Raw genomic sequence first — 129,823 nt, 5'->3', positions numbered from 1 at the left:
TCAACCACATGCTACCACTGGAAACAAACGATTCTCTATTTATTAGCCACATGCTACCACTGGAAACAAACGATTCTCTATTTATTAGCCACATGCTACCACTGGAAACGATTCTCTATTTATTAGCCACATGCTACCACTGGAAACAAACGATTCTCTATTTATTAGCCACATGCTACCACTGGAAACAAATTATTCTCTATTTATTAGCCACATGCTACCACTGGAAACAAACGATTCTCTATTTATTAGCCACATGCTACCACTGGAAACAAACAATTCTCTATTTATTAGCCACATGCTACCACTGGAAACAAATGATTCTCTATTTATTAGCCACATGCTACCACTGGAAACAAACGATTCTCTATTTATTAGCCACATGCTACCACTAGAAACAAACGATTCTCTATTTATTAGCCACATGCTACCACTGGAAACAAATGACTCTCTATTTATTAGCCACATGCTACCACTGGAAATAAACGATTCTCTATTTATTAGCCACATGCTACCACTGTAAACAAACGATTCTCTATTTATTAGCCACATGCTACCACTGGAAACAAACGATTTATTACTGTACTATGTGCTATTATTAGCATGATGGTTTCTTAAGCGCTGGCTGATGTATGCAGCGTGTTTGAATTCCATTCGTTATTAAGTTTTGAGAAAGAGTCAACCCCAGGTCATTATGACAAAAACTACTATGCCAAGAGATCTTTTAGACTCAAACCTGAAATCAAATTCATTGGGCTTTTCGAAATGCCCTTTAGCCCCCTGTTAATGGGGATCCTGGGATGGGATCCTGGCTTACAGTGAGTGGATGGGATCCTGGGATGGGATCCTGGCTCAGTGTGAGTGAATGGGATCCTGGCTCAGTGTGAGTGGATGGGATCCTGGCTCAGTGTGAGTGAATGGGATCCTGGTTCACAGTGAGTGAATGGGATCCTGGTTCACAGTGAGTGAATGGGATCCTGGCTCAGTGTGAGTGGATGGGATCCTGGCTCACAGTGAGTGAATGGGATCCTGGCTCAGTGTGAGTGGATGGAATCCTGGCTCAGTGTGAGTGGATGGAATCCTGGCTCAGTGTGAGTGAATGGGATCCTGGCTCAGTGTGAGTGGATGGGATCCTGGCTCACAGTGAGTGAATGGGATCCTGGCTCGGTGTGAGTGAATGGGATCCTGGCTCAGTGTGAGTGAATGGGATCCTGGCTCAGTCTGAGTGAATGGGATCCTGGTTCAGTGTGAGTGGATGGGATCCTGGCTCAGTCTGAGTGAATGGGATCCTGGCTCAGTGTGAGTGGATGGGATCCTGGCTCAGTGTGAGTGGATGGGATCCTGGCTCAGTGTGAGTGGATGGGATCCTGGTTCAGTGTGAGTGAATTGGATCCTGGCTCAGTGTGAGTGGATGGAATCCTGGCTCAGTGTGAGTGAATGGGATCCTGGCTCAGTGTGAGTGGATGGGATCCTGGTTCACAGTGAGTGGATGGGATCCTGGCTCAGTGTGAGTGGATGGGATCCTGGCTCAGTGTGAGTGAATGGGATCCTGGCTCAGTGTGAGTGGATGGGATCCTGGCTCAGTGTGAGTAAATGGGATCCTGGCTCAGTGTGAGTGAATTGGATCCTGGCTCAGTGTGAGTGAATGGGATCCTGGCTCAGTGTGAGTGGACGGGATCCTGGTTCACAGTGAGTGGATGGGATCCTGGCTCAGTGTGAGTGGATGGGATCCTGGTTCACAGTGAGTGAATGGGATCCTGGCTCGGTGTGAGTGGATGGGATCCTGGTTCACAGTGAGTGAATGGGATCCTGGCTCAGTGTGAGTGGATGGGATCCTGGTTCACAGTGAGTGGATGGGATCCTGGCTCAGTGTGAGTGGACGGGATCCTGGTTCACAGTGAGTGAATTGGATCCTGGCTCAGTGTGAGTGAATGGGATCCTGGCTCGGTGTGAGTGAATGGGATCCTGGCTCGGTGTGAGTGAATGGGATCCTGGTTCAGTGTGAGTGAATGGGATCCTGGTTCACAGTGAGTGAATGGGATCCTGGCTCAGTGTGAGTGGATGGGATCCTGGCTCAGTGTGAGTGAATGGGATCCTGGCTCAGTCTGAGTGAATGGGATCCTGGCTCAGTCTGAGTGAATGGGATTGTGCCAACTGAGCTACACAGGAGAATGACAGTGAAGGCCTACATGTATACAGGACAGTAAGCAGAGACCTCTCAGCCTAGCGTCTTCATAAAGCAGTGTACCTGCAGAGTGTACGGTGTTCCACAAATATTACAATGAGAGATCCACTCCATAGTCTATACATCTGCATATTTAAGTGGTCATTTGGTGCCAATTGAAGAAAACTGTATTCAAGTAAACAGAAAGCAAAGATGAGCAGCTGGCGCCATCTGCTGATTTGACTCTCTTAGTAGGTGTTAAAACATTCTCAATATTTGACTCTTGGTAGGTGTAAAACGTTCTCAATATTTGACTCTCTTGGTAGGTGTTAAAACGTCCTCAATATTTGACTCTCTTGGTAGGTGTAAAACATCCTCAATATTTGACTCTTGGTAGATGTAAAACGTCCTCAATATTTGACTCTCTTGGTAGGTGTAAAACGTTCTCAATATTTGACTCTCTTGGTAGGTGTTAAAACATTCTCAATATTTGACTCTTGGTAGGTGTAAAACGTTCTCAATATTTGACTCTCTTGGTAGGTGTAAAACGTTCTCAATATTTGACTCTCTTGGTAGGTGTTAAAACATTCTCAATATTTGACTCTTGGTAGGTGTAAAACATTCTCAATATTTGACTCTCTTGGTAGGTGTAAAACGTCCTCAATATTTGACTCTCTTGGTAGGTGTAAAACGTCCTCACTATTTGACTCTCTTGGTAGGTGTAAAACGTCCTCAATATTTGAATCTCTTGGTAGGTGTAAAACGTTCTCAATATTTGACACTCTTGGTAGGTGTAAAACGTTCTCAATATTTGACTCTCTTGGTAGGTGTAAAACGTTCTCAATATTTGACTCTCATGGTAGGTGTTAAAACATTCTCAATATTTGACTCTCTTGGTAGGTGTTAAAACGTCCTCAATATTTGACTCTTGGTAGGTGTTAAAACGTCCTCAATATTTGACTCTTGGTAGGTATTAAAACGTCCTCAATATTTTACTCTTGGTAGGTGTAAAACATTCTCAATATTTTACTCTTGGTAGGTGTAAAACATTCTCAATATTTTACTCTTGGTAGGTGTTAAAACGTCCTCAATATTTTACTCTTGGTAGGTGTAAAACATTCTCAATATTTGACTCTTGGTAGGTGTTAAAACGTCCTCAATATTTGACTCTTGGTAGGTGTAAAACATTCTCAATATTTGACTCTTGGTAGGTGTTAAAACGTCCTCAATATTTGACTCTTGGTAGGTGTTAAAACGCCCTCAATATTTGACTCTTGGTAGGTGTTAAAACGTCCTCGATATTTGACTCTCTTGGTAGGTGTAAACGTTCTCAATATTTGACTCTCTTGGTAGGTGTAAAACGTCCTCAATATTTGACTCTTGGTAGGTGTTAAAACGTCCTCAATATTTGACTCTCTTGGTAGGTGTAAACGTTCTCAATATTTGACTCTCTTGGTAGGTGTAAAACATTCTCAATATTTGACTCTTGGTAGGTGTAAAAGGTTCTCAATGCTGGACTCTCTTGGTAGGTGTAAAAAAGTGTAATAATGTTTACTCCCTCAGCTTTGGGACAAATGGCGGAGGTGCGCGTGAATGCACAAATGGAGGGCCAAGGGGAAGGGGGTGATTTGGGATTCAGTCACACACACAAACAAGTGTCATGAAATGCATGCACCAGAAACAGGGTACACTGACTTATCAGATAAATATCAGCAAGCTAGGCTAACTATGTGCAGCAAGCTAGGCTAACTATGTGCAGCAAACTAGGCTAACTATGTGCAGCAAGCTAGGCTAACTATGTGCCGCAAGCTAGGCTAGCTATATGAAGCAAGCTAGGCTAACTATGTGCAGCAAGCTAGGCTAACTATGTGCAGCTAGCTAGGCTAACTATGTGCAGCAAGCTAGGCTAGCTATGTGAAGCAAGCTAGGCTAACTATGTGCAGCAAGCTAGGCTAGCTATATGAAGCAAGCTAGGCTAACTATGTGCAGCAAGCTAGGCTAACTATGTGCAGCAAGCTAGGCTAACTATATGCAGCAAGCTAGGCTAACTATGTGCAGCAAGCTAGGCTAACTATGTGCAGCAAGCTAGGCTAGCTATGTGCATAAAAATGGCAAGCTAGCTGCTTGACCGAACACAGAAAGTCAGCGCACTGTTCTCTTGATTGCAAAAAATGGATCCGTCTAGTCACAAGACTTTAGCTAAAGATTTGACATGTTAAATCTTGGAATCTCCGGTTGACCATATGAGACGTTTTAAAACTAGATCATTCAGATAAAACAAACTTTTTTTCCTAAAACTCCTTTAAGACCGTAGTCTCATCTTATGTATTAGAGGGCTGAGCCGGGGAGGCCAGGGACCTCACAATATGATATTATCATGATACTTAGGTGCCAATACCATATACACAGAGTATACAAGACATTAGGAACACCTAATATTGAGTTGCGCCCACTTGTCCCCTCAGAACAGCCTCAATTTGCCAGGGCATGGACCTCAACAAGGTGTCGAAAGCATTCCACAGGGTAGCTGGCCCCATGTTGACTCCAATACTTCCCTCAGTTGTGTCAAGTTGGCTGAGTGTCCTTTGGGTGGTGGACAATTCTTGATACATGCGGGAAACGGTTGAGCGTGGAAAAACCCAGCAGCGTTGCAGTTCTTGACACAAACTGGTGCTCCTGGCACCTATTATCGTACTCTATTCAAAGGCACTTAAATCTTTTGTCTTGCCCATTCACCCTCTGAACGGCACACCTACACAATCCATGTCTCAATTGCCTCAAGGCTTAAAAATCTTTCTTTAAACCTGTCTCCTCCCCTTCATCTACACTGACTGAAGTGGATTTAACAACTGACATCAATAAGCGATCATAGTTTCACCTGGATTCACCCAGCCAGTCTACAGTATGTTATGAAAAAAGCAATTGTTCGTAATGTTTTGTACAGTCAGTGTATATTGTGATTCTTTCGATTATATATGTATTGCGATTCGATACTGTGATTTTATTGCAATTTGATGTTCCAAACATATTGCTTACCATATGACCCCCCCCATCACTATTATGTATCTGAACTGGGCTTAGCAGTACATGTCTGCCCTAACTGTCAATTTGCCAGGGTTAGAGGTGTCAAGTCCTTTCTATGGATTATATTTCTATGGCGGTGACTAACCTGGGACATGTCAGTCGTCTGTCTTACCGGCGGCACCGTCCTGCTCCAGGTCTAGAGATCTTCTCAGGTGGCGCGCTGGGCTTCTTCTTCTCAGGTGGCGCGCTGGGCTTCTTCTTCTCAGGTGCCGCGCTGGGCTTCTTCTTCTCAGGTGGCGCGCTGGGCTTCTTCTTCTCATGTGGCGCGCTGGGGTTCTTCTTCTCAGGTGGCGCGCTGGGCTTCTTCTTCTCAGGTGGCGCGCTGGGCTTCTTCTTCTCAGGTGGCGCGCTGGGCTTCTTCTTCTCAGGTGGCGCGCTGGGCTTCTTCTTCTCAGGTGGCGCGCTGGGCTTCTTCTTCTCAGGTGGCGCGCTGGGCTTCTTCTTCCCAGGTGGCGCGCTGGGCTTCTTCTTCTCAGGTGGCGCGCTGGGCTTCTTCTTCTCAGGTGGCGCGCTGGGCTTCTTCTTCTCAGGTTGAAATGTATGTTCAGTTAGGAATATTCACAACACACAAACCTTTATTTCTGCTTTACCTCAAGCTTTCAGACACAGAATGACAGGACACCTTGGTCTTCACCTCACTGTCAGAGTTTGCTGCCAGATGTGGCCGACAACATTTCCTTTAATTTGGGCATTTTGTTTGGAAACAAAAAGGACATCAACATTACAGTAGCTGACATATTAAGTACAACACTGCCACCAAGTGGCCACAATGTACATCATGTACAGTACCAGTCAACAGTTTGGACAATCCTACTCATTCAAGGGTTTTTCTTAATTTTTTATTATTTTCTACATTGTAGAATAGTAGTGATTACAACAAAACTATGACATAACACGTATGGAATCATGCAGTAAGCCAAAAAGTGTTAAACAAATCAAAACAATATTTTTTATTTGAGGTTCTTCAAAGTATCCAACCTTTGCCTTGATGACAGCTTTGCACACTCTTGGCATTCTCTCAACCAGCTTCATGAGGTAGTCACCTGGAATGCATTCAATTAACTGTGCCTTGTTAAAAGTTCATTTGTAGAATTTCTTTCCTTCTGAATGCATTTGAGCCAATCAGTTGTGTTGTGACAAGGTAGAGGTGGTATACAGAATATAGCCCTATTTGGTAAAACACCAAGTCCATATTATGGAAAGAACAGCTCAAATAAGCAAAGAGAAACGACAGTCCATCATTACTTTAAGACATGAAGGTCAGTCAATACGGAAAATTGCAAGAACTTTGAAAGTTTCTTCAAGTGCATTCGCAAAAACCATCAAGCGCTATGATGAAACTGGCTCTCATGAGGACCACCACAGGAAAGGAAGACCCAGAGTTACCTCTACTGCAGAGGATAAGTTCATTAGAGTTACCAGCTTCAGAAATTGCAGCCCAAATAAATGCTTCACAGAGTTCAAGTAACAGACACATCTCAACATCAACTGTTCAGAGACTGAATCAGGCCTTCATGGTCGAATTGCTGCAAAGAAACCACTACTAAAGGACACCAATAATAAGAAGAGACTTGCTTTGGCCAAGAAACATGAGCAATGGACAATAGACCGGTGGAAATCTGTCCTTTGGTCTGATGAGTCCAAATTTGAGATTTTTGGTTCCAACCGTTGTGTCTTTGTGAGACTCAGAGTAGGCGAACGAATGATCTCTGCATGCGTGGTTCCCACCATGAAGCATGGAGGAGGAGGTGTGATGGTGTGGGGGTGCTTTGCTGGTGACACCGTAGTGATTTATTTAGAATTCAAGGCACACATGGCTACCACAGCATGGCTACCACAGCATATGGGGCGGCAGGTAGCCTAGTGGTTAGAGTGTTGGGCCAGAACCCGAAAGGTTGCTAGATCAAATCCCCGAGCTGACAAGGTTAAAATCTGTTGTTCTGCCCCTGAACAAGGCAGTTAACCCACTGTTCCCAGGCTGTCATTGTAAATAAGAATTGTTCTTAACTGACTTGCCTAGTTAGATAAAGGTTAAATATAAAAATTCTGAAGTGATATGCCATCCCATCTGGTTTCCATCATTTGTTTTTCAACTAGAAAATGACCCAACAAACTTCCAGGCTGTGTAAGGGCTATTTGACCAAGAAGGAGAGTGATAGAGTGGCTACTTTGGTTGGCTACTTTGAAGAATATGTTTAACACTTTTTTGGTTACTACATGATTCCATATGTGTTATTTCATATTGTTGATGTCTTCACTGTTATTCTACATGTAACAGTATAACTTTAAACCGTCCCCTCGCCCCGACACGGGCGCGAACCAGGGACCTTCTGCACACATCAACAACAGTCACCCATGAAGCGTCGTTACCCATCGCTCCACAAAAGCCGCGGCCCTTGCAGAGCAAGGGGCAACACTACTTGTAGGTTTCAGAGCAAGTGACGTAACTGATTGAAACGCTAGTAGCGCGTACCCGCTAACTAGCTAGCCATTTCACATCCGTTACATACAATGTAGAAAATAGTAAAAATATAGAAAAACTCGTAGTGGTGTCCAAACTTTTGACTGGTATTCTATATACTTTATACTTTATTTTATACTTTATTTATGCCACTCCGACATTGCTCGATATAATATTTATATATTTTTTAATTCCATTATTTTACTTTTAGATTTGTGTGTATTGTTGTGAATCGTTTTTAGATCCAACAGCACCGTTAGATACTACTGCACTGTTGGAGCTAGGAACACAAACATTTCGCTACACCTGCAATAACATCTGTTAAATATGTGTATATGACCAATAACATCTGTTAAATATGTGTATGTGACCAATAACATCTGTTAAATATGTGTATGGACCAATAACATCTGTTAAATATGTGACCAATAACATCTGTTAAATATGTGTATGGACCAATAACATCTGTTAAATATGTGACCAATAACATCTGTTAAATATGTGTATGTGACCAATAACATCTGTTAAATATGTGACCAATAACATCTGTTAAATATGTGTATGTGACCAATAATAGTTTATTTGATTTGATGTTTTCAACGGCAGGAAATGAGAGACTAGTCAGGATCGAGGCAAAGATGAATGGAGCAAAGTACAGAGAGATCCTTGATGAAAACCTGCTCCAGAGCGCTAAGGAACTCAGACTGGGTCAAAGGTTCACCTTCCTACAGGACAACGACCCTGAGCACACAGCCAAGACAACGCAGGAGTGACTTCGGGACAAGTCTCTGAATGTCCTTGAGTGACCCAGCCAGAGCCCGGACTTGAACTCGATCGAACATCGATGAGGTTCAACGGCGGTTGGCATCCAATGTTAACTGTGCATTACAAAAGCTGAAGAACATACGCACATTCAGGTACTTTCCCGCAGGTGCTGGGGTTGTAGGCAAACTCAGAGAAAACAGAAACACAAACCGGCGCTGACAGAGATGGGCGCCTCGCTTCACCTTCTCATCCATATATTTATATTTAGATATTCTTATTCATTCCTTTACACTTGTGTGTATAAGGTAGTTGTCGTGAAATTGTTAGATTACTTGTTAGATATTACTGCGTGGTCGGAACTAGAAGCACTAGCATTTGACTACACTCGCATTAACATCTGCTCATGCTCCTAGGTGATATTTATTTAACATTTAGACCCTTAGGTCTTCATCCATATCCCAGGTGGGGGGTGAAAAGTCCTATACATAGGGGCAGTACTCAGTGACATCACTTCCTGAAACAGGTAAAAAAAAATGTATAGCATAGTTTCACAATATTATCATTCAATGTATCAAAATATATGATCATACACAGGGAATGTGATGAATATTTACAGTAATATACACTTAGGTTGGAGTCATTAAAACACGTTTTTCAACCACTCCTCAAATGATGTACACCTTAGCCAATGATGAATCGAGTCATGCTTCTTCAGTAGTGGAATAAAGACAATTAACACTTAAATGTTGTAAATAAATGCTGTGTTAAAATACTGGAGTGATCTATTATTATTAAAAAATTGTTCATAGACCAATTTTTGATACTGCATTCACATGTAAAGGCTGCAAGTACACTGAATTTTAGTCGTTGAACTGAATGCAGACGGAAGTCTTTGTATAGACACCTTTTTGATTACATGAAAAATACGTCTTTTCTACGACCTGAAAAATACGACTTTTCAACGACCTGAAAAATACGTATTTTCAACGACCTGAAAAAATACGTCTTTTCAACGACCTGAAAAATACGTCTTTTCAACTTTTACTTTCAACCGAATCTGAATGTAGATTGGACGTCGGGCATAGTCGTCTTTTCAACGACATTTCGTTAGGTGGGAAAGCATTAGCTTTGGTGAGAGGGGGAGCTACTGCAAGTCTTTAAAATCTCTGTAAATGGTTACTCACACAAGTGTGGCTCAGAACTACAATACTGCTACACTGCACCCCCATTTAACCTCCATCCCGTAGAGACAGATCACAGTCATTTCAACATTGTGACCACCTGGGGCTTCAAAACCTGAGTCTCCTGCTATTCACATGACTGTTAGCCCACTGAGCTAAAGACAGTCTTCAGCACTGCAGGCAAGGGATACTCATCATCATCATCATCATTCATAGCTCCGAACCACCAGTCATACGAGTGTCTGCTAAATTGAATATTGAATTGCGACCTCATTCGGACTTATTGGCGTTAACGGTTAATTAAGGTGTTGGCTTGACAGTTGCTGGACCTGGGACGAGTCAGTGGAGGCTGTTGAGGGGAGGAGGACAGCTCATAATAATGCCATAATGGAATGGCATGGAAACCATGTGTTTGATGTATTTGATACCATTCCACCTATTCCACTCCAGCCATTATCACGAGCCCCAGTTAAGGTGCCACCAACCTCCTCTGGTAAGCCCCAGTGGGGCTACCCCCTGAATTTGCTGCAATACTTTTGTAAGAGAAAAATATAACCAAATTATGCGGTTCATTTCCTTATAATAGTTAGACACAATGCATAGATACATTTCATATAAATAGTCTATAATTTGCAGTGGTGTAAAGTACTTAAGTAAAAATACTTGAAAGTAGCACTTAAGGAGTTTACTTTACTATTTATATTTTTTTGACAACTTTTGCTTTTACTTCACTACATTCCTAAAGAAAATAATGTACTTTTTACGACATACATTTTCCCCTGACACCCAAAAGTACTAGTTTACATTTTGAATGCTTAGCAGGACAGGAAAATGTTCCAATTAACACGCTAATCAAGAGAACATCCCAAAATGCAACTGCCTCTGATCTGGCGGACTCACTAAACACAAATGCTTCGTTTGTAAATTATGTCTGAGTGTTGGTGTGTGCCCCTGGCTATCCATTCATAAAAAATAAAAATAAAAATGGTGCCGTCTCGTTTGCTTAATATAAAGGAATTTGAAATTATTCATGCTTTTACTTTTGATACTTAAGAATATTTTAGCAATTCAATTTACTTTTGATACTTAAAAATCAAATCAAATGTTATTTGTCACATACACATGTTTAGCAGATGTTATTGCGGGTGTAGCGAAAATATACAGTACGTATTATCAAATACTTTTTGACTTTTACTCAAGTAGTATTGTACTGGGTGACTTACACTTTTATTTTCTATTAAGTATGACAACTGGGTACTTTTTCCACCACTGATAATTTGATATTATGGTTTGGCCAAGTCCGTCGACATCGAGAAAAAAACATTATAGGCCTAGTAGAACTACAATTCCCATGTATATCTGCATGTAAAGCGCATGTGCGCCTGGTCCATTTCCCGGTCCGACCTTCTCATATAAATACGCAGGGTTACTAGACAAGAGTTCGTCAGAAAATACGAACCCAATGATTCCTATATGTCCAGTGGTCTCCTTCACCTATGGTGAGTTAACGTTAATAAAAATGATTAAATAGGTAACAAGATTATCAATTAATAATTTATAACATTTACGGGGAAAGCTGGGGTTGGTCGGTGTGTCCTTGAGGTGCTCTTTCTGCCTGTTTTACGCCTCTGCAGTGCACTGTATGCGGGGGTCTTGATTCAAACAGTAGCTAGCTAGCTAACCAGCGCTAGCCCACCGTTCACCCTCGATGTATCTGTCCCTTTTCTGCAGTGCCCAGCCGGCTTGGTGAAGATGCCAAAATGGCTACTGGCAACTACTTTGGATTTACCCACGGTGGTGCTGCACAGTACAGGTAGGATATGACTCCTTGGAATTGGAAATATGCGATCCTTCACCGCGGGAGCCCAATTTAAAGGACGGTCGGTGCTATCAGGGATCCTTGGGACCTTCACTAGCCTTAACAATAACCCTTACCTAACCAATAAAACAAATATATATACTTCAATGGTGGTGGTGGTGGGACACGTCCCAAGGATTCCGGACCTTTAAAGGATCCCCCAGAGGAAGTTGCGGCCTCTACTTTGCTGTAATATCCTGTCCTCGATGGGAAATGCACGTTTAGGTTCCACCTCCGATATAATTTGAAGGTTACTTATACATATTCAATAAATGGTTGTGGGAATTTACACATGGAGTTAATAATCAATCAATAAAATGTTATAAAGCCCCTTTTTACATCAGCCGATGTCACAGTGCTATCCTATGCAGATGTAGAAGCATGGTGGCTAGGAATAAACATCAACAAATAGGGCACTGACAGCTGTCAGTGTAGCTAGCGTGGTAACATTAGCAAACTAGCTATCTTGCTAACCATATCTAGTTAGCGAATCAAATTAAAGTTTATTTGTGTAGACCTTACAGTGAAATGCTTACTTTACAGGCCCTTACCAACAGTGCGATTTTTAAGTAAAAAAAAAAAAAAAAAGGTATTAGGTGAACGACATAAGTAAAGAAATAAAAGCAACAGTAAAAAGACAGTGAAAAATAACATTATAGCCTCCCTACTGTTATCTGTTGCTTTTTTTTTTTTTTTTTTTTTAACTACACAGCATTCACAAGATTAGGTTCTGGAGCTGATTGGTTCTGGAGCTGGATTTGTTAAGTCTCTTTTTGGTTAAACGTCATCACCGATTGGAAACTACTGGCGTATATTTTGAATTTGCCATCTATTATCTCAAGTTTTGTCATCTTCCATAAATTGGGGCTGTGAATCTGCCAGTTTATGCTTGATCCAAAAATATGGTCTGGGGCTTCGTCTGGAGGTTGTGAGCAGAGCATGCAGATGCCTAATTGATCTCCATACCCCAAATGTTGTGACAATGCAGAGGGCACTCTTTTAGCTTTGACATGATTGGTTGGTTGATGGTAGGTGGGGTGGGGTGGGGTGGGGGGGGTGGCAGTTCCAGTATAAACACTCAGGTCATTGACAACTGCTCTGCTCAGTATAAATGACCTGACTTCTGATTAGATACAGATTGACCATGAAGAGCCTTCAACTTTCTGATTTAACAAACAATGGCATGCTGGTCGGCGGTAACATTCAAATATAACGCAGTCCTGAAACTAAATGCAGCTAGGCTGGAAAAGTACATTTTATTTTATTTATTTAACCTTTTTAACTAGGCAAGTCAGTTAAGAACACATTCTTATTTACAATGACGGCCTACCAAAAGGCCTCCTGCGGGGACGGGGGATAAAAAATAAATATAGGATAAAACATGCATCACGACAAGACAGACAACACTACATAAAGAGAGACCTAAGACGACAACATAGCATGGCAGCAGGGCACATGGCAACAGGGCACATGGCAACAGGGCACATGGCAGCAGGGCACATGGCAACATGGCAGCACAGCACGGTACAAACCATTATTGTGTACAGACAACAGCACAAAGGGCAAGAAGGTAGAGACAACAATACATCACGCAAAGTAGCCACAACTGTCAGTAAGAGTGTCCATGATTGAGTCTTTGAATGAAGAGATGGAGATAAAACAGTCCAGTTTGAGTGTTTGTTGCAGCTCGTTCCAGTCGCTAGCTGCAGCGAACTGAAAAGACGCGCGACCCAGGGATGTGTGTGCTTTGAGGACCTTTAACAGAATGTGACTGGCAGAGCGGGTGTTGTATGTGAAGGATGAGGGCTGCAGTAGATATCTCAGATAAGGGGGAGTGAAGCCTGAGGGTTTTATAAATAAGCATCAACCGGTGGGTCTTACGACGGGTATACAGAGATGACCAGTTTACAGAGGAGTATAGAGTGCGGTGATGTGTCCTATAAGGAGCATTGGTGGCAAATCTGATGGCTGAATGGTAAAGAACATCTAGGCGCTCAAGAGCACCCTTACCTGCCGATCTATAAATTACGTCTTCGTAATCTAGCATGGGTAGGATGGTCATCTGAATCGGGGTTAGTTTGGCAGCTGGGGTGAAAGAGGAGCGATTACGATAAAGGGAACCAAGTCTAGCTTTAACTTTAGCCTGCATCTTTGATATGTGCTGAGAGAAGGACAGTGTACCGTCTAGCCATACTCCCAAGGACTTGTATGAGGTGACTACCTCAAGCTCTAAACCCTCAGAGGTAGTAATAACACCTGTGGGAAGAGGGGCATTCTTCTTACCAAACGACATGTCCTTTTGTTTTGGAGGTGTTCAGAACAAGGCTAAGGGCAGAGAAAGCTTGTTGGACACTAAGAAAGCTTTGTAGAGCATTTAACACAAAATCCGGGGAGGGGCCAGCTTAGTATAAGACTATCTTCTGCATATACAGTTGAAGTCGGAAGTTCACATACTCCTTAGCCAAATGCATTTAAACTCAGTTTTTCACAATTCTTGACATTTATTTCTAGTAAAAATTCCCTGTCTTAGGTCAATTAGGATCACCACTTTATTTTAATAATGTGAAATGTCAGAATAATAGTAGAGAATTTATTTATTTCTTCACATTAGCAGTGAGTCAGAAGTTTACATACACTCAATTAGTATTTGGTAGATTTGCCTTTAAATTGTTTAACTTTGGTCAAACGTTTTGCGCAGCCTTCCACAAGCCCACAATAAGTTGGGTGAATTTTGGCCCATTCCTCCTGACAGAGCTGGTGTAACTGAGTCAGGTTTGTAGGCTTCCTTGCTCGCACACGCTTTTTCAGTTCTGCCTCCTTTGTTCTATAGGATTGAGGTCAGGGCTTTATGATGGGCACTCCAATACCTTGACTTTGTCATGCACACAGTAGATGTCCTAACCGACTTGCCAAAACTATAGTTTGTTAACAAGAAATTTGTGGAGTGGTTGAAAAACGAGTTTTAATGACTGGATGTAAACTTCCAACTTCAACTGTAAATGGATGAGAGGTTCCTACTGCCTGAGCTATGTTGATGTAAATTGAGAAGAGTGTGGGGCCTAGGATCGAGCCTTGGTGTACTCCCTTGGTGACAGGCAGTGGCTGAGACGACATATGTTCTGACTTTATACACTGCACTCTTTGAGAGAGGTAGTTAGCATACCAGGCCAAAGACTCCTCAGAGACACCAATACTCCTTAACCGGCCCACAAGAATGGAATAGTCCTCCGTATCAAATGCTTTGGCCAAGTCCAATAAAAATAGCATCACAACATTGCTTAGAATCAAGGGCAATGGTGACATCATTGAGGACCTTTAAAGTTGCAGTGACACATCCACAACCTGAGTGGAAACCTTCATTACTCAAGACCACCAGTGTGACAGTAATACATTCACCGCATCAGCCTAATGACAGCCCACTTGGAGTTTGCTAAAAAGGCACCTATAGTACTCTCAGACAAGATTCTCTGGTCTGATGAAACCAAAATTAAACTGTTTGGCCTAAATGCCAAGTGTCACATCTGGAGGAAACCTGTCACCATCCCTATGGTGAAGCATGGTGGTGGCAGCATCATGCTGTGGGGATGTTTTTCAGCGGCAGGAACTGGGAGACTAGTCCGGCTCGAGGGAAAGATGAACGGAGCAAAGTACAGAGAGATCCTTGATGAAAACCTGCTCCAGAGCGCTCAGGACTTCAGACTGGGTGAAGGTTCACCTTCCAACAGAACAATGACCCTAAGCACACAGCCAAGAACGCACTGGAGTGGCTTCGGGACAAGTCTCTGAAAGTCCTTGAGTTGCCCAGCTAGAGCCCGGACTTGAACCCGATCGAACATCTCTGGAGAGACCTGAAAATAGCTGTGCAGTGACGCTCCCCATCCAACCTGACAGAGCTTGAGAGGATCTGCAGAGAAGAACGGGAGAAACTCTCCAAATACAGGTGTACCAAGCCTGTAGTGTCATTCCCAAGAAGACTCAAGACTGTAATCACTGCCAAAAGTACTGACTAAAGTGTCTGAATACTTATGTAATATTTCAGTTTTTTATTTTCAAAAATGTATAAACCTGTTTTTGCTTTTTCATTGAGATATTATGTGTAGGTTGACAAGGGGGGGACTATTAAATACATTGTAGAGTAAGGCTGTAACGTAACAAAATGTCAAGGGGTCTGAATACTTTCCGAATGTACTGTCTTTGTGTTATTTTGCAATGACTTTGAGTTATTTAATTTGTATTCATCTTTTTTTTTAAATTGCATTTCTTCCACTTTGACATTTTTATTTTGTGTAGATTTGTTGACACACAATGATAGTTTTAAATCTGACTTTAGAATTGACATTGTGTTATAAGGGGTTTGAATACTTTTGCAAGACACTGTATCTTGCTGTCACCTATCGTACACAAACCTACCAAAAGCACAGCTAATCTAGAGTCCAGAGGTGTGGATTTCTCTTCTGATGCTCTCTGGTCTTGTCAGAAGAGCTGTGGTTTTGGACTCCCTGAATGTCACTGTCTGGGGTGGCCCGAGAAGGCATTTTGGTATCAGACATTATTCCATCATATTTTCTGTGTATCAGCCTACAATTCATTTGAAATGGTCTGCTGTGCACAGTGAGTGATTTTTGTTTTCCACTGTTTGTGTCAACCTCTACTGCAGAAGTCATTTATTTAACCAGGAAGTTCAAAGGGAAATAGTCTAGTAGAACACAGCTGTAGTAGGCTACCCAATATTTCTATCCAAAACAACTTTAGTCGACAACCTAGATGTCTGTTGTCGTACCAGGAGGATTGTGCCGTTTAACCCCATTTAAAACACAACAGTATTTACGAGAAACCGTTATAGGCCTATTTAGTTTGTAACGTTTAATGACATTTTAGTTGTGGGGTGCTGTTTTAAATGTTTTTTTCAGGGCAGTTCTCCTGTGTCTCTGTCTGTCTGTGTTTTTGAAAACACGTTTCCTGTAGCAGCAGCTTAGAGCTCATTGATGGAAAGCCAAGACTATTCTTCATGGCATTAACAGGCAGAGCATGGTGGCTCTTTCTGCCCTGTCAGCTCGCTGGCCACTGGACAAAATGGCATCGCCCCCCCCCCCCCCCCTCCCCCTCCCACCTCCCTCTATTGTCAGAGACCAATGGTGTGAAATCATCCGTAAGGAAATGAATGGGACAACGGTACACCATATCTTCAGTGATTAATTTGTGTAGAAAACTTTATTTTAATAACTCTTAAATGACACAAATCACAAATTTTAAGTATTTATCTATCCATTTTGACCAGATATATTAAACCAGAAAAGGGAATGTGCTATTTTGTTTTTCTTATTGAGTCGTCTGGTTTTAACGTTGAGGAATTGGCACCAAAACTACTTTTGAATAATCTGAGTGCGCATGTTTCTCGACAGAATTCTACTCTACCGTTGAGGAATGGTCTGTTATGATATCTGGTTCATATATGACCAAAATGCTGCCTATGCTACTCCATGTTTCTGCTGCTTTGCAGTTGGCTGTTTTGGGATCAGGCATAACTGAAACGTCAGATTTTTATACAAAATCTACCTCTTGTTATGTATTATATTTATTATTATTTGACATGTGATTAAGATCCCCATTTTAGATGTTGCTAAAGCAGTGGGTACTCTTCCTGGGGTGAAACATGACATAATACAGAACATTAATAGACGACGACAGAACTACACAGAGCTCCCAACGGTATTGGGACAGTAACCCCTCATGTGTTGTTGTGGCTCAGTACTGCAGCATTTTGGATTTGAAATGATACAATGACTGAGGTTTAAGTGCAGACCGTCAGCTTTTAATTTGAGGGTATTTTCATATCAGCTGAGCTGTTTAGAAAATTACAGCATTTCTCCCTATTTTAGGTGGAGTAAAACCTTTAGTGTTTGGTCACATTCATAGCAATCACTTGACTACATCAAGCTTGTGAGTACAAATTTGCAGTTTTTGTTTTGGTAATATTTCAGGTAATTTTTTTGCACCAATAGAAATAAATGTTGATATTGTGTCACTTTTATTGTAAATAAGAATATAATATATTTCTAAACACTACATTTTAAAGTGGCTGCTACCATGATTACCGATAATCCGGACTGAATCGTGAATACCGAGTGAAGAAAGTTAGACGCACAAATATCATATGTTAACCTCTCACCATTTACAGTAACAGGGAATATATATTTTGTTAGATGTATGATATTGGTGTAACGTTCTCACTAAATAAACTTGACTCCGAAGCAAGTCTTCCAATCTTACAGGGATGTTGGGGAATGCTGTGTCTCTTTTTGTTTTTACAGACACGCGACTGCTATTCAACCAGATTTTCCATATGGATCGAACTGTGGCTTCTGGTAAGGGTAACTCACTGCTAACTCTAGCAGGCTTGTAACTGCATGTCGCTCATGGCTAGTCGAACACTGAACTTGTCATTGCGGGAAAAGCTGAAACATCAATCAATGGTCGAATCAGTTCCACTTTTATTTTTTTATTTTATGTTTTTGCGGCAACATTTTTTAAATGGTTATTGCAAATTCAACAAGTTATGTTGTGAAATAGGATTTTAGAAACACTGTCTTTTATTACTTATTGTCACGACCACAAGCACCTTTCCCCCCCATTCCTATTGATACATTTAGTTTTATTAAGTCAGTTGCATTGTGGGAAGTTAAAAATAATTTTGTGATTTTAATCTTTTTTTTTTCCTTTTTTTTAACAAACATTTAATTTAATAAAAATATTTAATCAGTCATCTTCCTCAAATGATAGGGATGATGAGGGAATCTTTGCGAGATGGAGGGAATCTGATTTTATTGGTCCTTACAATAGAAATTTACCTGGCTAAAAGGTGAGCCACTTTGATATGACCGGTTATCCCGAGTTGAACTCTGAGTTGACCAACGTTTTTGCTCTGTCACTATGGGTTATTGTCGGGCCGACTCTTTTCTCTGTATATATCAATGATGTCGCTCTTGATCCACCTCTACGCAGACAACACCATTCTGAATACATCTGGCCCTTCTTTGAGCACTGTGTTAACTAACCTCCAGATGAGCTTCAACACCATACAACACTCCTTCCGTGGCCTCCAACTGCTCTTAAATGCAAGTAAAACAAAATGCATGCTCTTCAACTGATCGCTGCCCGTACCCGCCCGACTAGCATCACTACTCTGGACGGTTCTGACTTAGAATATGTGGACAACTATAAATACCTAGGTGTCTGGTTAGACTGTAAACTCTCCTTCCAGACTCACATTTTAAGCATCTCCAATCCAAAATTAAATCTAGAATCGGCTTCCTATTTCGCAACAAAGCCTCCTTCACTCATGCTGCCAAACATACCCTCGTAAAACTGACTATCCTACCGATCCTTTACAAAATAGCCTCCAACACTACTCAGCAAATTTGATGTAGTCTATCATAGTGCCATCCGTTTTGTCACCAAAGCCCCATATACCACCCACCACTGCGACCTGTATGCTCTCGTTGGCTGGTCCTCACTACATATCCGTCACCAAACCCACTGGCTCCAGGTCATCTATAAGTCTTTGCTAGATAAAGCTCCGCCTTATTCAGCTCACTGGTCACCATTACAACACCCACCCGTAGCACACGCTCCACCAGGTATATTTCACTGGTCATCCCCAAAGCCAACACCTCCTTTGGCTGCCTTTCCTTCCAGTTTTCTGCTGCCAATGACTGGAACGAATTTCAAAAATCACTGAAGTTGGAGACTTATATCTCCCTCACTAACTTTAAGCATCAGCTGTCAGAGCAGCTTACTGATCACTGCAGCTGTACACAGCCCATCTGTAAATAGCCCATCCAACCAACTACCTACCTCATCCCCATTTTTGTTTTTCTGCTCTTTTGCACACCAGTATTTCTACTTGCACATCCTCATCTGCTCATCTATCACTCCAGTGTAAATTGCTTAATTGTAATTACTTTGCTACTATTGGCCTTTTTATTGCCTTACCTCCTTACTTCATTTGCACACACTGTACATAAATAGAAAAATCTTTGTTATTGACTGTATGTTTGTTTAACTCTTGTTTGTTTTTGTCGCTTTGCTTTATTTTTGGCCAGGTCGCAGTTGTAAATGAGAACTTGTTCTCAACTGGCCTACCTGGTGGAAAAAAAAAAAAAATGAATTGTGTGTAGATTGAGGGAGGGGGGTGGGTAATTTTGATCCATTGGCTTAAGAATGTGAAGGAGGTATTTCACGTCAAAGCGGTGTACATACCGTCACAAGCAAACACCAAGGCGGCTCTCGGCAAACTGTAAAAGGGTCATTAGCTAGCAAGAATCCTCTCACCCAGAGCCGTCTTTGTCACGGGTGACCAAGCACTTTTTAAAAAACAAAACATCACAATGTGCTAGACCATGTCGTTGTTCCACATTTTGTTGTTCCAGCCTGAATTTCAAATAGAATAAAATGATTAAAAAAAAAATTTAAAAAAAATTGTCGAAGTGGAATTTACGTTTTTTGACTTTTTTAATTATTTTTTTTACAAATCAATTTAAAAAAGGACGTCAGTAAGTATTCAAACTTTTTTTATTGCCCAAATAAGTTCAGGAGTAAATTTCACAAACAAGTCCCATAATAAGTTGCATGGACTCTGTGCAATAATAGTATTTAATTATTATTATTTTTTTTAATCACTACCTCATCTCCACATGCAATTATCTGTAAGGTCCCTCAGTCGAGCAGTGAATTTCAACCACAAAGACCAGGGAGGTTTTCCAATGCCTCGCAAGGAAGGGCACCTCTTGGTAGCAAACATTGATTATCCCATTGAGTGTGGTGAAGTTATTAATTACAATTTGGATGGTGTATCAATACACCCAGTCACTACAAAGACACAGGCGTCCTTCCTAACTCAGTTGTAGGAGAGGAAGGGATTTCACCATGAGACCAATGGTGACTTTAAAACAGTTACAGAGTTTAATGGCTGTGATAAACTAAGGATGGATCAACAACATTGTAGTTACTCCACAATACTAACCTAATTGACAGAGTGAAAAGAAGGAAGCCTGTACAGAATACAAATATTCTGTGTGCAACAAGGCACCAAAGTAATGCTGCAAAAAAAATGTGAAGCAATTCACTTTTTGTCCTGAATACAAAGTGTTATGTTTGGGGACAAATCCAATACAACACGTTACTGAGTACCAGTGACCTTTCGGCAGGACAATAACCTAAAACACAAAGACAAATCTACACTGGAGTTGCTTACCAAGTCCAAGTTTTGACTTAAATCTACTTGAGAATCTATGGCAAGACCTGAATAGTTGTCTAGCTATGATCAACAACCAATTTGACATAGCTTGAAGAATTTAAAAGATTAATGGGCAACTGTTGCACAATCCAGGTGTGGAAAGCTCTTAGAGTCTTACCCAGAAAGACTTACAGCTGTAATCGATGCCAAAGGTGCTTCTACAAAGTATTGACTCAGAGGTATGAATAATTATGTCAATTAGATTTCTGTATTTCATTTTCAAATATATTTATTGAAAGTTTTTGCTATCATTATGGGGTATTGTGTGTAGTTGGGTTAGAGAATCTATTGAATTCATTTTAATTTCAGGCTGTAATACAACAAGGTGGGATAAGTTAAGGGGTCTGAATACTTTCTGAAAGCTTCTAATATCTGTGACGTGTAAAAAGCCATCCCCCACCCCCAAATTCGGCCAATCAGATCACGTATCTCTGTTCCTACTCCCCGCCTACAAGCAGCAACTTGAGGTAGCCACCAACACACAGACATGTTAGGCGCTGGACAGAGGCAGACTCAATGGTGCAGGACTGTTTTTGAGAATACTGATTGGAATATGTTCAAAGATTCATCCACCCAGGACTCCTGAACATCGTTAGTCACAGGCTTCATTAGGAAATGTGTTTTTATGTACTAGGGCTTGATCCTATCCTCTAACGTAGGGCTGGGCGATATATCGAAATCATGTTTTGAGGGCGATATTCCTTTTGCTTTTTCTGTGCTGTGTGCAATGATTATCATCATTTTCAATCACAATGATGATAATAACTAACAATCAATAGCTTTGACCAATCCCCGAGGTTTGTAAGACCATGGGATTAATAATAATAATTAGGCAAAGATGCAAAGCTTATGCAAAAGGTTAGTACAGTTTATTCACGAGAGCGCTCAAGTCAAGAATGCAAACAGTCTTTATAACACACACAAACAAGTTCAAATCTTAAGCTACAGACAGTCTTTTTCCACTAGATAGATACATTGTTTAATCTGCAACATGTTTCATAATCTTCTGCCAGCCTAACAGTTTCTCCCCTTCACGGGTGGAGACAGAATGTCCTGTAAGGAGCACAGTAGTACAACTCGTCTGTCGATTAGCTCCTCTTATCATTTGTTTCCCACTTGCAACCTGCTTATATACTAAAAAGGAACAAAAGGTCCCTGTTCTAATTCTGACTAAAACTACACACATCATCAGATTATAGTTTTATGATTCTAATACATTTCATAAAATTATATGGTTTCAGGGTGGAATATTTTAATCATTACCATTTAAGCATATAATTCCCTTATCATGGACGGGCTAACATGCTGTTCGAGATAGACCGAAGGGTGTGGTCATAAAAATGTAGCTGTTTTACCTTGTTAGCTAGCAAATAGAGCCAAGTTGTCTGAACTTGAAATATAAAGATTAGCTGGCTACTCACATGGGCTTGTGCTTGAGAGATTGTTAATGTTCTTTTTAATGCCACAAGAAGTTAGTCATTATTAGTCAATGTGCGTGGATGTGGTAAATTTAACAAAAACATGTGTTTTCATAGACTTGAAAGCTAGATCAGTGACTATTGCAACAACAAAAAACAGGTTAAACCATTTTTATAAAATAATTAGTGGGTCTTATGGTTGTGGAAGACTAATATTTAGGTATAATTTCACAAGCCCTGAATTAGATTTATTGCGGACCATCTGAAATTCAGTGTATTGGACCGTTTGGAGAAAATGGTCATTGTGAATCACCCGTACATTTCGAGAAGATTTTTAGGTCATATTGCCCAGCCCTATGTTGCCCACAAAAACAACCCGGACAAACCCCAACCAAAAACCCTGGATGAACAGAGATGTCCGTACAACGCTGCGAGCCCGTACTGCAGCATTCAATGTCAGCAGAAATGAACCCCGATGACTCGGTGGCGAGCGACGATTACAAGGCAGGCAGGTACGACCTCCTTCAAAACCATTAGGGACGCATAAAGACAATAGACTCAAACTTGAATTGACGTTTAACAACACTCTCTCTACGCATCTGCAAGGACTACAGACCTATCACAGACTACAAAGACAAATCCAGCTGTGTGGTGCCCACCGCCGGCACCCTCCCAAACACATTCTATGCCCGCTTTGAGGCAGACAATGCAGAGCCATCCAGAAAGACTCTCGTTGCTCCGGATGACCAGGTGCTTTCGCCTTCCGAAGCTGATGTGAGAAACCTTCGAGTCAAAGCCACGGGCCCAGATGGCATCACTGGCCGAGTCCGTGCTGACCATCTTCTCTGACATATTCAACGTGTCCCAGGCTGTAGTCCCCACCTGTTTAAGGACACCATCACAGTGCCCAATATGATCAAACGAGGTGACGTGACCCCGGTCATCATGAAGTGCTTTTGAGAGGCTGGTCATCAAGGCCAGCATACTAGGCACACTGGACCCATTCCAATTTGCCTACCGCTCCAACAGAGCCACAGAAAATGCTATTTCCATCACTATTCACACAGCCTTAACACACCTGGACAACAGGAAGACCTATATGGGAATGCTGTTCATTGACTACAGTTCAGAGTTCAACACTATTGTTTCCCTCCAAGCTCAGAGCTCTGGACAGCACCCTCTGCAACTGGATCCTGGATGTTCCTGATGGGCAGACCACAGGCTGTGAGGATCGGCAACAACACCTCTTAATACAGAGGTGTGTGTCCTCTGCGTACTCCTGGTTCACCCACTATTACGTGGCTATGCGTAACAAACTCCGTCAAGTTTGCTGACGACACCACTGTCATAGGCCTGACGATCAACGACGAGTCGGCCTGTAGAAAGTAGGTATCTACATATATTCCAGGACAAATTTAGCTCACACTGAGCACATGAGCACATGTGACAGTCTGGAGACGCCGTGGAGAACGTTCTGCTGCCTGCAACATCCTCTAGCATGACCAGTTTGGCGGTGGGTCAGTCATGGTGTGGGATGGCATTTCTTTGTGGGGCCGCACAGCCCTCCATGTGCTCGCCAGAGGTAGCCTGACTGCCATTAGGTACCGAGATGAGATCCTCAGACCCCTTGTGAGACCATATGCTGACACATGCACATTTGTGGCCTGCTGGAGGTCATTTTGCAGGGCTCTGGCAGTGCTCCTCCTTGCACAAAGGCGGAGGTAGCGGTCCTGCTGCTGGGTTGTTCCCCTCCTACGGCCTCCTCCACGTCTCCTGATGTACTGGCCTGTCTCCTGGTAGCGCCTCCATGCTCTGGACACTACGCTGACAGACACAGCAAACCTTCTTGCCACAGCTCGCATTGATGTGCCATCCTGGATGAGCTGCACTACCTGAGCCACTTGTGTGGGTTGTAGACTCCGTCTCATGCTACCACTAGAGTGAGAGCACCGCCAGCATTAAAAAATGACAAACATCAGCCAGGAAGCGTAGGAACTGAGAAGTGGTCTGTGGTCACCACCTGCAGAACCACTCCTTTATTGGGGGTGTCTTGCTAATTGCCTATAATTTCCACCTGTTGTCTATTCCATTTGCACAACAGCATGTGAAATTTATTGTCAATCAGTGTTGCTTCCTAAGTGGACAGTTTGATTTCACAGAAGTGTGATTGACTTGGAGTTACATTGTGTTGTTTAAGTGTTCCCTTTATTTTTTTGAGCAGTGTATATAGTTGGTTCAGAGTTTGTTGTGATATTTCAACCTGTGTGTCCTGACCTCGTCTGGCGTGGATGGACAAAATCAACATGGCGTGCGTGCCCCGGTGTAGTCAGCATGTCAGGAAGGCTCGCAGCATCGTCAAAGACCCCACACATCCCAGCCACGAGCTGTTCGCTCCCTTAGCGCCTGCCCAACGGTATCAGAACAGCAAATCTGATACAATTTTAGGCTCTGAGTTTCTGTTTACGAAGCCATCAGACTGCTGAACAGTAGAACTGGACTGACCTGCTCTGAATTCTACACACACACACACACACACACACACACACACACACACACACACACACACACACACACACACACACACACATCCATCACAACTGCTACTACTAATGTTAGGTTCTTCGTCTTCACAATTTAAACACTTGCTCCTTTAACCAAACGTGTGTAAATATTGGACTATAAATTGTGCCTGTTCTATTCTACTGAGACATTTTACTTTATGTTCCTATTATCTTTCGTAAATTTATTGTTGTTGCGTTGTCCAGAAGGAACCGGCAAGTAAGCATTTGATTGGCTGGTGTATTCCGTACATACGATTTTAATAAAACATGAAGCGTGACCAGCCATTTTGAATTATTAAACAGGCTCATTGAGACTGACATCAAGATGGATGCCCTTCTTCTTATAGACTAGACCTCTCTCTGCACATCTTGGAATTCAGAGGAATTAGATAGGTTCTATTGAATTAAACTAAACTCAATTCCCGTGGGGGGGGCAATTAGAAAGGCATTGTTTGTCAGTGCATGGTGACAATAGACCTACATGTAAACATTCTGTAGTTGATTTTTCTATGTTTTGAGGAATGGTCACACAAGTGCTAGGCTATATGGATAGTAAATCCATTCTGTGATTTTAAATTGACGCAATGACAATAAATAGTTTACATCAAAATAAAAACTTGTAGACATAATTTTTTTATTACCCTTTTTAAACTACTACTATACAAAAATTAACGCAAGTCTCAACTTATTTTGTAATTTAACCTTTTATTTAACTAGGCAAGTCAGTTAAGAACAAATTCTTATTGACAATGACTGCCTACCCCGGGCCAAACCCGGACGACGCTGGGCCAATTGTGCGCTCCCAATCACGTCCAGATGTGATACAGCCTGGATTTGAACCAGGGTCTGTAGTGACGCCTCTTGCACTGAGATGCAGTGCTTTAGATCGCTGCGCCAATCGGGAGCCCACTAGACGGACCTGGTCAACAGTAGTGCATAGTCTGTGTTGGAAGGAATAGGCTAGGGGCTACACTGCACTCTCCTCCACTAAGAGACCTCTTTTGGTCTGCTGCTCATCAGGGAAATAATCAAAGGCTTTTCCTGAATACCGTCATTCTCTCGCCTCCGCGCTTTGCCTTGCTCGCTCTCTCGTTCTCTTTCTGTCGCTCGCTCTCTCTCTTTCCTGTCCCGTTCTTTTCTTCTCTTGCCCTCTTTCCTATTTCAACACCTGGCTCCCCATTTTTTTTTTTTGATGCAGTGATTTCTCTCTTGCTCGCTCAGTGTGTGTTGTCAAAATATTCAAGGCATTCCTTTAAATCGTTCTCCATTTTTAAACATGCCGACGGCCTGCCATCTTTCTACAGGGTTATTTTAGAAACCTATGGAAGCATATAAGGCTGGCTTTCATTTTCCTAAACTGATGAATATATATATATTTTTTTTTAAATAAATTGATGATTTGATTGGCCCTTCAAACTGGATGCCAGTTCCACTGCATTGTTTTCATTGTTCCCCTCTAATCAGGGACTCATTTTAGACCTGGGACACCAGAGGCGGGCGATTGCCCTCTAATTGTAGTTGGCACATTGTGGTTTTTGACTCAACCGTCCTGAAGTTGGAGCTGAGCCAATCAGTGGACTTGGGCAAGGAAAAACAAATATCTCACTCCCCTCCGGCGCGCCCCCCTGTAGTCGTAGTACTATCAAAGATGGTGGATAAATTAAGTTTACCATGGGAGGGAGGGGGGGAATGGTCTGTTCCTGTCTACTTAAGGGGGGTGGCTCCCCCATAGGCACCAATGCGATAGCAGCTGGGTCTGGTCTACTTACTAAATTGATTTCAACTTGAGCCAGAAAGATGCAGAAAACGCAGCGAGTGGGGTGTCTCACTTCCTCATCTGAGCTTGATGGCAGCAGCCCAGGTCTCCACTTTGTCCTTTGATTCCATCTAATGTGAGGGAGGGGGGGAATAGAGAAAATGGAGAACGAACTGTTTGCCAAAAGTGTATGTTTGTCAAGCAAATAACCACTTTCGTAGTTAGCTACAGCGTTGTTTAGTTAACAAAGTCAGAACACACATGCTTTGATATCAACGGTAGTAGGCGTAACAGGCTGACCACACCGCTCGCGTTGCAAAATAAATTTTGAAATCCATGTTATTCAATTATTGCACACACACTGCTCGCGCGCGCCAACGAGAGTCTGCGTTGCCAAGGGCTAAAATAGAAATCAGTTCTATTTCTGACGCAGATCGTGCTGTAAGTCCTGCCTCTCCCATCTCCTCATTGGTTTATAGAAGCGGGTATCCACGTGCCATCTCCTCATTGGTTATACCCACATGGGTGATTGAAAGACGAACAGTTTTGCCGGTTGTCGTGGTAATACTATGAAAGTGTAGATGCCAATCACCATAAGTTCAAAGATGAAAAAGCCTGGAAGGAGGAGAGATGACTAGAAACGATTCGTTTGCCCGTTTTATGTGTGGATTAATTGTCGGAGTAGAGGACCTTGTGCATTTCAGGTAAAATAACAACTCAATGTTTATTTCCCAGGACAAATTAGCTAGCAACAGCAAGCTAGCTAAATAGGACAAATTAGCTAGCAACAGCAAGCTAGCTAAATAGGACAAATTAGCTAGCAACAGCAAGCTAGCTAAATAGGACAAATTAGCTAGCAACAGCAAGCTAGCTAAATAGGACAAATTAGCTAGCAACAGCAAGCTAGCTTAATAGGACAAATTAGCTAGCAAGTGCAAGCTAACTAGCTAAATTGCCATAAATGTTTAATGTTTTTCGACCTGTCCCCAAATTAATGTCATTGGTTCATAGTTTTGTTTTGATATTTTATATATATCAAAATATATTTATGCACGATGGTGCGCAGCCGGTTTTGGGTTCCGTACGAGCGTTTTGACGAGCAAGGAAACGTGTCGCGTTGCGCTAGTTAAGTGCTCTCTGCGGCAGACAGCCGTTCCGGCTAATGCCTGTCCTTCACAAAGTTATGCTAGGCCTACTAATCTGAACAGTCTGTATGTTAATCATTTGTGGATCTGTCCTCTTCGTATTGCTGGAGGTCAACAAGTAGGCTGCTAGTGTCATAATAGTCAGGTCACCGATGACAACAAGGCATGTTGAATGACTGGTAGCCTAGTCGTCAGATCTGATGGATAAGGTCAGGGATGGCGATCTGAAACAAGCTCATTAAGCCCTAGTTCAGTTCATATTCCACATTTCCTACAGTAAGATGGACTACTACGTTGAATCCAGTAATTGAATTATTCAGAGTTCTCCCCAAACCAAATTGTAGCTAGATTATCCACATGAAGACACCTACTAATTTAAGAATAATCATTATCCCTAAATTGAACCCCCAAAAATGTGTCATTGAGACCACCTCAATTTAATTTAGGATCCAACATTGTTTAAGAGTCTCTACTCTAGGTTTCAGGAAATGGCAATTAAATGTAAAATAATTAAATATTTCAAATATTAAATATTTCATTAGGGGGAAGTTGACTCGCACCCTCTGGACCTCCCCCTACCCATCCTTAGGCCTACATCAGCACCACCAAAATGTAGCCACAGCCTCGGTACTGACATTCCTTCTCTCAGCAGAGTCACACCAAACCTGATCTCTCTCTCTCCCTCTCCAGTCAGCAGCCAGCTGCGGGGGTGGCCTACACCCACCCTACCACCGTGGCCAGCTACACCGTACACCAGGCACCGATGGCGGCCCACTCCGTGGCAGCAGCCTACGCTCCCACCGGCGCCACAGTTGCCGTAGCCAGGCCTGCCCCTGTCGCCGTGGCAGCAGCAGCCACTGCCGCAGCCTACGGAGGGTACCAGCCGGCGCACGCCACCGCTGACTACGGCTACGCACGCCAGCCGGACGTCCCCCCGCCGCCCCCCCCGGTCACGTCCCAGAACTACCAGGTAGGATACCAGGTAACTAACATCCCACCTCAATGTTATATTCAACATGTTAGTGTTTTGGAGTGTTCATTTCACCTTTAAAGCTTTCATAATGCCCAGGCTGGGCAGTGTTCTGAGGCAGTTTTAGCACTAGTCCAAAAAAGGGTTGCAAAACAGCATTGTGGGAGATGAATTTGAAGCTTCAGGATTTGTTTTTGAGAACGTCCCCTCCATTTGTTTTAAATATATATATTATTTAAAGTCACACAGAAGTCGTTATTTTTCTCCCCCAAGAATCCTCAAGTTGAGTGAATCAAGGTGTTGGATCTCACATCTGCTTGTTCCTTATTGTGTGAAAGTCTCCGTCAATCTGGAGCCCAGATGCTGTTGGGCTGAACGATGGAGAGAACTGCTTTGGTTTAAACTGCAGCTTGTGATGGAGTTTTCTGGGGGAAAACTCCCATCTGTCCAGTAGTGATCACAACTCTACTGACATACTGCCTGTTAATTACTATTCAGCGTATGCTGTGATGACTACACTAAATATGTATTTAATTAACTTCTCTAGGGTACGTGAGACGGTAGTGTCCCACCTCTTCAACAGCCAGTGAAACTGCAGGGCGCCAAATTCAAATACAGAAATACTCATTATAAAAATTCAGAAAACAAAACATATTTTACATAGGTTTAAAGATTAGCTTCTTGTGAATCCAACCACGGTGTCAGATTTTTAAAAATGCTTTACGGCGAAAGCATACCTTACGATTATTTGAGAACATAGCCCAGCAGACAAATCATTACAAACAGTAACCAGCCAAGTAGAAGAGTTATCAAGTCAGAAATAGAGATAAAATTAATCCCTTACCTTTGATGATCTTCATATGGTTGCACTCAGCAGACATTCATTTACTCAATAAATGTTCCTTTTGTTCGATAAAGTCTCTTTATATCCAAAAAACTCTGTTTTCTTCAGTAATCCACAGGCTCAAACGCAGTCAAAACAGACAGACAAAAAAATCCAAATTGTATCTGTAAAGTTCATAGAAACATGTCAAACGATGTTTATATTCAATCCTCCGGTTGTTTTTAGCCTAAATAATCGATAATATCTCAACCGGACAATAACGTCGTCAATATAAAAGGTAAACAAGAAAGGTACTCTCTCGGTCGGGCGCATGAAAAAGCTCTGTGACACTTTAGGGTCCACTCATTCCGACTGCTCTTACTTCCTCATTTTTCAGAATACAAGCCTGAAACAATTTCTAAAGACTGTTGACATCTAGTGGAAGGCATAGGAACTGCAATTTGAGTCCTAAGTCAATGGATACTGTAATGGCATTGAATAGAAAACTACAAAACAAAAACTACTTCCTGAATGGATTTTTCTCAGGTTTCCGCCTGCCAAATAAGTTCTGTTAAACTCAGACACTATTTTAACAGTTTTGGAAACTTTAGAGTGTTTTCTATCCAAATCTACCAGTTATATGCATATCATATTTTCTGGGCCCGAGTAGCAGGCAGTTTAATTTGGGCATATTTTTCATCCAAAATTCTCAATGCTGCCCCCTACCCTAGAGAAGTTAAGCACATTGGCTTTGTCTGCTAGTCTAAAGAAGTCCCCTAATGCACTCATGACCTGTAGCTAAAGGCTACTTCCCTCTTCTTCGGGCCTTCTCCATGTGTGCAGCTGCACATTCCCCAGCATGGATTTAACAAAGCGAAATAATCAAGATGCTGAATGTACTGAAACACCCCTTGTTGATCTCTGTTTCTTTTCCCTGACTCCACTGTGTCTCTGTTTTACAGGACTCCTCCTCCTCCTCCATGTTTATTTTTCCTGACTCCACTGTGTCTCTGTTTTACAGGACGACTCCATGTTTCTTTTCCCTGACTCCACTGTGTCTCTGTTTTACAGGACTCCTCCTCCTCCATGTTTATTTCCCCTGACTCCACTGTGTCTCTGTTTTACAGGACGACTCCTCCATGTTTCTTTTCCCTGACTCCACTGTGTCTCTGTTTTACAGGACGACTCCATGTTTCTTTTCCCTGACTCCACTGTGTCTCTGTTTTACAGGACGACGACTCCTCCATGTTTATTTCCCCTGACTCCACTGTGTCTCTGTTTTACAGGACGACTCCTCCATGTTTCTTTCCCCTGACTCCACTGTGTCTCTGTTTTACAGGACTCCTCCTCCTCCATGTTTCTTTTCCCTGACTCCACTGTGTCTCTGTTTTACAGGACGACTCCATGTTTCTTTTCCCTGACTCCACTGTGTCTCTGTTTTACAGGACGACGACTCCTCCATGTTTCTTTTCCCTGACTCCACTGTGCCTCTGTTTTACAGGACTCCTCCTCCTCCATGTTTCTTTTCCCTGACTCCACTGTGCCTCTGTTTTTACAGGACTCCTACTCCTACGTACGGTCCACGGCCCCAGCGGTAACCTACGACCCTAAGCAGTACTACCAGCAACCCGTAGCTAGCTCTGCGGTAGCCGCTGCGGTAGCCGTACAGCCCCAACCCACTGCCGAGTCCTACTACCAGACCGCCTCCCTTAACACATCCTGGGACACCACGTGGAAGAAAACTCTACCAGGTGATGATGGTCGGATAGTTACTATTATCAATGAAATATGTTTTTCGAAAGCCCTTTCTACGTCAACAGATGTCAAAGTGCTTTACAGATACCCTGTCTGAAACCCCAGAGCGAAAGCAATGCACAACTGCACTCCTATTCCTTTGTGATTTTACACATTTCATTTAATAAATGTTAATGGTAGTACTAGAATGAATAATTGTCCTTTATCCATAGTCACTTGGGTGGTGATTATTATTTCAATATCATTCTACTGTATTGTACCCATGTTTATCCAGTATTGTATTGTACCCATGTTTATCCAGTATTGTATTGTACCCATGTTTATCCAGTATTGTACCCATGTTTATCCAGTATTGTATTGTACCCATGTTTATCCAGTATTGTATTGTACCCATGTTTATCCAGTATTGTGTTTATCCAGTATTGTATTGTACCCATGATTATCCAGTATTGTATTGTACCCATGATTATCCAGTATTGTATTGTACCCATGATTATCCAGTATTGTATTGTACCCATGATTATCCAGTATTGTATTGTACCCATGATTATCCAGTATTGTATTGTACCCATGATTATCCAGTATTGTATTGTACCCATGATTATCCAGTATTGTATTGTACCCATGATTATCCAGTATTGTATTGTACCCATGATTATCCAGTATTGTAGTACTCTACTTAACAGGTGAACTCTTGACCAACATCAAGCTCTCTCTCTCCTCCTGCAGCCCATAAGACAGGCTACACAGCTTTTGACCAATTTCCTCCCTTCTGTAAGAGAGACGTACATTAAGAATAACCTGATTTTTAAATGAATGTCTCTGCTTCTCCCCCTCAGCCCCTAAGACAGGCTACAGCCAGGCCAGTCTCACCCCCTACACCCAGACCCAACAGTCTCGTCAGGTGACGGCCATCAAGCCTGTTACTCCCTCCCCCGCCTCCTCCACATTCTCCATTTACCCCGTGTCCACCGTTCAGCCTGTAGCTGCCGTCGCCTCCGTCGTCCCCTCCTACTCTCAGAGCCCCACGTACTCCACCAACGCGGTCACGTACTCTGGTAAGCACGACATGCAAGCCGTAACCAGTATGCACTACCTGCCAACTACCTACTCGACCAACGCAGTCACGTACTCCCAGAGTCCCACGTATAGTACCAACCCCGTCGCCTACTCTGGTAAGCATTCAAATACAACTAGACCTATACAATTCTCTTAACTTTCCCATAGAATTCCCACCCAGGTTTTCCAGATATATTTTTTGGTTTCTGGAGGAATAAGCTCCAACTGAGAATCCTCCAGCTCCAACCAAGCCTTCTGGGAAACCTATAGGAATCCTGGGATTGTTACTGGAAATGTGTAATTGCACCACGCAATGCCTCCCCCAACTCCTCAGGCTCCTGGCCTGTGCAAAGTTGGAAGTTAGATGTGTGGGAATTAACCCCTCCCTCTCTCTCACCCCCCCCCTCCAGGTACGTCGTACTCGGGCTATGAAGCAGCGGTGTACTCTGCTGCCTCTACCTACTACCAGCAGCAGCAGCAGAAACAGGCTGTGGCGGCAGTCGCTGCGTCAGCAGGCTGGACAGGAAGCTCCTTCGCCAAGAAAACTCCCTTCCAGGTCATATTTCTATTCCAATGTTTTCTGACGACACTGAGCTCCGAAAGTATTGGGACGGTGACAATGTTTTGTCTCTGTACTCCAGCACTTTGGATTTTAAATGGATACTATGAGGTTAAAGTGCGAAACGGTCAGCTTTAATCTGAGGGGATTTTCATCCAGATCGAGTGAACTGTTTTTATTTATTTGTTTTGTACATAGTCCTCCCATTTTTAGAGGACCAAAAGTATCGGATAAATTCACTTATGTGCGTTTTAAAGTAGTAAAACGTTTAATATTTGGTGCCATATTCATAGCACGCGATGATTACGTCAAACTTGCGACTCTACAAATGTGTTGAATGCATTTGCTGTTTTGTTTTGGTTGTGTTTCATATTATTTTGTGTCCAATAGAAATGAATGGTGAATAATGTATGGTGTCATTTTGGAGTCACTTTAATTGTAAATAAGAATAGGTTTCTAAACACCCCTACATTAATGTGGATGCTACCATGATTACAGTTTATCCTGAATGAATCGTGAAAAATGAAGAGTGGTTTTGGTCTCCTAAATACTTTTGGTCTCTTAAAATTGGGGGGGGACGGGACAAATGTACAAAAAGTGCTTTACTTCCTAAACGGTTTACTCAATATGGATGAAAATACCGTATAATTATAAACCCGTAGTCATTGTAATAACCTCCCATAGGCATTATTCTATTTCAAATACAAAGTGCTGAACTACAGAGCCAAAAACAAACTTAAGTGTGTGTGTGAATAAAATATCACAAATGTTGTGCACAAATTTGTTTACATCCCTGTTAGTGAGCATTTCACATTTGCCTCATTAATCCATCCACCTGACAGGTGTGGCATATTAAGAAGCTGATTAAAGGGCATCAAATTAAAAAATAGTCTTCATTTGCAACGCTCACTGAGTTTCTTACTGCCTCTGGAAGCAACATCAATAACTGTTCGTCAGGAGCTTCATGAAATGGGTTTCCATGGCTGAGGAGCCTCACACAAGCCTAAGATCACCATGCACAATGCCAAGCGTCGGCTGGAGTGGTGTAAAACTTATCTCCATTGGACTCTGGAGCAGTGGAAACACGTTTTCTGGAGTGATGAATCACGCTTCACCATCTGGCTGTTCGACAGACGAATCTGGGGTTTGGTCGATGCCAGGAGAACACTACCTGCCCTAATTCGTAGTGTCAACTAAAGTTTGGTGGAGGAGGAATAATGGTCTGGGGCTGTTTTTCATGGGGGAAATCTTAACGCTACAGCATACAATGACATTCTAGATGATTCTGTGCTTCCAACTTTGTGGCAACCAATTTGGGGAAGGCCCTTTCCTGTTTCAACATAATGCCCCTGTGCACAAAGTGAGGTCCATACAGAAATGGTTAGTTGAGATCGGTGTGAAAGAACTTGACTGGCCTGCACACACAGCCCTGACCTCACCCCCGCCAAACACTTTTGGGATGAACTGGAACACCTACGTCTTGTGGCCTTTTAACATTTTTTTATTTAACTAGGCAAGTCCGTTAAGAACAAATTCTTATTTACAATGACAGCCTACACCTGCCAAACCGGGACGACGCTGGGCCAATTGTGTGCCACCCTATGGGACTCCCAATCACGGCAGGATGTGATACAGCCTGGATTCGAACCAGGGACTGTATTGACGCCTCATGCAGTGCCTTAGACTGCTGCGCCACTCGGGAGCCCATTACACTGATTTTAAAGTGGATTTAACAAGTGACATCAATAAGGGATCATATCTTTCACCTGGATTCCACCTGGTCAGTCTGTCATGGAAAGAGCAGGTGTTCTTAATGTTTTGTTCAGTCAGTGTTTATATTGTATTTTTATCCCCCCCACCAGAGCAAGCAGCTGAAACCCAAGCAGCCCCCCAAACCACCACAGATCCACTACTGTGACGTCTGCAAGATCAGCTGTGCAGGACCCCAGGTGAGCATAGACCCCGAGAGGTGTCCTCTATCTGTCCCTCACTCACTCAATCTATCAGTCTTTCATCCATCTCTCCTCTTTTTCCTCTCTCTGTCCCTCTTTTTCAGCACTTTTCTCATTCCCCTGTCTTTAGGTTAGCACAGAGACTCATACTTACCTACCTGTCCTTAGGGTAGTATGGAAATGCATACTACTTGTTAGTTTTTCTCATCAAGTATGTTCATAATACATGATGATTAATTCCATTGACAGATTCTATATGCCACTGCCCCCCCCCCCACCCAACCCTCCGATATAGGTTTAGCTCGATCTAGAGAGAACTGATTTCTCCCTCTCATCCACCCAGACCTACAAGGAGCACCTGGAGGGCCAGAAGCACAAGAAGAAAGAGGTGGCCCTGAAGGCCTCCCAGAGCAGCAGCAGCAGTAGTAGTAGTGGAGGAAGCTCAGCCCGGGGGACTCAGAACCAGCTACGCTGTGAGCTCTGTGACGTCTCCTGCACCGGGGCAGATGCATACGCTGCACACATCAGAGGGGCCAAGCACCAGAAGGTAAGGCTCCTTTGTCAAATGGATTTATAAAGCCCCTTGTTTACATCCGCGGTTGTCCCAGTGGTTTAGAGTTACCCGGCCTAGACCCACCGACGAGGTCCAGGAATATTGAGTGTAATGGATATGGTACTAGGCTCTATACTTAGCCTTTTTTTGTATTGTTCATGTCCATTTGCATTAGGACAAACTCTTATCAAATACATCCAGGGCATGTCTCGGGGGGGGGGGGGGGGGGGGGGGGGGGGCTGTTTTGGTCACCCAATAGCACTCACTTAGTCTATGATGACGTCACTCATTTGGCCAGTGTCACTCTGCAGTGTCCATAACATACGCTAATATTAATACTCATCAAGGGACATCAATTAGAGATCATTAGCTTTCACCTGGATTCACCTGGTCAGTGTTTCATGGAAAGAGCAGGTGTTCCTAATGTTTTGTACACCGAGTGAGTGTATGATTTTTTTTTTTTTTTACATTTGACCAACTGACTTGTTGGAAAGGTGGTATTCTGTGACGGTGCCACGTTGAAAGTCACTGAGCTCTTCAGTACGGGCCATTCTAATGCCAATGTTTGTCTATGGAGATTCCATGGCAGTGTGCTCTTTGTATATGTCAGCAACAGGTGTGGCTGAAATAGCCGAATCCATTGTGTGTGTGCTCACACAGTACCAGTCAAAAGTTTGGACATCCATTCAAGGGTTTTTCTTTATTTTACTGTTTTCTACATTGAAGAATAATAGTTAAAACTATGAAATAACTCGTATGGAGTCATGTAGTAACCAAAAAAGTGTTAAACAAATCAAAATATATGTTTTAGATTCTTCAAAGTAGCCACCCTTTGCCTTGAGGACAGCTTTGCACACTCTTTGCATTCTCTCAACCAGCTTCACCTGGAAGCTTCCAACAGTCTTGAAGGAGTTCCCACATATGCTGAGCACTTGTTGGCTGCTTTTCCTTCAATCTGCGATCCAACTCAACCTAAACCATCTCAATTGGGTTGAGGTCGGGTGATTGTGGAGGCCAGGTCATCTGATGCGACACTCCATCACTCTCCTTCTTGGTGAAATAGCCCTTACACAGCCTGGAGGTGTGTTGGGTCATTGTCCCGTTGAAAAACAAAATGATAGTCTTACTAAGTGCTCCTGAGTGGCACGGAGGTCCAAGGCACTGCATTTCAGTGCTAGAGGTGTCACTACAGACCGTGGTTCGATCCCGGCTGTATCACAACCGGCCGTGATCGGGAGTCCCATAGGGCGGTGTACAATTGGCACAGCGTTGGGCTGTGGTAGGCCGTCATTGTAAAATATGAATTTGTTCTTAACTGACTTGCCTAGTTAAATAAAATGCGCAAACCAGATGGGATGGTGTATCTCTGCAGAATGCTGTGGTAGCCATGCTGTTTGTGTGCCTTGAATTCTAAATAAATCACTGACAGTGTCACCAGCAAAGCACCATCACACCTCCTCCTCCATGCTTCACGGTGGGAACCACACATGCGGAGATCATCCATTCTACTCTGCGTCTCACAAAAGACTCGGTTGGAACCAAAAATCTCACATTTTGACTCATCAGACCAAAGGACAGATCTTCACTGGTCTAATGTCTATTGCTCGAGTTTCTTGTCCCAAGCAAGTCTTCTTCGTATTGGTGTCCTTTTAGTCGTGGTTTCTTTGCAGCAATTTGACCATGAAGGCCTGATTTTCATGCAGTCTCCTCTGAACAGTTGATGTATCTGTTACTTGAACTCTGAAGCATTTATTTGGGCTGCAATTTATGAGGCTGGTAACTCTAATGAACTTATCCTCTGCAGCAGAGGTAACTCTGGGTCTTCCATTCCTGTGGCGGTCCTCATGAGAGCCAGTTTCATCATAGTGCCTGATGGTTTTTGCGACTGCACTTGAAGAAACGTTCAAAGTTCTTCAAATGTTCCGCATTGACTGACCTTCATGTCTTAAAGTAATGATGGACTGTCGTTTCTCTTTGCTTATTTGAGCTGTTCTTGCCATAATATGGACTTGGTCTTTTACCAAATAGGGCTGTCTTCTGTATACCCTCCTACCTTGTCACAACACAACTGATTGGCTCAAACGCATTAAGAAGGAAATAAATTCCACAAATTAACTTGTTAATTTTAACAGGAACACCCGTTAATTGAAATGCACTCCAGGTGACTACCTCATGAAGCTGGTTGAGAGAGTCAAGAGTGTGCAAAGCTGTCATCAAGGCAAAGGGTGGCTATTTGAAGAATCTCAAATATAAAATATATTTAGATTTGTTTAACACTTTAAAAAAAAAAGTTAATTTATGATTCCATATGTGTTTTGATGTCTTATTATTATATTATTCCACAATATTTTCATTTGTTTGATCTTTTTTATCTTGTTTTTTTTCATTGAGTTCCAATCATGCAGCAACTATCTCAAAGCTTCTTGATCCGAGTTCTAATTGTTCCTACCTCTGCGAACGATTAATATGTGCTCGTTATGTTCACCTGCTCTCTCTGATTTGGCCGTGTTTATTAACAGAGCATTCGTTTTACCACTCTGTCCAACGGGAAACTCCGCCCCCTCGACATAGGCCCGAGAGGTGAATTGAACTCCGCCCAGACCAATAGCAGAGCGACGCAGCTGACAGTGGAGTTTCAGACTCCTGCTGTGTCAACAGGAACATTCACGCGTATAGCCATGTGCGCATTGCTGCTCTTATAATGTGAAGAAATAGCATAATAGTTTATCAACATTTTAAGCTGAACATTCTGATCTGTCGCATCAGCCACATTGCATTAAAAAATGTTTGATGCTAGTTGTATTAATTTGAGATCTATCGCATCCTACAATGGTCCCAGATGGTTTTAGAATATTTATTTCTTGCACAGAATAAAGTAGTTGGACTTTTGTACTATTGGGGATAGTAGATTGACAGGCTAGTGCTTTTGCTGTTCGTTAGGCCTACTCATCTTCTTTTTTTATTTTATTTTATTAAATTTAACCCTCTTTTCTCCCCAATTTCGTGGTATCCAATTGTTAGTAGTTACTATCTTGTCTCATCGCTACAACACCCGTACGGGCTCGGGAGAGACGAAGGTCGAAAGCCATGCGTCCTCCGAAGCACAACCCAACCAAGCCGCACTGCTTCTTAACACAGCGCGCATCCAACCCGGAAGCCAGCCGCACCAATGTGTCGGAGGAAACACCGTGCACCTGGCGACCTTATTAGCACGCACTGCGCCCGGCCTGCCACAGGAGTCACTGGAGCGCGATGAGACAAGGATATCCCTACCGGCCAAACCCTCCCTAACCCGGACGACGCTAGGCCAATTGTGCGTTGCCCCATGGGCCTCCCGGTCGCGGCCGGCTGCGACAGAGCCTGGCCTGGGCGCGAACCCAGAGTGTCTAGCACAGCTAGCACTGCTATTTTATATTTTATTCAGCTTTGTTCAATTGATTCTTAATAATATAAAATAATCAAATCTTGTCTGCTAAATGAACTAGTGTAGCCCACAGCCATTTGGCATAGCCACATCATATCAAATCAAAATGTATTTGTCACATGCGCCGAATACAACAGGTGTAGTAGACCTTATTGTGAAATGTTTACTTACAAGCCCTTAATTAACCATCAGTGCAGTTTCAAGAAGGAGTTAAGAAAATATTTAACAAATAAACTAAAGTAAAAAAAAAATAACAATAAGGAGGCTATATAGAGGGTATACTGAGTCAGTGCGGGGGTACAGGTTAGTTCATTTTTACATGTTGGGAGGGCTGTGTAGTGTTAGGGCAAAAAACAAAATGAGCATGGGCCTTCCCGAGTGGTGCAGCGGTCTAAGGCACTGTAGCCCAGTGCTAGCTGCATCACTACAGATCCTGGTTCGATCCCAGGCTGTCGCAGCCGCCCGCGACCAGGAGGCCCATGAAGCGGCACAAAATTGGCCCGACGTCACCTGGGTTAGGGGAGGGTTTGCCCGACCGGGTTGACCTTGTCCCATCGCGCTCTTGCGACTTCTCCTGTGGCTTGGCCGGGCGCAATGCACGCTGACACGGTCGCCAGGTGTACGGTGTTTCCTCCGACACATTGGTGTGGCTGTCTTCCGAGTTAAGAGAGCATCGTGTCAAGAAGCAGTGCGGCTTGGGGGGGGGGGGGGTCTTGTTTCGGAGGACGCACGGCTCTCGACCTTCGCCTCTCCCGAGTCCGTACTGGAGTTGCAGCGATGGGACAAGACTGTAACTACCAATTTGGGAAACCCATTGGTAGCTGCATCACTACAGATCCTGGTTCGATTCCAGGCTGTGCTTTACATGTTGCGTTTTTATATTTTTTGTTCAGTGTGTGTATATAATGTATTTAGTCTCTGTCTCTGTTTTTTGTCCTGTCAGGTGGTGAAACTGCACACCAAGCTGGGGAAACCCATCCCTTCCACAGAGCCCAGTGTCGTGACCCAGACCCCTACGTCCACCACGGCTTCCTCCTCCAAGACCCCCTCCTCCTCTACCACCCCCACAGGATCCACCTCCAACTCTTCCTACCTGAAGCCGGTTAACATCGGGAGCCAGGGTGGTGCGGGGGCCGGACTGGGGAAGGGTCTAGTGGGGAACAACTTATCAGCAGCCAATGCCACCACAGCTGTCAAGAAGTTTAACACCCCCAAGATCAACTTTGTCGGTAAGGCTGTTGTGTTTAAAGTGGGGTCCACATCATTCCAGTATATCCCTCCTAAATAAAGATCCAAACATCCAATCATTCACTGAAACTTGAATATAGCTTTTTGAATTCGGAAATGTCTTTAAATGGAGTTTGCATGTGGAACGTGGTCCCTGATGAAATTCTAGAGGCTGAGACTGCTCTAGGCTAGTGGTTGAGCTGTGTAGGCAGTACATGCCAATGGGGAGCTGAATCGCTGCCAGTCTCTGAGATTAAAGTCAGGCTGAGGCCAGCTTTCTCTGCCCATCTCTCTCGCTCGCTCGCTTAGGGATGTTAATCGGTTAGCTGCCGAAAAATACATTTGACCGGTTATCCTTCTATAGGTTAATTTGCATAATTTAGGTGAATTAAATTGTGGTGTGTGTATTTTCGTTAGTCGTTATGTAGAGCCTAGTTAGAGGAGAGCACTCCCATTTTGCCATTCGAGTGCATAGGCTATAATCTGTAGGCAGGCTATCAGCCCGTCACCCACCACTTTGCAACTTTAGCTGGAGGCGGCTTGAGCTGCCGGAGGCTGCGGCGTGAGGCGGCGTCACACGGCGGGAGCTGGAAGTTTACCTTACTTAAAATGAAGATGCGTGCCCTACCTTGCTTCAAAGTAACTTAGCCAAAATCCATCAATAGAAACATGGAGGCAATTGTTTTATAAAGACTTCCTCATGCCGTTAACCAGCATTTCTCTCCTTTTCTATTGGTTTACATTCGAGGTCAACCGTTTATGATTTTTTTTCAATACCGATTATTCGGCCGATTAAAAAAAAAAAAAAATATATATATATATAATAATTTAAAATAAAAGTATGTGTGTATATATATATATATATATATATATGAAACAATTTCATTGATTTTACTGAGTTACAGTTCATATGAAGAAATCAGTCAATTGAGATAAATTCATTAGTCCCTATGGATTTCAAATAAAATCAAACTTTATTAGCATTAGGCCTTAATCTATGGATTTCACATGACTGAGAATACAGATATGCATTTGTTGTTCACAGATACTTAAAAAATATGGGCCTCAATGGCTTATGGTAGAGAAATGAACATTCAATTCTCTGGCAACAGCTCTGGTGGACATTCCTGTAGGCAGCATGCCAATTGCACGTTCCCTCAAACTTGAGGCATCTGTGATATTGTGTCGTGACAAAACTGCACATTTTAGAGGCCTTTTATTTCCCCCCCCAGCACAAGGAGCACTCAGCTTCTTGATATGCCACACCTGTCAGGTGGATGGATTATCTTGGGGCAAATGAGAAATGCTCACTAACAGGGGTGTAAACAAATGCACAACATTTGAAAGAAATAAGCTTTTTGTGCGTATGGAACATTTCTGGGATCTTTTAGCTCATGAAACATGGGACCAACACTTTACATGTTGTGTTTTTATATTTTTGTTCAGTGTTGATTCAAATTTGAGTCATTTTAGCAGACGCTATTATCCAGAGTGACTTACAGGAGCAATTAGGGTTAAGTGCACATTGTTAAATAAAAAATGAAGTGCACATTGACAGATTTTATTTTTTTCCCCCCAGCTAGTCTGCTCATGGATTCAAACCAGAGACCCTTTGGTTACTGGCCCAATGATCTTAACCACTATGCTACCTGCCGCCCCTTAGACGTTCGTCTTTGGCTGACGACACTCTTTTTGACATCTGGTTCCCTGTAAAGCTGCAAGTCATCAGAACCTCATTTATTATTCTGGAATTCTACCAATCCTCATCAATCCTCATTCTGTCTCCAGGGGGAAACAAGCTCCAGACTACCGGGAAGGTGACAGAGGAAACCAAGGTGGAGACATCCAAGCCTCCTCCACCCTCATTGGTCCCCCAACCTCAGGAGACGAAGAACGAGTCCTCTGATTCGCTGTCTACCCTGGCCGCCTTGCAGAATGACGTGCAGCCTGTTGGGCACGACTATGTGGAAGAGGTACGGGTGAGATCACATAGAACCAGATCACATAGAGCCAAAAACCTGAGTGAATGTCTTGCCAAAAGTGTAGTAGAATATATGATAGTCCTTTAAAATTATAAGAGATATAAGTGGTAAACGGTAACGAAGACCGATCAGGTCAGCCTCTAGGGCAAGAGATGCTTTGTTGAAAAAGACAAGCGCAGACAAATCAGACTCCAAAGCTAGCAGACGGGACAGACTCCCAGGAGACAACTCTAGTACAGACCATTTTTCTCAAAACCTCACTTGATTAATCTCCATTATCAACTGTGTGGTTCAAGCCGTGAATTCTGATTGGCTGAAAGCCGTGGTATATCAGACCGTGTATATCACGCGTATGACCAAAAAGTACTTTTTACTGCTCTAATTACGTTGGTAACCATTTTTTTTTTTTTTATATATATAGCAATAAGACACCGGAGTTTTGTGGTATGTGGCCAATATACCACGGCTAAGGGCTGTGTCCAGTCACTCTGCGTTGCGTCGGGCATAAGAACAGCCCTTAGCCGTGGTATATTGGCCATATACCACACCCCCTAATGCCGTATTGCTTAATTATACCTGGTTTAACAGGAATCAAATTCAATGTACTTTATCACAACAGCTTGAGTGTAGAGTTTCAATAGTCCGACAGACAATATAAGGCTAAGCTTCTAGATAGTATCTGTGGTAAGGGACACATTTATTAAGTGGTCTAAGGCACTGCATCGCAGTTCTAGAGGCGTCACTACAGGCCCGGTTTCGATCCCGGACTGTATCACAACCGGCCGTGATCGGGAGTCCCATAGGCATGCGCACAATTTGGTCCAGCGTCATCCGGGTTAGGGGAGGGTTTGGCCGGGGGAATTTACTTGGCTCATTGTGCTCTAGCGACTCCTTGTGGTGGGCCGGGCGCCTGCATTCCGACCCTGGTCGTCAGGTGAACAGTGTTTCCTCTGACACATTGGTGCGGCTGGCTTCCGGGGTTAAGCGGGCGGGTGTTAAGAAGCGCGGTTTTGGTGGGTCATGTTTCTGAGGACACTCCCAGCGATGAGAAGATCGGAATTGAGGAGAAAAAAGGGGGTAAAAAAAAATAACAAATCGCACCAGCCTCGGTCAAAGCCTTTATTTCCTTCAAGGCTGCGGATCCGAGTTTTTCGAGATCATTAGTCCACCGGACCAAAAGATCCAGACCTTCACGAAGCTTTTGCTAATGTGAGGATCACATTTAATTCTCTACACACAGTCTCTGCGCTTTTCCTAGAGAACAGGCTACTCTGGCAAAATGGTGAAATTAGATTGTTGGTGTTGTCTTACAGTAACATTATACTATGTTATGTAGAGTACTGTGATCATTAGGTGATCTTGCAGAGATTTGATTCAGTTTTGATCAGAACGTGATCCGAACATTCGCGGACGCTTTGAGAGGCTCCGGAGCTTTTAGTCCGGCGGACTAAAGATCACAAAAGTCGGCTCCGCAGCCGTACATTGTGGCAACCGGGGGCATCAAACTCTTTAAAATGACCTATGACTCCTTGACCCAACGATTTAACAGTTCCATATTAACAATGGTATTTGAAACATTGCTTAGTTCTATTGTCAAATACCATCTTTTGTGTAGAAAAATACATTAATAAAACATTGATTTCTTATCTGTAGGTGCGTAACGACGAAGGCAAGGTGATCCGGTTCCACTGTAAGCTGTGTGAATGTAGCTTCAATGATCCCAACGCCAAAGAGATGCATCTGAAGGGCAGGAGACACCGCCTGCAGTATAAGGTTAGTGGAGTCACTGCCTGCAGTATAAAGTTAGTGGAGTCACTGAAGGGAGACACCGCCTGCAGTATGAAGTTAGTGGAGTCACTGCCTGCAGTATGAAGTTAGTGGAGTCACTGAAGGGCAGGAGACACCGCCTGCAGTATGAAGTTAGTGGAGTCACTGAAGGGCAGGAGACACCGCCTGCAGTATGAAGTTAGTGGAGTCACTGAAGGGCAGGAGACACGGCCTGCAGTATGAAGTTAGTGGAGTCACTGAAGGGCAGGAGACACGGCCTGCAGTATGAAGTTAGTGGAGTCACTGAAGGGCAGGAGACACGGCCTGCAGTATGAAGTTAGTGGAGTCACTGAAGGGCAGGAGACACCGCCTGCAGTATGAAGTTAGTGGAGTCACTGAAGGGCAGGAGACACGGCCTGCAGTATGAAGTTAGTGGAGTCACTGAAGGGCAGGAGACACGGCCTGCAGTATGAAGTTAGTGGAGTCACTGAAGGGCAGGAGACACGGCCTGCAGTATGAAGTTAGTGGAGTCACTGAAGGGCAGGAGACACGGCCTGCAGTATGAAGTTAGTGGAGTCACTGAAGGGAAGGCGACACCGCCTGCAGTATGAAGTTAGTGGAGTCACTGAAGGGAAGGCGACACCGCCTGCAGTATGAAGTTAGTGGAGTCACTGAAGGGCAGGAGACACGGCCTGCAGTATGAAGTTAGTGGAGTCACTGAAGGGCAGGAGACACGGCCTGCAGTATGAAGTTAGTGGAGTCACTGAAGGGCAGGAGACACCACCTGCAGTATGAAGTTAGTGGAGTCACTGAAGGGCAGGAGACACCGCCAGCAGTATGAAGTTAGTGGAGTCACTGAAGGGAAGGAGACACCGCCAGCAGTATGAAGTTAGTGGAGTCACTGAAGGGCAGGAGACACGGCCTGCAGTATGAAGTTAGTGGAGTCACTGAAGGGCAGGAGACACGGCCTGCAGTATGAAGTTAGTGGAGTCACTGAAGGGCAGGAGACACGGCCTGCAGTATGAAGTTAGTGGAGTCACTGAAGGGCAGGAGACACGGCCTGCAGTATGAAGTTAGTGGAGTCACTGAAGGGAAGGCGACACCGCCTGCAGTATAAAGTTAGTGGAGTCACTTTTTTAACCAGGTAATCACTGTCATGAAACTAATTCTATAGGAAAACATGGAGGTGTGCCCATCAGCACTATACAGCTAATTTCAAGTAACCAACTCATCATCAAGCGTTGATTATTTGAATCAGCTGTGTAGTGCTGGGACAAAAACCAAAATGTGCATCCGGGGGGGTGGGGGGGAGCAGGATGGAGTTTGGGGAAACCCTGGTCTCAGACCTGCGATTATGGGGACACACAATAACGCGTTCCCCCTACTTTGTTCCTTCCCTTCTAGAAAAAGGTGAACCCGGAGCTACAAGTGGAGGTGAAGCCTTCTATCAGAGCCAGGAAGATCCAGGAAGAGAAGATGAGGAAACAGATGCAGAAGGAGGAGTACTGGAGGAGGAGAGAGGAGGAGGAGAGATGGAGGATGGAGATGAGGTACGGAGAGATAGGGTGGGTCTCACACACACAGTATGCTGATCACCACCAACTCTGTCTCTCTAGCTAATGCCAATTGAGTGAATACTTCCCAATAATGAACGTGTCTCTCTCTGCCTGTGTGTCTCTCTCTCTCTGCCTGTGTGTCTCTCTCTCTCTCTGCCTGTGTGTCTCTCTCTCTCTCTGCCTGTGTGTCTCTCTCTCTCTCTGCCTGTGTGTCTCTCTCTCTCTCTGCCTGTGTGTCTCTCTCTCTGCCTGCCTGTGTGTCTCTCTCTCTCTGCCTGCCTGTGTGTCTCTCTCTCTGCCTGCCTGTGTGTCTCTCTCTCTGCCTGCCTGTGTGTCTCTCTCTCTCTGCCTGCCTGTGTGTCTCTCTCTCTCTGCCTGCCTGTGTGTCTCTCTCTCTCTGCCTGCCTGTGTGTGTCTCTCTCTCTCTGCCTGCCTGCGTGTGTCTCTCTCTCTCTGCCTGCCTGCGTGTGTCTCTCTCTCTCTGCCTGCCTGCGTGTGTCTCTCTCTCTCTGCCTGCCTGCGTGTGTCTCTCTCTCTCTGCCTGCCTGCGTGTGTCTCTCTCTCTCTGCCTGCCTGCGTGTGTCTCTCTCTCTCTCTGCCTGCCTGCGTGTGTCTCTCTCTCTCTCTGCCTGCCTGCGTGTGTCTCTCTCTCTCTCTGCCTGCCTGCGTGTGTCTCTCTCTCTCTCTGCCTGCCTGCGTGTGTCTCTCTCTCTCTGCCTGCCTGCGTGTGTCTCTCTCTCTCTCTGCCTGCCTGCGTGTGTCTCTCTCTCTCTCTGCCTGCCTGTGTGTCTCTCTCTCTCTCTGCCTGCCTGTGTGTCTCTCTCTCTCTCTGCCTGCCTGTGTGTCTCTCTCTCTCTCTGCCTGCCTGTGTGTCTCTCTCTCTCTCTGCCTGCCTGTGTGTCTCTCTCTCTCTCTGCCTGCCTGTGTGTCTCTCTCTCTCTCTGCCTGCCTGTGTGTCTCTCTCTCTCTCTGCCTGCCTGTGTGTCTCTCTCTCTCTCTGCCTGCCTGTGTGTCTCTCTCTCTCTCTGCCTGCCTGTGTGTCTCTCTCTCTCTCTGCCTGCCTGTGTGTCTCTCTCTCTCTCTGCCTGCCTGTGTGTCTCTCTCTCTCTCTGCCTGCCTGTGTGTCTCTCTCTCTCTCTGCCTGCCTGTGTGTCTCTCTCTCTCTCTGCCTGCCTGTGTGTCTCTCTCTCTCTCTGCCTGCCTGTGTGTCTCTCTCTCTCTCTGCCTGCCTGTGTGTCTCTCTCTCTCTCTGCCTGCCTGTGTGTCTCTCTCTCTCTCTGCCTGCCTGTGTGTCTCTCTCTCTCTCTGCCTGCCTGTGTGTCTCTCTCTCTCTCTGCCTGCCTGCGTGTCTCTCTCTCTCTCTGCCTGCCTGCGTGTCTCTCTCTCTCTCTGCCTGCCTGCGTGTCTCTCTCTCTCTCTGCCTGCCTGCGTGTCTCTCTCTCTCTCTGCCTGCCTGCGTGTCTCTCTCTCTCTCTGCCTGCCTGCGTGTCTCTCTCTCTCTCTGCCTGCCTGCGTGTCTCTCTCTCTCTCTGCCTGCCTGCGTGTCTCTCTCTCTCTCTGCCTGCCTGCGTGTCTCTCTCTCTCTCTGCCTGCCTGCGTGTCTCTCTCTCTCTCTGCCTGCCTGCGTGTCTCTCTCTCTCTCTGCCTGCCTGCGTGTCTCTCTCTCTCTCTGCCTGCCTGCGTGTGTCTCTCTCTCTCTCTGCCTGCCTGCGTGTGTCTCTCTCTCTCTCTGCCTGCCTGCGTGTGTCTCTCTCTCTCTCTGCCTGCCTGCGTGTGTCTCTCTCTCTCTCTGCCTGCCTGCGTGTGTCTCTCTCTCTCTCTGCCTGCCTGCGTGTGTCTCTCTCTCTCTCTGCCTGCCTGCCTGTGTGTCTCTCTCTCTCTCTGCCTGCCTGCGTGTGTCTCTCTCTCTCTGCCTGCCTGCGTGTGTGTCTAGGCGTTATGAGGAGGAGATGTATTGGCGTCGTATGGAGGGGCAGCACCACTGGGACGAGAGACGTGGGGGGCCCAGGATGCCAGGGGACGGACCATACCTCCAGGGGCCCCCTGGTCCACCTGGACTACTGGGCGTTCGGCCTGGCATGCCCATCCCTCAGCCACAGGGACCTGTAGTAAGACACCGGTTTTCTGTCACACTGACTGGACACGTTCCAGGACACCTGCAAAGCAGCAGCACTACACAAATTAACCCATTTTGAATCGTGTACCATGTTTCCACTCAAATCAACGGTTTTGTAAAAATTTGTGCTGGTTTTAGTGGTGGAAACCCAAACTTTTCAAACATGTGGCAGTAATTCAGGCCCTAGCCAGAGGTTCCTCTGTGTGTCAAAGGAAAACGTCTTCCTCTGTCTCACCTCGTTAGGCCCTGCACCTGATTTGCAGATCGGAAACATCCTATCATGAAAACATATTTTGCGGATCAGAAACACTATGTAAAACCATTTGTAGATTCGGGGGGGGGGGGACAATTTACACGGCAGCTGAATTATTTTTTGCTGTTGTTTGCAACCGTATCATTGCCTTTTTAGAGACGGGGTCAGATGCGTTTTAGTTTGAGCTTGTCACTTGCAGACAGAAATTAATGTTGGCAAGAGAATGGCTTCCAACAGGGTTGCAATCCGTTTTAGAATGTAAAATCATCTTACCAGAATGAAGTAAAAAAAAAAACACACACAATGCTTCCACAACATTACAAAGTCGTGCACCAACCCCAAACGTGGATCTCCTATCAGTATAAATGCCAACAGTTTTTTATCCTTAGCTAGAATTCACACCCACAGTTAGTGTAAACAATTCTACAACCAGAGCTGAGAGATGTGATGGCAGTTTTGCACTCTCTATCTAGAGTATCTATCTACAGCAGTAGCGACTGCGTAGGCCACCAATGGTTCACCTCGTGGTGACCTTTTTTGGACGGAGCCATCGACAAACAGCTCTAGGTCAGCATTCAAGTAATGGCACGTCCGAGAGGTCAGGACGGGGTTTACAGACCTGGTCTACAAGGGCGGCACGTCAGAGAGGTCGGGACAGGGTTTACAGACCTGGTCTACAAGGGCGGCATGTCAGAGAGGTCAGGACGTCCGAGAGGTCGGGACAGGGTTTACAGACCTGGTCTACAAGGGCGGCACAATCATGTGGTTCCCCATCATCGTCAGAGTAGCAGGGTTAAGAACAGTACAACATTTTAAGAGTCACATGAGACATTCTCAACAACACATTCTGATAATGCAGGAGCCGTGCTGGAGTCAGATGTGCCTGTTAGATAACAACATGAACAGTGTGAGAACTGTGAATCTGGTGCGATGGGAATGAGGGAGAGGGAGAAAAAAATACACATTAGCCAAGTCAACAGCTGAAAGAATCGTAATGGTGTTTGGCACAACAGGGAGCCCTTGCATAAACTGCATCGTTAACAGGTCTGACATCTTGGAACAAAAACACCAATCACTTGATGTGTTTCGGACAGGAAGAATGGGGATATTACAGGGAAAGTCTGGACAAGACGACACTAGCTCCTCTTTCTACCAATGAACAGGGGTAAACCCCCACACAGCTTCCTGACTTAGGGGATACTGGATTCTGCTTGGTCTGTGGGTGCCCTTAAGTGTGACAGTAAGCGGTTCAACCCCCTCATTCGCCCAATGTCATACTTCTCTTTAGCCCGTAAAGAGTCCGGAAGACCAATCAACAAGGGTGACTCCTTCTCCACGGAAATCATCTGTTTTAGTTGATTTAGTGCTATCAAGGCCATGTACACCTCGTGGAAAATGTACGGTCCCCAAAAAAATGTGAACACGCAAAGTGTGTATGTTAAGGGAGAATTTTGACCCTTCCGCTCAAAGTTCCCAGTCAGTGACCTGCAAGACAGACCTCAACCAAATACCGGTATCCTCCCAAGCAACCATCTGTCTTAGCTACCCTGTCACTAAATAAATACAACAAAGCCTGTTCTTCTAGTCAATTTAACACTTAAAGCACAAAATTGTGGCCCACTATACATGTCACTACGAGCAGTTGAGAACATTTAGGGTCATAATGTGACTCGTCAATATCCTGTACGTCCCATGTGTATAGTACCAATCACATGTTGAGACCGTGTCGGATGACATGTCTCCTGAGGCTGTACAACAGTGAGACCTTTTCCTTTACAAATAAAAAAAATAATAATTCCCAATTTACAGAGAAGATCTCTTCCTGCCAGATTTACAGGACAACATGCAGAATAAATAAATTGATGGTTTATGCGTGTTTTATCAACTTTAACAAGTTGGCAACTCTTTCATAGTCACTGCCGAGGCTCCCATAATGCTGACTGATTCATTTGACATGGGAGATTTGGACATAAATTCTAAATCTATGACAGACATTGCAGCGCCCGTATCGACTAGAAAATCGATTGACTCACCATTGACGAGGAGACGAACTATTGGCTCACGGGGGTTTGAAAAGAAATCTTGAAATGCTGTCCAAGGGTGTCAAACTGTCTCTACCTCGCGTCAGTCCATATGTGGGTTGTAAAAGGGATGTTTTTTGATGGAGGTCCAGTCTTCCAACCTGCTGCTCCCTGCTCACTTGGGTTTGGACACTTTGTAGCAAAATATCCTTTTCCACCGTTGTAACAAACAAAGTTGCTGTTGTCTGGCCCACCTGTCAGCACTAGCCCTTTCCTCTTCCCCTCGGTCCACCATTTTGAGGTCATCACTGAGCCTGCCGCTGTTGGCCCTGTCCTTGATTTTAAAAAGCCAGCTGTGCAGCTTGTAACTTCACTACTTTTTCTATTCTTTGTTTTTTTTTGTTTTGTCTTCTTGAGACAGTTGCTGTCTCTCAGCGTGTTTACAGTGTTCAATAACTGCTTGTGGACTGGTAGTTTCCCAGCCAATGCAGCTCATTTGAACCTGTTTACCAAGGGCTGGCAAAAAGTCCATTAGGGCAGCCTTCAAGAGGTGGTTGTAGTCATCATTGCGGCGGGCCATCAGTCATTGGTTTGAGCCCGCTATGTTTACGGTAGCAGGTCTCCAGTCTTCCAACTACTCTTTAGCTTTCTGCTGCCCAATCGGTCATGGGTGGGGTAATGTTATTTTAATGCGATCACACATTGTAGCCAGTTGGGTCTGATAGGCTCCACCCTCTCTTCCCATTGGTAGTTTTCATCAAAGCCTCCCTCCACTTCCGCCCATCGTAGCCTCATCATGATACCCGCAAATGTGCGCGATCTCAGCCTGCAGATGACTTGTACAGCCGGGCCATCTTAAATAGCCGTGTGGTTAAAAACACCAGCTTCCCTCTTTGTAGGATCTGGATATTCTTTAGCAGTGTCTTTCATTTAGTTTTCTGGATGTCAATGAGCGGGTACCATTCGTCATGGCCCTCTTCACCATCCGCAGGTCGCGGATTAGGGAATGTTACCAGAGGTGCCTGGAGAAAGGTTGTCTTTGGGTCCCCATTTTTTAAATGTTCTGGTCGTTGGGGTTGAGGGACTTAGCTGTGTGGTTAGGCGTCAACGTCGATGGTGGACTAAGTTCCCAGAGTCCATCAACACCAGAGAACGGGACTCAATGTGGGCGGTGCATGGAATGGACTTCCACTGCTCGTGGGCCTGCCTCCGAGGGGTCTGCTGGTAGAGCTGCGGTGGGGGAGACGGCTGAGCGAGCTGCTGTCGCACAACCAGGGCTGGGGTGCTGGTGCAGTGATTACAGGGGTATAATATAGGGGTGGAAAGTCATCATCATCATCCCTGTTTCTCCTTTTCTTCCTCTGTCTGTTTCTTCTTCTTACTTTTCCTTCACCATCATTCCTTTAACTTCCTGTCTGACTGTCTTTCAGCTTCCCTCTCCCACTTTCTAAACTTACCCCAATCTATTCTGAGTGACGCAGCGGTCTAAGGCATTGCATCGCAGTGCTACAGGTGTCACTACAGACCCGAGTTTGATCCCGGGCTGTATCACAACCGGCCGTGATCGGGAGTCCCATAGGGCGGCACACAATTTTGGCCCAGCGTCGTCTGGGTTAGGGGAGGGTTTGGCCGGGGTAGGCCGTCATTGTAAATAAGAATTTGTTCTAAACTGAGTTGCCTAGTTAAATAAATGGACATAACTTTCCTTTCTTGGTTTCCTCAAACTTCTCTAAGTTCTTTCTACACTCGGCTAATAAAACTTCACTCAATGTGCCTTTTTTAAGGGAAAATCTGCTACTTTGTGCCAGAGCGGTACCTGTTCCAGAATGCCCCTGCCATTTACCTTCACCGGTCCAGTCAGCGGGACGTCGGGCAGGCAATGTTCATCCCTGCTGCTCTTGGCTCCCATTGTGAAACTCCACTATACACTCAAACACACACAAACAACGTTTTTTTTAAATTCAATTGAATTCTTATAATTCAAAGGAGTCCGTCCGTCCGTCCCCGTCCCCCCCCCACACACATACACTTTAAAAAATATATATATATTCTATGTAATTTTAAATATTATACCCACATGGTAGTTTCGCCTATGCAAATTTCCCATGTAGGTTTTACATTTATAGCTGGTTTCTCATAACCTCCTGTTTAACCAGTACACTGAGTTTAATACATTTTCTGATTTTCTTAGCTGCAGAAATAGGAATATTTTCTTATCTCAGGATTGTACCCTGGGATCAAATCAAAGTTTATTTGTCACGTGCGCCGAATACAACAGGTGTAGGTAGACCTTACAGTGAAATGCTTACTTGCTTACTTACTAACCAATAGTGTGGAGAAAAAATAGGTGTGTGTGTGTAAGTAAAGAAATAAAACAACAGTAAAAAGACATTTGAAAAAAGAGTAACAAGGCTATATACAGACACCGGTTAGTCAGGCTTATTGAGGTAGTATGTAGATATGGTTAAAGTGACTATACATATATGATGAACAGAGAGTAGCAGTAGTGTAAAAAGAGGGGTTGGCACAACTCATAACCGTGTCTGGTCATGCCATGACCACTTCTCTGCTTCAACAGATAAACACAACCCCTTGTCTCTGACCAGGATACTTCTGCTTCAACAAAAATATCCAAATTGGAGATCACCCTGCTTCAACAGGATGTTTACTTATTTAACTAAAGATATCTGTTTTTATTAGAAGATTTACTAATGAAAGATTCTAGGACTTCTCCTATTCAGAAATATCTCTGCTACAACAAAGTTTATAACTATCTTTTGAAAAAACAAAATACGTCATGTGCGCAACCTGTTCCCAGAACAGGATTTTCTGTGATGTTTAAAGTAAAATCAGTCTCACCTGTCCGGAATGGCGTATCCACTCACTGCCGGTCCGAGGCGGGCCCCTTTTTCTGCTCTGTTTCAGCCGGAGTGTGGGCTCCCTTGCGCGCAGTTAACCTCGGTCTCCTCGGGAGCAATCAGCAAGCGGAGTTGGCCATCCCATCCTCGTCGCCGAAATTGTCGTAGCAATTCTACAGGAAGAGAGACTGTAGATTCCTCTTACAACATTTTTAACATTTGCAAAAATGAAGGAATTGACCACTGCCAAGAGCGATTCAGTTGAAGGTTTAACAAACATAGTCGGGTCTCTGCTTTTATAGGAGAGGGGAAAAAACAACCTCTTTTGGCAGTTTAGCAGATGTGTGGAAACGGGCGGAACATCGTTTTTAAAAGGCGATTGGTTTGTCTGTGCATATTAAGAAGGTTCGACCGTATAACTGAGTTTTTTTTTTGGTCAGTTCACACTGCTCCTTCCTGCAAGGTACCACATAGCTGACTTCCTGCAGATAGTAAACCCACGGGATGACTCGCATGCTGCAGTCACACCTAAACGGATCTTAGCTATACGCCTTATGATTAAGTCACGCAAAGACAAGTTTGTATCAGGTTATAAAAAACACAAGTATATAACAAGAGACAATTCTTTAAAACGGTAAAACACAGGACTTTCCACGACACGTAATGTAGCTATTGCCTTATATTCCAGCGACTATATGGTAAGCACCATGGATTAGAAATTATTTTAACAATTTCTAATCATTTCTAATCCATTATTTAATCATTTCTAACCCCCCCCCCCCCCCCCCCCCCCCCCACTGCTGTGGCATTGAGACCTTTTGTTCTGCTTTACCTCGCAGCCTCCTCGTCGGCCGGACTCGTCAGACGACCGCTACGTGATGACGAAGCACGCGACCATCTACCCCTCTGAGGATGAGCTGCAGGCCATCCAGAAGATCGTCTCCATCACAGAGAGAGCCCTCAAACTGGTCTCAGACATCATCATCGACCAGGACAAGACCAAGGAGACTACTGCGGAGGACAAGGATACAAAGGAGGTCCCCAAGACTCCCCAAGACCGGTGAGGAGAGTGGATGGAAGGATGAGTGGGGGGGATAGATGGATGGGAAGTTAGGGAAACTCAACCCTGAACTTTTGTCGTCTCAGAGCTCTGAAGGGGGTGATGAGGGTGGGGGTGCTGCTCTGTTTGTCTGTTTTCTAACGTTAGATACCTAATGAACGCCTCCCTCCTGTAGAGCTCTGAAGGGGGTGATGAGGGTGGGGGTGCTGCTCTGTCTGTTTTCTAACGTTAGATACCTAATGAACGCCTCCCTCCTGTAGAGCTCTGAAGGGGGTGATGAGGGTGGGGGTGCTGGCTAAAGGACTGCTGCTCTGTGGAGACAACAATGTCAACCTGGTCCTGCTTTGCTCAGAGAAACCCACCAAGAACCTGCTAAGCCGCATAGTGGAGCATCTTCCCAAGCAGCTGACGGTACACACACACACACACACACACACACACCCTAACGATATACACCAACGATACCCGCACACTTACCTCTCGCTCTCGTTCGATCTCTCTCGCTCTTCTTCCCTCCCCTCCAGGTGGTGACCCCAGAGAAGTACGAGGTGAAGGGTACCATCGAGGACTGTTCCATCATCCTGACGTCTGGAGCCGACCCCAAAATGACAGTCACCATCACCCTGACCTCCCCCAGTATCCGAGAGGAGGAGGAGACCCCTACCACACCCCCGCCACGGGACGGAGGTTGGAAAGACATCGCCCCTCTCCTTCCTTTTTCTCTCTCTCTGCCACCTAGCTATGGGTGCATTAGTTTGTTCAGGGTGGAGTTTGCACATTTTTGGACTTATTTCAATGGTCCTGTTTCTCCAATGGTCCTAAAGTGACATCGCCGCTCGCCCAGTACCTGAATGAATGCACCGTGTAAGATCCATTTTTATCTGAGGAGATCTACCCTGGTGGCACTTTTTTTTTTTAAAGAGGACATTCCTAGATTTTGTTCTGAGAGAAGTCCAGCTGTATGCCTTGGGCAATAAGTTCAGATTTGACCTGTTGAGCCTTGCTCACAAGTTTTTGTCATTTTTATAGACGCTAGTTATCATTTCAACTTCAACCAATGAAGCGTTTGAGCTCTGTCATGACAAGCTAGATTGGTCATCATAAAACAGTGCTCTTACTTATTGTGCTTTCAAAAGGCCTTTAGGAATTCTAGGTCCAATAGTCAATGATTTTTTTAACTTTGGGATTAGAGAATTACTGAATAGTCAATATTCTGTAGTTTTTTAATTCACGGAATATCATAAACCGTGTCTAAAAGGAAGTACATTTTTGGGGGATCCATTCAAATTGTCCAAGAGACCTGTTTTGAAGGCAGAGAAACCATCTTTTGATTTTTGTATCTTTAAAACCAACCTGAATGATATACCAAATGTTCATCATTGAAAAACATTTGTAGAAACTTGACTTTCTAGTCATGGTTAGAGCTCAGCAGTCTTGGTGAAGTCTTGACGGTTCCTCGTGCCACCAGTGTAGCTCTTACTCTATCTGGAACTCTCCTTCAGTGCGTCTTGTAAAGCTGTCCCCTTACAAAGCATGGACAGTGTTTGCATTTTCAGACTAGTTTTTAGTTCCCAGGTAAGATTTAATTTTTGTTTCCTGTGTTCCAGGGGGGTTTGTTTCACCGTCACACCACTACGATAAACCCTCCCACACCGGGTCAATCGTTAGCTCCCTTAGTTCAGAAATACATACACCAGAGGAACGTTATTCTCTACAGATATTAAAAATAAATGAAAGACCCATTGAGAAGGGAAGCAGCGAGGCACCGAATCCTGACTTATGAAACGTGCACCAAACTCAGAGCTCTGCACAAATCGTGCATTAGATTGATGTCACTGGGGGAGATTTTTTTAGCGGAAGTTTGAGTTGAGCGAGCGTTTGTCAGGTTAGGATTTGGCCAAATGAAAAGAGCAGAAAGACCAGGGTTACAGAAGACTGTTACAGAACACACACACACAGACGGTTCTAGAACACTGGCAAGCGGTTCTAGAACACTGGCGAGCAGTTCTAGAACAGACTGTTCTAGAACACAGACAAGAAATGGGTTCACACATCCCCACAGGAAACAAATCTTATGTTGGTCTGGTCGCGAGGAGGTGATCTGTTCTTACATGCTCCCTGAGTGAACTGGTGTCCCCCTCCACACAGAAGCCTATGCACAGACAGATCTGTCCTTTTATTGTAGCTAATCATGCTGTTAACAAACCAAAAAAAAGATATGACTTTAAAGCCCTTTTGATCACATGATCCATTCTCTGCATTCGTTGACAATGGAGGGGTGGGAGTGAGTGTTGCTAAGCTCCTGTATCTATCTAGCATGCCTCTTAGTTATGGTTTGTTGTGCCCAAATTTTTTTTTAATCATCTTATTCCAGAAGTGTGCACTTGCACACTCTGTCAATGGATTTGAAAGCATAGGATTGGTGTTGCCCAGAGAGGGTATCCATCTACCATTTGTTAAATCCAGTTTCAGAAAGTGGGCAAGTACACACTTCAGCATAAAGGTGCAAAATGGGGACGCTGTGTGGCCAGCCTGCAGTAAACTTCAGTAGGCCAGGGATGAAGGCTTTGGCAGACTGTGGTTGGACAGCAGAGCAGTATACAGTTAGTGTGATTGATCTGTTTTGTTGGTTTCATGCCCAACCTACTGACTTTAATCCAGCCAGTTATGCATGCAACAATGTCCGATCTAACCCTTCTTTTTTGCTGCTGGGAGCTTCCATGTTTGTAGTTTTTCTGCTGCAACATAATTTGTAGTTTTCTTACCAGTCCAGTCCAAAGCCCTCTGTTCTTTTTTTAAATTGTTTTATCTTTAAAAAAATACATCTCCAGTATGTGGGAGGGTTCAAACCTCAGCCCCCCAGCCAACCAGTTCCTCCGGAAGGATTTTTGACCAAGGTTTCCCCCCTTCCCCCTCACCACCCAAACACTTTGCCACACCTATCATTGTCATGCCACTTTTTTTTATTTTTAAATCAGCTCAGTTCACACTCCTGTTCTGACAGGACCTCTCTCCTTTGTTTCTTTATCAGTTACCATGGCCCAGGCTAATGCGCCCAGGCTAATGCGCCGGGGCCCAGGCTAATGCGCCAGGGCCCAGACTAATGCGCCAGGGCCCAGACTAATGCGCCAGGGCCCAGACTAATGCGCCAGGGCCCAGACTAATGACCCATTGGAATCCCCCTAGAGTATCCGCCCAGTATCATCTCAGAAGATTAAGACTGAAAGTGACAAATGATTGGCGTAACGTTGCTTACTTCTCTGTTAAGGCTTACATTTCAGCACATGATATCAATAGGCCTACATACAGTTCAGTTATTTGACTATATGATCAAATGAATAACTGTTGGTATCAGCCGACAGTAGCTACTAGGTCAGCCAATGCTGAGTTAGACAATGATCAGGCTGTTGACACTCTGGTTGTTTCCATCACTCATCCTGTTTCTATTCTCTCAAGGTTTGGTTTAGCATTTTACGCCAGTCCCGTAATTCACATTCGCTTTACCCCAACACCTCACACCAACGTAAACCTAACGTTACATACATGACACTACATCTCCCTCCAAACCCTTGGTAATTTCGATGAGGTCAGGTTGCACATTGGTTTATTTGGCAGCAACACCAATCAGATTAGACTTTTATCTAGTTCACTTCCTGGTTCCTTACTGAAACACTATCTTGGTATGTGTGGCAATGTGTTTTGTATCTTCTTGTTAATGAGTCTTGCTCTACCTGGTCAAACACCCGTTCCTCCTCCTCCTCAACACCTCAACCGACCGCCATTTTGACAATTCGACTCATCCGTTTTTAGATGTAACCTGGGGCTTGGTGCGAGACCCAGCGGACGTCTTGGACAGGCAAAAATGCCTTGCCGCTCTAGCGGCTCTGCGGCACGCTAAGTGGTTCCAGGTTCGGACACATCCTTTTTACTTTCTTATTGTAGCCTTATGAGATGCATCATTTTTTATTCCTTTGTTTGAATTTTGTTTTAATGAAGGAATTTAATAATGAATTTAACACTCCCCCCCCCAAAAACACAGTAATACCTGATAAGTTTAATTATTGTTTGAAAAAGAGAAATTCAATGATGCCACACAAGTAATGATAAAAAAAAAAAAATGTAACCAGATTGAATATTCAATCTTTATTTATGATATTTATTGTTGAACTTTAGCATGGTAATGATTTTTATAATTTTCCAAAAAAGAACTGGCATCCTTGTATGATTTTATTTTATTTCCCCCCCGTCCATACCAGACTATATTGTCAGTGTTAAAACATGATTCCATAAGGCTGCAGAGATATCTTTGCATAAGATCTGATAAGAGCTTCCATGTTGAGCATTAGTATCTTGTGATTTTGTATTTATTTTAATAGAAGAATAGGGATTGAGAGAAACGGGGACATCTGATTTTTTTTTTTTTGTGTCGCTGCAATGGCAGAAAAAGCTAACTCACAGGCAAAACAGATTCCCTCCCCTCTCACAGTCCCTAACCTTGATCTTCTTTACAAACACAAACTGACTCTTCTGTCAAACACTTGATCAACCTGAGAAGTCAGGGTTTATAAGATGACAAGGAAATTTAAACCTTTTCTTGTTTCATCTTGCAAACTGTGAGCTCTCTTTTTTTTTTTTACTAATGTTACAACGAGGTGAAATACTCCTGGAAATGGCAGCTGATTCCAACCAATTACGGACAATTAATTAATTGAGTCTTCAATCAACCTATCACAAGCTTCCATTGTGTACAGTAGTGTTTGGCCCTCTATGACAGACCCGTTGTAATGTAGTGTACACTATAGTCCATGTTGTCTGTTATCACTAAACTAAACGTGTTATTGCTCCACAAGGCTAGGGCGAACGGACTCCAATCCTGTGTGATTGTTATCCGTATCCTGCGTGACCTCTGTCAGAGGGTCCCCACGTGGTCCGCCTTCCCCAGCTGGGTGAGTTTATCGTCAGGCTAAACGCTCGAGTCGACAACTGTCTCATGAGGGTTTTTTTATATGTTAGAAAAGTATTGGACTTTAATGGGCCGGTTTATTGGACACAGATGAAGCCCAGTCCATTGAGAATTGTTTCTAGTCCAGGACGAGGCATAATCTGTGTCTGGGAAACCCGACCATATAGGTCAATTAAAGGGATAGTTGGGGATTTTAGCATTGAAGCCCTTTTTCTACTTCCCCAGAGTTGGATGAACTCGTTGATACCATTTTTTATGTCTCTTTGTTCAGTTTGAAGGAAGAGTCAAATTGCTAACTAGCGTTAGCGCAATGACTGGGAGTTGTTGGGAACAGCTAGCACGTTCGCTGTTCCTGTAGACTTTGTCTTTGCGCTAACGCCAGTTAGCATTGGCTCGCGAAACTTAATTTCCTCGTTACTGGACGCAGAGACAAACAAAATGGGATCCACCAGTTCATCTGACTCTGGGGAAATGGATTAAAGGGCGTATTTGACAAAATCCTGAACTATCCCTTTAAGTTCATGCAAGTGTCGAACAGCAGATGTGTTAACTTGGGACTAAACACACTGGCTGCAGCTCAGTGGTATAAAGTGTCTTCTTTCCCTGACGTGAGTAGGTGGCAAGGAAAGATCCAAAATACTTCTTTAGATTCACTCAATGAGGAGTTTAAACATCTCCACCCCCTCTCCTCCTCCACCCCCATCTCTTTCCCTTGTTCTCCAGGCCATGGAGCTGCTGGTAGAGAAGGCCATTAGCAGTGCCTCTGGCCCCCTGAGCCCAGGCGACGCACTGAGACGAGTCTTTGAATGTATTTCCTCCGGAATCCTGCTCCCCGGTTGGTCTAACCGATTTTTCTATTTTTTTTAAACTATTATAGCAGACTATTTCGCATATCATCATGGGCAGACATTTTTTTGGGGGGACGATCGTGACAGACTTTCGCGTAGTTTGGGTGGGGTTAATGGTGTGTTGGCATTAACAGAGTGCTGATAGGTGTGTTTGGTTGTCCACTAGGTGGCCCGGGATTGGTCGATCCGTGTGAGAAGAACCCCACTGACACCCTGACAGCCATGGAGGAGCAGCACAGAGAGGACATCACCTCAAGTGCCCAGGTACTGACACATGTATAGAATATACAGGACCAGTCAAAAGTTTGGACACACCTACTCATTCAAGGGTTTTTCTTTATTTTTTACTATTTTCTACATTGTAGAATAATAGTGAAGATATCAAAACTATGAAATAACACATATGGAGTCATGTAGTAACCAAAAAAGTGTTGAACAAATCAAAATATATATTTTAGATTCTTCAAAGTAGCCACCCTTTGCCTTGAGGACAGCTTCGCACACTCTTGGCATTCTCTCAACCAGCTTCACCTGGAATGCTTTTCCAACCTGACTTGAAGGAGTTCCCACATATGCTGAGCACTTGTTGGCTGCTTTTCCTTCAATCTGCGATCCAACTCATCCCAAACCATCTCAATTGGGTTGAGGTCAGGTGATTGTGGAGGCCAGGTCATCTGATGCAGCACTCCATCACTCTCCTTCTTGGTCAAATAGCCCTTACACAGCCTGGAGGTGTGTTGGGGCATTTTCCTGTTGAAAAACAAATCCCACTAAGCCCAAACCAGATGGAAAGGCGTATCACTGCAGAATTCTGTGCCTTGAATTCTAAATAAATCAGACAGTGTCACCAGCAAAGCAACATCACACCTCCTCCTCCTTGCTTCACGGTGGGAACAACGCATGAGGAATCATCCATTCACCTACTCTGCGTTTCACAAAGACACGACGGTTGGAACCAAAAATCTCAAATTTGGACTCATCAGACCCAAGGACAGATTTTCACCAGTCTAATGTCCATTGCTCATGTTTCTTGGCCCAAGCATGTCTCTTCTTATTGGTGTCAATTAGTAGTGGTTTCTTTGCAGCAATTCGACCATGAATTCGACCATGAAGGCCTGATTCACGCAGTCTCCTCTGAACAGTTGATGTTAAGATGTGTCTGTTACTTGAACTCTGAAGCATTTATTTGGGCTGCAATTTCTGAGGCTGGTAACTCTAATGAACTTATCCTCTGCAACAGAGGTAACTCTGGGTCTTCCTTTTTTGTGGCGGTCCTCATGAGAGCCAGTTTCATCATAGCGCTTGATGGTTTTTGCGACTGCACTGGAAGGAACTTTCAAAGTTGTTGAAATTTTCCGTTTTGACTGACCTTTATGTCTTAAAGTAATGATGGACTGTAGTTCCTCTGCTTATTTGAGCTGTTATTTTACCAAGTAAGGCTATCTTCTGTATACTACCCCTACCTTGTCACAACACAACTGATTGGCTCAAATGCATTAAGAAGGAAATAAATTCACTTTTTTAACACTTTGGTTACTATATGATTCCATGCTGGTTATTTTATAGTTTTGATGTCTTCACTATTATTCTACAATGTAGAAAATATTAAAAGTAAAGAAAAACCCTTGAATGAGTAGGTGTATCCAAACTTGACTGGTACTGTAAATATAATGTATTAAATAAATTGAACAAAAATATAAAGACAACATGCAAAGTGTTGGTCCCATGTTTCATGAGCTGAAATAAAAGATCCCAGAAATATTCCATTTGCACAAAAAGCTTATTTCTCTCAAATGTTCTGCACAAATGTGTTCACATCCCTGTTAGTGAGCATTTCTCCTTTGCCAAGATAATCCATCCACCTGACAGGTGTGGCATATCAATAAGCTGATTTAAACAGAATGCTCATTACACAGGTGCACCTTGTGCTGGGGGCAATAAAAGGCCACTCTAAATTGTGCAGTTTTGTCACACAACACAATGCCACAATGTCTCAAGTTTTGAGGGAGCGTGCAATTGGCATGCTGACTGAAGGACTGTCCACCAGAGCTGTTGCCAGAAAATGTAACGTTCATTTCTCTACCGTAAGCTGCCTCCAACATCGTTTTTAGAGAATTTGGCAGTACGTCCAACTGGCTTCACAACCGCAGACCACGTGTATTGTGTCATGTGGGTGTGCAGTTTTGCTGATGTCAACGTTGTGAACAGAGTGCTCCATGGTGGCGGTGTAACGAAGTATTTCTACACAAACTGTCAAAAACCGTCTCAGGGAAGCTCATCTGCGTGCTCGTCGTCCTCACCAGGGTCTTGACCTGACTGCAGTTCAGCGTCGTAACCAACATCAGTGGGAAAATGCTTTAGCACGATGTCCACTGGCACGCTGGAGAAGTCTGCTCTTCACGGATGAATCCCAGTTTCAGCTATACCGGGCAGACGGCGTGTATGGCGTAGTGTGGGCGAGCGGTTTGCTGATGTCAGCGTTGTGAACAGAATGCCCCATGGTGGGGTTATGGTATGGGCATGCATAAGCTACGTACAATGAACACATTTGCATTGTATCAATGGCCATTTGAATGTACAGAGATACCGTGACGAGATCCTGAGGCCCATTGTCGTACCATTCATCCTCCGCCATCACCTCATGTTTCAGCATGATAATGCACGGAACCATGTCACAAGGATCTGTACACAATTCCTGGAAGTTGAAAATGTCCCAGTTCTTCCATGGCCTGCATACTCACCAGACATGGCACCCATTGAGCATGTTTGGGATGCTCTGGATCGATGTGTACGACAGCGTGTCCCAGTTCTTCCATGGCCTGCATACTCACCAGACATGTCACCCATTGAGCATGTTTGGGATGCTCTGGAATCGACGTGTACGACGGTGTGTTCCAGTTCTCACCAATGTCCAGCAACTTCGCACAGCCAATGAAGAGGAGTGGGACAACATTCCACAGGCCACAATCAACAGCCTGATCAACTCTATGTGAAGAAGACGTGTCGCGCTGGTTTTCTGATCCACACCCTTAACTTTTTTAAAAGGTATCTGTGACCAACAGATGCATATCTGTATTCTCAGTCATAGATCCATAGGACCTAATGAATATATTTAAATTGACTGATTTCCATATATGAACTGTAACTCTGTAAAATCTTTGAAATTGTTGCGTTTTTACATTTATGGTGTACTGAACAAAAATCTAAGGTACTGGCCATATATAAATAGTAAAGTTTAATATATGATTATGGATGTAAGGTATTGGCCACCATACCTACCTACCTTTTTTTTTTTTAATGTACATTTCTAAAGGTACGTTATAAATATAAGGTGCTGTATGTAGTTAAATATAATATAAATAGTAAAGTTTAATATATGATTATGGATGTAAGGTATTGGTTTTATGGTGTACCTTAAGAAATGTACATTAAAAAAAAAAGGTAGGTAGGTATGGTGGTGTATGTAGTTGACGCTCCCCGCCCGTCTGCTAGGTCTTTTTTTAATAGAATTGTCTTCTATTGACCAACTCTGTTTCTATCCAGTTTGCTCTGCGGCTGCTAGCGTTCCGTCAGATCCACAAGGTGCTGGGCATGGACCCACTTCCCCAGATGAACCCCCGCTTCAACGTCCGCAACAACCGTAAGCGTCGCCGTGACAACAGCGACGGAACGGACGGATTCGAGGGTGAAGGGAAGAAGGACAAGAAGGATTTCGACAGTAGCTACTAGGACCCATCCCCTCTCCACCACCCCCCCCCCCCCCCCCCTCTCCACCCCCCCACCCCCCCCCCCTCTCCACCACCCCCCCCCTCTCCACCACCCCCACCCCAATTCATTTAAAGTAGTGTGTGGGCCATGTTTCAGGCTGACTACATTGCAGTCACCTGCCGGATCTCACGACGCCTGGATGTGTTTTTTTTTTTTTTAAGATGAGAGCTAACCATAATCAAATAGCATTCTGATGCTGGATTGCACAGTCAATAACGTGGCGTGCAACCATTGGTTGATGCCTGCACTGCGATGTAGTCTGCCTGGAACGAGCCCTATGTACTTCTGTCACCTACAGGTTGGTTTGTGTAAATGCTCAAGACTAACATCGGACAGGGCCTGGTCCTGTAAGCCATGAGTAAATCAGGGTTGTATTCATTTGGGCACGTAACAGAAAATGTTTAATCATTTTGCAAAGGGGTTAAAGAAAATGAGCATCTCTATTGTCAGTCCGTTTTCTTCCGTTTTGGTGCCCAATGAATACGACCCAGTCTTGACTGAATAAGCCAGTACCCAGTTTGTCCTCGATGTTCTGTTTTGGTAGCGATTTGATATGACCTGTGGTTGGGACACAAACTTCTCCTTCCTAGCTGATTTCTACTTTTACCTCCCCATTTTTATTTTTACCCACTCTGTTTCCCCACTCTTCTTTACCACGACAACAGGGCTTTCTTAGCCCAACTTTCTCCTTTTTAGACTTTTTATTGTCCCGTCTTTTTTTGTTAATTTGGGTTACAGACTTTCCAGTCTTGTCGAGTTACGAAAAGGTAAACTAGAGTGAGATCTGTTTTTGTTCCAGTTGTTGATAGATCAGGAAGATCACAGTAAATGTTGATAGCTAACATGCATGCTATTTCTAGTTGCATACATTCTGTGTTGGCTGTTTTTAGTAAGTTTAAATACCCATTTATATGAAGCACATAATTCGATCAGTCGTCAGTAATGTTTTATTTTCCTATAAGCTGTAATTTTGAATAGGATCTTTCTTCTAAGTGTCATAATGCTTGTTAAAGTAGCGTAAAAGCTATGGTCTTGTCCCATTTGTAAGGCCAGACTGCAATGTGTTCTAGTGTTTAACACAGGCCCCTTAACTGTGGTGTTGTACTACATTTCTGAGGAAAACACTGATTCCTAATTTTGTTGTTTTGAATGTAGCACTCTCTAATATATATATATATGAAAATATACCTATGATAATCTTGCAATAGATCAAAAAGTGTGTTTTTAGTTTGGAAGAACTCACGGCCGTGTTTTCAGATTTTGTTATTTGTATTATGGCTTTTAATATTTTTGGTTTAACAGATTATAATGGGACATTTATTGGCCCCAAATCTTGGTTTAACGCCGCGTACATATAGTTCATTTGAATAATGTATAGAAAATGAAAAACCGATTGGAGTAAAAAAAAAAGACAAGTGTAACGTTTGTTTAAAAGTAGATCCCTTCTTTTAATGTCTGTCAGCCTGTCTCTGTCTGCCGCTCTCTCTCTCTCTCAATTCAAGGGGTTTTATTGGCATGGGAAACATATGTTTACATTGCCAAAGCAAGTGAAATGGATAAACAAAAGTTCTCTCTTGGTCTGTCTGTCTGTGTCTGGCTGGCTCTCTCCTCCCTTCTCGGTCAGTCGGTCTCTCGTGCTCTGCCTGTCAGTCAGCCTTTCGTGCTCTCTCTGTGCCTGTTTGTCTCTGTCTGTCTTAGTACCTCCACTTTACCATGGGCAGAATAAAGACATTTCCTGAATGAAGGACTTCTGGACTAAGTGGGGTTTGTTGTTTTGTGTCTCAGCTCCCTATTTCCAAGGATATACATACGACACCACCTCAGCACTTTCCACACTTCATGTTCAGCTGTATAAAGTCCCCAAGTGGCTTTATGAAACCACGTGGAACCATAGAGATATTTCCCTCTGTGTGCAGAAGACAGTTTACTGACAGTGTCCCAACAGGATATGATGAGTGAGGTGAGACGGACTTTATCCCTTCAAAACAGGAAGACCACACAATGCGATATCCATAGCCTGCTTCCTCTGCTGACAGACCATGAAATCATACTAGAGCACCACTTGCCACATCAAAGAAACAAAATGTTTGTTTTGTTTAAAAAAAAAAAAAATTACAGCCCAAGATAAAGTTAAGTTTCAAAATCAACATGAGAGTATAACCAAGCAAGGACCACTACAGACACACTAGCAATGAGGCGTGTGTTATGTACTTGGCTCAAGCCACAATTCAAGAAGTGGATGGTTCCATTTTCAGGGCCTTCCGATCAAAGATCTATTATATTGACAAGATTGCCGAGTGACCGCTCTAACACTAGAGTTCATGTCCTCAATGATTTGAAGGCAAGTGAGATCAGGTGGGACCATTCTAGCCAATGAGAGGGCAGATACGCGCGTGACCAACATGCACAACTCAGTCGTTTTTCTCAAAGTTGCCTGAATGCCAAACGCATCCACTTATTTCAGTACATTTTGTAACAGACTTAAACATTTACGAAACATATATGTGATCAAGTAAGCCTGAGGTAATTCGACCATCTCATATACCGCCATATAAAACAATTAAAAAGGGTCTTCTCACACTGACAGATTTTTGGGATGGATTAAATCCTCTCGCTTCGCCTCTTCTGTCAGTATCGGCCCGTCCCAAATGAGGAATGGGAGTTGTCGTAAATACAAGACCGACAGACGTTATATCCAATAGAATCACGAGAATCATTTTAGCCTCCTTGGCAAAAAAATGTATTCTCAGCCAATGTGGATGGTCGATGGGCGGGTTCTGTTGTCAAAGCAGGTTAATCCTCTGTTTTACACCCTATTACCACCTGGTTTAGGGGCAGAGAAATAGGTAGTTGTTAGCTACAAGTTACAGAAATGTTGAGTAGTTTGGGGAGCGCAGGTGGGAAGTCTGCCAAACCTTCGTTTGTTTCTTATGTGACGCCCGAGGTAAGTTATTTATTTTTTTACATGACATTGTGCTTTATTAGCGTACGCGATTATGCATGTTGGATGAGAGAGAGAGCTAAAAAAAAAAAAAAGCCTGTCTTTATTTGATACGGACAAGTTAGCATTACTGCTATCTGGCTAGCTAACATGATTGGGGCGGGGTTATGGTTACTGTAGTTGTTCGTAGCCCGCTAAACATAGTTTAAGAAAAACAAAATTTCCATCCGATATAACTGTTTTGTCCTGGAACAGAGTTTCTCTCCGGAGAATGGTGTGTCTTGTCATGTTTTGAATGACTATAAAGATAGCGTGTTTTATTCCCCCCCTGTTGGCAGCAGACACCCAGGCAAATGTAACACTGTTGTTTTTGTGTGACGAGTCTTTACACGCAGTTAAAGATACATTTAAACATTGTTTCTCAGCCTTTTTTAAATTTATTTTTTACATTGAGTTTGTGTGACATTTCATCTGTCAGATCTGCATGGAATAGTCAGTCAAACTGGAAATTATAGATGGCAAATATGCAATATAATATTGCTATTTCTCTATCCGTAAACACCGTCTGATATCATTGTAGATTTAGGTCTTATCCGGTATGGGAATCGCAATGACGATTGAGCCATTATTGCCTATATTGTCTCTGAAGTGTGGACATATGGTAACAGTACAACTTCCGTGGGAAGCCGCAGCAGAAAGTGCAGAAGCCAACACTTTTTTTTTTTATAGGGCATTAACATGGGCAAGATAGAATATCTATTATATTCAAGAACGCAACACAGTGAATGATAGTCGAAATCCCATGAAAGAAACCGTCAGGAAAGTCATAGTTTTATGAATATCACATGACGGACCCAGTAGTCCATATTCGTGTGACTCTCAAACACTTATTAACCCAGCTCCATAATACACTTAGGTGGTAAGCAGAGCAGGCAAGCTCGGAGTCTTGTTACTCCTTGTGTGTCCTCTGAATGACATCCTAACTTATAGGAAGCTGACCTTAATGTAATACACAGGATATTCACATGATTTAGTGAATGTTTGAACAGCCTCGGTGACACAGTATCTCCTAATAAGGATTCCCTGATGTTTTCATTCCTGTTTAGAGAGTAGCTCTCCAACAATGTATTGTGTTATTTAAATTGTTTTATTGAACTTTATTTAACTAGGCAAGTCAGTTAAGAACACATTCTTATTTACAATGACGGCCTAGGAATCAGTGGGTTTAACTGCCTTGTTCAGGAGGCAGAACGACATATATTTTTAACTTGTCAGCTCGGGGATTTGATCTAGCAACATTTCGGTTACTGGCCCACCAAAAGTATGTGGACACCTGCTCGTCTCAACCTCTCCTTCCAAAATCATGGACATTAATATGGAGTTGGTCCCCCCTTTGCTGATATAACAGCCTCCACTCTTCTGGGAAGGCTTTCCACTAGATGTTGGAACATTGCTGCAGAGACTTGCTTCCATGCAGCCACAAGAGCATTAGTGAGGTCGGGTACTGATGATGGGCGATTAGGCCTGGCTCGCAGTCGGCGTTCCAATTCATCACAAAGGTGTTCGATGGAGTTGAGGTCAGGGCTCTGTGCAGGCCAGTCAAATTCTTCCACACCGATCTCAACAAACCATTTATTTTTGGACCTCGCTTTTTGCATGGCGGCCATTGTCATGCTTAAACAGGAAAGGGCCTTCCCCAAACAACTGTTGCCACAAAGTTGGAAGTGCAGAATTGTCTAGAATGTCATTGTATGCTGTTAGTGTTGCGATTTCCTTTTACTGGAACCAAGGGGCCCGAACCATGAAAAACAGCCCCAGACCGTTATTCCTCATCCACCAAACTTTACCGTTTTGGCGGGGGGGGGCAGTTGGTGGAAAAACATGTTACTATGAAAAATGGATGTAACTGAAAATAGAGCTATTACCTAGATGTAGTAGCCCTCTCGCTAACTGATTATTTACAGGGCTACATTTGACCACCTCACACACATTACCAATAATTAATCCATGTGTAAATGAAATGGCACTCTGTTTTACTACAAAGAGGAATAGCCTACTTTCTGGCCACTCTCCAAGCTGTATGTTGTAGGCCTGTTGTTATCTCTGACTGACATATAGGGCTATATTTGACTCTCATATTAGCTAGGCCTAGCTGTGACTTTAGATACAAGTGGGAGGGCTGCAGTTACTAATATAGAAATAGTTGACTTCCTCTATGAGGCCAGAAGTGTCAGATGTATGAGGAAACCAGTAGCCCATAGCTTTAAAATTATCCTTATCTATGGTGACAGCTTTACAGTGAGCCTTGGCTATGGTCACAGCTTTACAATGAGCCTTGGCTATGGTGACAGCTTTACAGTGAGCTTTGGCTATGGTGACAGCTTTACAATGAGCCTTGGCTATGGTGACAGCTTTACAATGAGCCTTGGCTACGGTGACGGCTTTACAGTGAGCCTTGGCTACGGTGACGGCTTTACAGTGAGCCTTGGCTACGGTGACGGCTTTACAGTGAGCCTTGGCTACGGTGACGGCTTTACAGTGAGCCTTGGCTACGGTGACGGCTTTACAGTGAGCCTTGGCTACGGTGACGGCTTTACAGTGAGCCTTGGCTACGGTGACGGCTTTACAGTGAGCCTTGGCTACGGTGAGCCTTGGCTTTACAGTGAGCCTTGGCTACGGTGAGCCTTGGCTTTACAGTGAGCCTTGGCTATGGTGACAGCTTTACAGTGAGCCTTGGCTTTACAGTGAGCCTTGGCTATGGTGACAGCTTTACAGTGAGCCTTGGCTATGGTGACAGTTTTACAGTGAGCCTTGGCTACGGTGACAGCTTTACAGTGAGCCTTGGCTACGGTGACGGCTTTACAGTGAGCCTTGGCTACGGTGACGGCTTTACAGTGAGCCTTGGCTACGGTGACGGCTTTACAGTGAGCCTTGGCTACGGTGACGGCTTTACAGTGAGCCTTGGCTACGGTGACGGCTTTACAGTGAGCCTTGGCTACGGTGACGGCTTTACAGTGAGCCTTGGCTACGGTGACGGCTTTACAGTGAGCCTTGGCTACGGTGACGGCTTTACAGTGAGCCTTGGCTACGGTGACGGCTTTACAGTGAGCCTTGGCTACGGTGACGGCTTTACAGTGAGCCTTGGCTACGGTGACGGCTTTACAGTGAGCCTTGGCTACGGTGACGGCTTTACAGTGAGCCTTGGCTACGGTGACGGCTTTACAGTGAGCCTTGGCTACGGTGACGGCTTTACAGTGAGCCTTGGCTACGGTGACGGCTTTACAGTGAGCCTTGGCTACGGTGACGGCTTTACAGTGAGCCTTGGCTACGGTCTAGAGGTCGACCGATTTAATCAGCATGGCCGATTTAATTAGGGCCGATTTCAAGTTTTCATAACAATTGGAAATCGGTATTTTTGGACACCGATTTTGGCGATAAAAAAAATAATATATGTGTTTTAACACCTTTATTTAGCTAGGCAAGTCAGTTAAGAACAAATTCTTATTTTCAATGACAGCCTAGGAACAGTGGGTTAACTGCCTTGTTCAGGGGCAGAACGACAGATTTTTACCTTGTCAGCTCGGGGATTCAATCTTGCAACCTTAGTTAACTAGTCCAACGCTCTAACCACCTGATTACATTGCACTCCACGAGGAGACTGCCTGTTACGCGAATGCAGTAAGAAGCCAAGGTAAGTTGCTAGCTAGCATTAAACTTATCTTATAAAAAACAATCAAGCAATCATAATCACTAGTTAACTACACATGGTTGATGATATTACTAGTTTATCTAGCGTGTCCTGCGTTGCATATAATCGATGCAGTGCGCATTCGCGAAAAAGGACTGTCGTTGCTCCAACGTGTACCTAACCATAAACATCAATGCCTTTCTTAAAATCAATATATATATTTTTATATACACTGCTCAAAAAACTAAAGGGAACACTTAAACAACACAATGTAACTCCAAGTCAATCACACTTCTGTGAAATCAAACTGTCCACTTAGGAAGCAACACTGATTGACAATAAATTTCACATGCTGTTGTGCAAATGGAATAGACAAAAGGTGGAAATTATAGGCAATTAGCAAGACATCCCCAATAAAGGAGTGGTTCTGCAGGTGGTGACCACAGACCACTTCTCAGTTCCTATGCTTCCTGGCTGATGTTTTGGTCACTTTTGAATGCTGGCGGTGCTTTCACTCTAGTGGTAGCATGAGACGGAGTCTACAACCCATACAAGTGGCTCAGGTAGTGCAGCTCATCCAGAATGGCACATCAATGCGAGCTGTGGCAAGAAGGTTTGCTGTGTCTGTCAGCGTAGTGTCCAGAGCATGGAGGCGCTACCAGGAGACAGGCCAGTACATCAGGAGACGTGGAGGAGGCCGTAGGAGGGCAACAACCCAGCAGCAGGACCGCTACCTCCGCCTTTGTGCAAGGAGGATTAGGAGGAGCACTGCCAGAGCCCTGCAAAATGACCTCCAGCAGGCCACAAATGTGCATGTGTCTGCTCAAACGGTCAGAAACAGACTCCATGAGGGTGGTATGAGGGCCCGACGTCCACAGGTGGGGGTTGTGCTTACAGCCCAACACCGTGCAGGACGTTTGGCATTTGCCAGAGAACACCAAGATTGGCAAATTCGCCACTGGCGCTCTTCACAGATGAAAGCAGGTTCACACGCACATGTGACAGACGTGACAGAGTCTGGAGACGCCGTGGAGAACGTTCTGCTGCCTGCAACATCCTCCAGCATGACCGGTTTGGCGGTGGGTCAGTCATGGTGTGGGGTGGCATTTCTTTGGGGGGCCGCACAGCCCTCCATGTGCTCGCCAGAGGTAGCCTGACTGCCATTAGGTACCGAGATGAGATCCTCAGACCCCTTGTGAGACCATATGCTGGTGCGGTTGGCCCTGGGTTCCTCCTAATGCAAGACAATGCTAGACCTCATGTGGCTGGAGTGTGTCAGCAGTTCCTGCAAGAGGAAGGCATTGATGCTATGGACTGGCCCGCCCGTTCCCCAGACCTGAATCCAATTGATCACATCTGGGACATCATGTCTCGCTCCATCCACCAACGCCACGTTGCACCACAGACTGTCCAGGAGTTGGCGGATGCTTTAGTCCAGGTCTGGGAGGAGATCCCTCAGGAAACCATCCGCCACCTCATCAGGAGCATGCCCAGGCGTTGTAGGGAGGTCATACAGGCACGTGGAGGCCACACACACTACTGAGCCTCATTTTGACTTGTTTTAAGGACATTACATCAAAGTTGGATCAGCCTGTAGTGTGGTTTTCCACTTTAACTTTGAGTGTGACTCCAAATCCAGACCTCCATGGGTTGATAAATTTGATTTCCATTGTTCATTTTTGTGTGATTTTGTTGTCAGCACATTCAACTATGTAAAGAAAAAAATATTTAATAAGAATCATTCATTCAGATCTAGGATGTGTTATTTTAGTGTTCCCTTTATTTTTTTGAGCAGTGTATTTTTAAACCTGCATATTTAGTTAATATTGCCTGCTAACATGAATTTATTTTAACTAGGGAAATTGTGTCACTTCTCTTGCAACAGAATCAGGGTATATGCAGCAGTTTGGGCCACCTGGCTCGTTGCGAACTGTGTGAAGACTATTTCTTCCTAACAAAGACAGCCAACTTCGCCAAACTGGGGATGATTTAACAAAAGCACATTTGTGAAAAAAGCACAATCGTTGCACGACTGTACCTAACCATAAACATCAATGCCTTTCTTGAAATCAATACATAGAAGTATATATTTTTAAACCTGCATATTTAGCTAAAAAGAAATCCAGGTTAGCAGGCAATATTAAGCAGGTAAAATTGTGTCACTTCTCTTGCGTTCATTGCACGCAGAGTCAGGGTATATGCAACAGCTTGGGCCGCCTGGCTCGTTGCGAACTAATTTGCCAGAATTTTACGGAATTATGACATAACATTGAAGGTTGTTTAATGTAACAGGAATATTTAGACTTATGGATGCCACCCGTTAGATAAAATACGGAACGGTTCCGTATTTCACTGAAAGAATAAACGTTTTGTTTTCGAGATGATAGTTTCCGGATTCGACCATATTAATGACCAAAGGCTCGTATTTCTGTGTGTTATTATGTTATAACTAAGTCTATGATTTGATAGAGCAGTCTGAGTGGTGGTAGGCAGCAGCAGGCTTTAAGCATTCATTCAAACAGCACTTTCGTGCGTTTTGCCAGCAGCTCTTTGCAATGCTTCAAGCATTGAGCTGTTTATGACTTCAAGCCTATCAACTCCCGAGATTAGGCTGGTGTAACCGATGTGAAATGGCTAGCTAGTTAGCGGGGTGCGCGCTAATAGCTTTTCAAACGTCACTCGCTCTGAGACTTGGAGTAGTTGTTCCCCTTGCTCTGCATGGGTAACGCTGCTTCGAGGGTGGCTGTTGTCGATGTGTTCCTCGTTCGAGCCCAGGTAGCGGCGAGGAGAGGGATGGAAGCTATACTGTTACACTGGCAATACTAAAGTGCCTATAAGAACATCCAATAGTCAAAGGTATATGAAATACAAATCATAGAGAGAGAAATAGTCCTATAATTCCTATAATAACTACATCATTAAACTTCTTACCTGGGAATATTGAAGACTCATGTTAAAAGGAACCACCAGCTTTCATATGTTCTGAGCAAGGAACTTAAACGTTAGCTTTTTTACATGGCACATATTGCACTTTTACTTTCTTCTCCAACACTTTGTTTTTGCATTATTTAAACCAAATTGAACATGTTTCATTATTTATTTGAGGATAAATTGATTTTATTGATGTATTATATTAAGTTAAAATAAGTGTTCATTCATTATTGTTGTAATTGTCATTATTACAAATAAATAAATAAAAATCGGCATCGGCTTTTTTTGGTCCTCCAATTATCGGTATCGGCGTTGAAAAATCATAATCGGTCGACCTCTATGGTCACAGCTTTACACAGAAGCTAGCTGGAAGGAATTTCAAAACCAGACTACCCTGTTTGTTGTCAAGAGAAAATAACATGAAAACATGTCATCACATTTTGGCTTTCTCATTCTCCTGGTAAATTTGTATATGTTACAGGAAGTCATTTTGAATGAGTGATTTAGTTTGTTTTCTTATATTTGAACATTATTGAGGTAGTGAAGTGATAATATGAATGTTTTTGTCGTCGTTTCAAACAGGAAATCAAGTCGGAGAAGGAGCCCTCCAGAAAAGAGAAACATCCAGACTTGTTACCAGGTGCATCTGGAAACGTTCATCCTCTCTCCAGAACATGGAGTTTCTTCCATGATTGAAACATTTGGCATCAAGTTGATTTGCTCAAAACTTTCCTGTCGTCTGTCTGTTTGTCTCCTGTCGTCTGTCTCCTGTCGTCTGTCTCCTGTCTGTTTGTCTCCTGTCGTCCGTCTCCTGTCGTTTCCTGTGTCTTTGTCGTCTGTCTCCTGTGTCGTCTGTCTCCTGTGTCGTCTGTCTCCTGTGTCGTCTGTCTCCGTTGTCGTCTGTCTGTGTACCATCTCCAGGTGAGGTGGTGTTCTGCAGTGCCAGCACAGTGTTGAAATACACTCAGGATGACCTGTCACAGCGAGGCGTCTTCGGGGCGCTGCTCTGCACCAACTTCCGAGTGTCCTTTGTCAGCGACGAGGCGCCGACTGAGGAGACGGTGAGGACCGCCGTCACGTTGAATAACGGACAGTTTGATAGGTCACTTCATCATGGACCGATTTGGTGCGTCTCAATAGTTGTTTTTAACTTGTTGTTGAATTTGCTGTCAGCTTCTCTCCGGTTCTTTAAAACTTCTCTGCGCTACGGATCCCTTTTACGGGATCACTTTCCTAAACAACCGCTAGAATTGCAGGGCACCAAATGCATAAATATTACTAAAAATATTTATAATCATGCAATCACAAGTGAAATATACCAAAACACAGCTTAGTTTGTTGTTAATCCACCTATCGTGTCAGATTTTGAAAATATACTTTACAGCGAAAGAAATCCAAGCTTTTGTGAGTGTAGCAATCAATGCTAGAACAGCTAGCCCCAAATTAGCATGGTCACGAAAGTCAGAAAAGCAATAAAATGAATCGCTTACCTTTGATAATCTTCGGATGTTTCCACTCACGAGACTCCCAGTTACACAATTATTTTTGTTCGATAAATATTACTTTTATCACAAAAAAACGCCATTTGGGTTATGCGTTATGTTGAGAACTACAGCCTTGTTCCGTTTGACAACTTCCAAAAAGTATCCGTAATGGTCGTAGAAACATGTCAAATGTTTTTTTTTATAATCAATCCTCAGGTTGTTTTTAACAAACATAATCGATAATATTTCAACCGGACCATAACCTATTTTTTAAGAGAGAAAAGGAAAATGAGGAGCCCCTCTCTCGCGCGCAGGAAATATTCAGAGGACACCTGACCTCTTTTGAAACATCTCGCTCATTTTTCAAAATTAAAGCCTGGTCACAGCCTGAGGAAGCCATTGTAAAAGGAATCTGGTTGATACCCCTTTAAATGGAGGATAGACGGTCCAGGAAACACAGATAAAAAAATAAATTAAAAAAATATCACTTCCGGGTTATTTTCTCAGGTTTTCGTCTGCAGAATACGTTTTGTTATACTCACAGACAATATTTTGACAGTTTTGGAAACTTTGGAGTGTTTTCTATACTAATCTGTAAATTATATGGATATTCTACGATCTGGGCCAGAGAAAATGTCCGTTTACCTTGGGAACGATATTTTAAGAAAAAATAACATTTCTGACCCCTAGCGTCAAGAGGTTTTAAGACCAGTTCAGGGAGAGGATGTCTCATCAGACTCCGGAGATCCAGACTAATGGCTCTTCTCATTACCACCCTGTGGGAAGTTCCTCTAAACTAGACACATCAAGTAACTGATGCAAGCAGTAAAATTATATATTTTTTAAAACGTATGGAACAACTGCGACTGCGAAGCAACACACACACGATAGCATACCCACTATACACACACGTACACATGGGTTTTGTACTGTATATATGTGGTAGTGGTGGAGTAGTGGCCTGAGGGCACACAGTCTGTGAAATATATTGTAATGTTTTAAATACATTTTTCTGGACCCCAGGAAGTGTAGCTGCTGCCTTGTCAGCAGGCAATGAGGATCTATAATAAAATACGAAATACACACTCAGATGGTGAATGAGGAACTACTCCGATGAGAGAAAGTAAACACACACACACTTTCTTTATTACAGAAGCCATTTGAGGAACTGAGTATGTGACTCATGTTGGTTTTGATTTGAGTTCAGACTTGTTTATCCTTGGAAGTGTCTGAATGGAGATATTATATATATAATCATGTTCTTCCTTTACATAGGGCCAGCTCTTCAAAAATAAACTCTACGGTGAAAATGACATCCCTCTTTCGTGTGTGGATAACATCTATGGAGGTACAGCTTACTGAAATACTGGTTCTACATTGTTTTGTTTCATGTAGATTTGAATATTTCATAGTTTTCTTCCAGTCTTCATTCATCTTGTAATTCAGTGTTGACTAATCATTTAAAGTCTTGGAATGAATAGATTATTTTATTTTTCCCTTCTGCCTTTTTTGAAAGAATATCACTGGTGTCTTGATCAATTTTGTGGCTTCAGGTTATGAAGACAAGAAGAAGCTGATAACAGGAGGCCTGGTGAAGAACAAGTATCCATCTAAAATGATCATCCACTGTAAAGACCTGCGGGTGTTTCAGTTCTCTCTGTCCTTCTCTAAAGAGGAAGATGCCAAAAAGGTGCAGCTCCTGGCTTACAAAAAATCACAAATGTATTATATCTTGTTGGTTGATTGATTGATTGGAAACATGCTTTGTCGCCCCTTGTTAGATTTTCCAAGGGATTGTCCACCATTGTCTGGAGCCCAAGTCCCTGAGATGTCTCTTTGCCTTCTCCTACTGCGAGAACACTTCGTATCCAGGTAGCTATAGTTACTGTAGAGAACACCTCATATCCAGGTAGCTATAGTTACTGTAGAGAACACCTCGTATCCAGACAGCTATAGTTACGGTAGAGAACACCTCGTATCCAGACAGCTATAGTTACTGTAGAGAACACCTCGTATCCAGGTAGCTATAGTTACTGTAGAGAACACCTCGTATCCAGACAGCTATAGTTACTGTAGAGAACACCTGGTATCCAGACAGCTATAGTTACTGTAGAGAACACCTCGTATCCAGACAGCTATAGTTACTGTAGAGAACACCTGGTATCCAGACAGCTATAGTTACTGTAGAGAACACCTGGTATCCAGACAGCTATAGTTACTGTAGAGAACACCTCGTATCCAGGCAGCTATAGTTACTGTAGAGAACACCTCGTATCCAGACAGCTATAGTTACTGTAGAGAACACCTCGTATCCAGACAGCTATAGTTACTGTAGAGAACACCTGGTATCCAGACAGCTATAGTTACTGTAGAGAACACCTGGTATCCAGGTAGCTATAGTTACTGTAGAGAACACCTCGTATCCAGGCAGCTATAGTTACTGTAGAGAACACCTCGTATCCAGACAGCTATAGTTACTGTAGAGAACACCTCGTATCCAGACAGCTATAGTTACTGTAGAGAACACCTGGTATCCAGACAGCTATAGTTACTGTAGAGAACACCTCGTATCCAGACAGCTATAGTTACTGTAGAGAACACCTCGTATCCAGGCAGCTATAGTTACTGTAGAGAACACCTGGTATTCAGGTAGCTATAGTTACTGTAGAGAACACCTCGTATCCAGGCAGCTATAGTTACTGTAGAGAACACCTCGTATCCAGGCAGCTATAGTTACTGTAGAGAACACCTCGTATCCAGACAGCTATAGTTACTGTAGAGAACACCTCGTATCCAGGCAGCTATAGTTACTGTAGAGAACACCTGGTATCCAGGTAGCTATAGTTACTGTAGAGAACACCTGGTATCCAGGTAGCTATAGTTACTGTAGAGAACACCTCGTATCCAGGTAGCTATAGTTACTGTAGAGAACACCTGGTATCCAGACAGCTATAGTTACTGTAGAGAACACCTGGTATCCAGACAGCTATAGTTACTGTAGAGAACACCTCGTATCCAGACAGCTATAGTTACTGTAGAGAACACCTCGTATCCAGACAGCTATAGTTACTGTAGAGAACACCTCGTATCCAGACAGCTATAGTTACTGTAGAGAACACCTGGTATCCAGGCAGCTATAGTTACTGTAGAGAACACCTGGTATCCAGGCAGCTATAGTTACTGTAGAGAACACCTCGTATCCAGACAGCTATAGTTACTGTAGAGAACACCTCGTATCCAGACAGCTATAGTTACTGTAGAGAACACCTGGTATCCAGGTAGCTATAGTTACTGTAGAGAACACCTGGTATCCAGACAGCTATAGTTACTGTAGAGAACACCTGGTATCCAGACAGCTATAGTTACTGTAGAGAACACCTGGTATCCAGGTAGCTATAGTTACTGTAGAGAACACCTGGTATCCAGGTAGCTATAGTTACTGTAGAGAACACCTCGTATCCAGGTAGCTATAGTTACTGTAGAGAACACCTCGTATCCAGACAGCTATAGTTACTGTAGAGAACACCTCGTATCCAGACAGCTATAGTTACTGTAGAGAACACCTCGTATCCAGACAGCTATAGTTACTGTAGAGAACACCTGGTATCCAGACAGCTATAGTTACTGTAGAGAACACCTCGTATCCAGGCAGCTATAGTTACTGTAGAGAACACCTGGTATCCAGGTAGCTATAGTTACTGTAGAGAACACCTCGTATCCAGACAGCTATAGTTACTGTAGAGAACACCTCGTATCCAGACAGCTATAGTTACTGTAGAGAACACCTCGTATCCAGGCAGCTATAGTTACTGTAGAGAACACCTGGTATCCAGACAGCTATAGTTACTGTAGAGAACACCTCGTATCCAGGCAGCTATAGTTACTGTAGAGAACACCTGGTATCCAGGCAGCTATAGTTACGGTAGAGAACACCTCGTATCCAGACAGCTATAGTTACTGTAGAGAACACCTCGTATCCAGACAGCTATAGTTACGGTAGAGAACACCTGGTATCCAGGCAGCTATAGTTACGGTAGAGAACACCTCGTATCCAGACAGCTATAGTTACTGTAGAGAACACCTCGTATCCAGACAGCTATAGTTACGGTAGAGAACACCTGGTATCCAGACAGCTATAGTTACTGTAGAGAACACCTCGTATCCAGACAGCTATAGTTACTGTAGAGAACACCTCGTATCCAGACAGCTATAGTTACTGTAGAGAACACCTCGTATCCAGACAGCTATAGTTACTGTAGAGAACACCTCGTATCCAGACAGCTATAGTTACGGTAGAGAACACCTCGTATCCAGACAGCTATAGTTACTGTAGAGAACACCTGGTATCCAGACAGCTATAGTTACTGTAGAGAACACCTCGTATCCAGACAGCTATAGTTACTGTAGAGAACACCTGGTATCCAGACAGCTATAGTTACTGTAGAGAACACCTCGTATCCAGGTAGCTATAGTTACTGTAGAGAACACCTGGTATCCAGACAGCTATAGTTACTGTAGAGAACACCTGGTATCCAGACAGCTATAGTTACTGTAGAGAACACCTGGTATCCAGGTAGCTATAGTTACTGTAGAGAACACCTGGTATCCAGGTAGCTATAGTTACTGTAGAGAACACCTCGTATCCAGGTAGCTATAGTTACTGTAGAGAACACCTCGTATCCAGACAGCTATAGTTACTGTAGAGAACACCTCGTATCCAGACAGCTATAGTTACTGTAGAGAACACCTCGTATCCAGACAGCTATAGTTACTGTAGAGAACACCTGGTATCCAGACAGCTATAGTTACTGTAGAGAACACCTCGTATCCAGACAGCTATAGTTACTGTAGAGAACACCTCGTATCCAGACAGCTATAGTTACTGTAGAGAACACCTGGTATCCAGACAGCTATAGTTACTGTAGAGAACACCTGGTATCCAGACAGCTATAGTTACTGTAGAGAACACCTCGTATCCAGACAGCTATAGTTACTGTAGAGAACACCTCGTATCCAGACAGCTATAGTTACTGTAGAGAACACCTCGTATCCAGACAGCTATAGTTACTGTAGAGAACACCTCGTATCCAGACAGCTATAGTTACTGTAGAGAACACCTCGTATCCAGACAGCTATAGTTACTGTAGAGAACACCTGGTATCCAGACAGCTATAGTTACTGTAGAGAACACCTGGTATCCAGACAGCTATAGTTACTGTAGAGAACACCTGGTATCCAGACAGCTATAGTTACTGTAGAGAACACCTCGTATCCAGACAGCTATAGTTACTGTAGAGAACACCTGGTATCCAGACAGCTATAGTTACTGTAGAGAACACCTGGTATCCAGGCAGCTATAGTTACTGTAGAGAACACCTCGTATCCAGACAGCTATAGTTACTGTAGAGAACACCTGGTATCCAGACAGCTATAGTTACTGTAGAGAACACCTCGTATCCAGACAGCTATAGTTACTGTAGAGAACACCTCGTATCCAGACAGCTATAGTTACTGTAGAGAACACCTCGTATCCAGACAGCTATAGTTACTGTAGAGAACACCTCGTATCCAGACAGCTATAGTTACTGTAGAGAACACCTGGTATCCAGACAGCTATAGTTACTGTAGAGAACACCTCGTATCCAGACAGCTATAGTTACTGTAGAGAACACCTCGTATCCAGACAGCTATAGTTACTGTAGAGAACACCTGGTATCCAGACAGCTATAGTTACGGTAGAGAACACCTGGTATCCAGACAGCTATAGTTACTGTAGAGAACACCTCGTATCCAGACAGCTATAGTTACTGTAGAGAACACCTCGTATCCAGACAGCTATAGTTACTGTAGAGAACACCTCGTATCCAGGCAGCTATAGTTACTGTAGAGAACACCTCGTATCCAGACAGCTATAGTTACTGTAGAGAACACCTGGTATCCAGACAGCTATAGTTACGGTAGAGAACACCTGGTATCCAGACAGCTATAGTTACGGTAGAGAACACCTCGTATCCAGACAGCTATAGTTACGGTAGAGAACACCTGGTATCCAGACAGCTATAGTTACGGTAGAGAACACCTGGTATCCAGGTAGCTATAGTTACTGTAGAGAACACCTCGTATCCAGACAGCTGTAGTTACTGTAGAGAACACCTCGTATCCAGACAGCTATAGTTACTGTAGAGAACACCTCGTATCCAGGCAGCTATAGTTACTGTAGAGAACACCTGGTATCCAGACAGCTATAGTTACTGTAGAGAACACCTGGTATCCAGGTAGCTATAGTTACTGTAGAGAACACCTGGTATCCAGACAGCTATAGTTACTGTAGAGAACACCTGGTATCCAGGTAGCTATAGTTACTGTAGAGAACACCTCGTATCCAGACAGCTATAGTTACTGTAGAGAACACCTGGTATCCAGGTAGCTATAGTTACTGTAGAGAACACCTCGTATCCAGACAGCTATAGTTACTGTAGAGAACACCTGGTATCCAGACAGCTATAGTTACTGTAGAGAACACCTGGTATCCAGACAGCTATAGTTACGGTAGAGAACACCTGGTATCCAGACAGCTATAGTTACTGTAGAGAACACCTGGTATCCAGACAGCTATAGTTACTGTAGAGAACACCTGGTATCCAGACAGCTATAGTTACTGTAGAGAACACCTCGTATCCAGACAGCTATAGTTACTGTAGAGAACACCTGGTATCCAGACAGCTATAGTTACTGTAGAGAACACCTCGTATCCAGGTAGCTATAGTTACTGTAGAGAACACCTGGTATCCAGACAGCTGTAGTTACTGTAGAGAACACCTCGTATCCAGACAGCTATAGTTACTGTAGAGAACACCTCGTATCCAGGCAGCTATAGTTACTGTAGAGAACACCTCGTATCCAGACAGCTATAGTTACTGTAGAGAACACCTGGTATCCAGACAGCTATAGTTACTGTAGAGAACACCTCGTATCCAGACAGCTATAGTTACTGTAGAGAACACCTGGTATCCAGACAGCTATAGTTACTGTAGAGAACACCTCGTATCCAGGCAGCTATAGTTACTGTAGAGAACACCTCGTATCCAGACAGCTATAGTTACTGTAGAGAACACCTCGTATCCAGACAGCTATAGTTACTGTAGAGAACACCTGGTATCCAGACAGCTATAGTTACTGTAGAGAACACCTGGTATCCAGACAGCTATAGTTACTGTAGAGAACACCTGGTATCCAGACAGCTATAGTTACTGTAGAGAACACCTGGTATCCAGACAGCTATAGTTACTGTAGAGAACACCTGGTATCCAGACAGCTATAGTTACTGTAGAGAACACCTCGTATCCAGGCAGCTATAGTTACTGTAGAGAACACCTGGTATCCAGGCAGCTATAGTTACTGTAGAGAACACCTCGTATCCAGACAGCTATAGTTACTGTAGAGAACACCTGGTATCCAGACAGCTATAGTTACTGTAGAGAACACCTGGTATCCAGACAGCTATAGTTACGGTAGAGAACACCTGGTATCCAGACAGCTATAGTTACTGTAGAGAACACCTGGTATCCAGACAGCTATAGTTACGGTAGAGAACACCTGGTATCCAGACAGCTATAGTTACTGTAGAGAACACCTCGTATCCAGGTAGCTATAGTTACGGTAGAGAACACCTGGTATCCAGACAGCTATAGTTACGGTAGAGAACACCTGGTATCCAGACAGCTATAGTTACTGTAGAGAACACCTCGTATCCAGGTAGCTATAGTTACTGTAGAGAACACCTCGTATCCAGACAGCTATAGTTACTGTAGAGAACACCTCGTATCCAGGCAGCTATAGTTACTGTAGAGAACACCTCGTATCCAGACAGCTATAGTTACTGTAGAGAACACCTGGTATCCAGACAGCTATAGTTACGGTAGAGAACACCTGGTATCCAGACAGCTATAGTTACTGTAGAGAACACCTCGTATCCAGGTAGCTATAGTTACTGTAGAGAACACCTGGTATCCAGACAGCTATAGTTACGGTAGAGAACACCTGGTATCCAGACAGCTATAGTTACTGTAGAGAACACCTCGTATCCAGGCAGCTATAGTTACTGTAGAGAACACCTGGTATCCAGACAGCTATAGTTACTGTAGAGAACACCTGGTATCCAGACAGCTATAGTTACTGTAGAGAACACCTCGTATCCAGGTAGCTATAGTTACTGTAGAGAACACCTCGTATCCAGACAGCTATAGTTACGGTAGAGAACACCTCGTATCCAGACAGCTATAGTTACTGTAGAGAACACCTGGTATCCAGGTAGCTATAGTTACTGTAGAGAACACCTCGTATCCAGGTAGCTATAGTTACTGTAGAGAACACCTGGTATCCAGGTAGCTATAGTTACGGTAGAGAACACCTCGTATCCAGACAGCTATAGTTACGGTAGAGAACACCTCGTATCCAGACAGCTATAGTTACTGTAGAGAACACCTCGTATCCAGGTAGCTATAGTTACGGTAGAGAACACCTCGTATCCAGACAGCTATAGTTACTGTAGAGAACACCTGGTATCCAGGTAGCTATAGTTACTGTAGAGAACACCTCGTATCCAGGTAGCTATAGTTACTGTAGAGAACACCTGGTATCCAGGTAGCTATAGTTACGGTAGAGAACACCTCGTATCCAGACAGCTATAGTTACGGTAGAGAACACCTCGTATCCAGACAGCTATAGTTACTGTAGAGAACACCTCGTATCCAGACAGCTATAGTTACTGTAGAGAACACCTCGTATCCAGGTAGCTATAGTTACTGTAGAGAACACCTGGTATCCAGACAGCTATAGTTACTGTAGAGAACACCTCGTATCCAGACAGCTATAGTTACTGTAGAGAACACCTCGTATCCAGACAGCTATAGTTACTGTAGAGAACACCTCGTATCCAGACAGCTATAGTTACTGTAGAGAACACCTCGTATCCAGACAGCTATAGTTACTGTAGAGAACACCTCGTATCCAGACAGCTATAGTTACTGTAGAGAACACCTCGTATCCAGACAGCTATAGTTACGGTAGAGAACACCTGGTATCCAGGTAGCTATAGTTACTGTAGAGAACACCTCGTATCCAGACAGCTATAGTTACGGTAGAGAACACCTGGTATCCAGGTAGCTATAGTTACTGTAGAGAACACCTGGTATCCAGGCAGCTATAGTTACTGTAGAGAACACCTGGTATCCAGACAGCTATAGTTACGGTAGAGAACACCTGGTATCCAGACAGCTATAGTTACTGTAGAGAACACCTCGTATCCAGACAGCTATAGTTACTGTAGAGAACACCTCGTATCCAGACAGCTATAGTTACTGTAGAGAACACCTCGTATCCAGACAGCTATAGTTACGGTAGAGAACACCTCGTATCCAGGTAGCTATAGTTACGGTAGAGAACACCTGGTATCCAGACAGCTATAGTTACTGTAGAGAACACCTCGTATCCAGACAGCTATAGTTACTGTAGAGAACACCTCGTATCCAGACAGCTATAGTTACTGTAGAGAACACCTCGTATCCAGGCAGCTATAGTTACTGTAGAGAACACCTCGTATCCAGGCAGCTATAGTTACTGTAGAGAACACCTCGTATCCAGACAGCTATAGTTACGGTAGAGAACACCTCGTATCCAGGTAGCTATAGTTACTGTAGAGAACACCTCGTATCCAGACAGCTATAGTTACTGTAGAGAACACCTCGTATCCAGACAGCTATAGTTACTGTAGAGAACACCTCGTATCCAGACAGCTATAGTTACTGTAGAGAACACCTGGTATCCAGACAGCTATAGTTACGGTAGAGAACACCTGGTATCCAGACAGCTATAGTTACGGTAGAGAACACCTGGTATCCAGACAGCTATAGTTACTGTAGAGAACACCTCGTATCCAGGCAGCTATAGTTACTGTAGAGAACACCTGGTATCCAGGCAGCTATAGTTACTGTAGAGAACACCTGGTATCCAGGCAGCTATAGTTACTGTAGAGAACACCTGGTATCCAGACAGCTATAGTTACGGTAGAGAACACCTGGTATCCAGACAGCTATAGTTACGGTAGAGAACACCTCGTATCCAGACAGCTATAGTTACTGTAGAGAACACCTCGTATCCAGACAGCTATAGTTACTGTAGAGAACACCTGGTATCCAGACAGCTATAGTTACTGTAGAGAACACCTCGTATCCAGACAGCTATAGTTACGGTAGAGAACACCTCGTATCCAGGCAGCTATAGTTACTGTAGAGAACACCTGGTATCCAGACAGCTATAGTTACGGTAGAGAACACCTGGTATCCAGACAGCTATAGTTACTGTAGAGAACACCTCGTATCCAGGTAGCTATAGTTACTGTAGAGAACACCTGGTATCCAGGTAGCTATAGTTACTGTAGAGAACACCTGGTATCCAGACAGCTATAGTTACGGTAGAGAACACCTCGTATCCAGACAGCTATAGTTACTGTAGAGAACACCTCGTATCCAGGCAGCTATAGTTACGGTAGAGAACACCTGGTATCCAGACAGCTATAGTTACTGTAGAGAACACCTGGTATCCAGACAGCTATAGTTACTGTAGAGAACACCTGGTATCCAGACAGCTATAGTTACGGTAGAGAACACCTGGTATCCAGGCAGCTATAGTTACTGTAGAGAACACCTGGTATCCAGACAGCTATAGTTACGGTAGAGAACACCTGGTATCCAGACAGCTATAGTTACTGTAGAGAACACCTGGTATCCAGGTAGCTATAGTTACTGTAGAGAACACCTGGTATCCAGGTAGCTATAGTTACTGTAGAGAACACCTGGTATCCAGACAGCTATAGTTACTGTAGAGAACACCTCGTATCCAGACAGCTATAGTTACTGTAGAGAACACCTCGTATCCAGGTAGCTATAGTTACTGTAGAGAACACCTCGTATCCAGACAGCTATAGTTACGGTAGAGAACACCTGGTATCCAGACAGCTATAGTTACTGTAGAGAACACCTGGTATCCAGACAGCTATAGTTACTGTAGAGAACACCTCGTATCCAGACAGCTATAGTTACTGTAGAGAACACCTCGTATCCAGACAGCTATAGTTACTGTAGAGAACACCTCGTATCCAGACAGCTATAGTTACTGTAGAGAACACCTCGTATCCAGGCAGCTATAGTTACGGTAGAGAACACCTCGTATCCAGGCAGCTATAGTTACTGTAGAGAACACCTCGTATCCAGGCAGCTATAGTTACTGTAGAGAACACCTCGTATCCAGACAGCTATAGTTACTGTAGAGAACACCTGGTATCCAGGCAGCTATAGTTACTGTAGAGAACACCTCGTATCCAGGTAGCTATAGTTACTGTAGAGAACACCTGGTATCCAGACAGCTATAGTTACGGTAGAGAACACCTGGTATCCAGACAGCTATAGTTACTGTAGAGAACACCTCGTATCCAGACAGCTATAGTTACTGTAGAGAACACCTCGTATCCAGGCAGCTATAGTTACTGTAGAGAACACCTCGTATCCAGACAGCTATAGTTACGGTAGAGAACACCTCGTATCCAGACAGCTATAGTTACTGTAGAGAACACCTCGTATCCAGGTAGCTATAGTTACTGTAGAGAACACCTCGTATCCAGACAGCTATAGTTACTGTAGAGAACACCTGGTATCCAGACAGCTATAGTTACTGTAGAGAACACCTCGTATCCAGACAGCTATAGTTACTGTAGAGAACACCTGGTATCCAGACAGCTATAGTTACTGTAGAGAACACCTGGTATCCAGGCAGCTATAGTTACTGTAGAGAACACCTGGTATCCAGACAGCTATAGTTACTGTAGAGAACACCTCGTATCCAGACAGCTATAGTTACTGTAGAGAACACCTGGTATCCAGACAGCTATAGTTACTGTAGAGAACACCTCGTATCCAGACAGCTATAGTTACTGTAGAGAACACCTCGTATCCAGACAGCTATAGTTACTGTAGAGAACACCTGGTATCCAGACAGCTATAGTTACTGTAGAGAACACCTGGTATCCAGACAGCTATAGTTACTGTAGAGAACACCTGGTATCCAGGTAGCTATAGTTACTGTAGAGAACACCTGGTATCCAGGTAGCTATAGTTACTGTAGAGAACACCTGGTATCCAGGTAGCTATAGTTACTGTAGAGAACACCTCGTATCCAGACAGCTATAGTTACTGTAGAGAACACCTCGTATCCAGACAGCTATAGTTACTGTAGAGAACACCTCGTATCCAGACAGCTATAGTTACTGTAGAGAACACCTCGTATCCAGACAGCTATAGTTACTGTAGAGAACACCTGGTATCCAGACAGCTATAGTTACTGTAGAGAACACCTCGTATCCAGGTAGCTATAGTTACTGTAGAGAACACCTGGTATCCAGACAGCTATAGTTACTGTAGAGAACACCTCGTATCCAGACAGCTATAGTTACGGTAGAGAACACCTCGTATCCAGACAGCTATAGTTACTGTAGAGAACACCTGGTATCCAGGCAGCTATAGTTACTGTAGAGAACACCTCGTATCCAGACAGCTATAGTTACTGTAGAGAACACCTCGTATCCAGACAGCTATAGTTACTGTAGAGAACACCTGGTATCCAGACAGCTATAGTTACGGTAGAGAACACCTCGTATCCAGGTAGCTATAGTTACGGTAGAGAACACCTGGTATCCAGACAGCTATAGTTACTGTAGAGAACACCTGGTATCCAGACAGCTATAGTTACTGTAGAGAACACCTGGTATCCAGACAGCTATAGTTACGGTAGAGAACACCTCGTATCCAGGTAGCTATAGTTACGGTAGAGAACACCTGGTATCCAGACAGCTATAGTTACTGTAGAGAACACCTCGTATCCAGACAGCTATAGTTACTGTAGAGAACACCTCGTATCCAGACAGCTATAGTTACTGTAGAGAACACCTCGTATCCAGACAGCTATAGTTACTGTAGAGAACACCTGGTATCCAGACAGCTATAGTTACGGTAGAGAACACCTGGTATCCAGACAGCTATAGTTACTGTAGAGAACACCTCGTATCCAGACAGCTATAGTTACTGTAGAGAACACCTCGTATCCAGACAGCTATAGTTACTGTAGAGAACACCTCGTATCCAGACAGCTATAGTTACTGTAGAGAACACCTCGTATCCAGACAGCTATAGTTACTGTAGAGAACCACCTGCGTATCCAGACAGCTATAGTTACTGTAGAGAACACCTCGTATCCAGACAGCTATAGTTACTGTAGAGAACACCTGGTATCCAGGACAGCTATAGTTACTGTAGAGAACACCTGGTATCCAGGCAGCTATAGTTACTGTAGAGAACACCTGGTATCAGACAGCTATAGTTACTGTAGAGAACACCTCGGTATCCAGACAGCTATAGTTACTGTAGAGAACCACCTGGTATCCAGACAGCTATAGTTACTGTAGAGAACACCTGGTATCCAGACAGCTATAGTTACTGTAGAGAACACTGGTATCCAGACAGCTATAGTTACTGTAGAGAACACCTGGTATCCAGAGCAGCTATAGTTACTGTAGAGAACACCTCGGTATCCAGACACTATAGTTACTGTAGAGAACCTGGAACCAGGTAGCTCAATAGTTACTGAGAGAACACTCTATCCAGGACAGCTATAGTTACTGTAAGAACACCTCGTATCCAGACAGCTATAGTTACTGTAGAGAACACCTCGTATCCAGACAGCTATAGTTACTGTAGAGAACACCTCGTATCCAGGCAGCTATATCGTATCTCAGAACGCCTTGGTTACGGTAAGAACACCTCGTATCCAGGTAGCTATAGTTACTGTAGAGTAAACAAACACCCTCGTATCCAGACAGCTATAGTTACTGTAGAGAACACCTCGTATCAGACAGCTATAGTTACTGTAGAGAACACCTGTATCCAGACAGCTAGTTATGTAGAGAACACCTGTATCAGACAGCTATAGTTACGTAGAGAACACCGTATCCAGACAGCTATAGTTACGGTAGAGAAACACCTGGTATCCAGACAGCTATAGTTACTGTAGAGAACACCTCGTATCCAGCAGCTATAGTTACTGTAGAGAACACCTCGTATCCAGCCAGCTATAGTTACTGTAAAGACACCGGTATCCAGCAGCTATAGTTACTGTAGAGAACACCTCGTATCCAGACGCTATAGTTACTGTAGAGACACCTCGGTATCCAGACAGCTATAGTTACTGTAGAGACCACTCGTATCCAGACAGCTATAGTTACTGTAGAGAACACCTCGTATCCAGACAGCTATAGTTACTGTAGAGAACACCTGTATCCAGACGCTATAGTTACTGTAGAGAACACCTCGTATCCAGACAGCTATAGTTACGGTAGAGAACACCTCGTATCCAGGCAGCTATAGTTACTGTAGAGAACCCTGTATCCAGACAGCTATAGTTACGGTAGAGAAACACTGTATCCAGACAGCTATAGTTACTGTAGAGAACACCTCGTACTCGCAGTAGCTATAGTTACTGTAGAGAACACCTGGTATCAGGTAGCTATAGTTACTGTAGAGAACACCTGGTACTCCAGACAGCTATAGTTACGGAGAACACCTCGTATCCAGACAGCTATAGTTACTGTAGAGAACACCTCGTATCCAGGCAGCTATAGTTACTGTAGAGAAAACTGGTATCCAGACAGCTATAGTTACTGTAGAGAACACCTCGGTATCCAGACAGCTATAGTTACTGTAGAGAACACCTGGTATCCAGACAGCTATAGTTACGTAGAGAACACCTGGTATCCGGCAGCTATAGTTTACTGTAGAGAACACCTGGTATCCAGACAGCTATAGTTACGGTAGAGAACACCTGTATCCAGACAGCTATAGTTTACTGTAGAGAACACCTGGTATCCAGGTAGCTATAGTTACTGTAGAGAACACCGGTATCCAGACGTAGCTATAGTACTGTAGAGAACACCTGGTATCCAGACGCTATAGTTACTGTAGAGAACACCTCGTATCCAGACAGCTATAGTTACTGTAGAGAACACCTCGTATCCAGGCAGCTATAGTTACTGTAGAGAACACACTCTATCCAGACAGCTTATAGTTACGGTAGAGAACACCTGGTATCCAGACAGCTATAGTTTACTGTAGAGAACACCTGTATCCACGACAGCTATAGTTAACTGTAGAGAACACCTCGTATCCAGACAGCTATAGTTACTGTAGAGAACACCTCGTATCCAGACAGCTATGTTACTGTAGAGAACACCTCGTATATCCAGACAGCTATAGTTACTGTAGAGAACACCTCGTATCCAGGCAGCTATAGTTTACGGTAGAGAACACCTTCGGTATCCAGACAGCTATAGTTACTGTAGAGAACACCTGGTATCCAGGCAGCTATAGTTACGGTAGAGAACACCTGGTATCCAGACAGCTATAGTTACTGTATAGAACACCTGGTATCCAGACAGCTTAGTTACTGTAGAGAACACCTCGTATCCAGACAGCTATAGTACTGTAGAGAACACCTGGTATCCAGACAGCTATAGTTACGGTAGAGAACACTGTATCCAGACAGCTATAGTTACTGTAGAGAACACCTCGTATCCAGACAGCTATAGTTACTGTAGAGAACACCTCGTATCCAGGCAGCTATAGTTACTGTAGAGAACACCTGTATCCAGACAGCATAGTTACTGTAGAGAACACCTGGTATCCAGACAGCTATAGTTACTGTAGAGAACACCTGGTATCCAGACAGCTATATTTACTGTAGAGAACACCTGGTATCCAGACAGCTATAGTTACTGTAGAGAACACCTCGTATCCAGGTAGCTATAGTTACTGTAGAGAACACCTCGTATCCAGACAGCTATAGTTACGGTAGAGAACACCTCGTATCCAGGCAGCTATAGTTACTGTAGAGAACACCTCGTATCCAGACAGCTATAGTTACTGTAGAGAACACCTGGTATCCAGACAGCTATAGTTACTGTAGAGAACACCTGGTATCCAGGCAGCTATAGTTACTGTAGAGAACACCTCGTATCCAGACAGCTATAGTTACTGTAGAGAACACCTCGTATCCAGGCAGCTATAGTTACTGTAGAGAACACTCGTATCCAGGCAGCTATAGTTTACTGTAGAGAACACCTGGTATCCAGACAGCTATAGTTACTGTAGAGAACACCTGGTATCCAGACAGCTATAGTTTACTGTAGAGAACACCTGGTATCCAGGCAGCTATAGTTACTGTAGAGAAACACCTCGTATCCAGGCAGCTATAGTTACTGTAGAGAAACACCTGGTATCCAGACAGCTATAGTTACTGTAGAGAAACACCTGGTATCCAGACAGCTATAGTTACTGTAGAGAACACCTCGTATCCAGGCAGCTATAGTTACTGTAGAGAACACCTGGTATCCAGACAGCTATAGTTACTGTAGAGAACACCTGGTATCCAGACAGCTATAGTTACTGTAGAGAACACCTGGTATCCAGGCAGCTATAGTTACTGTAGAGAACACCTCGTATCCAGGCAGCTATAGTTACTGTAGAGAACACCTCGTATCCAGGCAGCTATAGTTACTGTAGAGAACACCTCGTATCCAGACAGCTATAGTTACTGTAGAGAACACCTCGTATCCAGACAGCTATAGTTACTGTAGAGAACACCTGGTATCCAGACAGCTATAGTTACTGTAGAGAACACCTGGTATCCAGACAGCTATAGTTACGGTAGAGAACACCTGGTATCCAGACAGCTATAGTTACTGTAGAGAACACCTCGTATCCAGACAGCTATAGTTACTGTAGAGAACACCTCGTATCCAGACAGCTATAGTTACTGTAGAGAACACCTGGTATCCAGACAGCTATAGTTACTGTAGAGAACACCTGGTATCCAGACAGCTATAGTTACGGTAGAGAACACCTGGTATCCAGACAGCTATAGTTACTGTAGAGAACACCTCGTATCCAGGTAGCTATAGTTACTGTAGAGAACACCTCGTATCCAGACAGCTATAGTTACTGTAGAGAACACCTCGTATCCAGACAGCTATAGTTACTGTAGAGAACACCTCGTATCCAGACAGCTATAGTTACTGTAGAGAACACCTCGTATCCAGACAGCTATAGTTACTGTAGAGAACACCTCGTATCCAGACAGCTATAGTTACTGTAGAGAACACCTGGTATCCAGGTAGCTATAGTTACTGTAGAGAACACCTGGTATCCAGAGAGCTATAGTTACTGTAGAGAACACCTGGTATCCAGGTAGCTATAGTTACTGTAGAGAACACCTGGTATCCAGACAGCTATAGTTACTGTAGAGAACACCTGGTATCCAGACAGCTATAGTTACTGTAGAGAACACCTCGTATCCAGGCAGCTATAGTTACTGTAGAGAACACCTGGTATCCAGGTAGCTATAGTTACTGTAGAGAACACCTCGTATCCAGACAGCTATAGTTACTGTAGAGAACACCTCGTATCCAGACAGCTATAGTTACTGTAGAGAACACCTCGTATCCAGGCAGCTATAGTTACTGTAGAGAACACCTCGTATCCAGACAGCTATAGTTACTGTAGAGAACACCTCGTATCCAGACAGCTATAGTTACTGTAGAGAACACCTCGTATCCAGGCAGCTATAGTTACTGTAGAGAACACCTCGTATCCAGACAGCTATAGTTACTGTAGAGAACACCTCGTATCCAGACAGCTATAGTTACTGTAGAGAACACCTCGTATCCAGACAGCTATAGTTACTGTAGAGAACACCTCGTATCCAGACAGCTATAGTTACTGTAGAGAACACCTGGTATCCAGGCAGCTATAGTTACTGTAGAGAACACCTCGTATCCAGACAGCTATAGTTACTGTAGAGAACACCTCGTATCCAGACAGCTATAGTTACTGTAGAGAACACCTCGTATCCAGGTAGCTATAGTTACGGTAGAGAACACCTCGTATCCAGACAGCTATAGTTACTGTAGAGAACACCTCGTATCCAGGTAGCTATAGTTACTGTAGAGAACACCTCGTATCCAGGTAGCTATAGTTACTGTAGAGAACACCTGGTATCCAGACAGCTATAGTTACTGTAGAGAACACCTCGTATCCAGACAGCTATAGTTACTGTAGAGAACACCTGGTATCCAGACAGCTATAGTTACTGTAGAGAACACCTCGTATCCAGACAGCTATAGTTACTGTAGAGAACACCTCGTATCCAGACAGCTATAGTTACTGTAGAGAACACCTCGTATCCAGACAGCTATAGTTACTGTAGAGAACACCTGGTATCCAGGTAGCTATAGTTACTGTAGAGAACACCTGGTATCCAGGTAGCTATAGTTACTGTAGAGAACACCTGGTATCCAGACAGCTATAGTTACTGTAGAGAACACCTGGTATCCAGACAGCTATAGTTACTGTAGAGAACACCTGGTATCCAGGTAGCTATAGTTACTGTAGAGAACACCTGGTATCCAGACAGCTATAGTTACTGTAGAGAACACCTCGTATCCAGACAGCTATAGTTACTGTAGAGAACACCTCGTATCCAGACAGCTATAGTTACTGTAGAGAACACCTCGTATCCAGACAGCTATAGTTACTGTAGAGAACACCTGGTATCCAGACAGCTATAGTTACTGTAGAGAACACCTGGTATCCAGACAGCTATAGTTACTGTAGAGAACACCTGGTATCCAGACAGCTATAGTTACTGTAGAGAACACCTCGTATCCAGGCAGCTATAGTTACTGTAGAGAACACCTCGTATCCAGGCAGCTATAGTTACTGTAGAGAACACCTCGTATCCAGGCAGCTATAGTTACTGTAGAGAACACCTCGTATCCAGACAGCTATAGTTACTGTAGAGAACACCTCGTATCCAGACAGCTATAGTTACTGTAGAGAACACCTGGTATCCAGGCAGCTATAGTTACTGTAGAGAACACCTCGTATCCAGACAGCTATAGTTACTGTAGAGAACACCTCGTATCCAGACAGCTATAGTTACTGTAGAGAACACCTCGTATCCAGACAGCTATAGTTACTGTAGAGAACACCTCGTATCCAGGTAGCTATAGTTACTGTAGAGAACACCTCGTATCCAGGCAGCTATAGTTACTGTAGAGAACACCTCGTATCCAGGTAGCTATAGTTACTGTAGAGAACACCTGGTATCCAGGTAGCTATAGTTACTGTAGAGAACACCTGGTATCCAGGTAGCTATAGTTACTGTAGAGAACACCTCGTATCCAGACAGCTATAGTTACTGTAGAGAACACCTGGTATCCAGACAGCTATAGTTACTGTAGAGAACACCTGGTATCCAGACAGCTATAGTTACTGTAGAGAACACCTCGTATCCAGACAGCTATAGTTACTGTAGAGAACACCTGGTATCCAGGTAGCTATAGTTACTGTAGAGAACACCTCGTATCCAGACAGCTATAGTTACTGTAGAGAACACCTGGTATCCAGACAGCTATAGTTACTGTAGAGAACACCTCGTATCCAGACAGCTATAGTTACTGTAGAGAACACCTCGTATCCAGACAGCTATAGTTACTGTAGAGAACACCTGGTATCCAGACAGCTATAGTTACTGTAGAGAACACCTCGTATCCAGACAGCTATAGTTACTGTAGAGAACACCTGGTATCCAGACAGCTATAGTTACTGTAGAGAACACCTCGTATCCAGACAGCTATAGTTACTGTAGAGAACACCTGGTATCCAGGCAGCTATAGTTACTGTAGAGAACACCTGGTATCCAGGCAGCTATAGTTACTGTAGAGAACACCTCGTATCCAGACAGCTATAGTTACTGTAGAGAACACCTCGTATCCAGGCAGCTATAGTTACGGTAGAGAACACCTCGTATCCAGGTAGCTATAGTTACTGTAGAGAACACCTGGTATCCAGGCAGCTATAGTTACTGTAGAGAACACCTGGTATCCAGACAGCTATAGTTACTGTAGAGAACACCTCATATCCAGGCAGCTATAGTTACTGTAGAGAACACCTCGTATCCAGACAGCTATAGTTACTGTAGAGAACACCTCGTATCCAGGCAGCTATAGTTACGGTAGAGAACACCTGGTATCCAGGTAGCTATAGTTACTGTAGAGAACACCTGGTATCCAGGTAGCTATAGTTACTGTAGAGAACACCTGGTATCCAGACAGCTATAGTTACTGTAGAGAACACCTCGTATCCAGGCAGCTATAGTTACTGTAGAGAACACCTGGTATCCAGGCAGCTATAGTTACTGTAGAGAACACCTCGTATCCAGACAGCTATAGTTACTGTAGAGAACACCTCGTATCCAGGCAGCTATAGTTACGGTAGAGAACACCTCGTATCCAGGTAGCTATAGTTACTGTAGAGAACACCTGGTATCCAGGCAGCTATAGTTACTGTAGAGAACACCTGGTATCCAGACAGCTATAGTTACTGTAGAGAACACCTCGTATCCAGGCAGCTATAGTTACTGTAGAGAACACCTCGTATCCAGACAGCTATAGTTACTGTAGAGAACACCTCGTATCCAGGCAGCTATAGTTACGGTAGAGAACACCTGGTATCCAGGTAGCTATAGTTACTGTAGAGAACACCTGGTATCCAGGTAGCTATAGTTACTGTAGAGAACACCTGGTATCCAGACAGCTATAGTTACTGTAGAGAACACCTCGTATCCAGGCAGCTATAGTTACGGTAGAGAACACCTGGTATCCAGGTAGCTATAGTTACTGTAGAGAACACCTGGTATCCAGACAGCTATAGTTACTGTAGAGAACACCTGGTATCCAGACAGCTATAGTTACTGTAGAGAACACCTGGTATCCAGGCAGCTATAGTTACTGTAGAGAACACCTGGTATCCAGGCAGCTATAGTTACTGTAGAGAACACCTGGTATCCAGACAGCTATAGTTACTGTAGAGAACACCTGGTATCCAGGCAGCTATAGTTACTGTAGAGAACACCTGGTATCCAGACAGCTATAGTTACTGTAGAGAACACCTGGTATCCAGGCAGCTATAGTTACTGTAGAGAACACCTCGTATCCAGGTAGCTATAGTTACTGTAGAGAACACCTCGTATCCAGACAGCTATAGTTACTGTAGAGAACACCTCGTATCCAGACAGCTATAGTTACTGTAGAGAACACCTCGTATCCAGACAGCTATAGTTACTGTAGAGAACACCTCGTATCCAGACAGCTATAGTTACTGTAGAGAACACCTGGTATCCAGGCAGCTATAGTTACGGTAGAGAACACCTGGTATCCAGACAGCTATAGTTACTGTAGAGAACACCTCGTATCCAGACAGCTATAGTTACGGTAGAGAACACCTGGTATCCAGACAGCTATAGTTACTGTAGAGAACACCTCGTATCCAGGTAGCTATAGTTACTGTAGAGAACACCTGGTATCCAGGTAGCTATAGTTACTGTAGAGAACACCTCGTATCCAGGTAGCTATAGTTACTGTAGAGAACACCTCGTATCCAGACAGCTATAGTTACTGTAGAGAACACCTGGTATCCAGACAGCTATAGTTACTGTAGAGAACACCTCGTATCCAGACAGCTATAGTTACTGTAGAGAACACCTCGTATCCAGACAGCTATAGTTACTGTAGAGAACACCTGGTATCCAGGTAGCTATAGTTACTGTAGAGAACACCTGGTATCCAGGTAGCTATAGTTACTGTAGAGAACACCTCGTATCCAGGCAGCTATAGTTACTGTAGAGAACACCTGGTATCCAGACAGCTATAGTTACTGTAGAGAACACCTCGTATCCAGACAGCTATAGTTACTGTAGAGAACACCTGGTATCCAGGTAGCTATAGTTACTGTAGAGAACACCTGGTATCCAGGTAGCTATAGTTACTGTAGAGAACACCTCGTATCCAGACAGCTATAGTTACGGTAGAGAACACCTGGTATCCAGACAGCTATAGTTACTGTAGAGAACACCTCGTATCCAGACAGCTATAGTTACTGTAGAGAACACCTCGTATCCAGACAGCTATAGTTACTGTAGAGAACACCTCGTATCCAGACAGCTATAGTTACTGTAGAGAACACCTCGTATCCAGACAGCTATAGTTACTGTAGAGAACACCTGGTATCCAGACAGCTATAGTTACTGTAGAGAACACCTCGTATCCAGGCAGCTATAGTTACTGTAGAGAACACCTCGTATCCAGACAGCTATAGTTACTGTAGAGAACACCTGGTATCCAGACAGCTATAGTTACTGTAGAGAACACCTGGTATCCAGACAGCTATAGTTACTGTAGAGAACACCTGGTATCCAGACAGCTATAGTTACTGTAGAGAACACCTGGTATCCAGACAGCTATAGTTACTGTAGAGAACACCTGGTATCCAGACAGCTATAGTTACTGTAGAGAACACCTCGTATCCAGACAGCTATAGTTACTGTAGAGAACACCTGGTATCCAGACAGCTATAGTTACTGTAGAGAACACCTCGTATCCAGACAGCTATAGTTACTGTAGAGAACACCTCGTATCCAGACAGCTATAGTTACTGTAGAGAACACCTGGTATCCAGACAGCTATAGTTACTGTAGAGAACACCTCGTATCCAGGCAGCTATAGTTACTGTAGAGAACACCTCGTATCCAGACAGCTATAGTTACTGTAGAGAACACCTGGTATCCAGACAGCTATAGTTACTGTAGAGAACACCTGGTATCCAGACAGCTATAGTTACTGTAGAGAACACCTCGTATCCAGACAGCTATAGTTACTGTAGAGAACACCTCGTATCCAGACAGCTATAGTTACTGTAGAGAACACCTCGTATCCAGACAGCTATAGTTACTGTAGAGAACACCTGGTATCCAGACAGCTATAGTTACTGTAGAGAACACCTGGTATCCAGGCAGCTATAGTTACTGTAGAGAACACCTCGTATCCAGACAGCTATAGTTACTGTAGAGAACACCTCGTATCCAGACAGCTATAGTTACTGTAGAGAACACCTGGTATCCAGACAGCTATAGTTACTGTAGAGAACACCTCGTATCCAGGCAGCTATAGTTACTGTAGAGAACACCTCGTATCCAGACAGCTATAGTTACTGTAGAGAACACCTCGTATCCAGACAGCTATAGTTACTGTAGAGAACACCTCGTATCCAGACAGCTATAGTTACTGTAGAGAACACCTCGTATCCAGGTAGCTATAGTTACTGTAGAGAACACCTCGTATCCAGACAGCTATAGTTACTGTAGAGAACACCTGGTATCCAGGCAGCTATAGTTACTGTAGAGAACACCTCGTATCCAGGCAGCTATAGTTACTGTAGAGAACACCTCGTATCCAGGCAGCTATAGTTACTGTAGAGAACACCTCGTATCCAGGCAGCTATAGTTACTGTAGAGAACACCTCGTATCCAGACAGCTATAGTTACTGTAGAGAACACCTCGTATCCAGGTAGCTATAGTTACTGTAGAGAACACCTCGTATCCAGGTAGCTATAGTTACTGTAGAGAACACCTCGTATCCAGGTAGCTATAGTTACTGTAGAGAACACCTCGTATCCAGACAGCTATAGTTACTGTAGAGAACACCTCGTATCCAGACAGCTATAGTTACTGTAGAGAACACCTGGTATCCAGACAGCTATAGTTACTGTAGAGAACACCTCGTATCCAGGCAGCTATAGTTACTGTAGAGAACACCTCGTATCCAGACAGCTATAGTTACTGTAGAGAACACCTGGTATCCAGACAGCTATAGTTACTGTAGAGAACACCTGGTATCCAGACAGCTATAGTTACTGTAGAGAACACCTCGTATCCAGGTAGCTATAGTTACGGTAGAGAACACCTCGTATCCAGACAGCTATAGTTACTGTAGAGAACACCTCGTATCCAGGCAGCTATAGTTACTGTAGAGAACACCTGGTATCCAGGCAGCTATAGTTACGGTAGAGAACACCTCGTATCCAGGTAGCTATAGTTACTGTAGAGAACACCTCGTATCCAGACAGCTATAGTTACTGTAGAGAACACCTCGTATCCAGACAGCTATAGTTACTGTAGAGAACACCTGGTATCCAGGTAGCTATAGTTACTGTAGAGAACACCTCGTATCCAGACAGCTATAGTTACTGTAGAGAACACCTGGTATCCAGACAGCTATAGTTACTGTAGAGAACACCTGGTATCCAGGTAGCTATAGTTACTGTAGAGAACACCTCGTATCCAGGCAGCTATAGTGAATGTCCTGATGTGTCTCCACAAAAAATAAAATGTGTGGAAACCTCAGTTCTAGTTGTCTCTCAGTAATATTTCTGCGTATTTTCTGTGAGCAGAAGGCTGAGGTAGTGAGAGAAGCCCCAAAGCAGCTTTCTGGAATGTGAGGGTGTTACCATGGTTACCCGTGATGGGTTCCAGCCCTAACAGACAGTGTGTTGGAGGGCTCTTTACAGAGCTGTTAGTGTGATGAAGGATCCCTGTAGTGACCCACTGTCACATTCCCTCTCGTCGTCAGGCAGGACTTCACAGGGCCTTTGTCTGTCTGTCCCGGCCAGCACTGGGGCCAAGAGATGTCTGCTGTGACATTCCTCAAAGCTTCTCTGTCAGAGGGTCTCCTCTCTCTTCCTTGTGGTCATGGACTGGTAACTTGCATTGACAGAGAGTATGACTAGCAGCTATGAAGCTGTCCCACAACATTGTTTAGTGTGATGTTAAATTCCTGTCTCTCTCTGTCTCCTCTCATTGCTTGCCGCATGTTCACAGAGCGGTGACTTGACAGGGCTTGTATTAACACACAGATCTGCTAGCCTGCATGCCCCAGACAGGGCTTGTATTAACACACAGATCTGCTAGCCTGCATGCCCCAGACAGGGCTTGTATTAACACACAGATCTGCTAGCCTGCATGCCCCAGACAGGGCTGGTATAAACACACAGATCTGCTAGCCTGCATGCCCCAGACAGGGCTGGTATTAACACAGAGATCTGCTAGCCTGCATGCCCCAGACAGGGCTTGTATTAACACACAGATCTGCTAGCCTGCATGCCCCAGACAGGGCTGGTATAAACACACAGATATGCTAGCCTGCATGCCCCAGACAGGGCTTGTATTACAGTTTTTGTTAAATTGCTAACAAGCGTTTTTGTTCAATCTTCACACAGTCTGCGTTACCAACATGCATCTTGGCCAAACAGTTCATCTCACCTCCAAAACTCATTCAAACCACCAAAACACTTCATACATGTCTCAAAATAAGCTCGTTGGACCAAAACACTGGCAACAGTTCTCACTCAGAAAGCATAACATTGTCTCTCATAACACACCGACCTGAAAAACACTGACAACAGGCAGCATTACATAAATGAGGAACTTTTCTCTTTGAAGTTTGTATGATTTTTCACATAAATCAGTATTTCATTATAGAATAAGAATAACACCTTTTTACTTTATTGACTGTACTAAAGTATATGTAACAAGAATGAATCAGAAATGCAGCAATTTGATTCAAGACTTTTTTTTTTATATATACACTGCTCAAAAAAATAAAGGGAACACTTAAACAACACAATGTAACTCCAAGTCAATCACACTTCTGTGAAATCAAACTGTCCACTTAGGAAGCAACACTGATTGACAATACATTTCACATGCTGTTGTGCAAATGGAATAGACAAAAGGTGGAAATTATAGGCAATTAGCAAGACACCCCCAATAAAGGAGTGGTTCTGCAGGTGGTGACCACAGACCACTTCTCAGTTCCTATGCTTCCTGGCTGATGTTTTGGTCACTTTTAAATGCTGGCGGTGCTCTCACTCTAGTGGTAGCATGAGACGGAGTCTACAACCCACACAAGTGGCTCAGGTAGTGCAGTTCATCCAGGATGGCACATCAATGCGAGCTGTGGCAAGAAGGTTTGCTGTGTCTGTCAGCGTAGTGTCCAGAGCATGGAGGCGCTACCAGGAGACAGGCCAGTACATCAGGAGACGTGGAGGAGGCCGTAGGAGGGCAACAACCCAGCAGCAGGACCGCTACCTCCGCCTTTGAGCAGGAGGAGCACTGCCAGAGCCCTGCAAAATGACCTCCAGCAGGCCACAAATGTGCATGTGTCTGCTCAAACGGTCAGAAACAGACTCCATGAGTGTGGTATGAGGGCCCGACGTCCACAGGTGGGGGTTGTGCTTACAGCCCAACACCGTGCAGGATGTTTGGCATTTGCCAGAGAACACCAAGATTGGCAAATTCGCCACTGGCGCCCTGTGCTCTTCACAGATGAAAGCAGGTTCACACTGAGCACGTGACAGACGTGACAGAGTCTGGAGACGCCGTGGAGAACGTTCTGCTGCCTGCAACATCCTCCAGCATGACCGGTTTGGCGGTGGGTCAGTCATGAGGTAGTCTGTCTGCCATTAGGTACCGAGATGAGATCCTCAGACCCCTTGTGAGACCATATGCTGGTGCGGTTGGCCCTGGGTTCCTCCTAATGCAAGACAATGCTAGACCTCATGTGGCTGGAGTGTGTCAGCAGTTCCTGCAAGAGGAAGGCATTGATGCTATGGACTGGCCCGCCCATTCCCCAGACCTGAATCCAATTGAGCACTTCTGGGACATCATGTCTCGCTCCATCCACCAACGCCACGTTGCACCACAGACTGTCCAGGAGTTGGCGGATGCTTTAGTCCAGGTCTGGGAGGAGATCCCTCAGGAGACCATCCGCCACCTCATCAGGAGCATGCCCAGGCGTTGTAGGGAGGTCATACAGGCACGTGGAGGCCACACACACTACTGAGCCTCATTTTGACTTGTTTTAAGCACATTACATCAAAGTTGGATCAGCCTGTAGTGTGGTTTTCCACTTTAATTTTGAGTGTGACTCCAAATCCAGACCTCCATGGGTTGATAAATTTGATTTCCATTGATCATTTTTGTGTGATTTTGTTGTCAGCACATTCAACTATGTAAAGAAAAAAGTATTTAATAAGAATATTTCATTCATTCAGATCTAGGATGTGTTATTTTAGTGTTCCCTTTATTTTTTTGAGCAGTGTATATATCTTTGCATATGGTAATTTACTTGTGAAAAACTAAAAATGTATTCCTGAAATTCCAGGACTGCAATAATAATTACAAAAAAACATTATCAACATGTAGAATCACTCGTACAGTACTGTGAGGGTTATAGTTCTCATCAACATGTATAATATAACACTCATACTGTACAGTACTGTGAGGGTTCTAGTTCTCATCAACATGTATAGTATAATCACTCATACTGTACAGTACTGTGAGGGATCTGGTTCTCATCATGTATAATCACTCATACTGTACAGTACTGTGAGGGTTCTAGTTATCATCAACATGTATAATCACTCGTACAGTACTGTGAGGGTTATAGCTCTCCCTGTGAGGGTTCTAGCTCTCCCTCTCTCCTGCATTTGGCCACAAGTTTTCATCAACATCACATCTTATGTCTTCTCTGGCGATGCATCTTGGAAAGTATCTTCTGGAAGGCCTAATCCACCCCTGGCAGTCTTCAGGAGAAGTGTCTCCACACCCTCCGCATTCATGGCCTCCAGTAAGGACATCTGGTCATGTGGATGATGGTCATAAACCTTCCACCTCCACGCAGAGAGAAACTCCTCTATGGGGTTCAGGAAGGGGGAGTATGGAAGCAGGAATAGTGCTGACATCCTGGGATGTGTAGTAAACCAGTCTGTGACTGCAGCAGAGTGGTGGAATGCCACGTTATCCCACACAACAACGAAGGTAGGGGAGTTTCTTGCCCCTCTCCTCCGCTGGTGTAACGGATGTGAAATGGCTAGCGGTGGTGCGCGCTAATAGTGTTTCAATTGGTTACGTCACTCTCTTTGAGACCTTGAAGTAGTAGTTCCCCTTGCTCTGCAAGGGCCGCGGCCTTTGTGGAGCGATGGGTAACGATGCTTCGTGGGTGACTGTTGATGTGTGCAGAGGGTCCCTGGTTCGCGCCCGGGGCGAGGGGACGGACGAAAGTTATACTGTTACATTCACAAGTTGATTGTGCAGGTCATCCAGAAAAGAAATGAGCCTCTCTGTATTGTAGGGACCAATGAGTGGTTTGTGTCACAGCAAACCATCGTTGGACAGTGCTGCACACATTGTGATGTTAGCTCCTCTCTGGCCTGGGACATCCACGGTTGGTGTCTGTCCAATCACACTTCTTACCCTGCGGTGTGTTTTTGCCAGGTTGAATCCAGCTTCATCCACAAAGATGAATGTATGTGCACTTTGCCTGGCTTCCATCTCCATTACTCTAAAATACAGGAAGTCCACAGTTTTACAGTACTTTACATTATGCATAGCTGTGTATGTACCCTGTTTGGTTATTGAACAGACATCTTACCTGGACATATTGATACCGGAGTTCTTTCTCACATTCACCGTTTCTCTCCAAGGGTACAACTCCTTCATCCTTGTTTTATGTTTCTCTGGGACTCTGGCCATTGTCGTTGTGCTGACCGTATTCACACTCCCAGAAGTGATATTGTCTGCCAGCACTCTGTCCCGAATTTCCTGCAGTTTTATTGCCATTGTTGCCAATTACCATGGCAACCATGGCAATTTCCTGCGAATCTGATAATATTCTGCCTCTCCTTCCTGTGAGAGGCAACCTTTTGGATCCTACTGAAAAACACAAAACAATCAATATATTTCAATGTCAGTACATGTAAAAATGTGAACATACTGTAATATTTTATTTATTTATTTTATTTCACCTTTATTTAACCAGGTAGGCAAGTTGAGAACAAGTTCTCATTTACAACTGCGACCTGGCCAAGATAAAGCAAAGCAGTTCGACACACACAACAACACAGTTACACATGGAGTAAATCAAACATACAGTAGAAAAATAAATCTATATACAATGTGAGCAAATGAGGTGAGATAAGGGAGGTAAATGCAAAAAAAGGCCATGGTGGCAAAGTAAATACAATATAGCAAGTAAAACACTGGAATGGTTGATTTGCAGTGGAGAATGTGCAAAGTAGAGATAGAAATAATGGGGTGCAAAGGAGCAAAATAAATACAGTAGGGGAAGACGTAGTTGTTTGGGCTAAATTATAGATGGGCTATGTACAGGTGCAGTAATCTGTGAGCTGCTCTGACAGCTGGTGCTTAAAGCTAGTGAGGGAGATAAGTGTTTCCAGTTTCAGAGATGTTTGTAGTTCGTTCCAGTCATTGGCAGCAGAGAACTGGAAGGAAAGGCAGCCAAAGGAGGAATTGGCTTTGGGGGTGACCAGAGATATACCTGCTGGAGCACGTGCTACGGGTGGGTGCTGCTATGGTGACCAGCGAGCTAAGGAGGGACTTTACCTAGCAGGGTCTTGTAGATGACCTGGAGCCAGTGGGTTTGGCGACGAGTATGAAGCGAGGGCCAGCCAATGAGAGCATACAGGTCGCAGTGGTGGGTGGTATATGGGGCTTTGGTGACAAAACGGATGGCACTGTGATAGACTGCATCCAATTTATTGAGTAGGGTATTGGAGGCTATTTTGTAAATGACATCGTCGAGGATCGGTAGGATGGTCAGTTTTACGAGGGTATGTTTGGCAGCATGAGTGAAGGAGGCTTTGTTGCGAAATAGGAAGCCAATTGTAGATTTTACTTTGGATTGGAGATGTTTGATGTGAGTCTGGAAGAAGAGTTTACAGTAACCAGACACCTAGGTATTTGTAGTTGTCCACATATTCTAAGTCAGAACCGTCCAGAGTAGTGATGCTGGACAGGCGGGCAGGTGCAGGCAGCGATCAGTTGAAGTTCAATTATCACATCTCACCTGTTTTGCCGAAAAATTCATACTATTGATGCAACTGTTTGCTGCAGATTTTGTTGCATCCTTAAACTGGCCTCTCTCAAGGAGAGACCATGGTTTACAACATGATCAGTAATTGTGGCCCTTATCTCACCAGAGACCACCGCTCTTGGTCTTCCTCTCCTTTGTCCTCCACGCATTCTCCCTCTCCCTGCCACTCTTCTTTCCCCCACCAACCTGTCTTCCTTGATCCATGTTTCCAAACTAAAGCATTCCCGAAGCCGTCCTCTTTTCGTCTGTTTGGTAACGAGACTAAAAACAGGACTCGTTGGGTCGGCTTTCAGCTGAAATTGCAATCAGCTGTGTTTGGAATGATGAAATATTCTGCTGAGCTTTTCTATATGTTTCCATCTGGTTACTGCAGAAATGCACAACATTTACCATCGTTCTGTTTTGAATCTGTTTTGAACAGTTTTGGAAAACAGTGAGCCAGCATTTGAAAACAGGTACTGCAAATATATAGTTTTGCAGGTGGCGGAGTGTGAATGAGAAAAGAGTTCATGGATTTCGGAGAATGTGGTCATTTGAATGCATTTTGTGTGAAATCAATTGAAAAAATTATTCACAGTTTGGTCCACATTACACTTCTGTTTCGCCGACTATGTGTAGAGTTTTGACAATGTGACTTCAGTTTTGACCAATGCATGTTAGCAATTAAAAAGGAAAAACTCAGATCTGCTAGCCTTCATGCCAGAGCTCTGTTCATGCTTACCACTGCCATGTCATTATCACCAAACTGTGACAGAATGTCTATGCACAAGGCCTCCCGAGTGGCACAGGGGTCTAAGGCATCGCAGCGCTAGAGGCGTCACTACACACCCGGGCTGTATCACAACCGGCTGTGATCGGGAGTCCCATAGGGCGGCGCACAATTGGCCCAGCGTCGTCCGGGTTTGGCCCGAGGGGGGGGGGGGGGGGTTTTACTTGGCTCATCGTTCTCTAACCTGGCTAGCTTCCGGGGTTAAGTGGGCGGGTGTTAAGAAGCGCGGTTTGGCGGGTCAACTCCGAGACCGTTGGGGGAGTTGCAGCGATGAGACGATCAAAAAAAAATAACGTCAATGTAGAATGTTGACCGGAAACCATGACGATGACTAATACAGATGTATTCACAGATCTGTAGAGAGCCATTGTAAGTAACACTGCCTTTTTGTGTTTTCCAGAGATATAGAGAGAAGTGAAGATTACATAGATAGTCACCACGGCGGATAGCATTTCTATGACCTGTTCACACAGTGAGGAGGGTGGGCATTGAAAATGACAGTACCTTGTGTTTTCCAGAGGTGCAGAGGAAAAAGCAGACTGTGATGTTTGACTCCGTGGAGGACTGGATTCAGGACATGAAGAGAACTAAAGGAAACTGTAGAGTGGTCTCGGAGAACAGCAACTTTGAGCTCTCTCCAAAGTACGGCCATTTTTTTTTAAAGTCTGACCGATGCTGTACGCAATATAACTGCTGTAACATGCTAGTTTACGTATCAAGACATTGCATCCTAATCAACATGTTGGTTGCAGTACTGTGTAGTTATCTTGTATTCCTCTGTTTCCTGGTTTATCATGTTATGAGTAAACCAAAGCTACACGTCTATTTCCTGCAGGTTGCCTCAGTTTTTTATAGTCCCATCAAACGTCTCGGACGAAGACTTGACTAAGTACCAGGGAAAGGGATTACCGGTATGTGTCGATTATTACAAAAATGAAAGTCGTTTTGTGTCTGGTACTTGATTTAAATTGAATCTCACATTTTAATTATAGGACCCGTAACTCTTCGCTTTCTGTATGGGTCAATATACAAATAAATGAATGTATTTGATGTTTGTTTTCAGATGTGGTGCTGGTCTCATCATAGCGGCTGTGCCTTGTTTAAAACCGCCTCTATACCCCTGGTACAAGAGGACAACGTCCCACAAACCTACATGGAGAAGTAAAAGACATCCTGATTGGTTACATCGTATTTGAGTATTGTCTATGTTGTTAATAGTGATGAATGCTTTTGTATGTACTGATTTTATAAAAGTTGTGACTTTATGACCTTTTTCCAGTCCGTAGATTCCCGTATTTCTTTTTTTTTACATTTAAAAAAAAAAAACATGTACCGACTTTTGTGTAACACTGAGAGGTGTGTTGCAGAATGTTGACGGCAGTGGCTCACAACCACCTGTACTCAGTAAAGACAGAAGACCTGTCCGACACACTTCCCGCCGTTCAGGACATCCTGTTGTCTTACAACAAGTTCAAACAGTTCTTCCTCATCGACAATACAACAGAGTTCTGGATGTCCGACATGAAATGGTTCTCCTCACTTGACAACTGTGGATGGCTGGACATCATCAGGTGACATTTTGAAAAACTAACTATTTGTCCAGTGTTTTTTTTACAATGTTCACTCAGTGGCCAGTTTATTAGGTACACCACCCCGTTCGCTGCTCCAGACAGTGAGCCAGGTGGCCGTGGCTTGCTATATAAAACAGTCATCGTTACTGTTCGGTTGAACGTTAGAATGGGCGAAACTAGTGACCTTAAGCGACGTTGAGCGTGGTATGATCGTCGGTGCCAGGCGTGCGGAGTTCCATTATCTCAGAAACGAACGGCCTCCTGGGCTTTCGACGCACGACAGTGTCTCGGGTTTACGGAGAACGGTGGGACAAACAAAACATCCAGTCAGCGTCAGTCCTTTGGGGGAGGGGGGGGGGGGGACTGCTCGTTGATGACAGAAGTCGAAGGAGAATAGAAAGAATCGTGCAACCTAACAGGCGGGCCACAATGATGCAGTACAACAGTGGTGTGCAGAACAGCATCTCGGAACACACAACTCGTCGGTCCTTGTCACTGATTGGCTATGGCAGCAGACGACCACACCGGGGCTCCACTCCTATCAGCTAAAGACGAGAAGAAGCGGCTCCAGTGGACACGCCATCACCAACACTGGACAATTGAGGAGTGGAAAAACATTTCCTGGTCCGACGAATCCTGGTTCCTGTAGCATCATTCTGATGGCAGAGTCAGGATTTGGCGTCCATGGACCCATCCTGCCTGGTGTCACCGGTGGTGTGGGGAATGTTTTCCTGGTTGAAGTTAGGTCCCTTGATACCAATTGAGAAATGTTTTAGAATGCCATACCTTGTAGAATCCATACTCCCGAAGAATTCAGACTCTTCTGGAGATGGGGGGGGGGTCTGACTCGGTACTAGATGGGTGTGCCTAATAAAATGGCCACTGAGTGTATTTGTCCAGTGTTACCAATGTATTTGTTTAGGATCTTGTCTCACACGGAGAGCCAATGTCTTGTGTGTTGCAGACAGTGTCTCCAGAAGGCTGTGGAGGTAGTCGAGTGCCTGGAAAAGGAAAACACTAATGTTCTCATTATGGGTAAGGACCAGTTATTTGAGCAAGGTTGTATTTTATTTGACAAGGGTTGGCCACACAGATCCTTGTGTCCTGACATTTTTGTTTGACACATTTTTTATTTACTTTACTTCAGAACATTTTGTCCTACAATGACTCTCAGGAGAGCAGTGGCAATCGTTACTGAGTGGACTATCCTCAATTAAAAACTATTTAAATGAATTGAAGGTAAACTCAGCGAAATGACATTGCCACGAGTGGCACCGGTGATATTGAAATGATGCAAGACATTGCTCCTCAGTCGCACACAGTATCTGCTGTTTACAGTGTGGTAGCCAGGGCACCAAAACAACAGAAGTTGACCCTCGCGGTTCAATGTTCTTAGTTGTTGAAGAAATTGACCCACTATGCTGTTTACTTTCTGTGTCTACGTCATGTTGCTGAGACTACCATTTAAATATGTGTTTGTGTTCCAGAGGAGGCTGGTTAGGACCTGTACTGGGTCCTCTATATTGTATAATATCAGAGGAGGCTGGTTAGGGCCTGTACTGGGTCCTCTATATTGTATAATATCAGAGGAGGCTGGTTAGGGCCTGTACTGGGTCCTCTATATTGTATAATATCAGAGGAGGCTGGTTAGGACCTGTACTGGGTCCTCTATATTGTATAATATCAGAGGAGGCTGGTTAGGGCCTGTACTGGGTCCTCTATATTGTATAATATCAGAGGAGGCTGGTTAGGACCTGTACTGGGTCCTCTATATTGTATAATATCAGAGGAGGCTGGTTAGGGCCTGTACTGGGTCCTCTATATTGTATAATATCAGAGGAGGCTGGTTAGGGCCTGTACTGGGTCCTCTATATTGTATAATATCAGAGGAGGCTGGTTAGGGCCTGTACTGGGTCCTCTATATTGTATAATATCAGAGGAGGCTGGTTAGGGCCTGTACTGGGTCCTCTATATTGTATAATATCAGAGGAGGCTGGTTAGGGCCTGTACTGGGTCCTCTATATTGTATAATATCAGAGGAGGCTGGTTAGGGCCTGTACTGGGTCCTCTATATTGTATAATATCAGAGGAGGCTGGTTAGGGCCTGTACTGGGTCCTCTATATTGTATAATATCAGAGGAGGCTGGTTAGGGCCTGTACTGGGTCCTCTATATTGTATAATATCAGAGGAGGCTGGTTAGGGCCTGTACTGGGTCCTCTATATTGTATAATATCAGAGGAGGCTGGTTAGGGCCTGTACTGGGTCCTCTATATTGTATAATATCAGAGGAGGCTGGTTAGGGCCTGTACTGGGTCCTCTATATTGTATAATATCAGAGGAGGCTGGTTAGGGCCTGTACTGGGTCCTCTATATTGTATAATATCAGAGGAGGCTGGTTAGGGCCTGTACTGGGTCCTCTATATTGTATAATATCAGAGGAGGCTGGTTAGGGCCTGTACTGGGTCCTCTATATTGTATAATATCAGAGGAGGCTGGTTAGGGCCTGTACTGGGTCCTACCTCTATATTGTATAATATCAGAGGAGGCTGGTTAGGGCCTGTACTGGGTCCTCTATATTGTATAATATCAGAGGAGGCTGGTTAGGGCCTGTACTGGGTCCTCTATATTGTATAATATCAGAGGAGGCTGGTTAGGGCCTGTACTGGGTCCTCTATATTGTATAATATCAGAGGAGGCTGGTTAGGGCCTGTACTGGGTCCTCTATATTGTATAATATCAGAGGAGGCTGGTTAGGGCCTGTACTGGGTCCTACCTCTATATTGTATAATATCAGAGGAGGCTGGTTAGGACCTGTACTGGGTCCTACCTCTATATTGTATTGTTCCAGGGGAGGCTGGTTAGGACCTGTACATGGTGTTAAGTTGTATTGTATTCTCCCAGAGGAAGGCGGTTCAGACCTGTGCTGTGTGGTCTCCAGCCTGGTCCAGTTGATGTTGGACCCCTACTACAGAACTCTTCTGGGCTTCCAGAGTCTGGTGCAGAAGGAGTGGGTGGCAGGAGGACATGCATTCCTAGATCGCTCCAACCATCTACACCTCAAGGACAAGGCGGAGGTAGGATCCGTGTGTCTTGGTTATTCTGTTGTCTGACAATTAAACTAGCCATCAAAACCTTAATTTCTCCCGTCCTTGATTCCTCGCCTCCCTCTCAAAGCTTATTGGAGGAAAGGCTTCGATGTCCCTCCCCTGGACATCCTCCTCCAATGAGCTTTGAGAAAGTGAGGAATTTTCAAGAATCAAGGACTGTAGGGGAATCAAGGATTTTTGAGACCTGCGGTTTATGCCTTAAAGAACACAACTGTGGGTGACGACCGTGTCCCTGTGTCCATCCTCTCAGAGCCAGTCTCCAGTGTTCCTGCTCTTCCTGGAGTGTGTGTGGCAACTACAGCAGCAGCATGGTCCGGCCTTCCAGTTCTCAGAGACCTACCTGACCGTGCTGTCTGACAGCGTCCATGTTCCTGTCTTCACCACCTTCCTCTTTAACAATGACAGCCACAGAGACAACATACTCAGGGTAAAGACACACGCAGGCAGACACAGACGTTACCAATACAGTATGGTTTTCTCAAGGCTGTCTACAATCCACTCTGCTGTAGTTAGACCTACAGACCACTCTGCTGTAGTTAGACCTACAGACCACTCTGCTGTAGTTAGACCTACAAACCACTCTGCTGTAGTTAGACCTACAGACCACTCTGCTGTAGTTAGACCTACAGACCACTCTGCTGTAGTTAGACCTACAGACCACTCTGCTGTAGTTAGACCTACAGACCACTCTGCTGTAGTTAGACCTACAAACCACTCTGCTGTAGTTAGACCTACAGACCACTCTGCTGTAGTTAGACCTACAGACCACTCTGCTGTAGTTAGACCTACAGACCACTCTGCTGTAGTTAGACCTACAGACCACTCTGCTGTAGTTAGACCTACAAACCACTCTGCTGTATTTAGACCTACAGACCACTCTGCTGTAGCTGGACCTACAGGCCACTCTGCTGTAGCTGGACCTACAGGCCACTCTGCTGTAGTTAGACCTACAGGCCACTCTGCTGTAGTTGGACCTACAAACCACTCTGCTGTAGTTAGACCTACAGACCACTCTGCTGTAGTTAGACCTACAGGCCACTCTGCTGTAGTTGGACCTACAAACCACTCTGCTGTAGTTAGACCTACAAACCACTCTGCTGTATTTAGACCTACAGACCACTCTGCTGTAGTTAGACCTACAGACCACTCTGCTGTAGTTAGACCTACAGACCACTCTGCTGTAGTTAGACCTACAGGCCACTCTGCTGTAGTTGGACCTACAAACCACTCTGCTGTAGTTAGACCTACAAACCACTCTGCTGTAGTTAGACCTACAAACCACTCTGCTGTAGTTAGACCTACAAACCACTCTGCTGTAGTTAGACCTACAAACCACTCTGCTGTAGTTAGACCTACAAACCACTCTGCTGTAGTTAGACCTACAAACCACTCTGCTGTAGTTAGACCTACAAACCACTCTGCTGTAGTTAGACCTACAGACCACTCTGCTGTAGTTAGACCTACAGACCACTCTGCTGTAGTTAGACCTACAGACCACTCTGCTGTAGTTAGACCTACAAACCACTCTGCTGTAGTTAGACCTACAGACCACTCTGCTGTAGTTAGACCTACAGACCACTCTGCTGTAGTTGGACCTACAGACCACTCTGCTGTAGTTGGACCTACAGACCACTCTGCTGTAGTTGGACCTACAGACCACTCTGCTGTAGTTGGACCTACAGACCACTCTGCTGTAGTTGGACCTACAGACCACTCTGCTGTAGTTGGACCTACAGACCACTCTGCTGTAGTTGGACCTACAGACCACTCTGCTGTAGTTGGACCTACAGACCACTCTGCTGTAGTTGGACCTACAGACCACTCTGCTGTAGTTGGACCTACAGACCACTCTGCTGTAGTTGGACCTACAGACCACTCTGCTGTAGTTGGACCTACAGACCACTCTGCTGTAGTTGGACCTACAGACCACTCTGCTGTAGTTGGACCTACAGACCACTCTGCTGTAGTTGGACCTACAGACCACTCTGCTGTAGTTGGACCTACAGACCACTCTGCTGTAGTTGGACCTACAGACCACTCTGCTGTAGTTGGACCTACAGACCACTCTGCTGTAGTTGGACCTACAGACCACTCTGCTGTAGTTGGACCTACAGACCACTCTGCTGTAGTAGCACCTACAGACCACTCTGCTGTAGTTGGACCTACAGACCACTCTGCTGTAGTTAGACCTACAGACCACTCTGCTGTAGTTAGACCTACAGACCACTCTGCTGTAGTTGGACCTACAGACCACTCTGCTGTAGTTGGACCTACAGACCACTCTGCTGTAGTTGGACCTACAGACCACTCTGCTGTAGTTGGACCTACAGACCACTCTGCTGTAGTTGGACCTACAGACCACTCTGCTGTAGTTGGACCTACAGACCACTCTGCTGTAGTTGGACCTACAGACCACTCTGCTGTAGTTGGACCTACAGACCACTCTGCTGTAGTTGGACCTACAGACCACTCTGCTGTAGTTGGACCTACAGACCACTCTGCTGTAGTTGGACCTACAGACCACTCTGCTGTAGTTGGACCTACAGACCACTCTGCTGTAGTTGGACCTACAGACCACTCTGCTGTAGCTGGACCTACAGACCACTCTGCTGTAGCAGGACCTACAGACCACTCTGCTGTAGCTAGACCTACAGACCACTCTGCTGTAGCTAGACCTACAGACCACTCTGCTGTAGCTAGACCTACAGACCACTCTGCTGTAGCTAGACCTACAGACCACTCTGCTGTAGCTAGACCTACAGACCACTCTGCTGTAGCTAGACCTACAGACCACTCTGCTGTAGCTAGACCTACAGACCACTCTGCTGTAGCTGGACCTACAGACCACTCTGCTGTAGCAGGACCTACAATCCACTCTGCTGTAGCAGGACCTACAATCCACTCTGCTGTAGCTAGACCTACAGACCACTCTGCTGTAGCTGGACCTACAGACCACTCTGCTGTAGCTGGACCTACAATCCACGCTGCTGTAGCTGGACCTACAGACCACGCTGCTGTAGCAGGACCTACAGACCACTCTGCTGTAGCAGGACCTACAATCCACTCTGCTGTAGCTGGACCTACAGACCACTCTGCTGTAGCTGGACCTACAGACCACTCTGCTGTAGCTGGACCTACAGACCACTCTGCTGTAGCAGGACCTACAGACCACTCTGCTGTAGCTGGACCTACAGACCACTCTGCTGTAGCAGGACCTACAATCCACTCTGCTGTAGCTGGACCTACAGACCACTCTGCTGTAGCTGGACCTACAGACCACTCTGCTGTAGCTGGACCTACAGACCACTCTGCTGTAGCTGGACCTACAGACCACTCTGCTGTAGCTGGACCTACAGACCACTCTGCTGTAGCTGGACCTACAGACCACTCTGCTGTAGCTGGACCTACAGACCACTCTGCTGTAGCTGGACCTACAGACCACTCTGCTGTAGCTGGACCTACAGACCACTCTGCTGTAGCTGGACCTACAGACCACTCTGCTGTAGCTGGACCTACAGACCACTCTGCTGTAGTTAGACCTACAGACCACTCTGCTGTAGTTGGACATACAGACCACTCTGCTGTAGCTGGACCTACAGACCACTCTGCTGTACCTGGACCTACAGACCACTCTGCTGTAGCTGGACCTACAGACCACTCTGCTGTAGCTGGACCTACAGACCACTCTGCTGTAGCTGGACCTACAGACCACTCTGCTGTAGCTGGACCTACAGACCACTCTGCTGTAGCTGGACCTACAGACCACTCTGCTGTAGCTGGACCTACAGACCACTCTGCTGTAGCTGGACCTACAGACCACTCTGCTGTAGCTGGACCTACAGACCACTCTGCTGTAGCTGGACCTACAGACCACTCTGCTGTAGCTGGACCTACAGACCACTCTGCTGTAGCTGGACCTACAGACCACTCTGCTGTAGCTGGACCTACAGACCACTCTGCTGTAGTTGGACCTACAGACCACTCTGCTGTAGTTAGACCTACAGACCACTGCGCTGTAGTTGGACCTACAGACCACTCTGCTGTAGTTGGACCTACAGACCACTCTGCTGTAGTTGGACCTACAGACCACTCTGCTGTAGCTGGACCTCCAGGCCACTCTGCTGTAGCTGGACCTCCAGGCCACTCTGCTGTAGCTGGACCTCCAGGCCACTCTGCTGTAGCTGGACCTCCAGGCCACTCTGCTGTAGATGCCAGCACATTTACATTTACATTTAAGTCATTTAGCAGACGCTCTTATCCAGAGCGACTTACAAATTGGTGCATTCACCTTATGATATCCAGTGGAACAACCACTTTACAATAGTGCATCTAACTCTTTTAAGGGGGGGGGTTAGAAGGATTACTTTATCCTATCCTAGGTATTCCTTAAAGAGGTGGGGTTTCAGGTGTCTCCGGAAGGTGGTGATTGACTCCGCTGACCTGGCGTCATGAGGGAGTTTGTTCCACCATTGGGGTGCCAGAGCAGCGAACAGTTTTGACTGGGCTGAGCGGGAACTGTACTTCCTCAGAGGTAGGGAGGCGAGCAGGCCAGAGGTGGATGAACGCAGTGCCCTTGTTTGGGTGTAGGGCCTGATCAGAGCCTGAAGGTACGGAGGTGCCGTTCCCCTCACAGCTCCATAGGCAAGCACCATGGTCTTGTAGCGGATGCGAGCTTCAACTGGAAGCCAGTGGAGAGAGCGGAGGAGCGGGGTGACGTGAGAGAACTTGGGAAGGTTGAACACCAGACGGGCTGCGGCGTTCTGGATGAGTTGTAGGGGTTTAATGGCACAGGCAGGGAGCCCAGCCAACAGCGAGTTGCAGTAGTCCAGACGGGAGATGACAAGTGCCTGGATTAGGACCTGCGCCGCTTCCTGTGTGAGGCAGGGTCGTACTCTGCGAATGTTGTAGAGCATGAACCTACAGGAACGGGTCACCGCCTTGATGTTAGTTGAGAACGACAGGGTGTTGTCCAGGATCACGCCAAGGTTCTTAGCACTCTGGGAGGAGGACACAATGGAGTTGTCAACCGTGATGGCGAGATCATGGAACGGGCAGTCCTTCCCCGGGAGGAAGAGCAGCTCCGTCTTGCCGAGGTTCAGCTTGAGGTGGTGATCCGTCATCCACACTGATATGTCTGCCAGACATGCAGAGATGCGATTCGCCACCTGGTTAGCAAGCAACACTGAAGCATGCATGAGAGCACCAGCTGTTCCGGACAACTGTGTGATCACGTTCTCCGTAGCCGATGTGAGTAAGACCTTTTAAACAGGTCAACGTTGACAAGGCCACAGGACCAGATGGATTACCAGGACGTGTTTACTCCGAGCATGCGCTGACCAACTGGCAAGTGTCTTCACTGACATGTTCACGCTGTCCCAAGTTCCTTGGTGTCCACATCACCAACAAACTATCATGGTCCAAACACTCCAAGACAGTCGTGAAGAGGGCACGACAAAACCTTTTCCCCCTCAGGAGACTGAAAAGATTTGTCATGGGTCCTCAGATCCTCAAAGTTTTACAGCTGCCCCATCGAGAGCATCCTGACTGGTTGCATCACCGCCTGGTATGGCAACTGCTCTGCCTCCGACCGCAAGGCACTATAGAGGGTAGTATGTACGGCCCAGTACATCACTGTGGCCAAGCTTCCTGCCATCCAGGACCTCTATACCAGGCGGTGTCAGAGGAAGGCCCAAAAAATGGTCAAAGACTCCAGACACCCTTAGTCATAGACTGTTCTCTCTGCTACCGCATGGCAAGCGGTACCAGAGCGCCAAATCTAGGTCCAAGAGTTTCCTAAATAACTTCTCCCCCAAGCCATAAGACTCCTGAACAGCTAATCAAATGGCTACGCAGACTATTTGCATTGCCCACCCCCCATTTTTACGCTGCTGCTACTCTCTGTTAATATCTGTGCATAGTCACTTTAACAACTCTACATGCATGTACATATTACCTCAATTACTTTAGCTAACCGGTGCCCCCGTACATTGACTCTGTACCGTAACACCCTGTATATAGCCTCCACATTGACTCTGTACCGTAACACCCTGTATATAGCCTCTACATTGACTCTGTACCGTAACACCCTGTATATAGCCTCCACATTGACTCTGTACCAGTACCCCCTGTATATAGCCTCCACATTGACTCTGTACCAGTACCCCCTGTATATAGCCTCCACATTGACTCTGTACCAGTACCCCCTGTATATAGCCTCCACATTGACTCTGTGCCGTAACCCCCTGTATATAGTCTCCACATTGACTCTGTACCAGTACCCCCTGTATATAGCCTCCACATTGACTCTGTACCGGTAAACCCTGTAAATAGCCTCCACATTGACTCTGTACCGGTACCCCCTGTAAATAGCCTCCACATTGACTCTGTACCGGTACCCCCTGTATATAGCCTCCACATTGACTCTGTACCGTAACACCCTGTATATAGCCTCCACATTGACTCTGTACCGTAACACCCTGTATATAGCCTCCACATTGACTCTGTACCGGTACCCCCTGTATATAGCCTCCACATTGACTCTGTACCGGTACCCCCTGTATATAGCCTCCACATTGACTCTGTACCGGTACCTCCTGTATATAGCCTCCACATTGACTCTGTACCGGTACCCCCTGTATATAGCCTCCACATTGACTCTGTACCGGTACCCCCTGTATATAGCCTCCACATTGACTCTGTACCGGTACCCCCTGTATATAGCCTCCACATTGACTCTGTACCGGTACCCCCCCCCCCCCCCCCCCCCCCCCCCCCCCCCCCTGTATATAGCCTCGCTACTGTTATTTTGTTGCTCTTTAATAATTTTTTATTTGTTTAATACATTTTATACTTCAGTTTATTTTAGTAAATACTTTAACACTTTTCTCTTCCAGCTGTGTTACCCTGTAGTGTAGATGACTAGACGTCAGACCCTGTCTCTTCCAGCTGTGTTACCCTGTAGTGTAGATGACTAGACGTCAGACCCTGTCTCTTCCAGCTGTGTTACCCTGTAGTGTAGATGACTAGACGTCAGACCCTGTCTCTTCCAGCTGTGTTACCCTGTAGTGTAGATGACTAGACGTCAGACCCTGTCTCTTCCAGCTGTGTTACCCTGTAGTGTAGATGACTAGACGTCAGACCCTGTCTCTTCCAGCTGTGTTACCCTGTAGTGTAGATGACTAGACGTCAGACCCTGTCTCTTCCAGCTGTGTTACCCTGTAGTGTAGATGACTAGACGTCAGACCCTGTCTCTTCCAGCTGTGTTACCCTGTAGTGTAGATGACTAGACGTCAGACCCTGTCTCTTCCAGCTGTGTTACCCTGTAGTGTAGATGACTAGACGTCAGACCCTGTCTCTTCCAGCTGTGTTACCCTGTCTCTTCCAGCTGTGTTACCCTGTAGTGTAGGTGACTGGACGTCAGACCCTGTCTCTTCCAGCTGTGTTACCCTGTAGTGTAGATGACTAGACGTCAGACCCTGTCTCTTCCAGCTGTGTTACCCTGTAGTGTAGATGACTAGACGTCAGACCCTGTCTCTTCCAGCTGTGTTACCCTGTAGTGTAGATGACTAGACGTCAGACCCTGTCTCTTCCAGCTGTGTTACCCTGTAGTGTAGATGACTAGACGTCAGACCCTGTCTCTTCCAGCTGTGTTACCCTGTAGTGTAGATGACTAGACGTCAGGCCCTGTCTCTTCCAGCTGTGTTACCCTGTAGTGTAGATGACTAGACGTCAGACCCTGTCTCTTCCAGCTGTGTTACCCTGTAGTGTAGATGACTAGACGTCAGACCCTGTCTCTTCCAGCTGTGTTACCCTGTAGTGTAGATGACTAGACGTCAGACCCTGTCTCTTCCAGCTGTGTTACCCTGTAGTGTAGATGACTAGACGTCAGACCCTGTCTCTTCCAGCTGTGTTACCCTGTAGTGTAGATGACTAGACGTCAGACCCTGTCTCTTCCAGCTGTGTTACCCTGTAGTGTAGATGACTAGACGTCAGACCCTGTCTCTTCCAGCTGTGTTACCCTGTAGTGTAGATGACTAGACGTCAGACCCTGTCTCTTCCAGCTGTGTTACCCTGTAGTGTAGATGACTAGACGTCAGACCCTGTCTCTTCCAGCTGTGTTACCCTGTAGTGTAGATGACTAGACGTCAGACCCTGTCTCTTCCAGCTGTGTTACCCTGTAGTGTAGATGACTAGACGTCAGACCCTGTCTCTTCCAGCTGTGTTACCCTGTAGTGTAGATGACTAGACGTCAGACCCTGTCTCTTCCAGCTGTGTTACCCTGTCTCTTCCAGCTGTGTTACCCTGTAGTGTAGGTGACTGGACGTCAGACCCTGTCTCTTCCAGCTGTGTTACCCTGTAGTGTAGGTGACTGGACGTCAGACCCTGTCTCTTCCAGCTGTGTTACCCTGTAGTGTAGATGACTAGACGTCAGACCCTGTCTCTTCCAGCTGTGTTACCCTGTAGTGTAGATGACTAGACGTCAGACCCTGTCTCTTCCAGCTGTGTTACCCTGTAGTGTAGATGACTAGACGTCAGACCCTGTCTCTTCCAGCTGTGTTACCCTGTAGTGTAGATGACTAGACGTCAGACCCTGTCTCTTCCAGCTGTGTTACCCTGTAGTGTAGATGACTAGACGTCAGGCCCTGTCTCTTCCAGCTGTGTTACCCTGTAGTGTAGATGACTAGACGTCAGACCCTGTCTCTTCCAGCTGTGTTACCCTGTAGTGTAGATGACTAGACGTCAGACCCTGTCTCTTCCAGCTGTGTTACCCTGTAGTGTAGATGACTAGACGTCAGGCCCTGTCTCTTCCGGCTGTGTTACCCTGTAGTGTAGATGACTAGACGTCAGACCCTGTCTCTTCCGGCTGTGTTACCCTGTAGTGTAGATGACTAGACGTCAGACCCTGTCTCTTCCGGCTGTGTTACCCTGTAGTGTAGATGACTAGACGTCAGACCCTGTCTCTTCCGGCTGTGTTACCCTGTAGTGTAGATGACTAGACGTCAGACCCTGTCTCTTCCGGCTGTGTTACCCTGTAGTGTAGATGACTAGACGTCAGGCCCTGTCTCTTCCGGCTGTGTTACCCTGTAGTGTAGATGACTAGACGTCAGACCCTGTCTCTTCCAGCTGTGTTACCCTGTAGTGTAGATGACTAGACGTCAGACCCTGTCTCTTCCAGCTGTGTTACCCTGTAGTGTAGATGACTAGACGTCAGACCCTGTCTCTTCCAGCTGTGTTGCCCTGTCTCTTCCAGCTGTGTTACCCTGTAGTGTAGATGACTAGACGTCAGACCCTGTCTCTTCCAGCTGTGTTACCCTGTAGTGTAGATGACTAGACGTCAGACCCTGTCTCTTCCAGCTGTGTTACCCTGTAGTGTAGATGACTAGACGTCAGACCCTGTCTCTTCCAGCTGTGTTACCCTGTAGTGTAGGTGACTGGACGTCAGACCCTGTCTCTTCCAGCTGTGTTACCCTGTAGTGTAGATGACTGGACGTCAGACCCTGTCTCTTCCAGCTGTGTTACCCTGTAGTGTAGATGACTAGACGTCAGACCCTGTCTCTTCCAGCTGTGTTACCCTGTAGTGTAGATGACTAGACGTCAGACCCTGTCTCTTCCAGCTGTGTTACCCTGTAGTGTAGATGACTAGACGTCAGACCCTGTCTCTTCCAGCTGTGTTACCCTGTAGTGTAGATGACTAGACGTCAGGCCCTGTCTCTTCCAGCTGTGTTACCCTGTAGTGTAGATGACTAGACGTCAGGCCCTGTCTCTTCCAGCTGTGTTACCCTGTAGTGTAGATGACTAGACGTCAGACCCTGTCTCTTCCAGCTGTGTTACCCTGTAGTGTAGATGACTAGACGTCAGACCCTGTCTCTTCCAGCTGTGTTACCCTGTAGTGTAGATGACTAGACGTCAGACCCTGTCTCTTCCAGCTGTGTTACCCTGTAGTGTAGATGACTAGACGTCAGACCCTGTCTCTTCCAGCTGTGTTACCCTGTAGTGTAGATGACTAGACGTCAGACCCTGTCTCTTCCAGCTATGTTACCCTGTAGTGTAGATGACTAGACGTCAGACCCTGTCTCTTCCAGCTGTGTTACCCTGTAGTGTAGATGACTAGACGTCAGACCCTGTCTCTTCCAGCTGTGTTACCCTGTAGTGTAGATGACTAGACGTCAGACCCTGTCTCTTCCAGCTGTGTTACCCTGTAGTGTAGATGACTAGACGTCAGACCCTGTCTCTTCCAGCTGTGTTACCCTGTAGTGTAGATGACTAGACGTCAGACCCTGTCTCTTCCAGCTGTGTTACCCTGTAGTGTAGATGACTAGACGTCAGACCCTGTCTCTTCCAGCTGTGTTACCCTGTAGTGTAGATGACTAGACGTCAGACCCTGTCTCTTCCAGCTGTGTTACCCTGTAGTGTAGATGACTAGACGTCAGACCCTGTCTCTTCCAGCTGTGTTACCCTGTAGTGTAGATGACTAGACGTCAGACCCTGTCTCTTCCGGCTGTGTTACCCTGTAGTGTAGATGACTAGACGTCAGACCCTGTCTCTTCCGGCTGTGTTACCCTGTAGTGTAGATGACTAGACGTCAGACCCTGTCTCTTCCGGCTGTGTTACCCTGTAGTGTAGATGACTAGACGTCAGGCCCTGTCTCTTCCGGCTGTGTTACCCTGTAGTGTAGATGACTAGACGTCAGGCCCTGTCTCTTCCGGCTGTGTTACCCTGTAGTGTAGATGACTAGACGTCAGACCCTGTCTCTTCCGGCTGTGTTACCCTGTAGTGTAGATGACTAGACGTCAGACCCTGTCTCTTCCGGCTGTGTTACCCTGTAGTGTAGATGACTAGACGTCAGGCCCTGTCTCTTCCAGCTGTGTTACCCTGTAGTGTAGATGACTAGACGTCAGACCCTGTCTCTTCCAGCTGTGTTACCCTGTAGTGTAGATGACTAGACGTCAGACCCTGTCTCTTCCAGCTGTGTTACCCTGTAGTGTAGATGACTAGACGTCAGGCCCTGTCTCTTCCAGCTGTGTTACCCTGTAGTGTAGATGACTAGACGTCAGACCCTGTCTCTTCCGGCTGTGTTACCCTGTTGTGTAGATGACTAGACGTCAGGCCCTGTCTCTTCCAGCTGTGTTACCCTGTAGTGTAGATGACTAGACGTCAGACCCTGTCTCTTCCAGCTGTGTCGCCCTGTCTCTTCCAGCTGTGTTACACCAGAACGTCCATGGGCCAGTGGAGGCTGGTGTCACTTTAAATCAGAGGACTGGCTCATTGTAACGTCTGGAAATGAACTAATGGAACAGTGACCTCCGTTACAATGAGCCCGTCCTCCCTCCACCAGTCTCCACTTCTGTGTACAGTCTGGTAAACAGCCTGTACTATATACAGTATGCCCACATACACCCAGCCTGACTGTTTGCTTGTCTTGGCAGGCCGAGTCGCCCCACACACAAAGAAGCCCATTGAACTGCCCTACAGTGTGGGACTGGTCGGTGCAGTTTGACTGCAAGGCACAGGATCTCTTCACTAACCCTTTGTATAGCGAGAAGCCCAAGCAGGACACGTCTGTGAGGAAATCATACAGACCCAAGGTACTCTCTCTCTCTCTCGCTCTCCAACTCCATTCAACTGTAATATTGTCAGTCTATTATATTCCAACATTATCCTGGTCAAATTGAACATGTCTACAATAAACAACAATTGTTCTTCTATTCCTATTTTCCAGCACCTGCGTCAGCTGTCCCTGCCAAGCTCAGCCTTCAAGACCCCCCCTAAGAAGGGCTTCTTTAAAGACGAGGCGGACAACCTGAAGAAAATCCTGGGTGTTAAGAGACTCAGTCGCTGGATGCTGTCTCCTTCCTCAGAGTCCCCTCAGACCTCCTCTTCAGTCAGGGAGTTCTACGAGGCATGGCAGACTAAACCCTTGGACTACCACGGTCTGCTGCTGCCCTGCCTGGACGGTCCCTCCATACGAGTCTGGATGCAGAGGTACCTGCCCCGTAGAGATGGACAGCGACTTCCCCTAAAAAGCTACTTTTTTAAAACGGCCTATGTTGCATTGATACGAGTCAAAGATTTTTATTTTAGTGTCAAAATTGACTACAACGTGTAAATAGGATAATTTTGGTCATAAAGTCAGTCTCGTCTAAAACTGAGATTTGCGAGCTGATAGGAAAAACATTATGTTGGAATGAAGCGTACTGTAAAAGTCTTTGAGTTTGTTTAAATTCTGCCCACAGCTGACAGCACCCATCAATTCAGATCGCAGCTGATTGTATTACCCATGTTCAATTTGCTTTGACATTCAATATACCTATATGGCTAGTTACGGACCATCAATAAATTACACAATGTACATGGGACAATATTTTTAAAAGGGCAATAGCAACAAAAAAAAACAAAAAAAGTGTACTATATAAATTCAAATATAAATATTGAAAGCATTTAATTAGACAACTAAAGATGTGCAACATGGAAATATTGTCTCATTTACATTGTGTAATTTATTAACGGTCCATAACTATTGCTGGAGATTGGCTGTCCAAAGTCAAACCAATTTTTCCATGGTCGCACACCAGCTGGCTGAAGCTATTGGTGAAATGATTTGGTTAACTCTTACCACCTATGAACACACACGAGACCCACATCAACCCCTCCACCCCAAAAACCAACTCATGTTTACGTTTGAATTCAGTCATGGCCGCAATCATTTCTTAATGAACGAAATCAGGAAGTGCAGCCACCTTTTTTTAACCTTTTATTTCACCAAGAAAAGACTCTTGAACTTAGAAACCTATTTTGTGACATATACTTGCTATATCTACAAATGAATTGTTTTATATAATAATAATAATAATAATATATTTGACTGTAGTTGATGGGTTTCTAGAATGAAAGATTCTCTGACCAAGATGGCTGCGATTTGAGTCACATTACTGGGATGTCCAACCACTATTTTACTGTTCTGTCTTTCTATGAAAGGTACCTGCGCTGGATCCATGACGTACAGATCCTAGGAGGGGGTCCAGTGGCCATGCTGAGTAAAGTCTCTGAGATACTGGGGGAGGTTCAGGAGCTGCAGAGACAGCTAGACCGCCACGGCTGCACTTTAACCTCCAACCACAAGGGGGCGAGGCCAAGGGCCAAGACAGCGTCGGTGATCGCAGCCAGGTCTTCGGTGAGGCTGTCGTCGTCGTTCCCGTTCGTGACGTCGAGGAACTGGTTGTTCAAACCGGCCATACCGACCAGCCTGCTTCAGAGCCTCATGGTGACAGGGATGGCAGGAAACCTGGCCGATAGAGAGGATGATGGTGGTGGCCCGGAGTCTCTGGTCTAGGATACACACACAGTCCCTCTGTCTGTCACAAATCCAATGGGGAGGTGGGTTTGGTTGGAGGCCTGTTACTGTACGTACACCGGGACCTAAAGTGTTGGACCTGTATGTGTCGTGGTGCTCACTTCTCAAAGCCATCGTTGACATGACCATCGTGTTCCTGCTTTAGACAGAGAAGACCAAAGCTATAGCCTAATACCATTTGTGCACTACTGTGGTGAGCAACATTTTTAACCTGTTGCTCACAACAAAACTGTGACTGAATATCTCCCGTCTCTTGCTTAAAGGAAATGGCATCTTTAAAGAATTCCTAGCTGCCCATAGTTGACTACTGTCCTGTTTAAAGAACCATAGAGCTGTACGGTCTAAAATACATAACTACTGTAAAGCACTGAATAATGAATTACCACTTGTATGCCTTTTTAATTAAATAAAAACTGCTAGTCTCTCGATGGAATACCAGAGGTTGCTTAATGGTTCAGAAGCCGTTTTCTCGCGTGTGCTGCTTCCCAATAATGGACAAACTGTGGACCAAAATCACATGCATCCATGCCATAAGTGCACAGTATGTATTAACCAATGAGGCCAGCTGTACGTTTTATACTGCAGAAAGGGAGCTGGTTAACCAATGAGGCAGCTGTATGTTTTATACTGCAGAAAGGGAGCTTGTTAACCAATGAGGCCCAGCTGTATGTTTTATACTGCAGAAAGGGAGCTTGTTAACCAATGAGGCAGCTGTATGTTTTATACTGCAGAAAGGGAGCTTGTTAACCAATGAGGCCAGCTGTACGTTTTATACTGCAGAAAGGGAGCTGGTTAACCAATGAGGCCCAGCTGTATGTTTTATACTGCAGAAGGGGAGCTTGTTAACCAATGAGGCCCAGCTGTATGTTTTATACTGCAGAAAGGGAGCTGGTTAACCAATGAGGCCCAGCTGTATGTTTTATACTGCAGAAAGGGAGCTTGTTAACCAATGAGGCAGCTGTATGTTTTATACTGCAGAAAGGGAGCTTGTTAACCAATGAGGCCCAGCTGTATGTTTTATACTGCAGAAAGGGAGCTTGTTAACCAATGAGGCCCAGCTGTATGTTTTATACTGCAGAAAGGGAGCTGGTTAACCAATGAGGCCAGCTGTATGTTTTATACTGCAGAAAGGGAGCTGGTTAACCAATGAGGCCGCTGTATGTTTTATACTGCAGAAAGGGAGCTTGTTAACCAATGAGGCCAGCTGTATGTGTTATACTGCAGAAAGGGAGCTTGTTAACCAATGAGGCAGCTGTATGTTTTATACTGCAGAAAGGGAGCTGGTTAACCAATGAGGCCGCTGTATGTTTTATACTGCAGAAAGGGAGCTGGTTAACCAATGAGGCCCAGCTGTATGTTTTATACTGCAGAAAGGGAGCTGGTTAACCAATGAGGCCCAGCTGTATGTTTTATACTGCAGAAAGGGAGCTTGTTAACCAATGAGGCCCAGCTGTATGTTTTATACTGCAGAAAGGGAGCTGGTTAACCAATGAGGCCAGCTGTATGTTTTATACTGCAGAAAGGGAGCTGGTTAACCAATGAGGCCCAGCTGTATGTTTTATACTGCAGAAAGGGAGCTTGTTAACCAATGAGGCAGCTGTATGTTTTATACTGCAGAAAGGGAGCTGGTTAACCAATGAGGCCGCTGTATGTTTTATACTGCAGAAAGGGAGCTGGTTAACCAATGAGGCCCAGCTGTATGTTTTATACTGCAGAAAGGGAGCTGGTTAACCAATGAGGCCCAGCTGTATGTTTTATACTGCAGAAAGGGAGCTTGTTAACCAATGAGGCCCAGCTGTATGTTTTATACTGCAGAAAGGGAGCTGGTTAACCAATGAGGCCAGCTGTATGTTTTATACTGCAGAAAGGGAGCTGGTTAACCAATGAGGCCCAGCTGTATGTTTTATACTGCAGAAAGGGAGCTTGTTAACCAATGAGGCAGCTGTATGTTTTATACTGCAGAAAGGGAGCTGGTTAACCAATGAGGCCAGCTGTATGTTTTATACTGCAGAAAGGGAGCTTATTTTGTTTTATTTTACCTTACAACTTCTACACTGTTTAATTCCTGATCTCTGTGGACTGGAATCCAAAGCCAATATCATACTGGATGTAATGTGACGGTAGTAAAGCATCAGGGAAAGTGCTTTTTCCAAAAACAACTTTTTAGGCTACTGCACATTTTAACCTACTGCACATTTTAACCTACTGCACATTTTAACCTACTGTCACTCACTAATTCATTTATTCACTTGCACCCCTCTTGAACATACATTATTCTGTTCAGTTATTCTTCTGCCGTATTGTCTGAGAGAGGTTTCGATAGCTTTACATCGTTGATAACTATGTGCATGCATACCCAATGTTTTTCTCTTCTTATTTTTGTTTGTCATTGATTTGTTTATTATTGTTAATTTCACATATTGGATTTTTGTGTGTAAATACAAGAACAATGATCCTGCTCTTTTAATATGGTTGTGTTTTAGTAATTACTGGATCGTATTGCTTTAGGTTTGATAACTGGTAGTGCTGAGCGATTTTAACCGGCTTTAAATTAACCGATTTCTGTTATTTAACAAATAATTGACCGAAAGAAATCGGAGACATTAAGTCAAGTTTTTTGGCTGAAGTAGTTTTCATGAAGCAAATATTCAACCAAGTTCAGCGCAGAAACGTGGTAATTAACTACAATGACCATAATCTATTGCGCCAGTTTTTCCCTGGCTCAGAGGCGGGTCAGAGAGGAAAAGGCGAAGCGAGAGTTTTAACTCATGACAAAATCTGTCCAAATTTAGCACAATGAGCTAAATTTGTCGCCTGCATTCCCGCCTTTGGGACAGCGACTCCTATTGTTAGGGCGGAGACATGAGCATCTCGTCATTATATACAGATCTCTGGACGGATACACTTTCACCGTTTGTGAAAGTATGTCTTATCTACTTTGAAGAACTAGTCAAATGATTTGGTCAGACAGCTCTGCAGCATACTTAGGCAGGCCAGCTAAATAGGATGACTACAGACAGTACAGTATGGGGAGAACAGAGATAACTGTAGACCGTACAGTATGGGGAGAACAGAGATAACTACAGACCGTACAGTATGGGGAGAACAGAGATAACTACAGACCGTACAGTATGGGGAGAACAGAGATAACTGTAGACCGTACAGTATGGGGAGAACAGATAACTGTAGACTGTACAGTATGGGGAGAACAGAGAACTGTAGACCGTACAGTATGGGGAGAACAGAGAACTGTAGACCGTACAGTATGGGGAGAACAGAGAACTGTAGACCGTACAGTATGGGGAGAACAGAGATAACTGTAGACCGTACAGTATGGGGAGAACAGAGATAACTGTAGACCGTACAGTATGGGGAGAACAGAGATAACTGTAGACCGTACAGTATGGGGAGAACAGAGATAACTGTAGACCGTACAGTATGGGGAGAACAGAGATAACTGTAGACCGTACAGTATGGGGATAACTGTAGACCGTACAGTATGGGGAGAACAGAGAACTGTAGACCGTACAGTATGGGGAGAACAGAGAACTGTAGACCGTACAGTATGGGGAGAACAGAGAACTGTAGACCGTACAGTATGGGGAGAACAGAGAACTGTAGACCGTACAGTATGGGGAGAACAGAGAACTGTAGACCGTACAGTATGGGGAGAACAGAGAACTGTAGACCGTACAGTATGGGGAGAACAGAGATAACTGTAGACCGTACAGTATGGGGAGAACAGAGATAACTGTAGACCGTACAGTATGGGGAGAACAGAGATAACTGTAGACCGTACAGTATGGGGAGAACAGAGATAACTGTAGACCGTACAGTATGGGGAGAACAGAGAACTGTAGACCGTACAGTATGGGGAGAACAGAGATAACTGTAGACCGTACAGTATGGGGAGAACAGAGATAACTGTAGACCGTACAGTATGGGGAGAACAGAGAACTGTAGACCGTACAGTATGGGGAGAACAGAGATAACTGTAGACCGTACAGTATGGGGAGAACAGAAATAACTGTAGACCGTACAGTATGGGGAGAACAGAAATAACTGTAGACCGTACAGTATGGGGAGAACAGAAATAACTGTAGACCGTACAGTATGGGGAGAACAGAGATAACTGTAGACCGTACAGTATGGGGAGAACAGATAACTGTAGACAGTACAGTATGGGGAGAACAGAGATAACTGTAGACAGTACAGTATGGGGAGAACAGAGATAACTGTAGACAGTACAGTATGGGGAGAACAGAGATAACTGTAGACCGTACAGTATGGGGAGAACAGAGATAACTGTAGACCGTACAGTATGGGGAGAACAGAGATAACTGTAGACAGTACAGTATGGGGAGAACAGAGATAACTGTAGACAGTACAGTATGGGGAGAACAGAGATAACTGTAGACCGTACAGTATGGGGAGAACAGAGAACTGTAGACCGTACAGTATGGGGAGAACAGAGAACTGTAGACAGTACAGTATGGGGAGAACAGAGATAACTGTAGACCGTACAGTATGGGGAGAACAGAGATAACTGTAGACAGTACAGTATGGGGAGAACAGAGAACTGTAGACCGTACAGTATGGGGAGAACAGAGATAACTGTAGACCGTACAGTATGGGGAGAACAGAGATAACTGTAGACCGTACAGTATGGGGAGAACAGAGATAACTGTAGACCGTACAGTATGGGGAGAACAGAGATAACTGTAGACAGTACAGTATGGGGAGAACAGAGAACTGTAGACAGTACAGTATGGGGAGAACAGAGAACTGTAGACAGTACAGTATGGGGAGAACAGAGATAACTGTAGACAGTACAGTATGGGGAGATCAGAGAACTGTAGACCGTACAGTATGGGGAGAACAGAGATAACTGTAGACAGTACAGTATGGGGAGAACAGAGAACTGTAGACAGTACAGTATGGGGAGAACAGAGATAACTGTAGACAGTACAGTATGGGGAGAACAGAGATAACTGTAGACCGTACAGTATGGGGAGAACAGAGAACTGTCTGGCTGACTGCTACTGCCTGGGCAGAGATGATGACATAAGGAATGAAAAATAATAAAGTCAAAATCAGACCTAAAGAAAATGTAAATGTTATTCTTCATGTGCTGAATACAACATGTGTAGACCTTACAGTGAAATAGTTATTTACAAGCCCTTAACCAACAACGCAGTTTTAAGAAAATGCCTAAAAAAAGAGTAAGAGATAAGAAAAACAAATGATTAAAGAGCAGCAGTAAATAACAGTAGCGGGGCTATATACAGGGGGTACCTGTGTTGAGGTAATATTGTACATGCTATGAAAAATGTTATTTCATAGTAATTTACTATAATTATATTGATGTCTACCCAAGGTGGACCTGACAGAGACCATATAATATTTTCAATGTTTTAGCAATTAAATGTTCACTGTTTTTGACTTTGGAATTTTAATTAAAAAGCTCTAAAATCAGTGTAATGTCAATATTTCATGTTTTAATTTTTTTTATCGAAATCTAAAACAGATTTTTCTCTCTTTTTTTTTTACATATTTAAAAAAAAAAAATCGAACCGAACTGACCCAAAAAGCACTAATCGCTCAGCACTAATGACTGGATTGCTAGGCTGGTTCGATGGCTGGATTGCTAGGCTGGTTCGATGACTGGATTGCTAGGCTGGTTCGATGGCTGGATTGCTAGGCTGGTTCGATGACTGGATTGCTAGGCTGGTTCGATGACTAGATTGTTAGGCTGGTTCGATGGCTGGATTGCTAGACTGGTTCGATGGCTGGATTGCTAGACTGGTTCGATGGCTGGATTGCTAGGTTGGTTCGATGGCTGGATTGCTAGGCTGGTTCGATGACTAGATTGCTAGGCTGGTTCGATGGCTGGATTGCTAGGCTGGTTTGATGGCTGGATTGCTAGGCTGGTTTGATGGCTGGATTGCTAGGCTGGATTGCTAGGCTGGTTCGATGGCTGGATTGCTTGGCTGGTTCGATGGCTGGATTGCTAGGCTGGTTCGATGGCTGGATTGCTAGGCTGGTTCGATGACTGGATTGCTAGGCTGGTTCGATGACTGGATTGCTAGGCTGGTTCGATGGCTGGATTGCTAGGCTGGTTCGATGGCTGGTTTGCTAGGCTGGTTCGATGGCTGGTTTGCTAGGCTGGTTCGATGGCTGGATTGCTAGGCTGGTTCGATGGCTGGATTGCTAGGCTGGTTCGATGGCTGGATTGCTAGGCTGGTTCGATGGCTGGATTGCTAGGCTGGTTCGATGACTGGATTGCTAGGCTGGTTCGATGGCTGGATTGCTAGGCTGGTTCGATGGCTGGATTGCTAGGCTGGATTGCAAGGCTGGTTTGATTATTTCCTCTTCAGGAAAATGTACAGTATGTTTTGGTTATTATTTCAATGCAGCGCCCTCTGCTGGTGACAGGAAAAACTGTGCTCAGGAGGAGGAAGGTAACACAGAGTGTACAAAACATTAGGAACACCTTCCTAATATGGAGTTGCACCCCCTTTTTGCCCCCTCAGAACAGCCTCAATTGGTCAGGACATGGACTCTACAAGGTGTCCAAAGCGTTCCACAGGGATGCTGGCCCCGTGTTGACTCCAATGCTTTCCGCAGTTGTGTCAAGTCGGTTGGATGTCCTTTGGGTGGTGGGCCATTCTTGATTCATATGGGAAACTGTTGAGCGTGGAAAAACCCAGCAGCGTTGCAGTTCTTGATACAAACCGGTGCAGCTGGCACTTACTACCATACCCCGTTCAAAGGCACTTCAATATTTTGTCTTGCCCATTCACCCTTTGAATGACACACACACACACAATCCA

General features: G+C 44.6%; 2 protein-coding genes across 11 annotated transcripts; both read left to right on the top strand.

Moving 5' to 3' along the window:
• The first annotated feature begins 11,048 nt into the window (after positions 1-11,048).
• Positions 11,049-63,191, top strand: LOC120054169 (zinc finger RNA-binding protein-like). 9 transcript variants are annotated; one of them, XM_039002768.1, is made up of 23 exons: positions 11,141-11,154; positions 11,387-11,468; positions 17,393-17,453; positions 17,825-17,878; positions 28,379-28,658; positions 31,040-31,232; positions 32,076-32,411; positions 32,706-32,851; positions 34,717-34,803; positions 35,150-35,353; positions 39,727-40,012; positions 41,799-41,983; positions 43,646-43,765; positions 45,164-45,324; positions 47,249-47,423; positions 53,403-53,623; positions 53,884-54,034; positions 54,148-54,310; positions 57,434-57,531; positions 58,474-58,569; positions 59,310-59,421; positions 59,601-59,698; positions 62,978-63,191. In XM_039002768.1, exons 1-23 carry the CDS (start codon positions 11,152-11,154, stop codon positions 63,161-63,163), a joined length of 3,498 nt encoding a protein of 1,165 aa, XP_038858696.1. In that variant the 5' UTR covers positions 11,141-11,151; the 3' UTR covers positions 63,164-63,191. The 9 variants fall into 9 exon arrangements, with proteins under 9 accessions (XP_038860211.1, XP_038863796.1, XP_038861696.1 ...); XM_039007165.1 differs by having other exon boundaries at positions 28,379-28,670; positions 32,076-32,294; positions 45,164-45,309; XM_039006384.1 differs by having other exon boundaries at positions 28,379-28,670; positions 32,076-32,294.
• A 2,819-nt stretch (positions 63,192-66,010) lies between these two features.
• mtmr12 (myotubularin related protein 12) lies at positions 66,011-123,423 on the top strand. Of its 2 annotated transcripts, XM_039000185.1 has the most exons (16): positions 66,011-66,146; positions 73,345-73,402; positions 73,684-73,823; positions 75,522-75,594; positions 75,800-75,936; positions 76,028-76,118; positions 105,479-105,602; positions 105,796-105,871; positions 106,024-106,121; positions 106,328-106,531; positions 107,496-107,566; positions 109,434-109,606; positions 109,890-110,066; positions 121,066-121,224; positions 121,359-121,621; positions 122,615-123,423. In XM_039000185.1, exons 1-16 carry the CDS (start codon positions 66,075-66,077, stop codon positions 122,967-122,969), a joined length of 2,271 nt encoding a protein of 756 aa, XP_038856113.1. In that variant the 5' UTR covers positions 66,011-66,074; the 3' UTR covers positions 122,970-123,423. The 2 variants fall into 2 exon arrangements, with proteins under 2 accessions (XP_038856113.1, XP_038856730.1); XM_039000802.1 differs by lacking the exons at positions 66,011-66,146; positions 73,345-73,402 and having other exon boundaries at positions 73,785-73,888.
• Positions 123,424-129,823: the final 6,400 nt, after the last annotated feature.

This window comes from Salvelinus namaycush, chromosome 1 (assembly GCF_016432855.1).
Source record: "Salvelinus namaycush isolate Seneca chromosome 1, SaNama_1.0, whole genome shotgun sequence".
NCBI classification, from domain to species: Eukaryota; Metazoa; Chordata; class Actinopteri; order Salmoniformes; family Salmonidae; genus Salvelinus; species Salvelinus namaycush.
This window is presented reverse-complemented; position numbering and strand designations above follow the sequence as displayed.

Coding starts and splice junctions, on each gene's coding strand:
- LOC120054169 (XM_039001937.1), top strand. Junction 17,454..17,824: donor CACTTGACTACATCAAGCTT/GTGAGTACAAAT, acceptor TTGTTTTTACAG/ACACGCGACTGCTATTCAAC. Junction 28,671..31,039: donor ACTACCAGGTAGGATACCAG/GTAACTAACATC, acceptor CTGTTTTTACAG/GACTCCTACTCCTACGTACG.
- mtmr12 (XM_039000185.1), top strand. CDS start 66,075: ATGTTGAGTAGTTTGGGGAGCGCAGGTGGGAAGTCTGCCAAACCTTCG. Junction 73,824..75,521: donor AGGCGCCGACTGAGGAGACG/GTGAGGACCGCC, acceptor TCCTTTACATAG/GGCCAGCTCTTCAAAAATAA. Junction 109,607..109,889: donor ACCTCAAGGACAAGGCGGAG/GTAGGATCCGTG, acceptor CCATCCTCTCAG/AGCCAGTCTCCAGTGTTCCT.